Source organism: Echiichthys vipera (genome assembly GCF_963691815.1).
Source record: "Echiichthys vipera genome assembly, chromosome: 10".
NCBI lineage: Eukaryota > Metazoa > Chordata > Actinopteri > Perciformes > Trachinidae > Echiichthys > Echiichthys vipera.
In genome coordinates, this window is record NC_139835.1 from 26,004,182 (window position 1) to 26,119,562 (window position 115,381).

The window sequence follows — 115,381 nt, forward strand, 5'->3', positions numbered from 1 at the left end:
TTGGCAACTGACTTCGTTTAAGAGCCTCACTTTCTCCATACTGAAGATGCTTCATTATTCATGTCGTTTGGTGTCACCACTTTCACATCAAATGGACTGGAAGTATAGACATTTTGAATTATTGTCTAAATACTCTACAGACAACATAGTTTGATCTAACAACTATAGACCCTATACGGTACATCTTTATTTAAATAAGCTTCTGTTTTTGATTCTAATGAATACTGTACTGTTAGTGGTTGTACTGTACTACCAGTGAAAAAACTCTTTCTATTTATTTGTAAGCACTCCGCTGCAGGGATTTATGCATTCATTCATTCATCTTCAACCGCTTATCCCTGTTGGAGTCGCGGGGGGGCTGGAGCCGATCCCAACTGAAATTGTCTGTGAGGCAGGGTACACCCTGGACAGGACGCCAGTCTACCGCAGGGCACATAGAGACGCTGTTGCTGTGAGGCGACAGTGCTAACCACTACACCACCGTGTAGCCCTGCAGGGATTTAGTTTACATTCATTTCTCAAGACGGCAAGAAAATTACACTTTAAGTAAAAGTAGTAATACAGTTACAAGTAAAAGTCATGCATTCCAACTCTTACTGATGTAAAAGTACAAAAGAATTGGCATAAATAAATATACTCTCAGTACTCATTGATTTAGGACATGATCACTCCAAGCAAGAACCCATAGAACCTCAGATAAGGAGAAGAAAGTTGAGCTGAAGAGGCCACACACTCAGAAAACTAAAGGAACCAATCACCATACAGGCATTAACGAGGCAAGAAAAATTACAAACATATACATGTATACCTATCAACCTTAAGTCTAATCTGACTTTGTGTTTTTTTCTTAATTATTGTTCAACTTAAAGCATTCATTATATTTGATAGAAAAGGAATCAATGACCAAACAGGCATTAACAAGGCTAGGGGAAGATAGGAAGACCAAGAACCACTGGAAAAGAACCACACAGCAAGAGTGTAAGGATGAGGAGCTGTCATCGTAGCTGGATGAAAGGCACAAGACCAGAGATGATGGAGGGCTTTGTTCTCAATATGAAGGCCTCAGTAAAAGTACATACTTGAGTAAATGTACTTGGTTCTTTCCACCACTGACAGAGGAAATATCAACATACATCAGCAGCTTGCGGACAAATTTACAAGAAACTGAATCAACAGTTAAGTTATCCAACAGTTTTAATAGCAGGGTGTGATGAACATTGCACTCCACCGACACCAACCGAGGCGTCAGACTTTTAGTTTTCTTTTCATTTCCATTTCCACCCACGGCAGGTATAGTCCTTGAAAACCACATTCCCTGAATTTCCTGTAAGAAAAAGTTGAAATCCAAGCCGTCGAACCATGAGAATGTAATGCAGGTATATTTTTAGATATGTCATACTTCTCAAGGATTGCCGAGCTCAAAGTTGAAAAGTATAATGATGACATCCTGAGAAAGAGACAATTGGCGCTGAAGCAATTCGGCGCTGATGTGTTTGCACCTCTGTTCAGACCACGTCACTGTGAATGACGCCGCTGCCTTCCTCACACCTGACACCCCCTGCACTAAACACTTGCCGAGACCTGTGGCTATTCATCAACTTGTCAGCAGCAGCAGACATCCATCATCCACTGTTACTCTGCGTGACACATACGCACACGCACACACACAAACACACACACACGCACGCACGCACACACGCACACAGACAGGCCACAAGGGTACTGGGGGTCCCTTCAGGCTGACACGTTGCCCATGCTCTGGGGAGATTACATGGACATGTGTGAAAGATGAGGCCACTAACCATCTCTGTATTGTTTTTATTTCCTCTAGCCACAGTTGTGTTTTCTTCCATATTGTAACAGGAAATGTATGAAAGGGGGTAGGGAGGGGGGGGGGGGATTTCAGGTCTGAGTGGAAAACTAAAGCTTGGCAGGCTCTGGGTAAGCATTATTCATTTTTCATGTTATTTTAATTTTAATATAGAGCAAAAAAAAAATCTCAGCTTCAGACACTTGGGAGGAGGGTTAATTTGTTGGGAAGCTCTAAGTGGGAAAGTAGCAACTGGAGCAAATAGAGGAGAATAAAAAGATGTTATGTAAAAATGTAATAAAAATTTAAATTGTGAAGCATAGTATCCATCATAAAGTTAATCAGCTCATGAATATTAACAGGCTCGGTTGAAGAGAAATATACTGCAGACGCACACTATTTACCGACCTTGTTCCACTGAAAATACTTACTTTATTATGATGTATTAGTATCTCTTTTGCCTCCAAGTGCTACCACTCTTGTTTTTACAAGTTATATTTTGTCTTGTGCTGTCCTAGTCCCCTGGTTGCTAAGTGGTTTAAGGTGCTAATTGTGATGTCCCCCAGTTTGAGATGTGACTGAAAGCTCCAGAATGAATCATTTGAATTGCACGAGTTAAACAATGATATATTTTTAGTCTCTTGCTCATATCCCTCCTAGGCTGTGGGATATGATGTTATGAATTTTCAATTTAAAACAGAATTGTATGTAATTAGATGACATTAAGCACAGCAAAAATAATAATAGAATAAACATGCATACATAAGTGTAAATAGACAATAAAATAGAACAAAATTAATACAGGGAGGTGTTCCAGGCACGTCCAGCTGGGAGGAGGCCTCGGGGAAGACCCAGGACTAGGTGGAGAGATTAGATCTCCACACTGGCCTGGGAACGCCTCAGGATCCCCCAGTTAGAGCTGGTTAATGTGGCCCGGGAAAGGGAAGTTTGGGGTCCCCTGCTAGAGCTGGTGCCCTTGTGACCCGACCCCAGATAAGCGGTTGAAGATGAGTGAGAGTGATGAGTAAATTAATACATTTCAAAAAATTACAAACATACATTTATACCAATCAACTTACAAATCTGTCTTCGGGTTTTTTCTTAGTTATTGTTCAACTTAAAGCATTTGTTATATTTGATAGAAGCTGAAAAAAATGTGGTCAGTCTCTTCACTCTTCAGTCATTAAGTGTAAAAGTTTTGAGTACAAAAATAGATGAGAAGCTGACTCATTTATGCAAACAAAAAAATGATGGGATATTATTTCTTCATTTACTATAATTCTAATTAAAGGTTGAATATGTCTGTCTCTGTGCGTCTTTATGCGGTTGACGATGGATGAATAAATGAGTATGGAGAATCAGCAGACCACCGCCATCTAGTGTCTCAAGATCGTAGTCGCAACAACAAAAAATAATTCCATCACTCAGGTTGCCAGGTTGGTCAGACCTGGTTCAGTAGCCTACAGGAGACCAGAGTCTGTTTGAGCCTGTTTGAACCCATCCCCTCTGACAAATCAAAACATAAAAACAAGTATCGCAGAGGAGTTTGACTGACAGTTAGCGTTAGCCGTTACAGCTAAATAAACATGAAGTTAGCTTAACGATTCAAGAAGAAACATAGCCATTTCGGCGTGCGTTTTAATGCATTTGAACTTCTTTATCTCAGTCCATCAAGTGCATGCTTAGCCTATATCGACTCTTGTGTTTGCTGTCTCCGGTCTCTCAGCTGCTGGGACAAATAACGCAGCTGCAGGATTGGCAAACTCCATTTCACCCAGTGCCAGCCTACAGTAGCTGCACCCAACAACATACAACCCGGCAACCCGCAATGTTGGCCACTATTGGCTGGCACAATGTAAACAGAACGTTATGTAAAATCCTGCAAAAAACATTTCAAACATTTATTCTGACTAACTATATTTTTTTATGGAAAAGCAATACTTTACCACTCAAAACGCCCTGTGGGGGTATTATTTATTTTATTTATTTATATTTTAATGAATATTCATTTAATTCTAAATATTCACCCTAACTTTATTAATTTCCATGATGTTTTTATTACAAAAGTGCGTTTGTTTTTTTCCTCCGTGATGCTGATGAGAGAATGTCTTTACCCACAATGCACAGCGACGGAAACAGCCACGCCACGTAAACGTAAAGAATCATCCCCGCTGCCTTCTGCTCCTGCCTGCACAGTTTCATATCTGCATACTATCACAGATGTCCACATGATGCAACACTCGTCTGGGTAGGTATTAAACACCAAACTAACCATCTAAATGTGTCAGACGTGTGTTTTTTTTGTTCAGGTTTGCTCACAACTTTGTTTCTGAGTTGTGGGAAAGCAGATTACTTAGCTGTTAGCTCACTAGCATGCTAACGTTAGCTGGAAGGAAATGTTGGTGGAAAAGCTACTTACGCTAGCTGCTCTGTTGTAGCTAGGAGGCTAGTTGTCTTATGTTGTAAACTCACCGCTCACATTATAGATAGAAAACACGAAACTTATAGCTAGCTGCTGTGTCAAGTGTTCGTCAGAGTTTAAGGCTAACATATGTCAATTAGCCCCCCTTAGCTACGGACGCACTGGTGTTAAAGGTAGCGAGCTAGCCACGTCAGTCAACGCCCCTCCATTCAGTCTGGAGCTGTCCATGGTTCTAACACAACCGACCAGACCACCACCGACCGGTTCTGATTATTGTTATTTGGAGCATATAAACATATACATTCAAATGTAGTGTGCCCCAGGGACCCAAACTTATACATGGCTAATTAACTAACATAACAACATTGTCAGTCTATTGTCATTAACGATAAAAAAAACAAGCATTTTGTTGATATCAGGTGCAGCAGCAGCACAAAACAGATATGAGTACAGATCATCAGAATATCTGTCTGTCTGTCTGTCTGTCTATCTATCTATCTATCTATCTATCTATCTATCTATCTATCTATCTATCTATCTATCTATCTATCAGCATGCCATTTAGAAAATTAATATATACTGAATGAACCTTGAATATATGGAATGAACCTTCAACAAAAAGCTTTATTTTGGTAAAAAAAACAAAAAAACAGGTTATTGTCGTCAAGTGCCAGATCATCACCAATAACAGGGAAGTATCTCAAAAAGTTCTCTGATTTTGCTCACTGTTTCTTTCACAAAATAAAGGTTTTTGTTGAAGTGCCTTGGTTATTTAAAAAAAACATGCTAGGACAGCAGGGGTATAGCCACAGTGGATATTCTATGAAATTATTATCAATAATCTCTCTTATTTTGATCTTGTGTGTCTGTCTGTCTGTCTGTCTGTGTATATACTGTATATGTATGTGTATTTATATATACACCCGCACCTAATTGCAGGGATCATCACGTCTTTTCTGTCGTGGAATTAACATAGTATTATGCAAACTCTTATCGTGTTGGCCCACTGGCAAATGCAGACATTGAAAACACCTCTTTAGAAAACAGCTTCCAACATATGGGCTACTCTTCTACTTCCTGTGAATTGTTGAAACTCCCTTACCTTCCCCCTTGTACTATAGGGGTGTGTTGTATGTATGTGCCTTTATTGCTGTTAAGGTTCTCTTTACTTAGAAAATACACTGAAAGTTCCCCCTTACTGTTGCACCATGTATCAATATATCTGTTTTGTACAGCACCTTTCATACAGGTTAGTTCAGTTCAAATTGTTTCACAGATGATTGTTTTGCGGAATAAGACAGAAAAGGGTTTGACCAAAAAAAGGCAAAAACTATTTAACAAGACAATAACATATATTTAAAAGTTATATGTAGACAAATATTGATTATTTATTACACGTCTTTATTGAATGTCTTACGCAGTTCTGATTGGTCAGTCACTGAACTCTAGGATCTGTTATTTTTTATAGCAGACCGTTGCTATGTAAAGCAGAGCGCTGTTAAGGACCCAGATCCGGCTTACCCACTCTTTGTAATATTAATATTAATATAGGCTATTTGGAGAGCGTAGCGTTTGGAATCATGGTTAATGAGTGAACTTTGCAGTATTAGATATACAACATATAATTGCTACACTCTCAACAAGCTTTCTTCCCTTTTTCGTGTCTGTTTCAGGGCTTCAGTGAGATTGCCAAAGCTGTAAGATGTCGATGGTGTTGTTCGCCTCTGTGGTTAGGGTCGGCGATGGCCTGCCTCTCTCTGCATCCACTGATTATGAGCAGGACAAAGAGCTTCAGGAAACTAAGAGGCACCTCAAGGGTCTCTCCAAGAAACTCAGCCAGTTCCCTGATCGCTGCACACTTAAGACTGGACCATACAATGTCAAGTAGGTCATATGGGATGGGGATTTTCCAGGGTTATTTTAAAGGATCCCTTTATTTTCAACCTACACATTAATTAAACAGTCATTAGAATCCAAGTATGTCCATTTATGATACCCTGATACCCTGTTAACTGTGGCTAACTGTTCATATTCGCTATATAAGAAAAGCATTTGTTTGACTATAAATGAACATATACAGTAATCAACAAAATGCAGTTCAGATATTTAACCTCGACAACCGTGAGTGCTATGCTTAAGCTGCTGCCCCCGCGAACCGACCCCGGATAAGCGGTTGAAGATGAGATGAGATGAGACCCATGAGTGATTAATCAGTCCACCTCTGAAAGTTTTGCTGCTCCCCTCTTGACCCTCTGACAAAACTTTGATGGAAAAATGCTTTTTAATTTGAGTGATTTGACAGCTAGGCCCTTATTTGAGGTGTCAAAAGGTTTCTGAAAGCCCCGCTGGTGCTCGGGGTAATGCTTTGAAACTCTCATAAGCACTGTTTCTTACGAGCTAATTAGTCTTATTAAGAGAGAGAACATGAACTCAGACTCCTCAATGAGCCAGCTTTACCTTTCAGCAACCAGAATATCCTTTTGATAAGAGTCATAAATGATGGCCTGAAGCATTTGGAGAAGAGAAGGTCAGAAGATAGTGAAGGTCAGAATGTGGCAGGTAGTGTTTAAAGTCACAGGTTAATCTGTTCTGTGATATTCTGGGCACTTAAGAAGCTGTTATGTCTGTGTCATGAAAGGAGAAAGGGATTCCTTATCGTATCATTCTGCGTTATTCATCAGTGAACTGTAACGTCAATATCTGGCTTAAGTGAGAAGGAGACAGCTCACTTGTTTATCATTGCAGGACCTGTATATCTTCCCTGTTCTATAAGAGTTTATATAGTGCATCTGATAGGATTTAGGAGATTTTCAGTAAACTTAACAGACTACATTCTATGATATTCATGCTCTAACTCATATTAATGCATCATCTGTTATAACACTTATTAGGGATGTCACAAGAACCTAGGGCTGCCCCCAGCTAAGGATTGTCTTGGTCGACCAGTGGACGTCATTTAGAGCGATTAGTCGACTAATCGATATATATATAAGTATAGCCTCAGCAACTGAATAACATAATTTGGCATAATTTATAACCATTATTTTACAAGTGTGCACAGACGGTCATATAAATTTGGCACCTGTTGATGATAATAATGGTATTGATATTGACTACTACATTTCTGGTATCATGACATTCCCTACCAGTTATACCTTTGGACTGTGTCAAACTATATTTGATCTTATGATCCTATACTATATTTTCAGTGAAATAGGATTTCTCCACTAGATCAGAGGTGGTAAGAGAAACTTTCAAGAAGCCCTTCAAATTCAGATTCAAGATTCTTGTAATCACTTTATCAGAGCTCCTCATGGTCAAGCACCTGCCTGCATTCTGCCTTTTATTGTGAAGCAATCATTTCAGTATTGACACACAGAAAACTTGATGGTGTGCACTAATTGTGGATCACTAAAGGGCAGTTTTTTGATTTTCTAGCCTTTTGAGAGAAGGTGCACATACCTGCCTCCCGCTGATATTTGTGTATTAGTCATTTGCTTGATTTCTGAAGCACTGCCGCTACACAGTGACATGCTGGTATCAGATTCACCCTCATACTTCAGATATCTTGTACACTTTTTGTTTATTTGTTTTCGTCTGCCACATAATAATCATCACATCCGTCTGTACTGTTACTTAACATTTATGTTCCACATCACTTTGGATGTTGTTGTGAAAACCAACATCCTCCTCAATGTGCTCTGAGCTATTCAGATAATGTAGAAGTCTTTGTCTGTGGGGAATTTAATTTGTGCTCAGCGTGTCAATTTACCCTGCAGGGCACAAAGAGTGTTTTGGATATGAAAATGGAAATGTGTTTAATTGGCTCAGAATGTGTGAATTATAGCCACAAATGTGCTGTAAAAGTGTTTGCACTGTGTTTAGAGGTTTAGAGTAGCAACCAGCACAATCAGAAATGTCATTGTGTCTTTTCGTAATAATCTGCGCTGTAATTAGCTTGCGGCCTGTGTGACAGTTACAGGGTTCTGTTGAGAAAAGGGTGCAGTGCATCAAAAGCAATAATGTTTGAAATGGTGCGTGTGTGTGTGTGTGTTTCAGTTTTACGAGTGCACTGGGTGTTGGTTACCTGATGGTGTGTACCGCTAACTACCCCAGTGTGCTGGCTTTCTGCTTCCTGGACGAGCTACAGAAGGAGTTTATCGTCACCTACGACCCCAAACGAATCACCAGCGCTGTGCGGCCGTACTCCTTTATTGAATTTGGTGAGCTCCATAGGGTTTAACAGCATCATAGCTAACTATCACATGGTAAACCTTATGATGTCTGTTGTCATAATCAATCATATCAATCATAATGCAGGGAAAAGATCCGTCACAAAATCAGAACACCAATTTCTCTAGAATATTAGCCTCAAGTTGAAGTGTGATTGAAGGGATGCGTCACTATTTTTTTTGACTTGAGCTTGCTTATTTTCTAACATTACTATTTTATATTTTTTTAATGTATTTAAAAAGCTGAATGGAACAATGTGCATTCTCCTGGGCTCATTGAAAGATGGAAAGTATAGGAAATACAACTGTAGTAGATGTTAAAAAGAGAGGAAAGTATAAGAAACTAAGTTACATGTGATTAAAAAATGACTTCCTACAAACATCACAACCGAAAATTATAACAATTATAAGTAATAACAATAATAATAGTAGTTAAATAATGTTTGATTGATTTAATTGTCCTGTGCATAACATTTCAGAAAGTCTGGGAAAATGTCTTAAAAGCCAAGCGCCGATGTTCAAATTGCTTGTTTTGTCCACATTTCTATATAAAAAAATATATTAATCTTGAAATGATACAAAAACCAACAAATCCCTACATTCAAAACGCTAAAGCCAGATAATGTTTGGCATTTATTTGACTTTATAAGTGACTTAAACAACAAATGTTCCCTTTGTTATTAACCACCTTGTTATGCGGACATTCATCCATCAGACACCTTCATCCAGAAGACCAAACAGCGCTACAACAGCCCGCGTTCTCTGTCCACCAGGATCAACTTGGCTGACATGCAGACAGAGATCAAGCTGCGACCGCCCTACCAGCTGTCTCCTGAGGACCTGCGGGCCATCAATGGATTCTCAGTACACACGCCCTCTAAATACAAAGGCATAGGTAGGACATGAGCTGCTGCCACACACATACACATGCCCCATACATACCTCATCCGAGTATAAAAGAGTCGTGCTTTTATAATGCTAATTACTCAATTTGCCTTCTAGGGATCAATAACGTGTTATCTCATCTTATCATACTGTGATTACTTGGCACTATTAACACTTGTAGCCCTGGTCTTTGTTACACAAGGACATAGAAAGGTCACTGGTGATTTTCTCAGAATACTGTATCTTTTGCTACACCGGTAAAGGAACCATACTGGATGCACAGTTGCACCCGTCATTGTTGATTCTGCTTTTTGAGCTGTTGGGTTCCATCCCAGTTCACATTAAACCTATAGACTCTTCCACGTGCTTGTTGGGCGGTACAGGGTGCAGTTCAGTGCCCGAATTAATTCCCAATGTGTATTTTTAATAGGTCACCGTAATCCTCTATTTTTCTGTTTTTGTACTGTAACATCAGCACAAACTTATCTTTTTTACACTTGAATTATTGGAATTGGTTCATAGTCTTACAATATCTCATGAGAACAGTCCTAATATACTGTATATGTATATACATTTTTTTTAAATGAATAAACTGGTAAATATCGTGTTAAAATCACTTTTACCAATAATACAAAAAATGTCTTGATATTTGATTGTGAGCCATATCCTGAGCTACCCTGACTCTTGAGAACATTGTTTATTTTAAGCTGCAGTGATTAGTGAATTCTTGCGAAAAGAAACTTCTGAAAACAATATCAAATCTACGAAAATATATAATCTCTCTGAAAATATATGTTTAAATTTGCATCTTTCGAAATTCAAGATGTTTTCACTGCAAAAGCCTGTAAAATCAAAAAGAATAATAATGAGCTTTAACCCCCCAGCGCTCCAGAGTTAGGCCAAATTGTTTTGAATGAAAAACTAGCATGGCTGTTTCCAAAGGTGTCCCTTGACCTCTTACTTAATGATATCTCTCTCCCAGACAGTTTTGGGCAAAAAGATGCAGTTTTTGTCACGCAGTAAAACTTTGTTGTTTTTGCCAATTCTCAAATGTCATATTTGAATATTTCCACATAATGGGAGCCCCTAAACAGTCATGGAATTGCATAAATTGCGTATTACTGGAAAGGGGATTCTCTTGTGGATTCAGTGAGCCCAGTTGTATTCATGTGTTATGATGTTACTCCCCATAGTACCCATTGAAATGAGAACATTTTTTGAAACCTGCTGTGACCTCCAGGATAATCACAGCCTCATTAAACTTTCCAGTCACAAATTAGAGATGTAGAGCATTCAGGGGGTGTATGGCCTGGGTATTTTGACAATAATGGGGTTTCTGAGCAGTTTCCAGGACCGAAGTGCTCGGCATCGAATTGCCGAAAAATACAGTTATTATAGAAATGTGTAATTTTCGGTGTATACCTACACCACTCGTGGCTTCTTCTGCTACCCTTGTATCTACCCCTGAATATCTCCTGACCTGCACCTCCACTCCGCTAAAAAAAGGGTTGGAATAGTAAGAAGTTAATGATACCTGTTCAATCAGTCAAACAACTCCAGTGCTGTTGTGTGTGACTCAGCCTTTCTAACCCCTTAGCTCCTGACAGAAACCTTTTGTACGCACTGTCAAACCTCAGCTATCCCAAGCTACGCGATGACACCTGGGGTCAGTTAGAGCTGTTGTGTTCCCTCTGACATCCACTTTAGGGCAGCTCTCCACGCTGTGCTCACTTTTCTGATGGTTGCCCTTGCCAGTCTCAGTTTTCTGAGAACATAAATCATGTCGTCCTGAGGGAAGAAGTATGCTAATCTGATAATAGTGACGCATCACTCTCACTGTGCCAGAATATTTTGTAAGTCAGAAGGTTTAGAAGCAATTACTATTCAAGGATTTCTTTTTTTTATCTTGGATATAAAATTACATTTCAAAAATGTATTACGTTTTGTCGACTGGAAGTTTCTTCTTAATGTTTTTGTAGTTCATTTGTCGATACAGACTTTTCTAAGCCTGTAATACTGTATCCTTTCTCTCCTTCAGCTCCCACACAGATGTTGGAGCCAGTGACTCTCCCAGGCATTGTGTCCTGTGTGCTCAGTATCCTCTGTGGGGGCCTTAACCTTCTGCGCGGAGTCCACGCAATAGAGAGCATACTACAGGTGAGGACATAATGGAGATCACATTCAAACAACTGCTTCAACTGCTTGTCCCTGTCGGGGTTGCGGGGGGGCTGGGGCCGATCCCAGCTGACATCGGGTGTGATGCGGGGTACACCCTGGACAGGATGCCAGTCTGTCACAGGGCAAGATTCACTTTCTCTTAAAGGGAAATTCGTGTTTTGTGAGACCTTGGTTTAATTTCGAAAGTTTTTGCTGTCAGTCGTATTGGTAACAAACCTCCAGGTTAGGCAACTCATTTTAGAAATTAATAAAAATAAAAAGTTGTAGTTGTGTATACAGTGTTCTTGTGCAATGAGGGATTGTTACTGACTGTCACACTTTCCTGCCACATCTGACTTTATTGTGGAGTTCATCATTAAATGGAATACTTTTCATAAGATCCAAATTGTCTTTAATCTAAAATTTGTGCCTGCTATATGTGGTGTATTCTATTCCTCCATGTCACATGAAATTTTATTTTTTTTAAAATTATAATTTTCTTGTCATATTGGTTTTATGATGCCTCATCTAGACTTGGATGACTAGTGCTAAAAAAATATCCCCTTTCTTCCTGTCCGCAGAACGACGATGAAGACTTTAATTATGTGATTGCCTTCTTTCTCGGCACAGCAGCCTGTCTGTATCAGGTAAGTGATAGTCTGCGGTAAGAGCACCCCATCACTGGCTGACTGGCTGACTAACAGCCCTGCACTTTACAGCTCAGCAGCTTGTCAGCTAGACTAACATTAGCAAAAGCTCAATGCCTTTCACCCCACTACCTTCTCTAAAACATTTTCATCAGCTCCTTGTGTGCAGCTTCTGATACTAAATGGAGCACCTCAAATTGGTAGACTGATGGGGAAGACAAAGTTATCAGATGGGATTTCTCACTTACTTAGCAGACTTATTGTTCCATGAAGGACATTAATGATGAAATCAAATTCTTTTCTGCCATTATCTTTTCAGTGCTACCTGTTTGCCTACTTCTCCGTCTGGAGGAACAGTAAGTCCTTCCTAGCGTTTGCACTCATCTGCCTGTGCAACATGTATCTCTATGAACTGAGGAACATGTGGCAGATCCTCTTCCATGTGGCAGTGGGGGCCTTCATGACCCTGCAGATCAGACTGAGGCAGCCGCTGGGCAAAGCGCCAGACTACAATGTCTGACAAAGACCTTAAACACAAAGAACAAATGGGCCCTCAGTCAGACGGTCCCACACCCGTCCTGGAAATGCAGCGGAGACGGCACTGGGGACAAAGTGGAAACAACAAACAACCCTCCCAGTTCAGGAAGAAAAACCAAAAAATCTTGCATCACCACGGAAGTGCTGTTCACTCAATCCCAGCAACAGTGGACCACTCTCAGTGTGGACTCGGAGGGCACTCTGCCGCAGCCTGAATCATTCATGGATTATATTGGATGGATTTGGAACGTTGTCAACTCGCCACCATTGTCTCATAAAGATAATTTGTTTTTACTTCCTTTCAGTGCAGCCATAATTAAGGTCAGAGTCCTGCATGTGTCCAGTTTTTTAAAATGTATGCTCTTCCTGCAGCTGCAAAACCGACCTGGTATGTATAACACACAACGCCACTTCACGCCACCACTATCATACGAATACGAAACCTTCCCGTAAAAGACTTCCAGGTATTTTGATGTGCATCAGGTGCAGTGTATGTTGGCCTTAATGTTAGACCGCATATAAAGATGGACAATGTGGCTTCACTTCCTCCCACTGTACAAAAGTGAAGCCAAAATATCCTGGTTATGGGTACAGTATGCTATACGTTGTAATTTTGGAGATTCAGAAACTTTTTAGAACAAATGAACACTTGAACATACATCAGCGTGATCAGAACTAGCTAAAATGAAAAACTACTTTGGGAAAAAAAAATATTTGCTGTGCTTTTAACTTCCATGGTCCATGTCCTTTCCACTAAAATGGATGGGACAGTGTTTACGACCTAAACTGCGTCCAGCCACCAGGGGGCGGTTTTTGATTGTTTTGGCTTCACTTTGGGGAGCCGCCAAGCCGTCCATCTTTATTTCATTTCTGGTTGAACCTAAACATCATTAACGTTAAGACCCAGTCCCTCAAGCTCAGCCAACAACGAACGCAAGCTAAGGTTAGGCTGACAGATGTTAAAAAGCTAAACTAGAATGAAATACAAAGCCATCTCTATTTTATGCACAATGTAATTTTAAACTGTCGGGACTGATACAGTTACTTTTAGAAAGAGGCACATAAAAAGCCTATGAGAGTGTAGATTTCTTTCCATTAGACATTACATTGCCCACATCAAGATGATCATGCATGCTTTTTTAGTCACATGCACTTTTTGCACATAAACTTGTGTGTACCTGAGCTGGTGCAGGACTCTGGTTTAGGTATTGGTTTAAAACTATGCAATGCTGCCTTGTGCGTGTGGCTCTCATTTACATTTCTGGTGTATTCTGTATTCAGGAGCCAATGCCCATACGGTATTTTGCAGATATTTGTCTTTTTTGTTGACAGTTAATTATTATAGCTATTTATTTATTGACTGATTGTTCAGTGACTTGTGGTCAATGAAAATTTCTGAAGATTCTATTAGTTTAATTTGTTTTGTAATCGCTGTATTTTTTTAAAGACAGGCGTAGTTGTCAGAAATACCTCCTGCTCCAAATAGACACAAACAGTGATAGCAGTCATATCCTACTTCCTCGCCCCCACACAGCCTCAAATATGTGCCAGTGTCGAGTGACTGTTGATAAACAGGTCTGCGTCGGAAGCAGTAAAGATGCGTAGCTGTGTTGTCGATGCCAGAGGCAGAATCATCATCTGAGTGTGCTTCTCCAAAAAACTCAGTCCCTCACCTTCTGCCTGTGTAAAGAATATTAGCGCAGTGTTTTACCACATTTACCATAATTACAGTCAGATTTGTCATTATTAGTTAGTGAGAGATTTATTCAGGGAATTATGGGAATATTTCCTGGCTTCCTGCACCATCCCAAATAATAGCAAACAGCTGGAGAAGGGTAGAGAATTGAGTCATGCCTTTTTTTGTGCACGAGATGTGCCAGGTTTGTCATAACATGTGATTTTTTTTTTTTGGATAATCTTTCTCACTGGAAGAAGGGAAAATAAAAAGTATAGCTATGCTGCTCCGCTCCATGTCCATCTGGCATCTGCACTACAGATCTGTCGGGGGACCGCTGCAACACTTCAGCCTCGTATGATTCATCCTTGTGCTCTCTGAATGTTCTTTTGCTTTCCAACAGCGGTACCACGCCTACATGACCTAATAGCTCTTTTCACAATATGGCTCGGACTGGATTTGGATCTGAGCTGAGCTCGACTGGCTCAGATTGTTTGCGTTCACGTTCTCCTTTTTTCCACAGCAGTTACAGTAAACCTGAAGTGTGGGTGTGTTGTCAAATAGGAACAGTGAAATTCAAGGCTTTTATACTGGTTTATCCAAGTATGGAATATGAATGTGATCATTTCCAGGTCTTTAAAACTTGTGAATGACCTGCTGAAAACGTATTGTATGTATCGTTGTACAAATTTTATTACATTTTAATTTGTTTTATTTTACACCAGAGTGTAAATCCTTTTTAAAGTCCCCCGAAATATTACAAACAACTATATCTAATGTTAAATTCAGCAATCAAGTTAGGAAAGAATGGATTTGATGTGAAAATGCAAAATGTGTTGGGTTTAAAGTATATGAGACCAGAAGTGCTTGAATTTGATCAGTTTTGTGTTGCACATGAAGATGCATTGATTCATCACGATGGTCCTCTTTGGTCCACTCGAAACACATCTACTCTTGTACTCAGACTCATCGTCTCTCTGCTCAACTACGGAACACTGAACATTAAAGAAATCTGGGACATTACCATGACAATGATATCCATTCTTTAACATTGAATGCAGTCTTTTTATCGTAGCACTGCTGGGGCTTAATGAGGCGTTAGATGAGATCTGATGCATATGGCTGTGATTGTGGGGAAAAAAACTGAATTATGAAAGGGATTAGATGATTCAGAGCATCCTGTGCTAAGAGAGATATCAGATCCAAGTCCTTTATAATTTAAAGAAAACATTTACCTAACCTTGGAGCCCGGAGCCTCCAGCATACTGTAAATGAGCAGTGGAGTTTGAGCTGCTAAATGTAGTGAAACTGCTGAATGTAGTTTAATTCCCCCTCCCCACCAAGTCATTTTTTTCTCTCTTCAGAGCAACAGATTGCCTCATGATTCAGAGGCTGCTGAAACACTTTCAGGAAGCACTTGTTTTTTTATTTCACAAGTAATGACACACAAGGTATTATGAATATGATTGCAATTGATGTTATTTGTGCTTGCCTCATTAAAAGGTAGAGCAATTTCCGCTCCAGATTGAGATTAATGAAACAGGGATATTTTTCTCTTCCTTTGCAGGAAATATACAGATTTAAATGAGAGCTGCAGGTGGAAAGTGTCGACCACTCAAAGCACAATTTGAACTCAGCATGCTACAAGTGAATGTCAGTGGTGATAGTGTTCAGTGGCTCGCAGGTTTGCTGCTTAAAAAGGTCAAAATCATTAAGTCTGAGGGTTTGTTAGCTCCATGTGCTTCAGTTCACTCTGAAAGGCCTACTGTATACTCTGGTTACTGCGAGAAGAGAAGAATTTGAGAGAACTTACTTGAAATTACTGTCTAGCACTGCCACATATCACAAGTTACTGAATGAACTATCAGCCAAGACCCTTATTCATTCTTACTTCTTAATGTAACAGCCAGTGATTTGACTGCTATATAAATATATATATTACAGCTGTAATGAATGAAATAACACGCTGGGTGATAATCAGCAGATTAGCATTTTGCTTCCCCCTCTCTTCCATCATATATAAACAGTAATCATGACGAAAAGAAGACAAAGGAGCCCATCTATAAAACATGATGTGATGCAGTGCTGCTGCCACCTGTTGGTGAGCTACGTGAACATTCAGCACACGGCTGCCAGCTCATGTTGAGGGCTTTTTAAACACTGTTGTATGAGACTCAAAACATCTTACTTTCCCTACAGATGGTACGTGATCTAAAGTATGTGGACACATGAGTTTTACACCTTTACATGTTTGCTGAACATGTCATTCAAAAACTGCTTTATAGGCCAGATTGCACAGAAGCAGTGTCATAACATTGTTTAAAACGTTCTTTTATGCTGCAGCGTGAACATTTTTCGGAATTGGATCCAAGGGTCCAAACCATAGGGCGTCCACATACTTTTAGCCATGAAGTTTGTAAGGGGTTAAAAAAGGCTATTTTTTTTATGCAGAACGTTCATCTTCGGTATGAAACGAGTCTGCTGAGACAACAGCAGCTTGCACAAAGCAAACATGCATTCACCTAAACCCATTAGTGAGCTGACAGTAAGCAGTGAATGCAGAAAAGTCGTACCTGTGAAGCATCTGAAGTTTATTTGGCTGTAAAAAAAAACAGAAGAGCATAGTGTTTGGCATGACAAACAAAACAACCCACATTTTCTCTGAAGATGTTTTTGTCACAGACGCGGCCTCACCTCGTCATCTTATCATTATGAGGACCCTGTGAGGTGGTGAGCTTCTCTTACTCTATAAACCTTTAGAAATAATCCACTCAGGCGCCTCAGTCTCTGATCCGTGCCTTCTCATCAACACCCATGTGTGTTCTCATGGCACATTTCCACACAAACCGTAGCACAAGGGGCTCACATGGGTGTAGAATGGCCCTGCATTCAATGAAGTAGTGTGAAGATAATGGTTCCAGCTGTATGGTAAAAAATAGAGTGGACCTGTGCAGGCTTCATTTCGTTCTGCCGGCTCAAAGTAGCAAATATTTGGACTTAGAGCCAAGTTTCTCTTTTCCTTTTTCAAACAGGAGACTAAAAGCAAAACCACCAACACTTAAAGGACTCCGCTGGCGCTCATATATAAATATATATATTCATATATCCCATGAAAATACTAAAATCATCTATTAATAATTGAACCGTTATATATATTATCATAGAATCCAATTGTCTTTGAAAAGCTATTGTTTAATTATATCTGCATTTCAATTATGCATTATACATCTCTGCTTATCTGCTAATTTACAATCTATTTAATACAAATCATTTCCTTATTCTGACTTTAAATCATCAAATACCTGATTTTTTTTTTTAATGGATCTGCATAATTATTTCCAAAAATGCTCTTAAATTTAACTTTTTGTAATTACAGTTATACATTTGTTTCCTGATGTTTCTATTTTAGGATCAATTTAATTTAAACCTAAAAACAAATAGTCGCAACAAATGCTTTATTTGCTCCTTTTAGAGTAACATTTGCTAAAAAAGGACAGTGTTTTTAAAGGTTTGTGCGTAGCATCAGGGTAGGGAAGTCAGTCAATACTTTCTTGATGATTTTGTTTTTTTCATACGCTTTGTTGACAGCAACAACAACAAAGAAATAAATGCTCGCCGTATCCTTTGAGCTTCCTTTAAGATGTAACATACTAATATTCTCAGAAAAACTTGACACTGGCCAGACATTTACTGCACTTCTGTGACTGAGCCAAGACCAACAGAACCAGCTGTAGTGTTTGGTAATAACAAAAAAAATTAAATTGGTGAGTTAAAGACAGTTTGTCTGGTGACATACAGAGTGACGCTGTAATACTGATAAAAGGGCACATTTCCACATGGGCTCATCCGTCCCCGTCCACAGGATGAGCATCATCACCGTCGTCGGTATAGAGTTCATATTAAAAGGCCTCATCGGAGATCATTGGACATTCATTGGGTCATACCATCTGATTGAGCAAGCAAGAAGAAGGGGTGTGTGGAGCGATGCAGAAAGGGGGCAGACGGCTGAAAGCACTGGAGTACAAAAAGACTGATGCATCCTCTAGTCCGTCATTCGAAGTGAGCACACTGAGGGAAATAACCGGAAACGCCATCTCATCAGCAAACGGTGAATTTCCTGCAGATCGAAAAAAAACACTCAATTCGGTGAAAGAGAGCGAGAAAAACTGGGAATTCAGGGGCCGTCGATCCGCTGAAGCTAAATGATCCATCATCTGTGGCTCTATGCTAAGACCAGGCGACACCAGCGAGGACTTTCTGGGATCCCAACATGAGAGTGATACAGTATGTACATCTGAATACACATTGGTGTTTATAGATAGCTCTCTAATATATTAATGTACAAAATATAGAATCTTAAAATATCTGATAGGGTTTGGTGTTCTGAAGTCAAAATACAAAAATGTCGAAGATTAGAAAAAGCTCTTCGGTGACATCCTCTCTGTGTTTCGTGTGTATGCTGTTGATACTGTAGTGTGTGGTTGTGACTTTAAAACGTCTGACAAGAAGCTTTCTGTAAACACTGCGGAGCGTTTTCTCTGTTCGTCTCTCGGGGACATTCTCACCGGTAAGACGCGCACTTCACCGATGACACACGACTTACTGCGACTCTGCCGCCAATCTGTTCATTTCTGACGTAATAAGATATCGATACAGGGACGGATAGTGCTGCGGTGCTTGCCGAGTGTCCACGCTTGAGAGATTTGCACCTGGACCGTACGACAACATGGACGAAATGTGTCTAACATACAGTACATAAAAAAAATCACATACGTACACATAAAACCGTCTGTGTTTTACATGTAAATATACACTTCAGCAGGAGAAAGGCAGAGAGAGGGAGAGGAAGTGGCATAGGTCATGTCCTACAGCAGGTTTGTCCCTGGTAGGCTGAAGCAAATTCAATTTCTTCAAGAGCATTCTTCCTTTAAGACCAAGACTCACACAGCGGGCAACATCTGTCTCTACGCACTGATTGGACATCTTTGGTCTCAATAGGCTAGCTAGGCCTCTCCCGCTCATAGTATCCTCCGCAGGCTGAGCTTCACGATGAACTTTCTGATCCGTCCCCCGCCTCAGTAGGTTTAAGAAAAGGATCTGCGCTGTGTGAATGGGCGCTCCAGTCAGTGTCAGTCCGCCGTAAGCTATCAGAGGTCCATGAGCCTGCTCGGTCTGTCAGAGGCGGAGATAAGGCGCCTACCCTCGGTGCGTCTATTTGTCTCTTAGCTGAGGGTTAACTGCTCGGTGGTCCACTGGTGAGGAAATAGGTCATCATCTCTCCTTTGCCCTTGACTGTGACCAAACCTCTGTATTCCAGTGTGTAGTTATAGGAGCTCAGTAGCTGGTACAGGTCTGCAGTCACCTGAGGACAGAAGAAGAAGAAGAATTCCTTTATTCGTCCCGCAATGGGGAAATTCAATTTTCACTCTATTTTTTCATTTCACACACACAGGCCCGAAATACACACACATGCACAGACAGGACCCATATACATGCAATTAATGGATCGCCACAAGGATCTGGGTGGCAGCAGCTCAGTCCATAGGTGATTTGGCTGGGAACCGTAGGGTCACTGGTTCAAGTCCCTGTGTGGACCATGAATGGAGTGTGGACTGCTGGCTGGAGAGGTGCCAGTTCATCTCCTGGGCACTGCCGAGGTGCTGTTGAGCAAGGCACCGAACCCCCAAGATGTTAGAGCGAGGGGGCTGCCAGTGACCCTCCGATTCCCAGCCAAGTCACCTATGTGCTGAGCTACTGCTGCCCCAAGGGAGGAAGGGGCAGTGAGTGGACAGGCTTGTTTTTGATTCGTATTGAACATTTTCTTATGTATTTATTCATTATTTTGACTTTTTTTAGCACCCGATGACACCCAGAAAGCACTTATTTGGCGATTTGCTTACATGAAACCATTGCTTTAGCTACATTTAAATGTCATTTCCATCAGTAGCGGGTCATAAGGATACTTGAAACATGGTTCCTGAGAAGCTTTTGGAAAAAATGATACCTGGGAAAATCTTTTTTCAGTCACATTAAAACCAGATTTAAATTCAAACATATTTGCAAATCACTAAATCACGCTGACTGTTTTGTCTCTACATTAAATGCAAAGTGTACTTTTTTCCCCCACCATAAATTCAGCTACATGTAAAAGTCGGATCCATCGTTTTCTAAACTCATCAAAATGTAAAACTGCCAGAAACCCAAATACAGGAGAAAAAAGAAAGCAGTAAAAAACAAATATTCTTTTGTGGTAATCAATTATAATATTCCTTTCAAATATGAAGGTTTTCCACAGACAAAGCAGAAGCAAATGTCTTTTTTCACTACAACTGTATTTATACTCTTTTTTGGAGACTTGGTGCATTTAAAGCTACAAAACTTGGTGCAATTTAAAAATAATAATCTTCTATTTTTAATATAAGCTTCATTTATCATCCCACATTGGGAACAACCAATAACATATTTTATAAAAACCCCTTTCAGCTCTTTTGACCAATTTTCTCATGTGGATAATGAATATTGTCTTCCATCACTGTTGTTCCGAAGGTGCCATGAAGACGGCGGGCAAGATGAAATTAAAGGCGAGATGAAATTAAAGGGTTCCACCGGTGTTAAAGTAGCTTTGAGTTATTAGGCTTTCACATCTGATAAAGCAAAAACCAATATGGCCATCTTTAATTAACATTTTCATTAACTTGAACAGATTTTTTTTTTTTCCTCTAAACCCAGCCGTCAGTCACATCTGAAGGGAGCTTATGCATTTCTAATTTTTTGACCAAAATGGCTTGGAGCAAACTCCACGATGGGGACGAACCTAACAGAAGTCCCGAGCTCTGCAAATGTTGCTTTAATTATCCATTAACATTCATATCTCCCCCCTAAACTAAGTGATTATTCTGTCACTAGGACTGAGATTGCTCCAATTGATTTTTAAATGGTTTCAGACGAGAAAGAATAAAACAAATGAATACTGAGAGAATGCAAACTTCTATTTCTAAATAAAGGCTGACTTTGAGTGACAGCTGTGAACTTGTTTGTTGTTACCAAGTTGATGCGGATACGCAACTGTTCAAAACTGTTGGATCTGGCACTAATGGATCAGTATACATTTAAATAGTAGGATGGATAAACTAAAATCCTGCTGTTATGTCTTCAAAAGAACACCGTTTGTAACTTACAACAATTTAAAAAGTACTTTAACTATCTAAAGATTATTCTAAAATTATCAGATTTGCTATTTGAGAAAAGCAGAATTGTATTTTATTATATAGCCCTTCACTGAAAATGAAAAATGACATGTTAAGAGAAGATTTTGGCGCTTCGCTTCACCTGGATCCTCTCCGGTACACCTGTGCTGTCCATGCGACTCGCCACATTCACTGTGTTCCCCCAGATGTCGTACTGAGGTTTCCTGGCCCCGATCACCCCGGCAACCACGGGGCCAATGTTGAGACCTAAGAAAGCAAACAAATGAACAAATAAAAGACGAAGCAAAGAACTTAATTACTACCAAACCTGCTTCCCCGTGATATTAACACACTCCCTGTACAGCAGCACCCTTCCTTTTTAATCTGCAGCTCACCTATTTTCATCTTGAAGTTGTTAAAGGAGTGTTCGTTGATGTATTTCATCTGGTCCATCAGCCTCATGGCGTAGTCAGCCAGGGCGCGGATGTGCGAGCGCCCGGCCTTGTCGTATGTGGAGTCGTTGAGGCCGGAGGCCGCCATGTAGGTGGAGCCGATGGTCTTGATCTTCTCCAGCTGACGGAACTGGTCCTCACTGATGATCTAAGTAGAAGTTATACGTTTAATGACAAGTTAACCTTATTCTTCTGGCTCGAAGTCTCTTCAAGCTCCTGTTGATGTTTTTTTCTTCTGTATTTATCGGTAGCAAAGAGCAATGTACAAAACATTTAAATAGTCGTGGTGGATTAGCTCTGAAACCTGCATTTAATCAATATTTTTTTATATTAATTTTGACTCATTTTTGAAAAGATTGAGACACTTTAACTTTAAATATAATGTGGGTGGGAATAATGCATCTATCTCAAAGTTTCTCTTTTCCCAAGCATTAAATGTGTAAAATCAGACAGAACCCAACTAACTCATCATTTTACTGGGACTCAACAGTCTCATAAAGCACCAATGACACCGTTGGATCCCACAGTTGAAGCCACAGCTTTTAATCCTCACACTCGCAGATGCAGCTTCCAGCTGGATTCGCTCACATCTCACCTCATCAAAGTCAGCGATGATCTCGTTGAGCAGCCGCAGACACTCCACTCCCTCGTTGTTGGCCTCCAGCTCCACGTAGAACTCTGAGAAGTTGCTGATGGATGCGAACATCACTGCTACGCACTCGCACGACTGGTAGTAGAGCTCGTCGTTACGGCGCTCGCGCTGCAGGAAGTGGGCGGCCACGTCTTTGGGCAGGATGTTGTGGAGCAGGCGGCGGTTGTAGGCCTGCAGCTCCTCCATCTCCTCCTTCTCCTCTGTGGCCTGTAGGGGGTCAACACAGACATTAGACAGGGGAGAGAAATATGAAATGAATGTGAAATATCCCAACTGCAACTGAGAGATTGAGATTGCAGTGAACTTTTACACAGATATTCTTGGTCCCCAGAGGATGAACTCTAATGCCATAGGTGGTCCCCTGACTTTTCATGTAGCACCACCACCACCAGGTCAATTATCCAGTGAAATAATGTTTGAGATGTATTGAGACACTGATAGTTCCCAAAGGATATGAGAATGGCATGTACTGTCAATGAAAGTGCTGCAATTACTACGACTGACAACGTGATCTCTATTTATGGTTAGTCTAACACCACCCTCTGGCCAAGTTTTACATTTACATCACCACTTGTTAGGCTGAGACTACTAGCCATCAGTGACAGCAGTGAGCTGGAAAATAAAGTTTTTCAGATAAATAACTTGTTTATACCCTTCACTGGATTACCAACCACAGGCAGCACAGCCTGCTTGGGTACCTCCATGGAGTTAATAAAAAGAAAACCCAGGAGCATTAGCATTGAAAAGGTTTTCCAAATCGTTAAATTAATACTTAAAATCATTTGAGTATCCAACACTCTCCCCCTGTAGGCCTAAAAGGTGGCGCCAATATGTTTTTAGTTTGCTTCTCATTCGCCCGTTAGGAATCATGACAGTTAGACAGATTTCAGTGAAGGCCCAGAGTCACAACAAAAAAACTGAAATTTCCCAGACCACTCCTGCATCATAATCCACTTCTCTGCCGTCATTCAAAAGTGATAACCCTCATCCCTGACATCTCTTGTTAGTTTCTCTCGGCATCTATTTGTTAACCTGAACGAAGAAGATGAAAACACATTATGCAAAAGCCTAACCAGGATGAGGTGCCAAAAACCATCGGCTTTCTTGATGTCCACATTGTGTTCCCCAAAGGAAACTTGTATTTTTAAACTAACTACACTTTACTTATGTATAGTGAGTACCCTTGCATGAAACAGGGCACACTTACCAAAGCAGGAAACAGTAAAAGCACATTAATATTTAATAAAATTGAAGTGAGAAAACAAGGTGGCAGATATTTTGGCAAGCGACAATAGGTGGTGGTAATGTAATGCGGTCAAATGTTGCGATCATCATCATTTCAGGTAAGTGCGTTACGGCCGTGCGCTATTTGAGACAACACTACCCAGTCGAAATGTACAATGCAAGCAAGCGCATACATGGAAGTGTGCATGTAGACCCTTATCTGAACCCTAAATCATGTCGGAACCCAAAAATGCTTTTGGTCCCCAAAATGGAGTAATACACATTCACACACGTGTACACACACTGACCTGCAGCTTCCAGAGGAAGTCGAGCCTGGCCGTGGACTCGACCTGCTGGGCGTGAAGGTAGAGGGCGAGAACGAAGACGGTGATGACGACCGGGGTCATGATCTTCAGAGGAACCTTGTTGTCAAACACACAGCTGTAGATCGGCACAAAAACACACATCAGGGCGTTTTGAAGGTAAATATTGAACTCCTTAAATAATACGAGTGTCACATAAAGTTACAGTGTAAGGTTGTAAAGATGTACTTGAATACTGTGGCACCAAAAACAGGCTGCCCTCTAAATCTTGGCTCATTAGTGTTAGCATCTGTTGCCAGCGGGTCGTTATAGTTACATTTGTGCCAGCACACTGATAATGATGCTGTTAGCTTAATCAGATGACAGAGGTGATGCTTTGGGTCTCTGTGGTAATGGAAGTTGCCATCAGTCTCACCTTGTTCCGTTCACGTGGTCGCTGTAAGGAGGGGGGGGGGGGGGGGGGGCAGAGAAGAGCCAATCAGTGATTAGCACACCAAGATTTAAGCACTTCAGGCGAAACAACACAAACACACGCAGCAGAGACTTACACAATGTTGATGGCGTCGGCCGTCACCAGCAGGTCCTGGTTGTCGAACAGGCTGACTTTGGGCACCTCCATGATGAGGAGGTAGAGCATCTCGATGAAGAGCATGAGGAAGAGTTTACCGATGCTGCTGATCTGCAGGAAGACGGAGCAGGCCAGCAGACTCAGCAGCACACAGGACGAGAAGTACTGAGGGAGAGGGATGGAGAGAGGGGACAATGAGAGAGGCGCGTTTGCTTTTATGTTTGGCACTCAAACTTTATATTCTGGAACACAGTTCTGACTGAATGAGTTACATCCAGAGGCATTATAAAACCCTCGATAAACCCACAAGTTTGACCACTTGACTGTTCATTTAAACAGTTCTGTGCACGCAAAATGTTAACATTTATCCCTGCAGTTGCCCTCACTTAGCATCCATTTGTCCTGCTGCTATTCAAAATGACATCCCTTGTCTGAAGCATTTGCATCTTAAAATATACGCTTATAAGTGCTTCACTGTGACGGATTGAACAGTTTTGTTTATGATGTATTGTTCTAAAAGCAATAAGGTAATTGATGTGTTACTTTACAGCTACACTGTCTGGCCTCATTTTACACATGAATAAGATTTCTTAACTGCCGCATATTTGGGCATTATGACATGCAAGCAGAAAGCATACATAATGTAATATATGTTTAATGTTTTAACCAAGGTGTGTAGGGAGACGCTTGAAATATTCATGTTTAACATTACGTTTAGGATAATATATAAAAACAAAGAGGTAGGACTTGACAAGTGCATAATCACTTCTTCCTCCTTTTCAGACATGAAATACTTCATTAAGTTGTTTATTGAGGGTTCGCTGCCTATGTTTACTGTCTATTCTTGTTTTGTTTTCTAACTTACATATGTTTTTTTCATATGTTTAACATCACATTAATCATTGTGGCAGCACTTTTGGTTAATGAGGCTGCCCAAAGTTAGCAATTGTAACAGATATATCATCCACACAATTAATCACAAACCTATTATGGTGTTTTTCATACAGAAATGCTTAAAATGAATTAGCTTTACTGCTTGAGACAAATGTTTTGCTCATCCGAGTTGCCTCATTTGCCTCCTCACTCTAACTGATGTTCAACATTGCAACCCACACACAGAGAACATGGCCCGCCTGTACCTCGGGTAAGCTGCAGATGAGGGTGTTGTCTGCACAGGGACTGTGCTGTGTGTCCAGACTGTAGTTGAGGTTGTGGGCGTGGCAGGCATTCACAATTGCCAGACTGATGTTGAGCTCCGCACCGATGCAGCGCCGCAGGTCGAGGCTGCTGCAGGTGAACTGAGCGAGGTCAAATGCAGGTAGGGACATGTCAGTGGAGAATGAAACAGGAGTTGTGTTTGAGATTTCAAAAGACTCAGTGCTTTGAAAATGACAAAAGTATTACTCTGAGAATACTGCTGAACTTACAATATTGATGAAAGCGGAAAGAAAGACGATGATGATGGTGAAGACGCCCACTAGGGTGCTGTTCAGTCTGGACTGGACTATCCTCTTAGAAAGAGTCTGCAGAGGCACTGGGAAGAGCTGGGAGAGTGGGAACAACAGACACAGCCAGGTAGTGAGAGAAGGTTATGGTGAGATGCTGGTCAAAGACTGTCTTCAAAAATCCTTTCTGTTCATTCAGTAGACGTGTCAAAGCACAGCCATGAATCATCAGTGAAAAAACATCAACAGCAGCTTCACTTCTCTCTGTTCATGATGACCTGTCAGCGGGCGGTGAGAGCAGGAAACGGATGGATTAAAAGCCTCCTGAGGTTTGGCAGACGAGATCTGCTATTTGGCATCATTGCCCTTCCTGTTGTCTTAAAGTGTTCAGTTTCTGTTACTCACTGGCTGCAAACTTATGTTGATGAGTCCAACATCTTTAAGAAATATGTGAAAAAAAATGGTGTTTCTTACTGAGCTTGTGAATGGTAATCTCAGACTCACACAGAGGTCCTGAGTGCATTGATTCCGATGGGAGAAGTCGACGTGAACACAGAATATTATGACCTCTCCCTTTGCCCCATAGTCACCAAAGTAAATACTGGACGCAGCTTTCACAAGCCGCATACCTCCAGAATATTCTGACACTAAAACAGCATCAGGAGCAAGTAACATCGTTTGAGACCTGCTTCTGTCTCAGCAACAAACTCTCACGCGATCTGACATCACGTAACGTTCCCAAATGCCTCAGATACGTTTTTAATTTAATTGTTAGCTCTAAATAATACATTATGCATATATCATTTTTCATCTATCCACATATCGTTCACCACACTTTATATTATTTAATTATCAGAATAATACATGGCTATTAATTCCCATTATCAGACAATAATGTATTGGTACTGATATATATATAATGCATTCCTAGAATAACTCTAGCATAATCTCAACACAGGCCCGCAGCGGACAGATCATATCAGTACCAACGGACTCAGATATAAAAAGCCTTTCAGGACAAAGGGTTATGTGACGGTGGAAACATCTGTACTTTGCAAAGAAGAGATTAGTTAAAAAAAACTCTTATCTGAAAGAACTCGCTATGAGGTCAAGAGCAGATTATGTTTACATTTCTACATCACGACATTATCTCGACTCAATAGCAAGTGCGGCATCAGACCACTGCCTGATAACAGATTGAACAGATTTGTCTCTGTGATATCTGATGAAGTTCCATATGAAGAAACAAGAACCAGCCGTGCTTTGTTCCATTATCATATTTGTTCATCTCCATCTAAGATCTGAGAAAGATATCCTACAAATGTATCCTAAAAAAAAAAAGATCCGCACAAGTCGTCAAGTTCATTATAACAGAGAACACTCACCCCGAAACAGCAGTACACAGTTGAGACGAACATGACAGCCGTCAGGATAATGAGACAGGTGATGAAGAAGCCGATCATCAGACTGGAGCTGCAGAACACACAGTAAAGTACATCGTTATATTCATTCATTCATCTTCAACCGCTTATCCCGGGGTCAGGGTCGCGGGGGGGTTGGAGCCGATCCCAGCTGACATCGGGCGTGAGGCAGGGTACAACCTGGACAGGACGCCAGTCTATCACAGGGCACATAGAGACGAACAGAGACAGACAACCATTCACACCTAAGGGCAATTTTTAGAGTCATCAATTAACCTAACACCTGCACGTCTTTGGATTGTGGGAGGAAACCGGAGAACCCGGAGAAAACCCACGCAGACACGGGGAGAACATGCAAACTCCACACAGAAAGGCCCAGGCCGGGATGCGAACCTGGAACCTTCATTCATATGTGTATTTCTGGCTGCATTGTATGGTTCACTGTTTGTTTCTCTAAAACACCGTCTGCGTCGTGGTTTTGGAGGTAATACTGTGGGCAGCAGGCAGCATCTGCTTCTCTTTATTGTCTTTGACCTTGTGTCATTGCAAATAATATAGAAGCAGGTACTGTGTGTGTGTGTGTGTGTGTGTGTGTGTGTGTGTGTGTGTGTGTGTGTGTGTTTGTGTGGACATGACAGGAAATGATAATAGCAGAGGGAGAACACAGTAACACAGAGGAGAGAAAGTGCGAAGACATTGAAAATGATTAAGGAGGAACAGATTAAACCACGAGAGCGAGGCGGTGGTGAGGAGACGGGGAAGGAGAGGTAAAGACAGGAATAAGAGAAAAGAGGGGCGTGGTGAGATGAAAGGATCAAGGAGAAAGGTTAATAAAGAGACAGGCTAAAGAAGATCGATACTGAGGGATGGGCAGGGGGGGAATTTGAGTGCAGGAGAGATTAAAAAAAAGAGAGAGGAGGTTTCGCCTGGAGACAAAATCTGCGAGAGCTCTTTGAATCTGGCTTCTGCTCAGCTGCAATTACACTATTTTGATTTGGTATTCTCTTTCATACCTAATCTATTCAGTTTTTTTTTTCACTTTTATGATTGTAGTTGCAATAGATACAGTAAGGACTAAAGCAATGTGCAGGATTTGTGAAGCTACAGAGATAAAAGGCCTACACTGAATATTTGGGCAGACTGACCACAGCTGACGTGTTAAGGCAACGTATTCTCCATAACAGGTTCTTATTATATCCAAAAGTTACCTACATCTTGCCATAGGAAGTGGACCGCGACTGTTAGGTTTAAGAAACAAAGGGTGTCAGTTAAGGTCAGGCATCAAGATGTCATGGTTAGGATAAGAAATAAGGTTGATGCTTGGCTTGGTACACTGTCACAAATAAAAGGTTAGAGTCCTGTGTTTATGGAGCACAACCAGCACCCTGTCCTGCCTCCCTAAACAGAGATTAGCGGTTTTATACTTTGTCACCTGATTTGAATTCATGGAATACACAAAAACTACTGTGCACTACTTTTCGTAGTTATATGTACAACCACATACATGAGGGCAGCCTGGTTAAGGATGTCATTCATTTCTCATATCATCTCATCTCATCTTCAACCGCCTTTCCGTGGGGTCGGGTCGCAGGGGCAGCAGCTCTAGCAGGGGACCCCAAACGCGTTCCCAGGCCAGTGTGGAGGTATAATCTCTCCACCTAGTCCTGGGTCTTCCCCGAGGTCTCCTCCCAGCTGGACGTGCCTGGAACACCTCCCTAGGGAGGCGCCCAGGGTTCATCCTTACTAGATGCCCGAACCACCTCAACTGGCTCCTTTCAACGCAAAGGAGCAGCGGCTCTACTCCGAGTTCCTCACGGATGCTGAACTTCTCACCCTCTCTCTAAGGGAGACTCCAGCCCCCCTCCTGAGAAAACCCATTTCTAACGCTTGTACTCGCGACCTCGTTCTTTTGGTCATGACCCAGCTTTCATGACCATAGGTGAGGGTAGGAACGAAGACTGAATGGTAGATCGAGAGCTTTGCCTTCCGGCTCAGCTCTCTTACCGATGGGGTATCAGGCTAACATAAACCATAGCACTATACAATCAAAAAAAGTTTATAAAGGATATGACTAATTATGGAACTAAAGAACTTTTTTATTACTTGATAAACGTTGATTCATGCTTAATAGATTTGCTAAAATACATTATTAAGGGAATATTTCAACCAAAAACGATATAAGTTGTAGTATTAGTACTCACGTCCCTTCTTCTATGGTCCCAGAAAAACTAAAAAAGCACAAACGGGCCAATTATCCAAGTGTCAAAACACAAATATATGCTAAACAAAGCCTTTCCCAAGAAGGAATTTAAATGTATTTGTCAAACCATAACAAAAATGATCTCAGGACACTTTCCATATAGAGTAGGTCTAGACCACACTCTATAATTTATCTATGATTTACAGAGACCCAACAATTTCCCCAACTCCTTTTAAAAAGTCTCTTCCTGATACATGTTCTCGTGACAACAAGTTGCTGTGTGCATGATGTCATATTCGGTTGACACATTTGATATTTGTACATATGTACATGATAATAAAGTGTTTTCTGGTTTTCATAAGTGTACGTTAAGTATGTGAAATATGAGGAAGACGAGATGATGAGGCTTCAGCTAAGCACATCCATATTTTGACATCATTTAGACATATATAATAGTTGCACTCGCAGATTTGCACATCATAGAAGACTGGACTGTTGGTCTCGACGAGGGGGGCGGCAGTAGCTCAGTCAAACCGGAGGGTCGCCGGTTTGAGTCCCTGTGTGGACCATGAGTGGAGCGTGGACTGGTGGCTGGAGAGGTGCCAATTCATCTCCTGGGCACTGCCTAGGTGTTGCGCAAGGCACCGAACCCCCAACTGCTCGGGGCGCTAAGCCATTGGCAGCCCCCTCGCTCTCCATTAATTGCATGTATATAGGTCCTGTTTGTGCATGTGTGTATTTCAGGCCTGTGTGTTTAACCTGTATAATAACAGAGTAAAAAAATTGAATTTCCCTTGCGGGATAAATAAAAGTAATTCTTCTTCTTCTTCTTCTTTAATCTCCGAGCGCCCTTCTACTGTAGTTAGTCATGTGTTCCTGGTTGAACAATATAACACTTAAACAAACACTATTTCTGAGCAACAATGGGCCTTTTGTATTTTCCAAAGTATGAAGACTTGTGTTTTAGTAATAGAGTTGTTTTTTTAGTATAGAGTCATTTTAAAACCTGAAATGAATTCATTCTAGCTGTATTGTCTACAGTCTTTCAGCCTATTTATCTCCCGCTATGCTCGCTTTCTGTGTAAATGAATTGTCGCTGTAATTTCAAATATTTTCTGTGTGATATATAATGTTCATTTTACCAATCAGCCACACGAAAACACACACTCTCCCGTTTATCATTTAATATCTAATCGGGGCTTGTTACGACTTCTCATGGTGGATGCTGGTGTTAGGGACGCATGGATGATTTCAGCATCCGTCTCTGTTAGGCCGGCAGTTGGTAAAATAACAGTAATGACACGAGTGTCTGTGGGGAGCCCAATTACCGTCACCATTTTCAATCATAGAAGTTAAAGTCAATAATGCGGACATGTTTCAGTGAGGGGGGATAAAGAAGTCTACTGTGAAGTATTTCAAAGCGTGTACTCACGGCAGCACAATGACGATCTGGATGAAGCAGATGAAGAGAAAGACGAGGGAGGCGCAGGCCACGTACGCCCCGAACCTGGAGTCCACCTGTTTGGAGTACTACAGGAGGGAACAAGAGGAGGAGGATGAAACAGTATTTTAACATGTGTCTTCGTTTCTGTCCCTCTAAAAGCAAAACAGATTAGCCGTCAACATCATGTTCAAAATCACACAAATCATCTTCACACAACTTCATCTTCAATACATGTAGCCACACTGTATTGTTCACACACTTTGCACTTAATTCAGATATCATTCACAAAAATGAGGACGTAGCACTTGACTGCCGAGACTTGACTTTTTCCTTGTATATATTTAAGTATAAAGCCATATTATTTAAAAAATGCAGTACAAGAAGTCACAGTATATATTATATCCTATTTTTCTCCACATATTCAATGAAAGATTACCAGATGGCATCAAATATGTCCACCTCATCATTACAAATGCTCTACTCTTGAGGTATCTAAGCCTCTGCCCCTCAAGAGTATTGACAAGATCATCAAACCACATTTTAACTTTAGGTATGTCTTCACTCTTCCACCAACACCAACAAGCCTTTCTTTACTGACGTAGTTGATAAGTCGTCTATGAGCCGATGCGAGATTGTCTAGTGTCTCTGAAGTATAAAGAAATAATCGTTTGAGATGGAAAATATCGCACCAGTACATATGAATCATAGGACACATTAGATTGGCACTTATTGCATTGGGGAACCATTTACTTACTGTATCTTAGATTGTGGAGATGTTGAGATGTTGTGTTAAGCCGTGGGTGGGTTGGGTTTTCCTTTTTGTGTTGTTTCTTTTTGTTTTTTCCTTTCTTTTTTTTCTTTTAAAGTCTTATTTTCCACAAGTCTTAAAATGATAATGGCGTCTGTATCTGTTTCGTATATTTGCTAACAATCTGAAATAACAAGTATGTTTCCTCTCTATTCTCGCCCTGATACTCAGTTTGACCCCTTTTAAATCTGTCTAGACTAAAAAAGCAAAGACTTTAAAGTCTTAAGTTTGGAGCTGGTGAAATCCCACAACAATAAAAACTAAATAAGACAAGAGCTTGAATAATTGATTATTGTGAATGTGCATTTAAAGTCTTGGTCTCAGTAATGTAAAAACACAGTTCACACAGCTTTGAAAGGAAAATGCTCAAATGCTGTCCTTTAATGGTCGGCATTTAGAACTGAAAGACCATTTGCTCCTGAAAACTTCAGACTTGACTTGAACTCAAGGACTTGAGCGTTAAAGTTGAATGATAACTGGGGACATCGAGGCTGATTTTGGGTTAAAAAATGACAATAAAATGTATCAGCTGAAATGTGTTTTGTGATGAGGAAAGACTTGACATTGGTCTCTAAGACAGTGATCCATATACAGTATATACTGATATACTGTATTACTCAGGGATCTTAGGGGTGCTGGAAATGCTTAAAAACACTTTACATGGGGGGGTTTCAATGTTTGAAAAGGGCTTAGATTTTGAATAAAGTGCTTTCAAACTGCTTGAAATTAAGGTTACATAAAGATGCCAAGTCTACTTAGGAACAGGTGATACATTTTCAAACATGAAACTGTTTACCTGAATTAGTCGCTCTGCTGTAGAAAGCTGTCACAAAACATGATTTGGGTTGTTTACAGCACAATCACAGCTAATTCAATGTGATGAAGAAGTGCAATAATCTGTATACTGTATAAACTGTATGTTCTGTATATAAGTAGGTTATTCACCACAGTTGTACGGTGCTGGAAGAGCTTGAGAGTGCGCCTTCAAATGCTTGAAAAGTGCTTGAATTTGACTTTGACTGGAAAAAAGTGTAGGAGCCCTGTAGTATACTGTCCGATAACAACCATGTATCCAATTATTTCGTTTCAGATCAGATAAATTAAAAGATCGAGAGACAGCGGAGGATAAACTCCACTGAAAAAAAACCTACATATTGTCTACATATTACATATAGTCTCTGGGTGCTGCTGGAGCTGTTGTTGCCCTGTCTGGGATCAAACTGAGGATCTATAGGAAGATGAGGCTGCATACGAGTCCAGGTACTGAGGACTGAGAGGATCTCATCACCGGCGTGCTGGAGGATCACAAAAAGCCCTGCTCTCAGTCTTCACTTCCTAACGCTTTTAACCCTGACAGGAAGAAAGTGATTGAAACTTGTAAACTGAACTTCCTGTTTTCCCAAAACTCTTTCGCACCGACCCGAGCTCTAACCTTTCTTCTCAGCCCGTCCTTCACTGTCTGAGGCAGTTCACTTCCTCTTCCCTTTGGTAGCAGTTAAACCCCACTTCCTCCCTTTTCTCTTTTATACTCGGCTTTGACTGACTTCCCCAAGGGACAGCGGGAGAAAAAGCTTTTTGCACAGGGAAGATTGCTTGTCACGGCCAATTATTTGATGCTATATTGGTAGTGTGTGTTCATGTGTATACGTGTGTGTGTGTGTGTCTTCCCACCTTTTTCTCCAGGTCAGGCTCTCTGAAGGTGAGCAGGAACTTCTTGACGTGTTCCGAGCGCAGGCGGTCGATGCTGCGTGCGTCGATGGCGCGGCCCAGGAACTCGTCCACCTCGTCCTCGGGGTTTAGGTTTTCTTGTGTGTTTCTGAAAATGAAATGCCTGAATGACACAAGAGGAGACCAGGTGACATTTACATCTCAGGCGTCACATTTTATTTTTCTCTTCAGTGTCTACTCATAAAAACCTGCAACCGAGCAGCTAATACCCTTTTTTGCAGTAACATTTAGCTCATCATATTCAAAGAGAAAAGAAGCAATTGATTTAAAAAACACCATCGCTCTCCTGATTCCCCAAAAGGCTCTGATGAGTCGGTTCGTTTAGGACTAATCACAAAATCTGCAACGTGTCACTTACATTGATTGAAAAGCTCCGTCTTCCTGGACAAGCACTAATCAGCTGATGGAAATGTCATGCTACTGTGATTACAGCGGTGACGCTAGTGTGCGAGGCTATTGCTGTTTTTATTGCCTCAAAAAAGTTATGTTCTTGATGGGGACACTGAGAAAGATGAATAAATGCGACGAACTTGATGTAATGAGAACTTGATTAACACCGGATGAGTCATGTGCACTGCCACGCGCCACTTCACTTGGATGTTTGACCTTAATTGTGCCGAATAATGTATGCGCACACTTGACAGCTTCTCTGCACTCATCCAATCATAGTCAGTGTGTAATGGGGAAACTTGAAGCCTCCGAGACTTCAGTGAAGTGCAGCAGGAGACATCTTCAAACTTTAGAAATTAAACCAACAATAACAGTTTTTTTTACGCAGTGGAAGCTGTGAACACAACATTGACACACCGTCACCTTTAAAGCTGACATGGTGAACTTGTTACGGTAGCAAAGGGTTGCTTGTTTACACATCCAGCAGCAGCAAAGTGATCATAATGTTATAATAAAAAAACTACCACAGTTACCAGCCAGCAGTGACGAATATTTACATGTGAAAAATATGTGCATGTAACATGTGCCACTATGTGACGTGACTCGTTTCCACAACATTACAGCCTATTCAAAATACTATCATCCACAAACTACCATTTCAATGTTAATATGTTCCTGAACATACTTTTTCAACCTTTCATATCACAATATTACCTATTTGGGAAGCTCTGATAGCCTAGTAGTTTATTCTCATCCAAAGGTAAATAGAAAAATGTTTCCAGGAGAGCTCAAGCACAAGTGTTTCCAGTAAATTCTACTTTTTCTTTCATTTCCCATGTGTTTTCATAGCTGGACAAAGTTGTTGAATTGTTTTTTTCCGGGACTTGTGGGAGCCCTGATTTGAAATTCTATTTCTGGGAAACTACTATAGTGAATGCAAGTCTATTATTCACTCTCTTTTGAGGTCCCTTAGCTGGTAAATGATGCTCTATGTCCACCAGCTAGACTCTAACTGTATTTGTCTGCTGTTTGGTGCTGCACAGGTAGAGTACAGTGTGCTTTTGGGTCTTTTTTGCTGAAAACAGCAGCCTGATGCAGCCCAAAACGACAACGTGAGAGCAATTAGTGAGAAACCGAAGACTAAGGTTGCAGACAGCCTAACAGTGAGCTGAAACTAAACAGTATGCAAGTCGAGAAGAGCTGCAGATTCAGACTATCATTCTCTGTAGGTTCATCACAACAACCTGTTTGACATTGTTTTCATATTGTTATTATAACATTATCTATTAAAATTTGCTTTAATAATATTCACATATTCATGGGGTCTGGAGCAGAGGTACATTTAAGAATTCTTAACAAGGTAATTTAACCTTTTTTGTGGAAAAACCATAATAGACAAGGATCTTCAAAAGTTTTGTCCTGTTGATTTAGTTTAGGTGCACTTTTCGGGGGGGGGGGGATATTTGTCTTGGATGCTGCAGCTGCTGTTACATGTAGAAAAATGGAAAATGTTAAAAACTTTTTTCAACAGACAGGAAATGAGAAAAGGAGAGATGTAACTGCCCAGACTGGAACTGGCAACATTTAAATAAATAAAAGTCTTTAGTATACCGTAGTCAGTGACGTGCAGTCAGGGGAGGCAGGTGAGGCTGTGCCCCCCCCCCCCCCCCCCCGTCATCAGGAAAAAGAAACGAAATGATACAATAACACAAGTATTAATATTTATCCTCTGGACTATGATTTTGGTGTGGTTCTTAATGTATTAATGTATTAATGTAAATTCTGTATTTCCTGCTTAAATAACAGTCTCTTCGGAGACGAGAGGTGAGGCACGGACAGCCGTGCCTCACTCCAGATTGCGCAATCACTCACAAACTAGATTGAGCGTGTGCCAATGGCGCGTGCTTGTTCCCATTTCTGTGTATGTTTCCAATATGATGGTTGAGGACACTTTTATGAAATAAAAGCATACGCCTTCTTTTCCATGGTGTTCAGTAATGTATTTTACGTATGTGTGTAATATTTACATCTTATTGATATGACATAAATCCCCCTGTGGATTGCTCGCCTTGAGGCAGGCAGTACCTCTGCCTCAAGGTAGGCGGCGAAAGTGAGCAGCCTGATTACTAGCCAGGTCACGGTGAACTCTGACCTGTGTGCAAAAAGTAAACACAGAAGTGTGCTGTGGGACGCTGTAGAGCTTAGGACAAGCTGTCATTTCTCACCCTGAAAATGGAGGATTTGATTTCTAAACTGAGACATTTTTCAAAGCTGGACTTTCAGTCAAAGCAAGAAGTCATTTACAAGTAAAGGTAAGATATACTGCAACATACAGTTGCACTGGTGTTTTAAAATGGTTTTCAGCATCCTATTCGCTCCTATTCTCTCATCCTGTCCTATCGGCATCCAACTGTATGTTTGTAAATCTGACATGTGAGTCAGTGCCTCCCCAACCCCAACCCTCACTGCACGTCACTGACCGTAGTGGCAGAGAAGCATGTTGTAGCAGTTAAACAACATTAGCTTTTTCACTGCTGAATGATCTGCCTCGTGGTTCACATTTAGGGCATGATTTTGGTCAGAGAGGATTTTCGGAGTCTAATCGCTCATAAACTCCTCATAAATGGACTAAATACGTGTCTGCTGACTGCACCAGATCACTCAGTCGTACAGAAACATTTCCCAATCTAAGCTGTGATTTTGTACCCAGTGATGCTTTCTAGTACAGCGCGATAAAAAAAAAAAAAAACGCAGCATGCATTTCCTCTCATATCCAAAAAGCTGTCAGGGCGCACGGGAAGCAGGATCTGTGCTGTAGCCCGGAGCAGAGGCTGTCAGTGCGGACGCTCTGGCTCAGTGTGATGTCAGGACAAACTCACAGATACAGTTATACGGTCGGGGGAGGAGAGGAGGACAACTTCTTTTTAAATGACTCAGTTCTTTGATCACTGACAGCCTCAGGGGCTAAACTCCCCCTCCTCTGTCTTTATATTCTGGATGAGATAGTCACTGCACCACTTTATAAACCGACAGCGAGAGACCTGAAATATCATCTTCAGACAGGTGGGTCATTTCAAGTTGACCCCATATTAGAAGCAGTTACCAGCTAAAAAAACCTGCCTGGCAATGATGACTTTTAAATCTGGGTTTCCATAGCAACACAAGATGACTTAAAGTGTTCCAAAGAGGCCAAATCACTTTGCGAAACCCTGACAACTGCACCAACAAGCTACTTTTTCCTCATACTGTCTTCCTGAATATACCTGTATTCACCCTCTAAATGAAACGCTCAATTTAAGCGCCTGTCTCTTTAAGACCCCCTCTCAAAGAAAGCCCACTTTGCTCTGATTGGTCAGTGCTGCTAGGTCTTCCGCATTTGCACTCTCGGTGTCTCTGCACCGTCAGCTGCAGCCAGAGAATGACTGTAGCGGCACTTTCTTCCTATACATGGTGCAGTTGTGACTAGGGATGTCATAATAGGATATTATGATATCAGGATTATTGTCAGTATCGTAAATATGACAGTTTACATGATTATTAATGAGGGAATTTATTATTCAGCACCATAGAAGAAGAAAAAAGACATGCATTCTTTTGGTGTTGCACATAAAACGTGTCAGCCTACTTTATACAGAGAATGGAGGGAGCTGCACGTGCTCATAGAACTGGCGTTACATCCAGGTAACTACTATATAACGTGTGAAGATTCATAAAGTAAACACTGAGACATCTGAGTTTAAACTGTGTTGGTGCAGCTTAATTTACTTTAGCAGGGGTGGATGATGATTCATTATTAAGTGTTGGACCCTTTGCAGTCACTTTTAGAAGTCACACTTTGCAAAATGGAAATGCATCTTCTACAACAGCTCTCACTGACTTCCATTCCTATGCAAAATAGTCCCATGCTGCTGATTTAAGGCACTTTTTTGGCAGATATAAGGTCGGTTCCCTCTGACATTTTTACAGCTCTTCTTAACGCTTCACACACAAATATTACATGACTCGCAAGAGGAGATTTCACCGCAAACAAGGTGAAAAGTATTTTCACAAGGCAGGAATCGGGACACTTAATATCTTGGCTTCTAAAATTCTTAAGGTTATGAAACTGTGACGTTACGTAACCGCCGTTACGGCAAAAACGGTTGATCCGGACGACCCTGGTTGTGACATCTAATCACAAACTTGTGTCCAACTGGGCTGCAGATTGGCACCACTCTAGTCTTATCTCACACATCCTCGGCTCTTCACAGCAGGAAACAAAGATTGTGGTCAGCGCGTAATTATAATGAGAAGCACCAGAGGTTTTTTAGTTCTTGAGATCAGAAAAAGGGGATAAAACAAGGTCACAGTGAAGTATTCACAATATTTAATCAGCACCTCGACCTGCTTTAGGATTAAAAAAGACATGACCTTTAACCACAGTATCAAAAATAGTATCAAAAACTGAATTTGATAGAAAATCGTGTGTTCATGCATAGGCTCAGATCAGACTTAGTAACGCGCTCACAGAGAAACTACTCTATTTGTCAGGTGTTTATTTCGTCTACCTTCTGTATTTTCCTGTAGTGTTTAATGTATTGATGTATATCCGGTGAGCTTATACAACCCGGCAGACGTCTGAAAGGGCTTTACCAACTCTGCTTCACTTTTATCAGGAAAAAGACACTTTTTTTTTAGTATATGTATTAAAATGTATCTGCAAGAAATTTTAATAAACAAACCTTTTAATAAATAAACTTTTTGTATGATACTCTCTGTACAGTGCAGGCATTATAGCATCCCATATGTGCTCAGTAACCAGGATCATTGATTTAATAAAACCATCTGTGCTGTGTTTATGCTTGGAAGCAAATTAGGTGTTTACATCAGCCATAAGCAGCAGCAGCAGCATTAAGTCCGTCAGGAGATTTCACAACGACTGTGAGCTGATAAAATAAAGCTCAAAGCAAAAGAAAAAACACCTTAAAGATTGTGTTTAAATATTCCAACGCAGCAATCTGACCCAGGATCGATGTCTAACCTGACACCTGACTCGGTTACACCCATTGATGTCCTGTGACTCAAACAGCGGCTTAAAAAAAGTAATTAATTCTGATTTTCAGCCACTCATTAACAGCGTTGATTACATTTCCTCTCAGCACTCATGCTTGTGATTGATTCTTCTTTCTCAGTTCTTTTTTACAGATCTCTGACGACGGTGAGCACAAGTTCAGATTCATGCAGACAAAAACGTACGATACAGAACAAGAAGAGAGGGAGGACACAATGATATTGATGCAATTATACTCACTTGTCTTTGGGGTCCTCGAAACCCTGCAAGACAGAAAAGAGACAGATAATAATGATTAGTTGGAAAGGTTCAAACAGTCTCACAGCAACCGATTTTTCTTTTTTTACCTGTTTTGAACCAGACTCACTTTTTCCCTTTTTTCCAACTTTACCCCTGACTTACAATAACAACATTGACACAGGTTGAGAAATCTCATTTTAAATGGACCGAGTAAACATTTACGGCGGCAGTAGCTCAGTCCATAGGTGACACGGCTGGGTGGCCATCTCCTGGGCACTGCCGAGGTGCTGTTGAGCAAAGCACCGAATCCCCAAATGCTTGGGGTGCCGGTCCACTGGCAGCCCCCTCGCTCTCTCCATTAATTGCATGTGTATAGGTCCTGTTTGTGCATGTGTGTGTATTTTGGGCCTGTGTGTGTAACATGAATAATGATAGAGTGAAAAAAATTGAATTTCGCGTTGCAGGATTAATAAAGTAGTTCTTCTTCTTCTTTACATTAACATCCCAGCTTCTCAAATATGAGGAATTGCTGCTTTTTTTACTGTTTGATTTCTTTGTTAATTAAATATGTTTGACTGTTGTTTGGACAAAACAAATGATATTTTATAGATACTCGTGATTTAGTAATTATTTCTTGTAGACGGATTCATCAATATGAAAAAATAATTGTTAGCTCAACTCATCTATTTAAAACAAAAGGATTTCTAGTAGTTCAGTTGATGAAAGGCACAGTTTTAAGCTTATGGATGAATTATTTACAGTACATACATTTATTTTATTTAATATATGACTTATACAACAACATTTAGTCTTGATGGCACTATAACTTATATTAGGTCATTTTAATCTCCTTTATATCTCCATCTTTTTTTTGTTTTTGAGTTAAGGAGCTTCAGCCGAACAATCGTCACTCTGATTGCACGTCAGCTTGTTCACATTCAACGCTGGGACTATAATTTTTGAAAATAACCGTTCTTGGAGGTCTGATGATGAAATAATAACCAGTTTGAGAAAATTAAATAAAAAACGAGGCATGGGTGGAAAGGTTCGCTGTGGCTCGAAGCAAGTGAGCAAGGAAAACAATCAAGCAGGTGTCGGCTAAAAAAAAGAGAGATATTTGCGTCAAACTGAGCTGCAGATTGGCACCGCTCTCTCCTCATCTCGCCCATTCTCAACTCTGCACAGCAGGAAACAAAGACTGGGGTCAGCAAGTAATTATAATGAGAAGAACTGGACATTTTCTAGTTCTTGAGATCAGAAAAAGAGATAAAACAAGTAAAAATTAAGAGGAGATGAAAATATAGGTTACAGTGTTGAGCAGAGACAAAGGGGGTGAGTTTCACGTGTTTTTCTTCCCAAAAAAAGCACTTCAGTAAGAGTTTAAAGCATAAAGGTTTTCATTTTTCCTATTATGTGATTCAATAATTCACTTTAAATAGTCATCAACTGAGCTGTCACACAGCTTCTACTTCATTCACACATTGGTTTCCTTAAAAAGTATCATTCAATTTCTTACTTCTGACCCCTTTGTGTCTTTGGTCCCCAGTAATCCACCGATGTCCACATATAACTGTATTATATTAATGCACATCTTTTGGATGATCATCTCTGTAAATGCACATATTCTCCATATGTATACAGTGAGCTTTGGCATATTCCTACGCAGACCTGTGCAGCTCTTCATTTTGTTTTACTGTGTTTAATGTATGCACCATATTCCTTGTGTGTGAAATACATGGTAATATCACTGTGTTTTACACTGAATTGAGCTAATATGTCTCTCTTGCTCCCTCTAGTGGATGAACATATCAATGACAATGCTGTGGGAGCACAGCTGGCTTCTGCATGCAAAGACTGGAACTTGGGCTGTAACTGACTTTTGTTTTTATCATCACTTATCCGTGGATTATTTTCTCTGTAAATTAATAAATCGTTATCTGTAAACCTGTCAGAAACCAGTGAAAATGTCATTGTTTCTTCAAGAATGACATATTCAAAACTGTTTTTCTCAAACCAACAGTCAAAACCCAAAGATATTCAGTTTACTATCATGTACGACAAAAACAAGCATCCAATTCTCACAAATGAGAAGCTGGAACCTTCATATATTTGGGATGTATGCCTAAAAAATCACTGACTCATCTTCCCAGCGTATGAGAGCAGTAAACAATAAACAGTAGTCGTGGATTCCTCATAAGTCATTCAAAGTCCACTGCTCAGCTCCATCTGTGCCTGGATACAGACCGAACAATGGAGAACATCCATCCACGACACTCCCTCCCTCCCTCCCTCCCTCCCATTTATATACAAGTTCTCTCTCACGCCCTCTGTGCGTCTTTGACTCCTCACTGGCTACAATATGCTTTATCTTCAGAGCTTTCCGGGTGATTAATGAGCAGTGCAGAGATACAAAGGGAGAGCGTGATAGGCAGGAGGAGAACAGAGGCAGAGGAAGAAGAAACTGTGGCAAATAAAGTTGAAGCATTAATGTTTCTGCAAACTTTAAAAGGGCTGCGTCTGTCACAGCGTAAAGACACTTTGGTGACACAGTTGATGTCAGGAGCAGTAATTGAATATCGTCATCCAGGACGACAGCAGATAAGCCTGTTGTTTTTTTTTAATGCTGAGTGATCTCGGCTGTAGTGTTTCTTCAAAATAAAAGCATGAAATGTGAAAAAGGTTTTTAAGTCATGAAATGCAGTATTTAACTGTCATACAGTGCAGTTAGTGAAAATACTATAAAATTGTGTTTGTCAGTGTGTCGTAGCAGCGCTTGCAAGAACAAATAAAACATGAGTTTGGCAGATTTTGATTTTGTTAGTAGGGAGGTTCAAAAAAAAGAATGACATCACTTTAAAGCTATTTAATTTTGATTTTGATTACAATCACTCCTTCTACCATGTGACCCCCTTGTGCTGTAAACACAACCCTGATTCAATTTTTATTACAGAAACGTAAAAGTAAAACTGAAACCGAACTGTGCATGTGGTCTGAGCTATCTCACATTCTTTCAATAATAGGTTCACTAAGAGCGGTTGGGGGACAAATGATATGTGATTGTGTGTGTGTGCGCTCGCGTGCGTGTGTGCATGCGTGTACTTGTACAGGTGTCTTTGTAAGGATCACATCATTTTCCCAACAGAGTGAGGACATCTTTGGACATGGTCCTCTCTTTTTCAAAGACCTGTTTGCAGGTTAAGACTTAGATAAAAGGATCAGGTCTAAATCTGAAAAGAAACCCGATAATAATCCGAGAACGCTGTTTATGCACGAGTAATGGGGAACTGAAGGAGTTCTCTAGGTCTGTTAATGTATGAAATCCTCGATTTTACCCGGGTTATGGTGTTTACATGGTGTTTATGAAACCTGGGTACGCCCTTAACCTGAATATAATCAGGTTTTCAAACTGCATGTTAACGCACCGACTGTTTGCAGAGAGAGAAATGCACTTATAAAAAGAAATGCATATCAATATGGTCTTGTCATTATGCAGCTGCTACATCTCAAGCTTTTCCTCCCAGGAGAGGTTGAAGTTTAGTGGATGTGGTCTTTTTCTTTCCCTCACTTCTCAACTGGCAGCAGTGGACCAACAATTTGATCTGGTTCTCGCTTTATTGCGGCCGCCTACATGTTGCTGTTGTCTCCCTGAGTGCTCCTGAGAGCCTCTCAGAGCCGGGGTGAGATGTGAGAGGCGGAGTGTGCCATTGCCGCTGCTTATCAGGGCTGCAGATCGAAAGGATTAAGGGCATTAACAATGTGTTGGATCATCACTAAATGAGGGCTGAGATAAGATATTGGCAGGGGAGTCACCTGGCTGTGGCACTCAAATAACAATGACAGGCATAATAGCAGCTCTACAAAGCAGGACACTTTGAAAGGACCACTTTTTCAATTTTCCTCACCATCCTCTTCATTTCCTTGGAGACCTGGTTGCCACCCAGATGGTTGTAGAACGGTCGGTCGGTCCAGTGGCCGCTGTTGTGGGTGACAGAATTGGTCCTCTGTCGGTTCATTTTTGCTATCATCGCCTTTTCCTCTTTCTGTAAGAAAGAAAGACAGAAATAGGTATTGGAATATATTCATTACATGCTGAGGAACTCACAAAACCTGATCAAAAGATTACAGACACAAGGTCTTATTCATTAGGTGGTTCAGCTGACAATCTTGCGTATATTGAACTGTAATATGCACTGTCTACCTCCTGGAAAAGTACCGTACTTAAACCTGGGGTAGTTTATTTTTTTGTATGACCCAAATTGCATAATCTTTCATCATATTGTAATTTAAGCGTTAGAGAGAACTAGACTTCTGCACCTCCTCTTGGCTCTGTTTTCAAGCTTTAGAAAGTCCTAGACGGGAGACTTTGGCCAATCACAGGTCATTTCAGAGAGAAAATGAGAGAGCTTTCCTATTGGCTCAGACCTCTTCCTGCCGCTCTCCCTCTCACCCACTTTAAATTCTGGTGTTTCTTTTGCTGTTTACCAGCTTTAAGTACATTTTGAGGTAATAGATGGCTGTTGGAGGGTGGGGGGTTTGTGGATTTCATGTTATTGCAAAAACTGGACCGTGACTCTTGTTGCAAAAACATTCATAACTGCAATCACATAGGCCTGCTCATGTTATGACTGTACATCTGATAAATTAATGACCGCATCAAAACTGCCAAACACCATGAATAATTGTGATTTGTGGACAAGAGAGGTTCTTGTTCTGATCTTTGAGTTAAAGTCAGTAAAGTTTTTGATACTGCACCACCGTGCTTGGATGGTGATGTGTGCATTAGTGATTAATTACTCTCATGCATGAATCATACATCAAGAAAAGCCTAAATGTACACATGATCCATAAAGATGAAGATTTAGAAAACTATAAATGCACCCACACCTTACGCCTCTGGCGCCACGGCTGGAGTGATCTATCACAAGATGGTCTTGAGTTCATATATATATATATATATATATATATATATATATATATATATATATATATATATATATATATATATATATATATATATATATTAAACCTTCAAAGTACTATGTCTCAGGATTCACACTTTCAAAGCCAGGCTTGGAATAAAAAGCAATTAAAATCTTTTCTCCCCTCAGACGGATTAATCTTAAAAGATTCACCAGGATCTAAAAATGGGGCAACTTTGTTTGCTCATTTAAAAGTTGTAATTGGGACCACTGACAAAATGTATTTGATATTGTCACACAGAAAAGCCTAGTCTTCAAAGGAAAATAAGTATTCGATCCCATGTCTTTATGTAGTTTATTTATTGGTAGTTTAATACTTGAATATTGTATTGCTTGTTTTTTAATATTGTGTGGTTTTTGCCAAAGAGAACACCAGTACAATGGAGAAAAGTGATTTATCTACGATTTTCAGAGCTTTCGAATAGTGTTTTGTTTTCCTTCATTGTCTTTGGATTGAAGCTGGTGTTTTTAAATTAGGGAAAATAAAACCAAAACTATCTGCATGTCTACATGTCACCACTATATGTTATGTGTTTTAATTTATTTAAGTTTTAAGTTTTAAATTTTATTGGCCGATTTGACAGGGACAACAGTTAAAAATTAGCCTTTTGGGCTATCACTAGCACATTTGCAGTAATTTTGATTAATGTGTACTGTCTCTGATAAATAAATAAATAAATAAAGAATATCACTTTCAAACTTTCGGTTGTAAGAAAAATATCTCTTAGTAATTTGGTTATTCTGACCCTTTCATATCTGTGAAAGAAATTAAATGCGGTGCCCTTGTTGACTATTCTTGATGTATAGCAGTTGTGTTTGTATGCAAACAGCTAAACCCATCTCAAATGTATAAAAGACATATGGTTGGATGTTGCATAACATGATGATGGAACAATCAACCGATTATTGTTGGCTTCCCATTATTCAGCTCAAGTCATCACTGATGCAGTCGACAACTGAAGAGCTTGTTCCTGACGTGGTGGTTAGATCGCTACAAACATCTCTCACTGCGGACCCCAACTTTAAACATTAATTAACTCATACCGTAAGAAGCAGGAAGTAAAAACATAATGTTTTTTTATGCTCAGGAAAAATAAACCATTTCAGTTTCTTGTGTGTTAAAAGAAGATTTCTAGATGTGGAACTCTTCTATCTGATATTAGAACCACATACTTGCTCCAGGATTTGTTTTTGAAACTTAAAAAAGACTCAAAATAATTAGACTGTACAGTCTTTCTTCTGTCTCAGAGCATGAGGAAGATATCCCTTCACATGACATGCTATCCACAGTCACAGCTTGTGATACTGCTGGAGGACAAAGGCGGCTGATAAAAGCACTCCAGTCAAAACAAACAGGATGCTCATGCAGTGAAGTAACTCTCTTATTTTAAAAGATGGCTTCATCAGCAACAGGTCTTCAGTTTTGGTTTTGATGATATATCAATGTACATGTAAAATACTGCCTAGTTAATGATGGTAAAATATAAATCCTGTATGTTGCATTATACTGTATATAGATATGTATACATCCACCCGGTACTTGTATATCCTTTTAATATTTAGATCTTTGCACAACTTGTATTTGTTTATAATCCAAAGGAACACTTGAGATTGCATTTTGTTTATCATTGTTGCATTTATATATATATATATATTTGAATCTGGCATTTTTTTTCACTATATACATATTAGTTCTGTTTGCTTTCACATATCTTTGTTCACCTTTGTTGTCCTTAGTTTTGGCTCTATGTCTACTTGTATCAAGTGGACAGAATCATGACTCCAATGGGGAAAAAATAACATCATCTGTGTTTGCTTAATGTGTAATTTTTGTTAACATGGCAGCCATAACAACTTCATAAGGTAATAATATGTCAGTGCTTTGTTTCTGTCGGCTCGTTATGGAGTTCTTCTTCCCCCTAGTGGCTAAAAATCAATGACTGTGGGTTTAAACTGAAATAATTATATTAAAAATAAACCTATGTATGGTGCATCTTTTTATGTCTGCATGTCGGTTGCAATTTCAGACGATAATGATGACGTACTCTTTTCTGACTGCAGCCCACAATGAGGTAGGTTTCTATGTTGTGCTTCTTCAGGTATGGGTTTCTGTCGCCCCCTGCTCCATGCTCCACATCGTAGTCCCCGTTCAGATAATTCAAAGTGGCTTTCGTGATATGAATACGCCTGAAATGGGAAGAACACACATAAAACACCCATATTAATGTTTAAAATCTACAGGCTGTACATACAGTTTCAGCAAAAACAGACTAGATAGTTTGACTTTAACTGAAGAGACATACCCAGCTTGACCCCCCGCCTCCATCTGATTGGCTAGCGTGACATCATTGGACCAGACGTCGAACTGCCACTTCCTGAGTCCCAGCACCCCACAGTGCACCCTGCCGCTGTGGATGCCCACTCGCATGTTCACGTTCACCCCAGTCACCTCACGTACCAGCCTGCAGGAAACATTAGAAATGATGGTGCCATTACGAAATAATAATCTTCACCTCAGGAGGAGGAGTACTTTTTTTGTTAACTTCTTTGTTGACTAAGATAGTGAAGTGAATGTTTTGGTTGTGTCGTTCTCTGACTGTGTGAAGTAAAATACATGTATTGATGATGACTAACAACATGGCAACATACCGTAGACTCAAAGATAAAAATAGAGGCAGCCATGTGCTTTTGTTCAATGGGTTTTATAGGAGCTTTCAATAATAGACGGATGACCTGAGGGGTGGCTAAAGACTGCATTCCCATTGCTGCAGCCTTGCGATCATTATGATTAGATTCAAGCTAAATATGCACGTAATGCTGCAACTGGACAAATCTCAACGCTTTGACCTGGTGGTCTGACTGAAGGCTGCCCCTGAGTTCATCTCTGTTTTATGAAAAGGCAGGTTTGTGGTGCTTCTGTCCAATGGTACATTTACGCTAATCAAAAGGATCCTTAGCACATCTGTAACTTAAGACATGTGTGTAGGAAAGGGAGGAGTAAGTAAAAAAAAAGTTGGACAATTCACACACACTGTCTTACTTGCATAGTTTAATAAATAGCCATGTTTTGATACTAGACTATCTGGCAAATCAGTTTGCGTGAATTAAACTTTTTTGTACAGTTACACTAGCACTAATGTGGATTAACACATTCAGATTAGAACATTTGACAAGCTGGAACCAAAAAATGACCTAAATAATTACACAATAAATCTTTTAAAAGGAAAACATTTAGAAAAATGTTGTGAACAAAGCCAGGCTAGCTGTTCCCCCCAGTTTCTAATCTCTGTGCTGTGCTAAGTTAGCTGGCTGCAGCTTCATATTTATTGTACTGTTCTGTACAGACCGACTTTATTAGTCCCACGAGGGGAAATTGTTTCACTGTTACCATATTATAAAAACACACAGGCCTGATATGAGATGTCAGAGTTAGGGGGTTTTGGTGCCTTGCTCAAGGGCATATGAGGTGAACTGGACCCTTTCCAGCGTCCAGTCCACTTCCATACTTGGTCCGTGCAGGAATTTGGTACGTGGTCGGAGCTACTGCTGCCCCGTGACACGACAGCAGTATCAATCCTCTCATCTAACTCTTGGCAATAAAGGGAGGAAGTGTATTTTTTCAAAAATGTCCCAACAAGCCCAGTTTATACTACTCTGAGCAGTACACAGAACCTGGATGGATGGATGGATGGATGGATGGATGGATGGATGGATGGATGGATGGATGGATGGATGGATGGATGGATGGATGGATGGATGGATGGATGGATGGATGGATGGATGGATGGATGGATGGATGGATGGATGGATGGATGGATGGATGGATGGATGGATGGATGGATGGATGGATGGATGGATGGATGGATGGATGGATGGATGGATGGATGGATGGATGGGTGGATGGATGGATGGATGGATAAAATAATAAAGGGGATAATGCCTGAGAGCAGAGTGAGGCAGATCTGCTGGGGTGACTTAGAAACCTGGGACTTTTTGGGGCAAAATAACAAAAAAAACATTAAGGAGCAGGCAGCAGGCCCTTCAGGGAGGGAATGAGAAATGTCACACCCTTCACCTACACAATCAACGTGTCACCCTCGAGTCTTGAACTGTAACCTCAACCCCGAGAGCAGAACAGTGACATTTGATGTCAGTTTGGCTTTTAGATCATTTACAGGACCTAACTGTGCAATGAAAATGAGTGGAAGCATAAGCAGTTTTTGAATGTATGACAGAAAAGTATTCCCGCATAACAAGTCATGTTATTTATAGGCCCTCCCACGGCTAATTAATCATTCCCTTGAAATGCAACTTAAACTGCATCTGGAAATAATCTGTCGATCGGTTTTCCCACCAACTGAAGTAGACTGACATTTTACATATTAGGCTTCCCTTATCCCAGTCACATGTTAATCGGCGATGCCCTTTTAACCCCGAGTGAAACTTACGAGATGGCCTCTATCATGTCGACCCCCATCTCCACACAGCAGTGGGCGTGGTCGGCCCTCGCCTCTGGCAGCCCAGACACGCAGTAGTAGCAGTCTCCCAGGATCTTGATCCGCAGACAGTGGTTCTCCTGTCACAAAAGAACAACTCAGTGGATAAGTAACCAACTAAAACACTAGAGAAGAGTTTACTGTGTTGGGATACATACTTTAAGGCCTTTCCTTTTATACGTCATCCCTCGGATGCAGAAAACTGTACAGCTTGTTCTATTCACACGCTTTAAGTTCATTCATCATTTAATATTAATGGCTGCCATGGGTGGTGAGGTAGGACCCGTGGGACCTGGGGTTTTTAATATGTGCCTGTATGTCTGTTTGTGCCTGTGTATTTGTATTGTGCGTACTGAAATAAAGATCATGACAACTAGAAACCACAACCGTAAACAAATGTTATTATGATGATTTAAATTCTTCCAATGACTTTTCACGGTGTAATAGTATCTTACAGTCCAGCTGTGTGTCAAAAACACTTCTTAGAATACGTCTTAGACAAAGCAGAGTGCAAATGTTCAGAGTGCAGAGCAACATTCAAATGAAGATGGTTTCAGTGTAGCAGCCTAAAACATAATATTGTCTTCATGTAATAGATCTTGCACTCAATCTGATCGAAGATCGAAAAAAGAGATTGAACCGACTCATATTTTAAGAACATTTTGCTGATGTAATGTAAAACTGTACAGATGGGATATTTTTTCAAAACTGAAGGTGTAACAATTTTCACTGATAATGTAATAATGTAAAATAAAGTAGTAAGTATACAAAATATGAGCAGGTATACAAAATCTATAACACTGCTAGGGTCGTGTTAGCCTACTGAAAACACTATCTGACATTGAATTCATCATTGGAAATGTAAACTGCACTTTATGTAAAATTTACAACTTCTAAAAGTGGAATGTTGTTGTCAGGCAAAGACGCATTAAACTAAAGTCCCCCATTAATTCTAAAAATGAACCTTTCCATACCCATGCTGATTGGTCATAGTGCAAGGTTCGTCCTTTAGACCAGGGTGGATCTTCGATCAGGCACAGTAGAGAATGACAAAAGCTGCAGAAGCTGGCTTACGTTCACCAAACGAGCGATGAAGGCAAAACAGTCGATTCAATCTCCGTGAAATTCTGTTTTTGAGTCAACAGGGATTCTTATTGGATGAAGGTTCTCCTTTGCCTCATCTGATCTTATGAAATGTATTCAAATTCGTTACAGTATTGGTCAAGTGATTACATTATTGGGTTATATTGCATTTTTGATCAGATTAAGTGCTACTTTTATTACATTTTCAGGAAATTATTACATTATTGGATGCTCCAAGGCCTAACATTTATACGAAAACATCCAAGACCAAAAAGGCCAAACCGCTGAAACAAGTGAGGGTGGTTTTTCAAATCCTGGCCAGGACACGTAAAACCCTCTGCAAGATACCAGGGGTAACTGAGATTTTCTTCCTTTTTTTTTTATAAATAAGGTGAACTGACCCTTTGAGGGGCTTTCAGCCTCAGATGAATCTGCACTTTCAAGAAGAAAGCCGCTGTAGTTGCATAGACAAGAAAAGCAGAATCTCTACAATACTTGCATCTTAGCATTGATTTTACACATTAGCCTGAGAACTCAAAGACCCCTTAGCAGTGAGTGGGATGACTGTGTGTGTGTGTGTGTGTTTGTGTTTGTGTATGTGTGGATCAGTAGGGCTTCGGAGTACACTGTGTCTCATGATAGCCACCTGAGTATCTCTCTAGCACATGGCTCTGGGAAAATACAAAAAGACCCACTGTGTATAGAGCACAGACAGAGGGTGGGTGTGTGTGTGTGTGTGTGTGTGTGTGTGTGTGTGTGTGTGTGTGTGTGTGTGTGTGTGTGTGTGTGTGTGTGTGTGTGTGTGTGTGTGTGTGTGTGTGTGTGTGTGTGTGTGTGTGTGTGTGTGTGTGTGTGTATACACAGATACAAGGTACATCTGGCATGGACATAAAAGTGTCAGTAGCAACAATTCTGGTTAATATCATTATATCTATTTCACGCATAAATATTGATTAACACATCATTTCGCCTTTCATAAACAAATGACATACATTGAGCATTATCTGGACAAACAATGAAGCTTCTGGATAAGAAGGAGAAAATATCAATATTCATGAATGTGCTGTTTATGAAGCTGTGGTTCAGGTTATTAGAAATGTGTTACAAACACCGGTCTGGCTGCTTTTGATACTTTGATATGAAGTAGATATTTCGAGGGTGCCCCTGAGCTCTGTTTGTACATGTTTGTGTTCATGCTGACATTGGCTGATATGTATTTTATAACTGTATTCTAATTTTTAAGACATCACCCATAGGTTTCCACAAGGCCCCCAGGAAGTGTGACAGACTTAGAAGCCAATTTGATATGTGTCAGTCACATGATGCCATTGGGACCAAAAAGGCCTTTTCCCACTGACTTACATGGTGAAAGAGGCTGGTAGAAACAGTACGTAAGTATGGGGTTAGCTGCACAGATCTCCAACGAAACCATGCCCTATCTCCCAATGTTAATGGAAGTGAGAAATAATTTGTGGTCTGGGTTCTTGAATGGGATTTTCCTTGCCTTGGCCCATGCTATACCCTTCCACCAGGTTCCATTAAACTTGGGTCAGTAGTTTTTCCACAACCCTGCGGACACACAGAGGACATCACCTCCCTGGTGGAGATAATCAACACCAGGTGAATCGTGACTGAGCTGACTAAGAACAAGAGCTATGTTTCATTAGTGTTTCTGGAAAGGGAATAACACTTTTCTATGTGTTTGCTGGTTACATTTTCATTGACAATAATACATAACTTTCTAGCTTGCTATCTTAAAGAGCATGTAACGTTTGCATTGGATAAAAAGTGATTATTCTCAAAACAAAAAGGAAACAAACAACCTTTTAAAGAGTTAAAGTAGAGTTAACGTTAAAAGAATATATAAATGTGAGCACAGATTGTGGTCTTAATATATTTCATACATATGTGTGGTAGCATTCTTACCGCTGCCAGCTTGTCAAAGCGGGCGAAGAGTTCATTAAGAGTCATCACCAACTCCTGTGCTGTGCACTGGGATGCCAGGCTGGTGAAACCCTCGATGTCCGCAAATAAGATGCTGCAGAAACACAAAGACAAGAGAAACAGAAATCAGCATTCTTCACCACCCAAGTTTAGATTGATGGACGGATGGACAAAACAACATATCGCTAAGCAGCGCGTGTAAATTTGGGCGGTGCTTGGTTCGTTTCAAAGCAGGAAAAAAACACTAAACTAAAGTGTGCTTCTGAAATTAGACAAGCAATAGGCAACACGGTAACAGAACCTTGAATTCATATTTATCTAACAGACAGATACTACAGTATAAATTTGTATTTGGTTCATATTAGAATAAAACAAATTCATTTTTTGCAGAATTTACAAAGTGTCCCTGCTTTGCTATAGCCCATAAAACACCCTCAAAACTTTAAATAAAGAAACCATTCTGTCCTTTGAGCTGCACGCCCCAGGGTATAAAAACAGGGAAATGTTGGAAATGACTCTGTTAAAGATGTACGCCTGACAATATTGACTGATACTGAGGTGTGAGATGTGGTTGAAATAGTAACGTACAGCCATGTCTAAATATAATCTGTTGTTAAAAAGTACTTGACATAGCATTTGTCCTAATGAGTTCTTGTCCTGGCAAAGTGGCGTGGAGACTGCGAGTGTGTGTGAGGGAGAAAGACAGAACCAATACATTAGCGAGTAGCTTTGCACTTCCCAGCAGCTTCCCATCCCTGAGAACACGGTAAACTGATATAGCGTGGTCTTTTTTTGATTGAGGCAGTTTCATTACTCTGCTCACACTGACACAACAGCAGGACAGATGATCTCACAAGGCTGAATCCTTTCTCTCTGAAAGAACCAAGGACAAAGAGAGGTAGAGAAAGCAACAGGCTCAGCCTTAGCTGTGGGAGACAGTCGGGTTGGCCTCATGCACACTCACAGATAAAACCCCACAAGCTTGTACTGAACGGCTCAAGTTGTTCTTTGGAGCATCACAACCCTCCATCACATAAAGTCACATCTCGCGCTTCACATTTATTTCTTCAATAAGCATATTTATTCTTTGGTCACCAATTTCCTCCTGGGGTGAAACATGTGATGAACTCCAAAAGTCAGAAGGCAAAATCATGCCTCCATTGCTTAACACTGTTCTTCCTTGCAGCGACTTTGACACTGATTCACTTGAGCCTGACTTGGCTCCTGGTTGGATCCCCAATGATCAAATAAAATGAAAAATAAATCAATGTCCCAACTAAATAGTATAGTTTGGATCTTTTGAAGTGGGGTTGTATCAGGTTCTTAGTCAGTGAATCAATAAAGCCCTTTCACACATACACACTGCAAGCCTGAAACTGTATGTGAGAACACAAATGTCCAATTCAGTTGCACAAACATCAAATGCTCCCTAGTACAAAGACACTTGTGAATACGTATCTGTGAATACGTATCTGTGAATACAGCCGCTCATTCTCCAGTGTATCCACCAATGGAACGAGGGGGCGCGTTGATGGCGTTTGTATCATGAATTGGCCAAACAAACGTCGTACGGTGAAGAAAAAAGGTGATTTGGGTGAAATTGTCTAACTAGGGAGACGGCGAGACTCATATTAGTACGGACCGACACTAAAATCATCAGACAAATTTGGAGAATGGCAAGCGACTCGGTTGGTTGTGACAAAATTAAGTATTATTTCCAGTAATTGCAAACGCATCTGACCCAGAGAACCCCTGGTTGTGTGCTGCATGTGTGAAAAAGAAACTCCGGACCTGATTCGGTACTGCCACAGAAGCAAAGCCCTGTACTGCTGCGGACGAGGCCACACAACAACAACAACAAAAAACAAAACCTGTGTACGCTATATTTTGAACATTTTCTCATCCTTTCCTTACTGTTAGATAGCCCTTTCCAACAGGGAACTGAAGCCATTGTATACACCTATACTCTCATTAAAGCCACCAGACTCCTTTGACAAGATCCGTAATCTTACATCCCAGAACATAGGAGTTGCTGGTCTACGGCTGTCTCAATCAGTTACTTTGGGTTTTTAAAGGGTTAGAAACAAATTAACAAATGGAGGAAGCGGTAGACCACCAACTCCTATGTTGTGCAAAGTAAAATGACTGTCTGGTGGCTTGAAGAGAGCGTAGACAACGGCCTTTTATTTATGTTTTTTGTCTCTGTCTTTCTCGTTTTCTTTACTAATGTTTCATATTATATCAATACTGAAATGTACATGTACAGTATAGTGGTCTTTCCATGCCGCATTATGATTCATGTGTATGTTTCAAGCCTCCTCCCATTTGATATGCGTTATAAAACAGATCCATCTTATATCCAGCTGCAACACTTAGCCAGGCAGCGTTGTCATTGATGTTTTGAAGCCAGATACTGCAACAGGCTCTGCAGAAGTGGCTTTTTGAGTCAGACCCCAGCAAGGACGAGAGAGAGCTATAAATACACAAAAGGTTTCAAACCAAACAAGCTCACATGAATCTCACAGGGTAGGTGCCTGATACACAGCCAAGAACATGGTGTGTTTGTACAGTATGTGTGGGCAGGAGCTGTGAGCGTTTATATGTTCAAATGCATGTTTAAAAAAAAGTCTGAGTTTGTATAGTGCGTATGTGACATTCATTTTGTGCCATGGCTGGGTTTGTTCTCTCGGCTGACCACATGGCAAAAGCATTAACATGTTCTAATGAACCTAGGTTACAAAATGCCCCTAAATTTCCTCAATTTGTGTCTTAGGCTGAAGAGGATTAAGAGTCCCCACTCTGGGGTACACGTTTCTGAGAATAATTGATTGTTTTCTGTGAAGTGTTGCATGGCAGGTCGAGTGAAACCAGACACTTGACCAATGTGCCTGAGCTCAGACACTGGTCTGTCACGCTGGGTAGAAGCAGAGAGAGTGGAAGAGAAAGGCAAGAGAGAAATGGAAGAATGGAGGAGGGAGAGAAAGGGAAGGATGACATGCTCGAGAGGCTGAAGGGAAGAGATGATGCAGTAATGAGGGCTTTAATTTGCTTGCTTTTAATGCAAATGTCTACAAACCCATTAGAAATTAAACAAATTGCAGTGCACTTCAATATAGCCTCATGACTTTGGAGTCACACACAAACACTAATGTGACATCTGCTCCAGTATTAAACTAAGATTATAATGACAATGTACTAATCCATATTGTTAACACTTGGACAAACACAGCACAATAGGTTTGTTGAGATTTACGCAGTTAAATTATTTAACTTATGGGATAATAAGGGCTAATTTAATTTCCCTGCATGGTCAACATTATATCATCATCATTTGGTAAATTGCCTGAGAGCGAGTCCAGTTAGCACCTATAAAAAACACTGGGCTGGGATGTGATTTTAGTGTGATGCATACCAGCCCAGAAATAATTATTTTTCTACATAAATATTTATTATAAAGGTCACAGCTGTGAAACAATTCATTGGTACCACAAAAACCTGTTAGATGAGTCTTTGTATTATCACAATTCAATAATAATGAAACTATCAGTGTATTATTTTTGTACTGTTTTTATATGCTGATAGTCAACCAGCTAAGCCAGGAAAAAACAACCTAATACACCTGCTTTATGGGCCCCAAAAACGTGGAAACATATATACAGTGGGTACGGAAAGTATTCAGACCCCCTTAAATTTTTTACTCTTTGTTAAATTGCAGCCATGTGCTAAAATCATTTAAGTTCATTTTTTTCCTCATTAATGTACACACAGCACCCCATATTGACAGAAAAACACAGAATTGTAGACATTTTTACAGATTTATTAAAAAAGAAAAACTGAAATATCACATGGACATAAGTATTCAGACCCTTTGCTCAGTATTGAGTGGAAGCACCCTTTTGAGCTAATACAGCCGTGAGTCTTCTTGGGAATGATGCAACTAGTTTTTCACACCTGGATTTGGGGATCCTCTGCCATTCCTCCTTGCAGATCCTCTCCAGTTCTGTCAGGTTGGATGGTGAACGTTGGTGGACAGCCATTTTGAGGTCTCTCCAGAGATGCTCAATTGGGTTCAAGTCAGGGCTCTGGCTGGGCCATTCAAGAACAGTCACAGAGTTGTTCCGAAGCCACTCCTTCGTCATTTTAGCTGTGTGCTTAGGGTCATTGTCTTGTTGGAAGGTGAACCGTCGGCCCAGTCTGAGGTCCATAGCACTCTGGAAAAGGTTTTCGTCCAGGATATCTCTGTACTTGGCCGCATTCATCTTTCCTTCAATTGCAACCAGTCGTCCTGTCCCTGCAGCTGCAAAACACCCCCACAGCATGATGCTCCCACCACCACACTTGACTGTAGGGATGGTGTTGGGCAGGTGATGAGCGGTGCCTGGTTTTCTCCACACATACCGCTTAGAATTAAGGCCAAAAAGTTCTATCTTTGTCTCATCAGACCAGAGAATCTTATTTATCATAGTCTGGGAGTCCTTCATGTGTTTTTTGGCAAATTCTATGCGGGCTTTCATGTGTCTTACTCTGAGGAGAGGCTTCCGTCGGGCCACTCTGCCATAAAGCCCTGACTGGTGGAGGGCTGCAGTGATGGTTGACTTTCTTGAACTTTCTCCCATCTCCTCACTGCATCTCTGGAGTTCAGCCACTGTGATCTTTGGGTTCTTCTTTACCTCTCTCACCAAGGCTCTTCTCCCCCGATTGCTCAGTTTGGTTGGACGGCCAGCTCTTGGAAGAGTTCTTGTCATCCCATACGTCTTCCATTTAAGGATTATGGAGGCCACTGTGCTCTTGGGAACTTTAAGTGCAGCAGAAATTTTTTTGTATCCATGGCCAGATCTGTGCCTTGCCACAATTCTGTCTCTGAGCTCTTCAGGCAGTTCCTTCGACCTCATGATTCTCATCTGCTCTGACATGCACTGTGAGCTGTAAGGTCTTATATAGACAGGTGTGTGGCTTCCTTAATCAAGTCCAATCATTAGAATTAAACACAGCTGGACTCCAATGAAGGTGTAGAACCATCTCATGGATGATCAGAAGAAATGGACAGTACCTGAGGTAAATATACAAGTGTCACAGCAAAGGGTCTGAATACTTATGTCCATGTGATATTTCAGTTTTTCTTTTTTAATAAATCTGTAAAAATGTCTACAATTCTGTGTTTTTCTGTCAATATGGGGTGCTGTGTGTACATTAATGAGGAAAAAAATGAACTTAAATGATTTTAGCACATGGCTGCAATTTAACAAAGAGTAAAAAATTTAAGGGGGTCTGAATACTTTCCGTACCCACTGTATGTCTGTCTTGATAAGCAATATTTAGTTCTCTTCACACAATCTGCAGGTTATAAAACTTGACACACATTTATTCCAATGGAAGTTGTTCACCCAGGAGCTTTGTTCACCATTTAAGATATCTGTCAAAAATCTTCCTGTTGCCTCTTTTATAACGGCAGTCAATAAGGAGATGAAAGCAAATGGCATCACTGTGCCACATCAGGTACAGCACATCAATGCGTGCTCTAATGACGTACTGTTTAACTGTGACATGAGCACACAAGCACAAATAGAAAAGACTACTTAGATCAGAGAACTCAATCAGTAATGTTACTTACGCATCCAGCTAAACTAAAGTGTTAAAATTAGCCGCTGCATGGTCAAATAAAAACCCTTGAGGACTGTATTCTATTTATAGTTAAATACAATATTTACAGATTTCCTGGTGGATTATCAATCCCTCCCCACTGACAGTGAATCCGAGAGCAAGTCCACTTCCAGTTACAAATGCATGAGAGCGAGAAAGGGTACCAGAAAGAGACCTGTGGGTCTTTAAGAGCAATTTAATGGTTACCCTGGTGATGAGTCACTTGTTAGTACGCAACATTAAATCCTGGGGATTTTTGCTTTTTTAAGAGACAGTGACTGCAGAGGACATCCTAAACTGGAGTCTCACAAGGGAAATATGATGGACACTTAGTTATTTTGATGTTGTGAGCCCACAAGAATTGAAGGTAATGCATAATGGGGTAATGCTACAATATTCATACAAATATCTCAGAAAAGCTTCAGGAACAATGAGATCTGGAGCACAGTTATAGTAAGAACTCTTAAATAATGTGCAGCAACTGATGTTAACAATATAAAGCTCTTCTTCGCCAGAGTAAGAGAAGCCAGTGGCAATGTAGATGCCCCGACACTTCTTAGCAAGATATAAAGAGAAACAGATAGACAAGGAAAACTTGAAAGACAGAAGACAAATGGAGAGTTATACAATACACACTCGTGCTTGCAGAGCCACTGCTGCAAAAATCTGTTCTGGGTCAGATCTCAGCTGAACACAAGCTGTGCCGCGGTGGCATTGCCTGACCCTGTGATCCCTCTTGTCTGGCACCAGCACTGCCTTTTATGCAGCCCCCTTGGCTGCTTAACCTCACTGCTCCGCTGGTGGCTTGCTAACCTCACCCAGGAAAGAATCTCTCACAGACCCTTGAGTCCTTTTGCATGGTTGTCTGGCTCACTCTTGTTCTGCTTCTCTGTCTTCGTCTCTTACTCCATCAATCTATTCGCCCCTTATCTATTACGCATACTATCCATCACTGTGTTCATTTCCTGTTCTCTCTACCCCTCTGTCTTTCTTTCCTGTCTCTTTTAGATTCTTGGCAGACCTTGTTGCGACCCCTCTCATCTGCAAAATATTGCACAACAGAATACATAATAATACATTATGTCACAGCATCCGGACAACAGTTTAGGGTGGATTAAATCTCTTCAAGCTGAATTTGACTGCATCCTGTAGAAAAGGATAACAATGAATAGGCTAAATATTCCTTTACATAAAGGGACAGTTCCGATTTTTGGAAGTGGGGTTGTATGAGAACCTGGGAGAAGGATAGGCCGTGAAATGTACTGTGGTCAATGAGAGCAGCAGCTAAATGTATTCTGGCCTCCCAAATAAAAAGATCAGTTTAAGTGTATATTGTATTTAGGATTTTTACTGCCTGCCTTGCAGTCAGAAAGCCCTGTTTAAGTTTACAAACATGGGGGAAACTGAAACTGTTCTATGCTATCATCAAATCCACCAGACTTTCATCAAATCCACCAGACTCCATTGACAAAAAACAGTCATTTTACCTCACAGAATGAGTTGCTGGGCTCCCATTGCCACGACTGGTTAGTTAGTTTGTTAGTTTTGTTAGTTGTTAACCCTTTAAAGCAGCAAAGTCATACAATAACCCAACCCAATTTACCGATCGAGGCAGCAATAGACCAGCAACTCCCATGCAGTGCGAGGTAAAATGAATGTTTTTGTCAGTGGAGTCTGGTGGCCTTTACAAGAGCATAGAAAAGCGTCAGTTTCCCCCACGTAAACTTAAATTTGGGTTGTTTAATGGCAAGGTAAAGCAGTGAAAATGTTCTAAATATAACATACACTGATTTTTCAATCATTTTTTTAGGCGACTAAAATATGTGTAGCTGCTGCATCAGTCCACATCAGTATATCCTGACTCCTGTCTCCTTCTCCAAACTGGGGGCATGCCGATCGGCATCTACTGCAGGTGATAAGTACCTCATACAACCCTTCAAAAATTCAGAAATATCTCTTTAAATATTATAGTGGCAAACTCTGTGTGTTTTTGTCACACCATTAGACAAGCAATCTCAAGGCAGCGTTGAACATTTGCTGTATGAATGTGTGTTGCTGTCTGCTCACCAAGGACATATTCTCAGGTCAGGCCCGGCTCCAACAGCATCAGCAGAATGGCCTTATGTAACGCACATGCGCATAATTAACTGCATTACACACACAAAAAAACATGCTTTTTTGCTGCGCAGTGTCAATTCTTGTCCTTATCTCAATTAGAAAATGTAGAACAAAGGTAAGGTCAGTTACTCTAATTTATGCAATATTCTTTCCATGTCTTTCTCTTCAGGGTGCTGCTGGCCTACATAATAGCAGCAGCAGCAGCAGCAGCAGCAGCAGCTACAGTCACAGTGTTTCTGTTTGAGGATATTTCCAAAACGCTCGCGGGGCAACCTGGCAGCATCAAAACATCCGCCCAATAGCCCTCTTGCGTAATACCTTAGTCAGCACACATTTTGGCCACATTGCTGGAGCCACGGGACATCATTTTACTCCAGAGGACAAACACAAGTGGGCTGCCACATTCTCAGGAACAGGGAGAGCAGAAATGTACCTTTGGGGAACAAAATTCTGTACCATTTCTTGAAAGTCATAGTACTTTCAATGTCAACAATTATGTCTTCAAAACTAAAATGACCCCAAGTGACAATGTTTGACCTCTAAACTAGAGATGTTACAATGTCACTTTTTCCCTTCCTGATACCTATTACGAAAGCTGAACTTGCATATCGGCCGATACCAAGCGTCAATCCGTTATATATGTGTGTACTACTAACCCTGTGTGGATGTGATTGCTTTCATTGATATCATCAGCTTAAAAAAATAATCTAGGATTAAATAATTAATTTAATAAATTGTTAAAGTGCAGCTACAATTTAGTAGATATAATAGTACAGTAACTTTATGAAACAGCAGTGCGAACAAATCTAGGATTAAATTGACTGACATTAAGATAGCTCTATCTAACGTTACACTCTCTAGCACCTGTCCAATCGGTACTGCACATTTGCAACCCTCAGCAGAGATGAGAAAAGATGTGAGATGCTCCTTCCATCATCATCATCATCATCATCATCATCATCATCAGCCTCAGGAAAAAAAGGACCGGGCTGTGGTCCAGAATCAATTCTATCCCAATCCCACGCATCCTGCTCGATCAGGTACAGATTGGGTAGCGAATTTTAAATGCAGATACGATACTATAAAAAAGCAATACTTCGAAAAACAAAACAATATCTTTCAATACCATGACAAAAAGGAATAAAGAAAATAACAACCTGAACGTAGTGTCGTTACAGATAAAGTCCCTTCTAAATGGCAGATGGTTAATTTACAACAACAGTTTAGTTTCTCCAAGGTGCACCTGAATGCATCATGAAGTGCCATCAGAGCCTTAGAGGAGGATTCAACAGCTTTGCCATTTCTCCCACTCAATATACCTTGAAAGCATTCAGCTTTTCAGAAACTACTTGTACCTTTTATGTTGCATCACATAGTTTAATTAGGTGCCTTCATCTGTGAAAAGATTAACTCCTCTGGTGCCTCTGTTTTTGAGTGAAATAGAAACAGAGGATAGACTGATGGTCGGAAACATACAGACTTTAATGCATATCTACAGCAGCAACAATCTCCAGAGCAACTCCCTTTCCACCCACCTTTGTTCCCCCTCTTACTCTTTAGCTGGAGCAGTGGGAGCTGTCACTTCTCTTCCTGTTGTTACTCGGCCTCTCAGCAGAGCCCCAATTACCAAAAGCCACCTCCCGCTCCCCGACAGGCCCGGTCACACCTGGTTAGCTACCCATTAACCACACACTTATGACCACAGACAGAATTCAGCCAAGCTTAGCGGATGCTGCTAATCTGCCGCCTACTCCCCTGTGAGTCACAAAAGAACCTACAGCAGGAAAATCTACGGCACCAAGCCCACACTTCACCTTCTTATTCTCATTGTGTTGTCTCTTGATTTAGTTTGCTTCAGCTGTGAATACAGATACCTGTCACATTGTCTAATTATCTAAAGGGTAACTTATTCACGGGTAAGAATGAGTTAAAGGTTACTGAATTTTTACAGCTGCAGTCAGGAAAAGATCCACTGTGAACTAACTGGTGTTTGCCTTGTAATTGCAGACAACAACTTTATGTTATAAGTAATAAATGTCCATTCATGCACGCTCATTCCCAAGTGCTCAAAAGGCACAGTGCACATTGGTTTCAGTAACTTCTGTCACCCCTACAGCCTCTCCAAAATCAATCCGCACTCTGAACTGAACTGAACTCTTGTTACTTGGGTAACATAAATGAGAAAATAAAATGAAAAAGACATAATTCCTGATATTGATCGCATTAGTAGTGATGAAAAGACCTTTGTGTGCAAGAGTTCCAAGTACTGTATGTGAACTGATGTTCTAACCCCTGGGGTCAAAGTGATAAAGGGCTTCAATAGCACCTCTTATGTGTCGCGATTCGGGCTTCCACCTGACTGACAGCTACGGGCCATAAAAACTCTCACTGCACAGTTTGATATTCGGGCTGATGACACACGCACACACACGCGCACACACACACACACACACACACACACACACACACACACACACACGCATACACACGCACACACACACACACACACACACTCACATATCATTAGTCCCCCAACCTCTCTTAGTGAATCTATTATTGCTTTGTCACTCCACAAGGTGGTGCCAAACCTAACCACAGTTGTTCAGTTGCATCTAGTGTAAAATGATCTTCTATGTTATGAGCTCAGTATTCACAGTTATCAGAGCAAAGCTCACATCATCACACGCCAAGTATGTTAAACCAGTGATTCGACAATGCATCACTGATACTGCAAGGACTGTGGACAAAAGACAAGAGACTGAATGAAACAAACAAACAGCCGTTGTCTGTGAGCGTCACACCAAAACGCCTCGATTCGATAGAGGTCAAAGTCATCAATCGGAAGACGATGGGCGACCGGAGAAAGATCAAGGAGGGCGCTCACATCTGACTCCAAAGACTATCTCAAAGCAGAGACAGGGGTTATAAGGGGGTGCACTGTAGACGACCTCTTGTTACCACATGATGGAAATACCATACCTACTAAGAATCCACATCAGAAGCAAGACATCTGTGGCACGTAAACACTTTTGAAATGTCCATTCCTGTAATTCTCACTGACACTGTCCTCAGAACTAGCTCATAGGACGCCGTTCAGCCAGGCTGTCTTCACCAGGCTGAGCGACATCCGAAATTAATGGAGTATACAGGAAGAAAACAGGATTGATTTTATCTATTGATTCATAGATATTTTTTATGACATAGTGAAACCAGAAAGCACAGTAAATCTGGGAGCTTTCATCAATAACTGTAGATGCTGTTAATAAGTGCACAACATATAAATGTACAAACAAGAAGTATTTTCTGTTTGGATGTCCCTTCAGACCACGTGATGAAAAAATGAACCATAGATTGTTGTTGCTATTCTTTTACATCTATGAACCGAACATCCTCGTTGACAACTGAGCAAAACGACCCAGATGAAGGCCATCAGATGTGGTTGAATGCTCTGTAAAATTATCAATAAGTGGACCTTCAACTGAGAGGGTACTTGCTACTGCCATTTCTATGGTCAATAAAAAACCTTAAGGCTCATCTACTCCATGCATAATTAGCAGATTTACGCCACACTATAGAAATGACTACAAACAAAGACAGAGAGGTGTTTTTTGTACCTTCCTTCCCTTAAACTCTCATCAGGAGGAGATAGAGGTGTTGGGAAACATCCCATACTGACCAGCTGATTGCTCGATAGCATCTAATGGATCTACACAGTAAACATCACTATCAATCAGCGCTAACCACTTACGAGATTGTGTATGTATGTGTGTGTAAAACCTGTAACATGAATACTTCCTTATGGATGATTCTTAAGGAAGTATTTGCCATTTAGAGACATTAACCTTTTCTAATATCACCTGAAATTATATACATTATATAAACAGGTTTAGGTCCTTGCTGTAGATTAAGTGCTGTACAATACAGTATTATGTTCAGTCTTACAAAACACCAACAACTATCACCTGACACACCTAAAGAAGAGGTGTCATTTCCCAACACCTCCACCTCCTCCTGACGATTTTAAGTAAAGCTGAAATCCAGTAAACATGTTTCTGTTATTGTTTGTAACTTTTATACTTTTTGACCAAATATATGTTGTTTTGGAATCTGCCATAAATGAAAGATTTACATTATTGTAACAATTTAACTTTTTGCTCTAAAAGGAATAACGTTTTTTTTTTAAAGGAAAAGTTAAATCTCCCAAAATGCGTTTGATTTATATTCTTGGTTGTCTCATTTATGGTGGTCTGAGTTTATTCTAGACTGAGTTTTTGGATGTCTATATGACTGTATATCACACTCTGTATGGTTACTGATACTGTACGGAGAGACAGGTGAAAAAATACTCTGGGAAAATACCGTGCAGCCTATTGTCATGGCAACGTCTGCACTTCTCCCTCCACCTCTGCCTTTTGCTTGTGGGTGGGCTGCACCATTCAGGCTTAACCGGGATATAAAAACCATCATTCTGTTGTACCAAAATGTTAAACTTTGTTTGATTCCAAACATTTTTGACATAAAACCATTCGATGCATATTTGGACAACATTAGCAATTAACACCTCTACGTATTCCCTTTTAAAAAATGTAAGTATAATCCTGAAACAGTGAACATACATCTTTGATTTTTACTTTTGGCGTCACATTACAGCCAGAGAACACCTGCAGCCAATCAGTAAACAATTGGAGCATACTACAGATAACTTTGATCAAAATACTTGTATCAGGTTTAATTTTCTTCTCAGCTGTATTCAATTCATTTCAATTCAATTTTATTTATAGTGCCAAATCATAACAAAAGATATCTCAGGACACTTTACAGACTAGGTAAAGACCACACTCTATGACTTATTTATGATTTACATAGACCCAACAATACCCCCGTAGAGTGCGGTGGCAACGCAAACCTTCCCTATAACAGACAGGAACGTCAGACAGACCCAGCTCTGTGGAGGACGGACATGTGTCTGCACTGGTTGAGGAGGAAGAGAAGGAGCGAGAAAGAGATAGAAAGACAAAGACAGAGAGACAGACACACTTCCAGAGATGCAAGCAACCGAAGAGTAACAGTAACTATAACAATATCTATAGTAATGTGAATATGACTGATATGTTATGGCAGTTAACAAAGCAGAATAGTAGGAACAGGCACATCTAAGGTGATAGAATATGAAAATGATAATTATGGCAAACATGATCACACTCAACCATTGCATAGTTGGCTATTAGCTTGAATCACCTTAAAACACAGGCCAGACTGAATATGATCCATGAAGGGATGATAATTGCCAACAGTTTATAAAAAGCACAATCACTAGTGCATCCTCAAAGGCTATATTTGAATTATTATAGTTATAAAATGCACGTCAGGGTAAATGAGTTCTAACTTTTCTGAATCAGATTCGGTAGCAGCTTGAAAGCTCATATGACTCACTGCAGCTGAGTAGATTATTGTTCTCTATAACGCTCACTACTGATAAGTTAATATGTCGTGGTACTACTCTTTTGTTGTGGTTTGTTCCAGAGGTCGTTTTTCACAGCAGCTTTAATCTGTTCCTCCTCCTCATCATCATCATCATCCCACCTCCTCCTCCTCGTGTACGTGTGTGTGCCCCCGGTGTTACCTGACGTTGTCGTGCTTCTGGATGTAGATCTTGTGAAACATCATGTCCTCCTGTTTGGCGTTTATGTCAGCTTTCATCTCCATAGCAACGTGGCGGGGAAGCACTGAGAGCAGAAGACGTTCCTGCAGGAAAAGCGTGGGAGGAGAGTGACTTCAGTGGAGGTTGATAAGTGCAAGGTAAGTCAAGAGGTGGAGGCTTTGTCTGTCTGAGGGGAGGCATCGTGACTAACAAGCCTGAGTAAGTTCACAGCAACAACTGTGATGAATAGATGAAAAAAAGGAAAATAGGTAAGAAGTTGGTTATGATTCAAGGTGCATTTCATATGATCAAAATCTATCACCAAACTTAAAATTCTTCAAGCTTTCTATCCCATTGGCAACAGCAGAGTATTCTGAATTTGGTAAAGCTCTAATTCACACATCTGATCTTCTTATCCATAGTAATGGTGGAAGAGGATCAAGGGTACTTTAGTATTTTGAGCCATTTCAAAATGATTTACTTTCCGAAACAAAAGAAAAAGAAATAATCTGATGGCCTAAATCGGGGCTGCCCAATCCTGCTCCTGGAGGGCCACTGTCCTGCATGTTTTAGGTTTCTCCCTGCTCTAACACACTTGAGTCTAACGATATTCAAATCTTTGACAAGCTTCAGCTGCACTCAATAGATTCAGGCGTGTTGGAGCAGGGAGAAACCTAAAACATGCAGGACAGTGGCCCTCCAGGAGCAGGGTTGGGCACCCCTGGCCTAAATGAATCACAAAAAGCTAAAGCTAAATTCTGATAATGGCGGCTCAGGAGGTAGAGCGGGTCGTCCACTTATCGGAAGAGCAGCGGTTCGATCCTTGCCTCCTCTAGTCTGCATGTCCAAATGCTCTCATCTGCTCCTGAAGGCTGTGCTATCGGTGTGAATGTGTGAACGATTAGATTAGATCCTGATGAGCAGATGACGCCTCTGCCATCAGTGTATGAATGTGTCTGTGAACAGGTGATTGTGGCACCTTTAGTGGTCGAAAGATTAGAAAGGTGCTTTATAAGTACAAGTCAGTTTACCATGTGTTCATTTGAATAGCAAATAACAGTATAATCTAACCAGCCACATATAGTCAAAAAAATGTGTGTCCAATTCAGGATAAGGATATTAGGAAGAGAACAACAAATGACTCAGCTGCATCTCAGCTGCAGCAATTATATAAGATCTGGATTTGAATAACCTGATTTTAATAACCTTGCCCTAAATTGGTGAGGAAGGGACACCTGGTGTATTGTCAGAGAGCTCACTCTGTTATTGCATGTAGAGGAGGGTAAAGGTTTGTAGGACTGTGATCAATTATTTTGGGCTGTGTGGAGTTCCAGTGAGCAACTTGCAGATGTCACCTTTATAGTCGACTACTCAGGGTCGCCTCTACACACTACACAGAGGTAGGCTGGCTAACTTACTCATGGGTAGCAACTGCTAACATCATTAGCTTGCTGCGTGTGCATATGATATAGTAACATTGTCCACGGGGGGGGGGGATCTGTGGCGTGTGCACGAACTGTGACTGACATTCAGCTCTCACACAGCCCGCGCACAGTGGACAGGATGATACGGGCGCAGTCGTCTTTTGCATAACAAACAACAAGCTCTAGGTGGACGTAGAGGCGCGTATTAAAACCGGATGATTTATGTTGTTTTAACAGAGCATAGTGTCGGTTTCAGTGAATGCCGACTGCAGCTTTAAACAAGCATGCATGCTGCTGTACACACTTTTCAGAGCTATCTCTTAAGTCTACAGGGGGTATTTAAAACACAAAGAAAAAGATTCTCAGTAAAGTAGTCCTTTAAAAGACAAGTTCTCATTTGATCACCAATGGTGCTGGGGCTTTTCAGACCCTGCCTTCCCTCTGATCTTATATCCCCTTCTCCTGTCACCTTTAATCCCTGTCTCTCTCACCTGCTGCTGGTTTTCTCTCTGAGAGTGGAGGCGGGCCTGGATGCATTCTCTGGTCTCCTGGAAGGCCTGCCTCTGGGAACCCTCAGCGGGGTAGTGAGTGCACACCCCCACAATGTTGGTACAGGAGAAGATCAGCACGTTGGACACTATCTGTTGGAAGAGGGTGAGGGAGAATGTGTTAAGAACATAAGGATGGGGCATCTCAACCAACATAAACTCAAAATACCACTTCATCAGGCCTTACATTTCTTAACATCTGGGGTCAACACTTTTCAAACTGAGACTGGTCTTCTGTTAGAATATGTGTACGCCCACATGTTTGAGTGATACCAAAATGTAAAAGGTGTGAGTGGAGCTTTGAAGCATTACACGTCTCAACATTTACAGAGTCAATGTGTGCGCTGCATGCTCTTCTTGAGCCCAAGAAAACAGATTTACTGTATGTATTGTCTGCACCAATAATGCAGTTATGTGAGAATAAAAACATATGGTGATTGCATCACAATTTTTTACCTAATGTTGCAACTTTTAGAACTGACTGGCGGTTTTGCTGCGGAGGACATCGGGCCAAGGACAGAACGAAAGTCTGGTTCTTCTCAAAACAGGTGCACAACTTCTTGGTGACTGCTGACTACGGGGGTTTGTAGCACAGAATAATATGTATGCAGGTGTTTATAAATCTAGTGCAAGAATAACATAGATTTTAGTTTTGAATCCACACCTGGGCACTCACGTAGGTGGAAAAAAGGAACGTTTTGCTGTGATAGCAGAGTGGTGGGAGAAAGGGAAAGATACTGATATATTGGTCAGTGTACCTTTTTAACGGGTTAAGTAGTATGTGATCGGAGTGATACCTGTGGTTCAACTCATGATTTATTGCTGTTAATATAAGTGAAGAAACATGACAACATCCATCCAAAGTTCAAATAAAAATTCAAACTCAAGGCATCTAGAAATCCCCCCCCAAAAAAGGCAGCTTTCATTATTAAACATTTGACTTATTTTATTTAAAAAAGACACATTTGCGCTGTGAGGAGGAGCTGTGCTGTTATGTCAGCCCTTAGACATGCACGGACAAACATAGGCACACACGGCCGCACAGAAAGAAAGGATCAGCGTATCGAGTAATGCTTCCAAAATCTGGCAATTTTTAATTTGCAACAAATCACTTCCCTTCAGGTTTCGTGGACCCAGTCCAAGTTTCCACATTTCACACAGTTTGCAAGCTGTCCTGTGTCCAAGGCACCAATGCTAAAGAGGCATTGTTTCCATTCAGTGCCAGGCATACAGTGGGCCCTGGGACTGGCAGCAAGTAACAAGCCAAAGCCAGCAGCTCGTTCTTTTCATAGAGCCATTTAATGGTTTGAATCAACCAGCTGAATCACATTCACACCACGTGCCTCTCTGTTGCCGGAACCAACTGAACAAACCCAGCACCCAGTGTTTATAGAGTACAAAAAAAATAACCCTGAGCAGGTCTCCATGCTAAAAAACCAAGCACACTCAAAAGGGAGGAGTGTCTGGCATAAGACTGAGGCCCGACCAAAGGAAATAAAGAAATGAGGTGTGAGACAGAGAGAGGGTGGTGAATTTAGAAAAGGTTACGCTTTGCTATTTCTGCCTTTCATATCTAACTGAATCACTATTAAGCTGTGATGGACTGAACCACTTAAGACACATTCTTTTTTAGATAAATACGGTGACGCCGTGATGAGCAGCTTTGCCCAAGTGTACAGTAACAGAGGTTTATGTTCTTTATTTGTGGCTGTTTGGATATTTACTTTGAAAATCTTAGCCATAGCATTCCAGTCAGATAAACTTTTAGGAGAAAAGGCTCTTGAGCTCTCAAATAATCCAAGCAAAAAATCCGCATGACGGTAAAATTACCAGTGAAAAGTATCAGGTTATAGAGACAGCCTCGTACACCTGGAGGATATGTTTGGATGTATCGATGCTGATGCTGAAACATGACTGAAATGATGGTCAGCTGATACATTGATGTACCTTCAACTTCATCAGAACAAAATTCAGTTAACGTACAACAACTATCAAGGCTGTTCAATTAACAACCCCCCCCCCCCCCCCCCCCCCCAACATTTTATGTGAATACACAAGTGACAACATTTGCAACCCAGGAGAATAATTTGATTATAATCACTGTTTTACACAGCATCTGGGGCTCTGTTTCCAAAAGCTTGTGTGAGGCACTTGATGTTACACAGTCCTGTTAAGTAAGCAGCATTTAACATTTGGTTTGGAGTCTGCCAGTAAAAGCCAAGAAGAGGCAGAGGCTTCCACCTGCTAAGCCAGCTAATTTACAGTTTAGCCTTACGCTAACTTAAACAGGGATAAAATAGTTTAATTGTGCGGCTCTTCTAGACTTTCCAAATGTTATCCGACCAAATTGATCAAATTCGGAGTAATTTCACAGGTTGTGATGCTCGAAACAATTTGTCCACCACGTTACAGCCGATGCTACAGCAGAGCTAAGGCTTGGGTGTGATTGGCCAGTGAACTTAGTCTCACAGCATACATGCAGAACACCCATGAATAACAGGCACACAGTGGAATTATTCACCTTTTGCATGTATGTTGGAGGCCTTGAGAGGGAGGAGCCTGATTCAAGTGCTAGATACGCCACTGTCAACGGCAATCCTCTGAGCTTTACACAGAGAAAGTTTTACAGGCTAAAGGATTTCTCTGCATAATGCTGCAGTTGAGTAAATGCCCCATTTAAGATGTCAAACTGTAAACAAACTGTTCTCAGTGCTAACGATTTTTTTTTCACCTAAAAAGGTCGAGCAAAACTTGGCTAAAGTATTACAGATCACAATGGTTTCCTGTCCATGAGGGGGTTATTATCATAACAAAAGTATTGAGGCATGTAATCAGCAGAGAAGGATGTACCGTTTTGCTCTTGGGAGCATCGTTCCCTGGTACAAAATCCCAGGTACCTTACTGCCACAGTGTAGGCGTTTCCCTTAAGACCATGACAATTAATGTGAAAACACACTCACACTTGAAACGGCCCAAATTTGACATTTAAAGGTGGGCTTCTGCTACCTACAGTGGAGTTTAGCCAGACAGCTGCAGCTGCACATGGAGCTCCACCGCAGCCTCGAAGCATCCCGCCCCCACACTGCCATGGAAACGGCATGCATCAGATAAAGTCTTTCAGCAGGTCAATACAAATATTCCCCGGCAGCAGTCTTATTCTATTAATACTGCCAGCACTCACACAGGCCTTATTTGGAAACCTATGGGCTTTTCCCTCACCAGAGCGAAAGTGAGAGCAGAAAAACACGGCTCCCATATTTAATAGAGATGGTCCCCGGGGTGAGAACACACAAATCCATTATCCAATCACGGCGGAAAAGAACTGATGAGGTCTCTGCTGATTTTCTGCATTAATAGATGTGAATAAATCAATTTCTTCTAGAACTTAACATACATAATCAGGAAATATCATTTTCAGTCATTCCCCTAGGTGATTTAATGCTTATTGTTTTGCTCGACACGCTCACGCCGACTCATTTTAAGACCATTCAAAACCTGCCGAACCAAAGTCGGTCAAGAGCACTCAGGCAAGTCATTTTCATTAAAAAAAAACAAGAAAAACAAGCAACATAAATTCAGCTCAAAGCCCCAAATTACAGACTACCTGCGACACCGACGATGCCTCAAGCAAGCAGCTGCAGATGATGACACACAAACAGCTGAATTCCCACTGAGGAGAAAAAATCTGATGCAACGCTACGGGCAAAAAAAGAAAAGCTACCGAAGCTACCCGATGGCAACCCCGCAGGCGTTTCACTCTTTACTCTTCTTTATATCTGTTATCTGTTATCAATGGATGCCACTGCGTCAATCAGCACCACCAAATCAACATCTGCAGGTAGACAGCACTCAACACCATGAACACATCTGTGATAAGACACACATTATTGTTATAAGAAAACAATTTGTAGGTGTCTTACTACATGACTGGAGGGAGTCTCACAATAATTGATAAACTATAATGCAATGTTACTGATAAAGTCTTACAGTTACAAAACAATATATTAAATGTATGTATTTAAATGAATGTATGTTTGTGCAAGAACCCTGCAGTGAAATGACTGCAGTGCGGGTACAAAATACACAACATTTGCCTCATTACCTCCTGTAAAGAGAATATCTCTCCTTTAACTTTAGTAAGTTAAAAGGTTCGAGGGTCTGCATGGGTCTACTGTGTTCTGTGTTTATTATTGAAGAAGCCTCATTGGATTTACGCTGACCTGAGGTGAGAACAGTATTAATGACTCAGATCTCACTTAAAAAAGGTGGATGGTTTTTTCACATCCAGAGCAGCAACTACACAAGAAATCCTATATAACAATAAGACTGTTAATTGAGAAACAAAGTAGAGCTGGAGCATGTATAGGGAAGCCAGCCTGCTCCGTCTGTGTAATGACATTACGTGTGGCCGTAAACGGTGCCGGTCTTCATTAAACCGCCTGAAAACAAGACCGGTCTGTTACACAGCACACAGATCTCTACACACATTAGGCAGCTCTGTAATGACACAAATCTGACAGTCCGATGTTTCTGTGTCTCCGACATGTCTCTTCCCCCGCTGAGATAGACGACACATCGCTGCAGTGCAGCTAATTAGTGACAATTGCTCTAAAAAAAAGTGTTGAATTTCAGCCTGCATGGACATGTTTTGAGCCTAACTTTGTTATAACAGTGTCTCTAATGTTGGTAGTAAATATCCGGATACCAAAATTGAAAAGTGAGTACCTACCCAATGAGCAAATATCGAATATTCGGGTCCAGCCCTAATACAACAACTTTTAGTGGGAGATTAATAATTGCCAGCAGAGGCCATAAAAACGAGAGAGCAAGACATCATAGGTGTCAATATTTACCCAGCAGTCTGAGTTTTTACCCTCTCACATCTCTCCGAAACCTTTCTTTTTCAGTGCTTGCTTACATCCGTCCGAGGCATTGGTTTTCTTCTCCTGAGCTCTCACCACATTTCCAACAGACTTTTCATTTAGACTCCTGTATCTTTCAGAGATTCCCATCATGATGTCTGTGGAGGACTGGCGGCCAAAATCCAGCCCACACACAAGTGATGACAGCAACCAAACTACACTGTTCTGTGGTAATGCAAGATCAGTACACATGAAAGGGTATCCAATACCCTCTTAGAAACTAGTGCTGGTGAGTCTTGCTTTAATGAGCATGTCCTCATAACGTTTGTATCACTTGCTCTATCAGCAGGCTTACAAGGATGCATGGCATGACACATTTCTGCAGAGGGCAGTACTGCAAATGAGTCATAGATTCCACAGTTGGTTGCATGAATGCGCCCTAAAATGGGGGCATAGAGGAGCATGTTTGTGGCGTGAAAGTCATCGGTTCAATTTCGAAACCAGCTGGATTAAATTTGGGTGGGGAATGTGGTTCAGCCTCACCTAGTCTAACTTCTCTACCAATGCATTGGTGCCCTTGAAAAAAGCAAAACAAAACAAGGGAGTAAAGCAAGTAGAAGTGCAACACATACAGTTTGTGAGCTAAAACAGTCACAGAACTTTCCCTTTTTTTAATTAAAGCATTTGAAATCTTACATAACATACAAAAACTCTATTTACTCCTCCAAGTACAATAAAGAACGTAGGCAAAAAACTGTGTTAACCTGTACCCTTCAAAATAAACCCCCCGCTTAATCCACACAGGATTCAGGAATTGTGAAGTCCTCAAACATTCAAAGAAAGCTTTGCAAATGTTATATGATGTATAAAACACTAGTTCTAGAAAATCCACACAGTAACTCCATAAAAGGTACATGGTGAACATTCCCATGATAGCCAGTAGACAGGAAGTTGATGTACTAAAAGGGCATTCTGCCCTGTATCAACTCAAAGTATTTCCTCCCACACCAAGTAGAAGGACAAATCACTTTTTTCACAGTGTTGTTATATTTTAACACACATGATGTTTGATGCATATATACATTATGTCAAAGCGAAGGGGCTGCCTCAGGGTGGTGCACAGATAGGTCTGGCTGTGCTGTAAGGTTAGATATGGTTTCTTGTTTGACATTTGAATTGGTTGAACTTGTGTTTTAGACTAGTGACGGACTGTTTTCAATGACCAGACAGTGCTGGTCTCTACTGTGTTAATACAGTGGCAAATTGATCTCCCCGAAAAACAGTGCAGGTCTTCGTGGACTGCAACGATGTGGAGCTGTGGTGTGGTCTGAATAGGGTCTTCAAAAAGCCAACATCTCCGTGCAGAGTGCCCTAAGTGCCGCTCCCCACATACTCTGCACTGTGGCATTGACGTCTTTTATCACACAGTATTTCCATACCCCCAACCATCTCTCATATGAAAACCAGCCCAAAGAGAGGAACTATAACCTATAACACTTGTTAGAAGCAATGCAAAGCCTGTCACTAAGGATTGCAGGACAAATGCAATGAGTCATCTACTGCTCTTTGTGAAAATATCAAGGAAATTAAACCAAACTGTAAGCTTTTACAAGTAACCCCAGACTGATTAATTTTGACCTTAACGTCATTGCAATCGCAAGATCGCAAACTCCTGGTGGAACAAGAGCAAAAGTCCATGATAGAAAAAAACAGTAGTGTAACTGCGTTCTGGCCCTTGGTACAGTAAGTACCGCATCACTGTCTCCGTAGGTTTTTTATTTTTGATTAGATTATTAAATTGTGTACAGCCCCTTAGTAAGCACACTGAGGCACATTGTGTGCTGTTGGGATAAATGCAGCTCATGTGCTTCATGCTGATTACTATGAGCAGCCCACTGCCAGCCTCCTTCTGCAGGGCAATGTACAAGAAGGTGAAAGTCTCTCACGTGAGGGCCTGCAGTTATTTGTTACCGGATTTTACCGCAAAAGCTGTCAGCTGCTATATTAATACCTTTGTTACAAGAACCAAACCGGAGGATCAAATTGCATGGACCAAAGACAGCTTTTGTTGCATAAGGTCTGTGTATGTAATATGTTTCATATCAATATGACAATCCTATAAGATTGCTATTATTAGACACCTGTGTTATTTCTGCTTTGGGAAGGCAAAGTGCACGCTAGTACTGTACATTCAATTAAATGCATGGAATGAAAAGGGAAAGCTTTTTATCAGAATATAATCATGTGAAATCTACTGCATTGCTTACTGTATTACTTTGCAGATCATGTTTGTTCTAACAGGAGAATGTGAACATGTACGGACTCATGGATTCATTCATTCACATCAGCCATCGACAAATAACTTGTGAACAAATGCACAGATGCAAGACAGTGTTGCTTTTATAATCTGTACTTCCCAAATAGATTCATATATTTATCCAAACAGAAGTCATATAGAGACAAATAGTATTTCACAGACAAACAAACACGGTACACATATATACACGGGAGATCAAAATGAGAGAACAAAGTATTAATACTTGATTTATTCTGAAATATTTATAGTTTTTTACTGTTCAGAATTTGATAGAATATCCACAATACATCTGCATGTTTTTTAAAACCTTTATTTTGTGAAAAGAGCAGTGAGCAAAAATGGAGAACAGTAACTATTGTGTCAGAAAAGATCTAAACAATGTTTTCTTCTGTAGGATTAAAAATGAACAGGAAGTGAAGAGGCCACAGCTTTGAATAACTTCCGCCCGTCTGCGCCCACAGGACATCACTAGTTTCTCACACTGCTCTGGTTTGATCTGTGTCCATTCTGACTCGGTCTCTTCCGCAGTTCAGTAACTGTAGTGGGTTTCTTACACATTACTTGCTGAGGATTTTCCAGAGATTCTCTATGGGGTTTAGATCTGGACTCTGACACTTCCTCCTCCAAATTTAACTGACATGTACTGACACTTTGGGTTCAGTCGTCCAGATATTTCAGTGCCTTGGTTATTTAAAAAAAAAATCAAATTCTCAACAATAAAAAATAACAATATTTCAGAATAAATAAAGAATTAATACTTTGTTATCTCATTTTGATCTCGAGTGTATACTTACACCTACATGCTTGCAGACACATACTGGCTATAGAAGGATTTACATTTCAGACTTGTCTTCTCTTAATGGGCCGAATTCACCCATATCTTCTGAAGTTTATGTTAAATGTATTCCTAATAAATGATCCTAAGAAGTAAGAAGTAGGTCTATGTAAGATTCATGTCAGGTTTCGAAACCTGTGTTCTAAAAATGAATTCCCTTGTCCTCGTAAATTCAAAGTGCATGCCAGTTGATCCAAGTTCGTATATAAACGGCCCATCAGACCGCATTGCTGTGTGCACACAGGAAATAAAAGACTGAACGGCCCAAACGAAAACACCTAAATAGTTGTGAAGTGGAGGTACTTCTGTAGGAAGTGAACACCAAATGAACTGTCATATTTAGTAGCGTCTCATCCTTTGCAAATAAATCTACATTGTCATGACCTGATCTGCAACACTATTTATTGGTTATGTTAGTGTAGTGTTTGTTTATTTTAAAAGCACATACTTCTTTGTAAAATAGTATTAGTATAACTGTATTTTAATATATTAACACTGTAGAATTGAATACAATGCTAAAAAATATAAAAAATTTTGCATGTCAGTACTCAAATGTGTGTCAAAATCTTCATGACATTTCTTCTTTAGTACAGTTGGTGACTGAGGCCGTGCATTTTTCTGCAGTTATGATGTTTGCATGTTGTATTGAACACGATCATGTGTAATGTTGCAGTGCCATCATTTAACACGAATGCTGTCGATTGTTTTGTGGGCCCAATGACATAGACATGTTACAATACACCTACAATATAAAGCAAACAATACAAGCACACTATTCATGGTGTGTACGAGTCAGCTTTTCCATTTATGTAATCTCCTCCAGGAACACTTTAAGGCTATTTGTAGCTCGGGCCACAAGGAGCAATTTTCCCAATCCTAAGAGTTTGGTACCTTTGGTGAAGTGTGAAAACTCATTTCAAACTTGGGTCCACCACAAGACTCTGGTCAAGGTTTCCATTCAAGCGAGCTCTCATGTGGTTGGGAATTTAATAATATTGATTACTGCAGCTTTAAGAAGGTCAGTATGCAGCTGAAGGCAATGTTTGCATTGAGAACACAAAACACTCGTCTGGTGAGTCTGCATCGATAGATGGATTGATGTACTCCCCCTCCCAGCCACTGACAAACACAAATTTAAGCATCTGATATTGGATCTTGAAGTATAAAAAATGCCCCAAGTCATGTCTCTGCATGTCCTCTCACCTCCAATGTCACAGCTCGCTGACACCTCAAGAGCGTAAAGCACAGAGCCGAATCTCTTGTTCAGAAACAATATATGAAGAGGAAACAATTTAGGGAACATTTCTGGAGTCCTGCTTCAACACAGGGGCACAAACATGCTTTCAAGCAGCCCTGATGCCTCACAGGAGAAGCTGAACTCCTGGGAACTAAAAGGTCATTCTATGAGTCATGCCTTTGAAGAAGAAAGACAAGCCCACCGACAAACAGAAGAAAAAAGCATGTTTAATTTTTTATCTCGTGCTTCAAAAGAGAAGAGACAGAGAGGGGACACTGACAAACTGGAGATTCTTCCAAATATAGAACCTGCATTTCAACACCGGCCATAACGGGAGAGACGGCCCCGTGGTACTCTTTGATGTCAACACCTAGCACTCAAATCCATTTTTCCTCCGCAGCTTTGAAAACTCTGACAGGAAACAAATCCATATTTTAATAGTCAGGTAGGTCTGTGCACCCAGTGTACCGCTATCCACCCTGACAAAAGGAAGAAATGACAACTTATTTTATGTTTGCACAGATTTAGTCAAGATTGAATGATTCACTCTCCATCTTACCTAGGGCCTCAGAACCAACACAGCCTCATGAAATGGTCTAAAACAATACTTCAAATATCCTGTAACACACTCACCGTGTTATTGGAGAAGCCCAGAGCTTATAGAGAGAAAAGAAGTGGACTGAGGCGGCGTCCCCTAGTCTGCCTGAATGTTGAAACACGATGGGAAACACTAATGTGTCTCCGGGGACGACTCGTCCTGTGGAAACACTCGTAATGCATGCTGGTGCCACCTGAATAGTTCTCAAACAGATACACTTTGACATGTTTGGTGGCATCATTTTAGCTGCAAAATTGGCAGAAAACAAAGAAGAAGAAAACACTGACAACACTGTTTATATGTTTTTCAATTAGTCTAAAACCAATGCACATAAATGCAAGGTGTGTGCATGTGACACAAGCACATAGAACAGTATCCGGGAGTGGTAAAACCATCCTCGCGAGAGAGCATTTCTGCTCTGCGAGCACTAGGCTTCGATGATTTTTCTTTCCTACACCGATATTAAAGCGAATCTGCGCCCTGCTGTACATTTAGAGATGTTTCTGGTGGAGCAGCACGTCCGCCCACTGAGCTTTTCATCGGCACGAGTCATGAGTGAAATCTAAACCAGTCTGATGTCTCTTTTCCTAGATAGAGAAGACATTGCTATTAAATATATATTTTTTAAATGTTCACAACACATAAATGTTTATTCACGTAATTGTATTGATTGCAGAAAGCCTCAAGCTTATTTCCAAATTATTCTCAAGCAACGTCAGACGCTTAGCCATGTGATCGGATCGCTTATCTGTGACGATTAGAAAATCGATCCTAGCGAGTGCTCAGAACAGTATCTGGGAGCAGAAAAGCATCTTTGTGTGGACATTTTCTGCGACGCGTGCACAAATGTGGTCCCATGAGCTCGGGGCTCTGACGCATGCAAGCTCAACCTTCCCTGTGAGCTTGCAACTGGTCAACACCTGCTCGTTAGTTTGACTTTTGAGAGTTTAGAAGCAGGGATGGGATAGACATTGACTGATGTCTCTGCTTAGGGGTAACTGCTCACAGCAGTCAATCTTTTTCAGTCTTTGGCAGTCAGGGTGAACAGAGGTTATAGTTCCTGGATAGAAGCTATTTATCAGTTTGTTCGTGGTGCTTTTAATTGTGCTGTATCTTCTGCACATTGAGGACTAGTGTTTGGATGGCTTCTTTTAGTATTCTCATGGTGGAGGCGATATTTGTTTCTCTGTGCCAGCTGGCTGATTGTTAGGTCTGCCTGCAATATCTCCTCCAAAATTAGAGCCAATTGCAAACTCCCAATGCAATTGAATGAGTAGAAAAATGGTGAAAATTCTCCTATTTCTCAGTGGAAATGACTTTTTTCATAAAGCTCACAACATACAAGACATCACAAGGCTTAAATGGATCCGTGGAGTCTGATGTGAGCGGGAATTATAAAAAGAGTGAAAGACAACATTGTCGCTTAGCATATTAAGTTATGTCAAGTTAAAGCCTGTTCTAACCAAATCTGTATGTACACGATCAAAGGATGCGTAAGTGCTTAAGGTAAATGTAACTCAAGCACAATATGACATTTATGTGAGTGAATTACACTCGTCTCAGGAGTAGTAGCAGCTGAATGATCCAATAATTCCTGTTTAGGGAGAATAAGCAGTGGATGTGTGGGAGAGAAAGACAGAAAATGTGTGTGTTTGTGTTAGAGAGAGAGAGAGAGAGAAAGAGAGAGAGAGAGAGAGAGAGACAGAGACAGAGACAGAGACAGAGACAGAGAGAGAGAGAGAGAGAGAGAGAGAGAGAGAGAGAGAGAGAGAGAGAGAGAGAGAGAGAGAGAGAGCTTAGTGAGAGAAAGTACCAAGCCCCAACATACCGAGCATACCATCTCTGACCCAGCAGGGGATAAATATTAATGCCCAGCCTCAGTATATGTGCAGTTCTACCCTGTTTTGTGTATTTACTTGACACCATTGTAAAAAACAATTCCATATATAGCCATAAGTGGCCATTGTGAGGTCAAAAACAGAACAGTATGCAGTGTGATTTTTGATTGCTTTCATATCCAGCAGAACACGACACTAATGACTCATTTCATCATTTTAATACAACGTCTACAGGTATGCAGTGGAAGTGGAGTAAGTGGCATCAGTTACGAGTCACTTCTCCAAACTTAAATCTAATGAGACTTTTCTGAGGGTAAACGTAACGCAACGTCATGGGTTTGATTTCAGCCTCGGGACCTCTGTTGCATGTCATACCCCTCTCTCTCCCCCATCAAACACTTGACAAGCTTTAAATAATTTCCCAGTCTGGGATCATTAAAGTAATTCTATTCTATTTCTACAAAGTCCTCTGTCAAAAAGATGCATAAATGCCCCCGAAACACATCTTGTTACCTGGATTTAATTGGGATTCATAAAGAAAACTAGAATTACCGATTTGCAGTTGTATGCCTCCGCCAGACAGTTGAGACGTAGTTTACATCCAAACTGTTCAGACTTACGTTACATCCATAAAACATAAAGTGGAGACTGAAGAAATTGAATGAAAGGTTAAAGTATTCTTTTCGTGAAACGTGGATGCTTCATACACATCAACAGCAGCACAGATCCTGCTCCTGGAGGGCCGCTGCCCTGCATGTTTTAGGTTTCTCCCTGCTGAAACACACCTGATATAATGATTATCAAACACATGACAAGCTTTAGCTGCTTGATAACAAGAAGTACACTAGACTCAGATGTGTTTGTGCAGGGCGAAACCTAGAACATGCAGGGCAGCGGCCCCTCAGACGCAGGATTGGAGATGCCTGATATAAACAATCTCCACAGCTTCAAGACTAGTGTCACCATTTCATTATCCGACCAAACGTCTCCCCTTCTGTTCCTGAGTTATGGCGTTAAATAATGTACAGAAACATTACGATGTCAAAGTGAAGTTGACCTTCGTCATGCTATCCTCGTAGACATCTGTGTGAAATGTTATCGTAGTTGGCGTAGGAATTCTTGAGTTATGACCAAAAATGCGTTACTGTATGTGAGCTCAAAGTGAACCGTTTGACCTTCAACATGTCCATCAGTTCATCCTTGAGTGAACGCGTCCAACATTTGTAGATAATCCCTCAAAGCGTTCCTGAGATTTTTTGCATTCACGAGAACGGGACAGACGTGAGGTTACAGTGACCTTGACTTTTGACCTTTCACCTCCAAAATCTAATCCTCATCCTTGAGTCTGGGTGGACATGTGTGCCAGATTCTCTCTGGTGCGGAAGCATAACAAGAGTGCTCTGATAGCAAGGCTACAAGATTTAGGGCTGCGAGATTTGCTTGGAGACAGGGAAGAGAAGAAGAAAAAAAAACATACATGGAAAGTTCTTGTAATTTCAATCAAGTTCAAGTTTCCCAAGCATTGATTTTGTTAGTTGATAAAAATGCAATCACTTTACTTATTTGGGTGGAATTTATTTGGCTCATAGGAACTAAAAAAGGGTTATTTAAGAACCATGTGGCTTCAGGAGGTTCAAGATGAGAAAAGGGAGCAGGAGGAGAAGAAGAAAGTTGTTATATAAAAAGTTCCAGCTCCATGTTTGGTTCCTTACTAAGGCCCTGCAGCAGGGGTTTAAACTCAGGGACATGTACGCGTGTCAGTTAGATGTCCCATGCTCCTCTGCACCGCCTCCACTTGTTCCACAGCTTTATCCACACAGCTCTTGTGATGTTCTGTGTCTGCTCGTCTGTTGTGTTTGGGTGTCTGGGAGCCGTCCGGCAGCCAGCGGCCATGACAGTTCTGTCTGAGTGATCAAACACACCCACGCTGTGATTTCCACAACACCGAGCCAAAACAGACTGGAGGCCCTCAGAGGCTGTTGGACCAAGTCTCAGTTACAACTGGCCTGTTCACTGACAGTTTACACTATAACACCTTTTAGAATATGCCGACTGCACCTCTGAGCCTGCCAAAACCCCTTCAGACTGTTGTTTGGTAGTGTCAACATTGCAGAAAAAACACATCTCGACCTATCTACGGCACCATATCTTCCGAATAGTCTGTGTACAGAAAGGCTGCTTTAAAGTGACCTCTTGGTGCTTGTAAGATATGATTTGTTTTCCAATGTCGTTATCTGAAAAGCTGTATAGGAAGGGCATCACTCAAACAACTTTATCATCTCAAATACAACATCATCTGCACCGAAATGTTAACATAGTTTCAAATTGGCTTATTTGGTTTTGTGAATAATGTGTCTGTAATTTAGCCCTTGGCTGTTCTTTTATTTAGGCACTCTAGACAGCCTACTATCCCCTTTTGAATGTTATGTCAATAATCGAGTCCTCAAAACATTGTTATGCATATTTCAACCTGTTTCTTAATGAAACCCACTTGTTTGAAGCCCTATAAAGTTGTGTTCTTCCAAGAAATGAGGGTCTGTATCTTAAAATGAGAAGGAATAAGTAAGGTCGCTGCACTAAAATCAAGAAAATGTCCCTTTTACTTGTAACACATTGGTTCACAACTCAAATGAAACATTTTTTTTTATGATCAGTTGTTGAGTTTATTTGTTTTAGTAGCACACAGGCCTCCTATTGTTAATATTCCTACAAATAAAGTGTGAAAAAGCCTGTAAAAATGTGAAGTCATGCCTGAACCTCAAGTGTCTACATATCAAGATCAAATGTGCTTCTGTCTGACACGCAGGCTAAGTGTGGATCATGTTTACTTTGGTTGGAGTGCACTGACATTCTCTGAAAACATCTCAACTGCAACGATTTACAACTGAATAACTAGTGTGTCCTTCTCCTGGTTATTCAGACTTCTTAGAACAAGATCAGACTCCTCGTGTCACTTGAAGGAAAGCACTGAATTTCATTTATAGGTCAAAGAAACCTAATTTAGTTTAATTTTGATGCCATGCGAGCCATGTCTGCTTCCCACAACCTGCTATAGTGTTAGTGTCAGCATGTAGCTCAGGACAATCCTGTCTACTACAAAATGATGTTCCCATCCAATGAAACTGTATTCTCACTAACGTCTCTGAGGAAATATTTTACAGCATCCGGCACATGTCGTGAACCGCTCGCCGTTTTAAACATGTGGTTATGGTTGTAAACATGAACAGAACTACTTTGGTTTTGTTTAGAAAGAGATTTCAGTTTGGGTTGAAACAAGAATATCTGTCACGTAATTTAAGTTGAGTACACACATATTACAGTGCATTACTTTTGTAGTTGTATGAACGGTGACTGGCAACAGCCTGCACTGTTGTTTAAAATTAGAGTGTAAACGAGTCATGATTCACTTTTGGGACGTGAACAGCGGTAATCCAGGACAAAATAGGTTTCCCTTGAACTGTAATTGAGGATGCAGTTTATGTTTGCGAACGTAGTTTCTTGTTGACGGGGCTGCTCTAGAATAATAACGGGCGCTCTAAGGTAAAGTCGGTGCATTTTTCTGTTTCATAAGTCCCTTTCTTACGTGCACTGTAAAAATTACGCAAATGTCAGATTCAGACGGAGTGGGCATCAAACAGTTTTTACCCTGACATCTAGAAAAAAGTCTGTTCTCTACGAGAGCCAATCTGTGAAGAGAGATGCTCATTCTCCGGTGTATTCACAGAGAGTGAGAGGCGTTCTGATGACGTTTCTATAATGCCGCAGAAAACAGCCGAGGAAATCGAACCTCAGATGACGAAGGCAACGAAAATGTCTAAATGAAGAGATGACAAGTTCTTCTGTCAGTAAGGACCGACACTAAAATCATCAGACAAATTCTACGAACGGGAATACTCGGTTGTTTATGACCAAATTACGAACAAGCTCACATCATATTCCCCTCACCATCCCTCACCTAAACCACACAAAGTATTTCCAATAATGTGAGAAAGCATCTGACAGGGAGAATCTCCGGTTGTGTGCTGCATGTTTAAAAAATAGTAATAATAATTTTGGACCTGGTTGTCCAGGGTTCATACGTGAAATCGGCTTAACAAAAACAACGGTGGTGCTTCTGTTGCAACAAGAATGCCAGATGTCCTCTTCCAGCTATCAGCTATTCTTCTGCTGTGTTGTTTCTGACAAGATAAGATGAGAATGCCATTAGTGAGGCATTAAGACAAGGAGGAGCGTAGCACAATAACACACACAGCTAAGTGTTTTCATAGCAACAGCTGTCTGACTGCTGGACATGAAGGCTGGATGTAGGTTGAGTGAGAAAGAAGAGGTGTTCATTATTTTTAGAAGGAATAATTGCTTAATTTGCTCTCACACCATCTGATGACGTGATGGTTTGAAGGTGAGTGGAGAGTGTAAAAGAGAGCAAGGACGTCGAGCTTCATTGTTCAAAGCTTCCATTAGTGACACTTCAGAAATCTGTTAAAGGGGCGGCTGTAGGTCAGTGGAAGAGTGGGTTGTACTCCATTTGAGAGATCGGCAGTTCGTTCCCCAGGTCCCTCGGTCCACAGGTCGAAGTGTCCTTGGGTAAGACACTGAACCCCAAATTGCTCCCCGTGCTGCACATGGGTGTGTAAATGTGGTGTGAATGGTCAGATTAGATGGTATGAAGATGTCCACCGCCATCTATATATATATATATATATACAAGTCCATTTACCATTTAATGTTGAACTCTTTAAAGAAAAAAAAGCTAGGTCCAAGGAAATGTCTCTCTGGTACATGTTGGTGGGGAATTGAGTCTAGATTTGCAGCATTGCAGGACAATTTATGCTGTACATAAAGTGCAAAATTATACTCTGTTAAGAGTTTACCTAGCATAATATCTTTTTAGCCCATAATCACACTTCCCTGCACATATTTACAAGTCCTCGGTGACCAGAATTTGCTCTTTTACGAGTGGAAAATTGGCGCAGGACATTATGCTTAATGTATCAGTACCAAACTTTGCACTGGTGCATGCTTGTTTAAATACCTCGCATGTAGTTGTTGCCTATTAACCGTGACATGAAATTACAGTTGGAAAGAATCTGAAACTGAATTTTTTATAAAAGGGAAAAATATATAAGTACATACAGTCAATCGAGAAGAATGTAGAGTTTCAAAGTGAGCTGTTTTTTTTTTTAATGCAAAGACCAATGGTGGTTCTAAGCGGGAAAGTGCCCAGTGATATTAAATGGGAATTTCAGTATTTTGGCTATAGCGCTGGCATCCGAACAGAGACACTGAAGTAATGTGGGAGGACATATAAACACGCCAAACAAGCCAGGCTCTTAGCCTGCTAGGCCTTCCGCCAAAGAGACATGCATCTGCGTAATATGTAGAACAGGTTGACAGGAACGCTCGCTCTTTGAAAGGGCCTGTGATTGGTCAGAGTCTCCCGTCACCGGCTGGATTTTCTAAAGCATGAAAACAGAGCTAAGATAAGAGGGGGAGCAGGAGTCTAGTTTTCTCTGAGACCACTTGACTTACAATATGATGACAACAATAAGATTATTATGGATTTCTCACCTCTCGCCTACCACAAGTTTAAAGATCAGAATTGTGTGTGTGATGAATGATTGAAACTGCAACACTTTATGGATATTTTTACGACTTGTCAAGACACTTTGAGAGCCCAACAACAAAGCTGAGGAGTATTATTATCCCCTTAGATCAATCTGCCTGCAGGTGTGCTTCTGTTAACTGGGAATTCACCGAATATGAGTTTACACACACAGAGACCAGACGGATCAGGGAAGCATCATGAGAATGACAGCTGTAACTAATCCCTGACCCGTAGCTCGTGAGCAGTCATATCCTGCTCAGCTTCTCAAAGCAAGAGGTTCAAACTCCATCCATATAAGGCCAGGAGGGGAAGACTCCGAGCCTTATCACACACCCTGTGTAACTTTATTTCTCCACCTAGTAGTCATAATACATGTAAGAGTCATTGCCAGAGAGGGATCTAAGGGCCAAGGATATTTCTTTGACAACCAACCACGGAATAATGATAACCTCAGAGCTGAAAGGCAGCTCTTCCCGCCTGATATGGACCATCTGTAATTTCAGAGCCAGTTTTAGCTCAATCTAACCAGCCCTTTCTAAATATAACAAGAATAAACGGACATACTTTTCTCCCTCTAGTGAGAATAAATACACTCAGAAAAACAGTGTGTTTCTCTGAGGAAAGCCATTACCTTTGTATAATATTAGGATGCTACAGTTTGAGTCACAGCACTTGAATCAGTATACACTTGACAGATGTTTTACATATAATGACAAGATTCCCTAGAGTGACAATATACAATGCAAGTCAGCTTTTAGTATATGAATAATGCTGACGGTTGGAGTGGATGCATGTGTAAACTGAAAAAAGGCTATTTTTAGAGTACTGTTAACTACTTGAGGACATTGTTTACAACAATGTGATAATCACATAACTGAAGTATTCCAACATTCCCTGGACCCAGCTTATCATAAACGACACTGTGCTGCTTTCTATCAGTGAAAATTGAACCTTTCAAGTCTGGACTTAACTTTGGATGAATTTTGGGTGATTTTCTGATATGTATAGACAAATCAATCTTGAAAAACAATCAACTATCTAATCCAAGATGAAAATAATCAGTCATAGCGCTTATTACGAGTTTGTCTGACTTTACATGCCTGCTCTTCACAGGGGACATTTGGACCCTGAATGGTTCTGCTCCCAATGCAGGAGGGGTAATTGGCGATGGACATGCTGCCCCACATCCATCCTCTGTCATGCACTCTTCCTCCAGAGCACTGCTGCTTTATGTCTCTCTCACAATGGTGCCTCTATAAAACTATGAAGGGGTTCTGTGGGAGCCAGGAGTGAGGTTTGATGCCAAGTAGACCAAATCCGTCAGGAAAATGAACCATTTGTTTTTGAAACATCAGTAATATTTGTGTACATAAAGTGTCAGAGTACAGCGCTGTGACTAGAGCATGATCAGCTCTGTAATTATTATTAATCATACATCAAGGACCATTTTTCACACTCATTTCACTGGTGAGTCATCTGTAAATGTGCGAGTGAGTCTCTTGTATGAGTAACAAAAAAAACACCATATTTCCCCTCCTCTACCCATCAGCGACCTGAAGACAGGACAATGGATTTGCATTCATTACTGATGATAATGGAATTACTTTCCACAATTAACATAATGGCACATAATGGGTTGAATGGACTCTTCGTGCCACCTTGACAAAGGCAGCCTGTGAGCCTGTGTGTAAATCTGTGAGCGTGTAACCGTGCATGCAAGCACACTCTGTACATCGCAAACATGGTTCAATCAGATCAGGGCTCTCAGGCTTTTACCAACACTATCCTCAGAGGAATAGTTTCAAACAGTCACAAAATGTCTTGCTATTAGAATATACTTTTTGAGCTATTTAATGTAACAAGAACATGTAATAGGCTAATACACTTACCCTCTAATGTTAAACAACAGTGCGGGCTGTTGTCAGTCACTGTTAACAACTACAAAAGTAATGCATTGTAATATGTGTGCACTCCAAATACTTATTACTGTAGTAATGACGTTCAAAGCAGCAAAGTAGCAAGGTTGGTCGGGTGGAGGATGGGTCCTAAAACACAGCACTTTCACCCAGGGAACTGGTATTGGTGTCCCGGTCATGTTCATGGCAGCCCTTACCTTGCAAGTCTGAGGTTGGGACTTCTCTATGTCATCAAATTTAAAAATGTTGATGGGCTCTAATCTGAGGTGGGCAGTGGGTGGAGTCAGGCTCAGACCTGGGGGTGAAGTTATGCTTTAACTGGTCAAGTACTTTTTGTTGCCTAAACTTAACCATTAAAGTCCACTTCTGGTCACCGTTAAGATGCAATGTAGCGTAGAATGTAGTATTTCGTAAGATATCATGCAGAAGAAACATTTTGCTGAGAATGTGTTACACAGATTTGTGCTTTTCCTTCATAATGAGAAGCCACAGCTTCACCATGTATGTTCAGGAGAAGCTTCATGCTGCCATGGACAGCAAAGACGTGCATTTGGATGCAGGAGCAGTCAGAAAAGTTACCAACCACTTTTTTTTTTCCCGTCATGAAGACTATTACAATCCCTTTCAAGCAGGGTGCAAACGACAGACATGAGATTCACCTGAAAACATGATTTAGGAAGTTTTGCAAGGTTTTCAAAAATATTAATAATATGCTTTTTCCCTGCTCAGTAGTCAGCATACAAATATTTAAAGGTACCACGCGCTTTCCATTGGTACCAAGGAAAAATAGGCACACAATTGTTCTCAGCGGCCACGAAATGGGGGGGGGGGGGGGGGGTTAGCCCAAGTTTCAAGTCTCTAAACTAACCCTAAACTCTAACCCTAATGCTAAACCCTAACCCTATTTTAAATAGGCCATAACTTTTGATAGGAACGTCATAGAGAATCCATCTTGGTACCAATGGAAAGCGTGTGGTCATAAATAGGGGGGTAGGCGAAGTCTCAATAAATGAGCATCTAAGCTATGAGCTAATGAGCTAATCCTAAACCCCTATTTTAAATACAAAAGAAAACACATACACTTTTTCACAAATTTTTGATTCACCAAAAATTAAAAAACATTCACAATATCAACTTAATGAAGTGATTATATGCCAGTATCGTGTTTACAGCTTATCCTGCTCCCCTCAAGAGGCCAAAAAAGTAATTTGTCTACATTACGGGATCTATTTTTGTGTGACTGAGGTCCAATCAGGGTAAGAGTGATATATCTGTGTATGGCCAAATGCTGCAGAGCAACCCCTTTCACATCACTCAAATATTGATGATTGGTGTAGCTTTCACATATGGTATTTACAACTGCACTTTATGACACTGACATGCCATAAATAATCACCAAACTAACCACAAATGCGAGTGTTGAACACATCAAATGGCCAAAAAAAGAAGCCCTCCCTTGGTTATATTGGGAAGCATATGGCCAGGTGGAAGGTGAACAACACAGTAAATCCAGCCTGGAAACAGGAACTAAATGTTTCCCTGGATATCATGGACTCTGATGGTTTTACACATGAGGCTGTAGACATACACATCAGAATACAAGTTGTATTCATTAGCTGAGTTGTATTCAAGTTGTATTCATGAGTTTAACCCGGGATCTAAATCCTGCTCCAGCTGCAGCTAAGACCGGCGCAGAGATTTGCTGTCTCCGTTCATCGAGAGCCTCTGATTCATTGATTATGAGGTAAGTCTGTGAGACGGGAGAGGAAAACATCCCCTATGCAGCTGGCAGAAAGGTGGACTCATCTAATAAAAATGGATGTGGCACAACACACACACCATCGCGCAGAAAAACAATACATCATGTCCTCGTTTCAAGCGGGGGTTACATTAAAACACATTACTTAGTGGTTGCTATTTTTAAACCACCACTCTTCCTCTGTGCTTACAACACACTTCTCTCCAACTAAATGTTACAGGTCAATCATTTTACTCTGGACTGAAACCTTGCTCTGTGAGGTCACTCCAGCAGTGAACAAAGATGGCAACAAAACAAAACAAAAGTGTGCTAGTTGCCCAGGCTGGCACGTCTGCTGTCTCTTTCTGCCACCATTCACATACAGCACTGGGGCAGTAGTGCCAACTTACACAAGGACTCTTCTTGGAAATGGGTACAATCCTCTAGGAAACAACTGTCCTTGCTTGTCCTGCTCTAATAGTTCTTGAAAATATTTAGCTACTGTATTTGGTTGCACAGCAACAAGACAAGAACAAGCAACAGGGAGAATCTATAAATGATATTAAAGTATATTTAAACAACTTTTCAGGGAACCTTAAAGCTGCAATCTTGTAGATTTCCAAATAAATAAACATCTCATAAGTCACTATCTATTGCAAAAGGAGGGAACACAAGGGTGACTGAGCCTATAGCCCACTGAGTGTAGCAATATTCATATATTTGCAGTATTACAGAAAGGTCGTCTGTGGGGACATTCACAGACAAATGCTGTATGAAAGTTTTTCTCCAGTGTATAAACACAAAAAAATAAATCTTACGGATTGCCATTTGAACGATTTATGAAAGCAAAACGACATCTGAAGTCAATAGCCGCGACGTTGACACAAAGCGAATACAAGCAATACAAGGGTCAGGCAATGCAAGCACCAAATGTACCTGCATGACACAGGAGCTACTTTAACATTGTTACTTTAACTATTTAAAGGGAAAAACAGGACCTTGGAGAATGTGATAACAGAGATTGACAGTAATAGTTTTCTGATTGCTCGCTTTCAACGAGGGCTGCAACTAATTATTTTTATTATCTCTTAATCTGCCGATTTCTTTCTAAAGTAATCGATTAATCGTTTTGTCAATAAAATGTCAGGTGTAAGTCACCAGAGCACAAGGTAACATCGAAGAATGGTATGGTTTTATCCGACCCAAAGTCCCAAAATCAAAGGCGATTCAGTTTATTATCATGTATGACTAAGGAAGCATCACATTTTCACATTTAAGAAGCATGAAACGGAAAATGTTTCGCCTTTTCACCTCCAAAAAAATAATGATTCAGTCATCCAAATAGTTGCCAATTCATTTTCCGTATATATCTTTTGATTGACTACTCGTTGCGGCTCTATTTTCAACTCATTTGAGGGATCTAGTTATTTGTCTCTTAACCCTTTACCAGCCGCTGTCGACAGCTGAGTGCAATTACCACGTAAAACATAAGATTCAAGAAGCTTTATTTATCCCGAGAGAAATTATTGTGCAATAGTTTCAATACAAAGGTGGGAAAGGATCAGAGTGACAATAAGCTAACATAATCAAATCAAAATAAAGCTAACATAAAATAAATCAAACAATAACTACGTGTGACAGAGTGCAACAAACATTGTGGTTAAGCGTAGGTATATAATAATAATAATTATGGACTATGAAAGGTTACATGAATATGCACATGCAAGAGTGGACAACAGAATCCATGAAATGATGCCGTATCCCTGGGTGGTAGTTTTTTTTTTCCCCTAAATAGTCAAACTTCAATTTATCCCTTTATGCTCAACTGAAAACGAGACACATAATAAAGCAATTAAACATGGACACCGTTATCTTCATATATGTTCACAGTCATTTGGATTCATTTCTTCAGCCGGTGTATTCTACACACACGGCATCTATTGCACATACGTTTGTCTAGGGAGAGGAAGCAGCACCCCTCCTCAGCTGCTCTTCCTGAGATCTCTTCCATTATTTTCCCATTAAAAAGGGTTTTCTTATTTGAATCGAGGGCCTAAGGACAAAGGGTGTCGTATGTGCAGATTGTAAAACCCCTTGAGGCTTGTGATTTGTGATATTGGGCTTTATTAAAAAATGACTTGACTTGATAGTAACCTGTGACTAACATCTGTCCAAATCCACAGAGGGACCCCCTCATTACAGAGACCACCAGGCCGAGGCCTCCTCGTAATGTTGACATTAAGAAATGTGGAAAAACAATACCCAAAAGTGTTTTTTGATGTCATTTGTTAGGGGAGAAAAACACTGCACGAAAGGACGGACAAAACTGAACTCCAATGACACACTAAGAGCAGTGACCAACTGAATGGAGTCTGTGGTAACAGAACCAGGTAAAGCCGGGGTGCCCGATCCTGCTCCTGGAGAGCTACTGCCCTGCCTGTTTTGATGATAATCAAACCTGTGACAGGCTTCAGCTGCTTCATAACAAGCATATCATTAGACTCAGGTGTGTTAGAGCAGGGAGAAGGCTAAAACATGCAGGGCAGCAGCTCTCCAGGAGCAGGATTGGGCACCCCTCACGTACAGAAACAGCAAATCCATCACAGAACCAGCTTTCCTTCGGTGTTCATTCAGAGAAAGAAGAAGCAGTCCCTTGTCTGGTGTTTTTCAACTCCAAATAATCTCCCGATAAAAAAATCCAGATGACTTTACCTTCCCAAGGACAACTCTGTCCAATGTTTCGCCTTCATTCTGGTGCAAAAATGGAGCTTTGCGCACTGAAAAGATGAATCAATACAAGATTAAATCATTCAGTCGCTGCTTGATGTATGTCCTGGAGTCACCTCAACCTTCACTCCTCTGGCGGGCATCATCAAGAGGAAATAATCTGTGTGCTCATTCATAGCTGTGATGCAGATATACGTTTCATATGCCAGCCCAATTAAAGGGTACATTTTTAGAGGACAAAGTTCTCTGTGACCCATTCATAAAAAGGAGAAACCGTGGGTCCGCAAAGAAACATCCGCTTGTTTTCCTCGTATCAAAGAGCTGTCAACAGCAGGCAATGCAGTGGCCTCAGGGACCTAATGGTTATTCCTCGTGGTCGACCCTCTGACAGTCACTCACTAAAGCAAATGAACGGAGTCAATCTTGAGGTCATGACACTGCGCTATCATACTCTTAAAAAAGGTGACTTTTGCCATAAGTAAATCAATATTGCATTCATTTTAACACATTTGTAAAAGCAAACCATAATGCATGCTGTGTTATACCTAAAAACATGGACGACGTGTTGGTTAAGTACACCAGGAGTGCATTATTCAATCACAGCCAATGCTGCGTTAGAACTCGGCCTGTAAAGAAATATTTTCTATCAACAAAGCTGTCTGATGTTCTCCAGGGCTGCAGTGATGAAATGTGGTGCAAGAGACTGCACTGTACCAACAAAAACATCATTAATAAATAATATACAACTGTATTATATTTATTGCTCACACCACTAGAAACTATCCACCTGTTATCTGTTATAAACCCTGTTTTTATAGTCAGAGTGAGACACTGGCTCTACTGCATACAGTACATCTACTATAAATGATAGAACACTCTTTGAAAGTGAAAGTAAAATCCACAGTGGCCTTCAGGTAATGTAAAAAAAAAAATCAAAAGGCCAGTGTCAGTTGTGCCCGTTCTGGCAGTGCAACATGGCGGGATCTGTGGAAGAGGATCTGCTCCCTATGGAGATATGAAGGGCTCATTCTAAACTAATGACAACATGATTCTTAGTTCTAGGTGATTTTACACTAATGAAAACACAATGAGTATTACATTATATTCCATTTCTGTCAATAGATCCCCCCCCCAAATCCTACACACCAGTCATTTAAGTGGGAAAGTATGTTGTTATGTCATTGAGGTGTAAACTTGCACATTGATTGTGCAGCATGACTCATTTTCTGACACCTCATTAAAGATAATGGGTTTCCTCTCCTGGAGAGAGCAAATCAAAGAACTAGTGGAGCTATGTTAACCTCGCACAATGAACTTCTGTACCAATAATCCCAACTACAAGGCCATGGCACATGACCAGGCCGCAGGAGAAGCTATTTTTAAAACGGTGACTGCACAAAACTAAACCATACAGTAAGACATCGACAACCAATGTAGCTTATATAACGCTTGTGCTGGGCTGGACTTGATAATGAGCCATTTGTGTTTAGTGGTGGTTCACAGTCGTTGGAATGTGGCCAAGAAATTACATTTCCTGACAATTACAGTACACAGCGATTTCTGAGGGATGTCATTGGGAGATGGGCGCCTCTCAGGATGTAGAAGCTTTTGTCTGGATGGTAACCCTAGATTTGCGAGAACTAGCTTTAACCATTTGAGTTCAATACCCAACCTTAACCATTCAAGGTTAATGATTTACTTTAACCATCACACGAGACATTTACAAATATCGGGTTACCCTCTAGACACGACTGATGTAGCAAACTAGGGAGATAAACGTGTGGACTTTCTTTTATGTTATAATCTGCATGCATGAAAGTAAAGGGTGGAAAATGTAAACATGCCACGAAGAAGAGTGCAGACGTAGCTTCTGGTCAGAGCTCTGGATTTGAATAAGGAAGAAAAGGAAGAAAAGCTTGTTTTAAGGTGAAAAACAGCTCACAGTGTTCAATGTTACTCCGACCTCAGTCTGAATAGGGACATCCTTTCTTTGCGATTGTAAAACTGAATAGCGGTAAGAGGGCATGCTGTGTTTTACAGTTCCACTCAACGTTGTGGCTCTGTTGCTAGAAGCCCAGATTCAACGTGTAGCTGATTATGAGCTAATATTGGGAGAATGAGAATCATGAAGAGAGACTGTAAGTGTGCACGCTTGCATACATCTTTTTTCAAACTATTGACATGAGAATAATGTCAATAAAAATGACTTTTTTGAAACATAAGCTCCATTTCTCACAGCTAGTTTGTGTCTTGTTGTTGCAAGGCTTTTTCTAATGTGTTCTATTAATACAGTGACTTAATAGTAGATGTGTGTGGGCGTGAACGGTTTACTGCTTGGGAAAATGCGTATCTCAGCTCTCAGATGCCCAATGGAGAAAAAGTACGAAGTTGTTCCAACAACAAACCAAAGTCACATCAGAACTTTAAGCATCCCCACCCAAAATGTTGACAATGCACGTTACCACTGACATAACTCTCCCATGTCTGATAATAATCAAAAATTGTACATGAAAAGGTTTGACCCCGATTTGAAAACCAATCCCCAAAACCACCCCTTCTGTCTAAAACAACGTGGCAGTGATGGTGGAAGGGGTGTGCCTTCAGAGAAAGACATGCGTGTGGTCAAAATAGGGATTGAGTTCTGAACAATGACAGTGACACATTCTCCCTTTACCTCAACTCGTGTGCTTTTCACTTCACAGTGGCACGGCTGGGACGGTTTCAGCAATCTTTCGGCAATTACAAGCGTGGCAGTCATTGCTGCCGATGACGTGATTGCCCTTCAAGCTCTCCCAACAGTGCAAAAGAATTAAAAAGTCATATCTAAGCACTTAACTGTTAAAATGATTTAATTCAACACATACCAGTAAAGGCACATATACTGTTGGTTCCTGTAAACGTGATATTAAAGTATTCATTTCTGCATGATTATCTTGTGTACAAACTACTAATACTCCCAAAGTCCACATCCCAACAGTGTTCAGCTATGTGATAGCGTTTCGTACAGTATGTAAGATTTTTTATAAAAAGTGTTGTCCAAACACAGGACTTTCACCAAGGAGAAAGCTGTTAGTGTCCTTGTGTCCTTGTCACTGTAGTTAGGAGACTTATTTTAAGCCCACCCACAATCTTTTCCTAATCCTAGCTTTGTTTGAATTCACTACATTAACCAAGTGTTTCCTGTGTTTACAACAGCAACTATGGTGGAGCGTCACAGTTTGACATGAAGGGTCCTGAAAAAGCATCCATATGTGACGAGTTAAGGATGTGAACGGGTCGGTATATCTGCACACCTGGCCAACCTCTGTGTGAAAAGTTACAAAAATGGTTAGATCCAGTCTTTCCACTTGTCAAGTTTCTGACAAGCACTTTATTTGAAGCATCCTGGTTGTTGATGACCCAACGGGAAAAAGCTAATTGTCATTGATTCATTTTTGTCTTCAAACTAATTAAAATGGGTTTGTCATTAACTGCAGACTAATGACAAACCATCCAATATACAACAGGACAACCACATGTCCCTTACCATGCAGCCACAGAACATTAAAGACGGCATGCTGCTGCTGCTCCTCCAGGAAATAACCAACAGCAGAGATCCTCTTTGCCATTTGAATTCAGGTCAGGATCTCATGTCAAGTGCTGAAGGGTAATACACACACACACACACACACACACACAATATGGAGTGTGTGATGCACATGACAGTATTAAGAACACATATCACTCCAGAATAATCACTTCCCAGAATAAACTGAAGAAAGAAAATTGGTTACCCTAAACGAACGCCAAGCTGACTGCTCCTATAGCCAGCGCTAACAGAGCCTCTGAATGCATCATTCGCATCATATTGGTGCAAAAAAAAACAAAAAAAACAACAATCCAATATCAAACGGAAAACAGCAAAGAGGAAGCCATTGTGAGATTGAATAATAAAGTGAAAAGAAAATGGCAGTACAGTCCAAATATCAAGCTAGAGACCTGCTTTTGCTCGTGAAGATTAAAAGGATTATTTACTCCCATAACATAAAAATCATAGCAGCAAGCATTAACAACAATATTCATCAAAAAAAAAAACTGGGCCAGTCAGCAAGAAGCAGAATTGCATTAGTGCGATACAAGCTCTCAGAGGAATTACCTCGCCAGATGAATAATTCCATATAAGAGATGTGTACCATAATTACTTATAATTCGCCCTGCAAATAATATCACCATGAGTCTGAATTTCTACATAGCAAACAAGCTAATTAAAGTTAATGAATGTCAGATGAGCAGAATGAAGCAATGGAGCCCAACAGCCAAGTGTTGCTCAGCTCACCACTGTGGAAACACAACAAAGTGGAAACTATCCATCAGTTTTTTGAATTCACTGCCCAAGAAATTGCTTGTAATTACATCAACATGCACACATCAGAAAGAGAGAATGTATTCTCGTTGTTAAGCGTGCAACGAGAAACAAAAAGGTCTCTGTGTGCCATTGTGTGAGTTCAAACATGCTAAAGATGGTCTAGTGGTTAAATACAAGGCAGGGGAAAAAAAGCAAAAAGATCCACAACTATGGGAAGCTCATAAGGTCACAAATTCCCTCCTTTTATTATATACCTCCTAATACAGTTTTATTATACAGCAGGCATCCATAAAAACTGTTGCCAACAATAATAATAAATAATAATAAAGTTTCTCCCACACATGTTCTCATGTTCCTAGCTTGATGATAACCAGCCGCTCTCTCCGAGAAGCTCCTATACTTGTTATTTTCTAATGAAACAAAGGATCACGGGATATGAGGAGCATTCATTAATAAAATAGATTTCCATTTATTTCACAGTCACATTTACAGGCTTAAATAGACACACACTGAAGTTTTAGCCTGGATGACGTTCAGAAACGTACCGGAATGAACGTCAGCTGGCAGCAGGGGTCCTAGCGCACATGTGTACCATAGACTATATAAAACATGGATGTAGTCGTGAATGGGGAGATTTCTTACAGAGACCCTTAAACATGTATTTGTACCAGGCTGTAAATTTATTTATTTCTACAGTAAAAGGTTAGCATTTTAACATGGGGGGGGGGGGGGGGGGGTCTATGGGGATTAACTCCCTATTGGAGCCAGCCTCAAGTGGCCACTCGTTGATGACTGCGTTCACAAATGCTGATTACATTACGGCCTGTGCCGTCCAAAATGTGACGGCCCATGGAACCAGCTGGGGATATTAAACTATATTAAAAGAATTAAAACACCTCAAAAGCAGGGGAATTATGAACTAATGGGCTTTCCATGTAACTCTGCAAAGTTGGAGGATGGACTGCAGGTTGCATCACTACTGTATTTATCATTTTATCATTAACAGTAACAAAGAGAAGAATTATTTGTATCTAAATGATAAGAGCGACTACTTCAATATCTTATAAACTACTGTGTCCCTCACACACACACACACACATGCACACACACACACACACACTGGTGTTTATGAAATAGAACCTGTTGCTAAGTTACAGGAGCACAGTTTTCTGGACTCACAGGGGAATGCGTCAGCAGTGGTTTCTTAAAAGGTACTCTGGCTTGCCCTGCATCCATGTTTGATTCAAATGTGATCTCCAAAACAGCAGCATCCTTTGTCACGCTCCTCGGCCTCTGGGCGCTCACAAAACACACAAGATTAAACGAGGCAAGCAGCAGTTAAAACTATACATTTTCACGCTGCAATGTGAAATCTGATGTTTACATTCTGATTTAGACACTTTTCCCCGAGGGGCACTTCTAGGTTATCGCTCTGGAGTGCATGTAGCTCGTCCTGCAGGGGAGGAAAGTGGTTAAAAGTCTGTCCACGGTGACTGAGTCTCACAGGGAAATTAAAAGCAGGTCTCTAAGCGGGTCAGGACCAGGAGGGTTGGGTTTCAGAAGGCAGGTAGAGGAAGAAAGATGATGCAGACATCTGTTTTGAATTTCCACACATTACGAGCAAATCAATTAAGGCAGAATAGCCCCTGGAATCTTGCCAACTGCAACCGGTCCTCTTACATGCCCTCCTCCGTGAATTTGGAGAGGGGGCAGAGAAGAATGGAAGCAGGGCTTTTCAAGCAAACAATCCCATGAAAACAAACCCAGCAGTTCCTCAAACACACTCATTTCTGCTTAAATCTAAAGAATTGTTAAAACAACCGTGATGGTGTGAGGAGAGGCTGTGCGGCCACAAAAAGAGTCCAGCAAACTGAGTGCTGTGCCTGCTCACGACACCTGTATGAATGCTGAAAATGAAAATCGTCATCCAAGCTTTGCATGGTTGTGATTTCCAGTACAACTGTTCAGGCTAAAGGTTGCACGGTTGGCTTGTGGGTAACTAAGCATATTCCTGGGAGCGCACACACACACACACACGTAAGAAATAAACGGCATTATCTTGGGATCTCATACAAACAGCAGTGGTCTAACAGAGAGACGAGCCGGGTCCTATGTAAACAGGGGAGAACAGATATGCTAAAAACAACAGCATGGTGAGGAAAGAACAACAAATACAGCAGCTCGTTCCCACACACTCACATCAACACATCAAATGACAATGTGGCTTTTTGCAGAAAATACAAATACATGCAGGGTCACATGCCATTCACACAGAAAAACTCAACCGTCAGATGAGTTTTTCTTTGCTTTTATAACCAAACATTAGATTCAAAAAGGGAAACAAAAGGGATGTAAAAAATCATACAGCTCTTCCGGTCTAACACATTCTTTGCGCATTTGAAGATGACTGAAGAAGTAGTCATGACTGTTCATGCACTTCTACAGGGTTGGGCAACTTAATGTTCTCCTTCTAAAGTTGGATGCACTACTGATGGCCCAGATTTAGTGTGGGACATTTGCTTTTTCTAATTCTAATTTCTGGAGCACACAGTCACCGTTTTTAAAATAGCTCACGTACCAGCCTCTTTAAAAGGCTTCAAAAACTTACACACTATTTATTTATGTAATCGAAGGATTTGATGCAAAAGTATAGAAACCCGGACGTTACATGTGATCATTGAACATCTCATGCCAAAACTATCCTTTTTGCTGTTTTTTGGCTGTCCTCCATTGAAGAAAGTCTTAGTTGACAAACACTCATACCATTTTGGCGACTAATCGATTAAAACTCAGTTTCCCCGCAAAGAATCCTGAAAAAGCGTCACTTTAAATCTTGCGTTTACTAGAGATGTGCTCATCAGTTTCTTGGAAATAAATGACTCTGCATGAAACATGACTAATTGACTAAAGAAATCTAAGTCCAGTAAGTCCACAATAGCAGATAAAGTCAAATAATGGACTAAGAGGGGGCGGCTCTACCTAAAACCATTGTCTTTATTCTGCTGCTTCAACAGCCTCCACTTTTCTTTTCAATGGACGTGAGAGAGCTTGTGGCGCTTCGTTGGCACTATGTGTACGCAGCAGGTAGATTTTTGTCGTACCAGCATCTCTGACACATAAACTGAATTTATTACTTACTTTGTCTTCACATTCGTACGGATAAATGAATTATTCTTGCTCGTTAACTTCACTTCTCCTGTAAATTCTGTTAAGTATTTATTGCAGCCGTCTTCCTTCTGCTAATCTACACAATTAATGCAAGATACTAAATAAAAGACAAGACGGCATGCTGTGTACAGTAATTAAAAGAGTAAAGTAGAGCCTTAGGTCGCACTCACACTATCCTCCCGGGCCGAGACCCGGACTTTAGGGTACTTGTCCCCCCTCCCTCTCCCCCCCGCGCCCCAGCCCCGTTTGTGCTCACACTGCCCCGGCCTCGGCCCCGGCCCATGCTTTTTGCTTGTCCGTACGTCATCACGTCATCACGTATGCGTGTGACGTGTCACGTCGTAACACGTCACACGCATTGATAGACGTCATCGCGATGCGTCGCTTTGTTTATAAAATGCGCGCGGTCTTTCAGGGGCGCACTCGCACATAATGGAAAGCAGCGCTGAAAACATGGCACAATTTTTGGCTTTGTGGTTGTTTTGGACTCATTGTGAAGCGCCACGACCCAGTTTAGTCGACGTTGTGAGGCGACAACTTGAGTCGAACCGAAGGGCACGAATGAGAAGGTTTTTGCGAAGGCAGCAGGTTGCGAGGGAGGCATTCCTAGCGTTACTCATGTCCCATTCATCAACAAGGTGAGAACAACATCAGTTTTAACCAAAAGCATTGTTGAATTGTTGAACAGGGGGGGGCCAGCAAAGCTCGCGTAAAGAGCATATAATTAAAGGAATGTAAAAACAACGCATTATTAGACTCATGTATTTAGATATTAATGTAATATAACTTTAATGTAGCTGCATATTTGATGTTAGTAATCAGAGTCTCCATAGTAACTGTTACCTGCAGTTGCCAAATAAATGGAGTGGGGCAGAAGTACAAAGTAGCAAAAGATGGCATTGCCCAAGCCAATTGTACTTGAGCATGTGTACTAGTTGCTGGATTTTTTTTTAACTTATTGAGAACATCTGTATGCAATGGGGGATATGCATGTGGTTTATAGCCATCCTTTCCTATTACTGTCTGTTACACTGTTGTCCTTTCAAAAAACCTGTCAGGCTATATTAAATGCATAGATAATTATAAGCAATGTTCCTTTTGTTACAGGAGCATCTGGGTTCAGCAAAGATGTGGTATGTGGTGGCAGCACATCATCACACTGGACAGAAGATGAATGGCAGTTAAATTTCAGAATGAGGAAGACAACATTTATGCAGCTCTGCGACATCCTCCGGCCACACCTTCAAAGACAAGCATCAACATTCAGGAGACCAGTGCCTGTGGAGCAACGTGTGGCAATATGCATCTGGAGACTGGCCACAAATGTTGAATTCAGAACCATCTCCCATTTATTTGGAGTTGGACATTCTACTGCAGTCACTATTGCCAATCTTGTCTCTCGTGTCATTGTGACCCACTTGCTTCCACTGTACATTAAAACACCCTCTGAACGTGAGTTAAGGCTCATTGTTCAAGGTTTCAGAGACCGGTGGGGGTTCCCACAATGTGGCGGAGCTATTGATGGGACTCACATAGGTATTTTGGCTCCACCTGACAGCCCTGCAGACTACTATAACCGCAAAGGTTTTTACTCTGTGATCCTGCAAGGTGTGGTAGACCATTGCCTTCGCTTCTGGGACATTAATGTGGGCTGGCCCGGCAAAGTCCATGATGCCAGAGTGTTTGGGAACTCAGCCATCTATGAGAGGGGTCAGAGTGGCACACTGTTCCCTGACATCACTGAAACTTTTGCTGGAGTGGATGTGCCAGTGGTCATGCTAGGAGATTCAGCTTATCCTCTACTGCCATGGTTAATGAAGCCCTACCCTGAAAACCAGCTCACCACCCCATCTCAGCTGAACTTTAACTATCGTCTCAGCAGGGCAAGGATGACTGTGGAGAGGGCTTTTGGTCGGCTTAAGGGAAGGTGGCGTTGTCTGATGAAGAGATATGATGGTAACATTGACAACATTAACACTGTTGTGTCAGCCTGTTGTGTGCTCCACAACTTTTGCGAACATAACAGCGAGGAGTATGATGATGATTCCACTGTTAATGATGAAAATGAGGCGCGCAATCATCATGGCGGTAATTTGAACAACACTCAAAACACTGCAAGAGATGCCTTGTGTTCTTACTTCTGTAGTCTGTAATGCAAACAAGTGACTGTTTTTTCTGTTGTCACTTTTTTTTGGTGGGTCTGGTGTCACTTTTTTTTGGGTGGGTCTATACATACTCTGTACAGTGTCCTCTTGTTATGACATGGTTGTATAAATAAAATAGAATTAAAACCATTTTTGTTGTCTACATTTACTTGTTTTAAACTGTGTTGTTTTACATCTCATAACCTGATCTTTATGTATTGATTGATGCACTGAGGCTTACAATAAATTGTTTCCAATAGATGTATGGACCTTATAGGTTTATAAAAAGACAAGATGTATGGTAAGACAGTTTTATTAAAAGTTGGCAAAACAAAATTATAAACAACATATCTAGAAAAACACTTAAAAAATATAAAAAGTCACAATCACGTTATATAAAAGGTAAAAACTATTTAAAATAAACATGCATGGAAGTTGTTAAATACCTTACAATAACAAAATTAAATACAAAAAATAGTGCACGCAGCAGTCTTCTGGCAGACTCCGGCTCTGTTTTTTAATAATTTTAATGTCACAACTGACAGTAGCTCAGGTTTTCCTGTGACATAGACCTGGCCGGTTGTGTCATGGCACCCAGAAGCTGCTGAAACATGGCATCTGTCCGCTGTTGTCGGCGGACCTCAGTCTCTGCCCAAATCTCCAGTAAACACTCCACCTCCGCATCAAACCAACGTGACCCTTTCGCCGCCATTGTTGTTGTTGTAAATGTCGGCGCATGGTCCGTCCTTCTATTTTCTATGTCCGAACATGCGCACATAAATGACGTCAGAACCGCCGTAGGCATCGTGCTCGTGCGCGTACACGTGCGCACGCTCGTGCTCGTACATGTTCAAACGGCTCCGCTAAAGCCCACCTATTTCAAGCGGGCCGTGGAGGGCCAGCTGGCCCCAGTTGAGCGTGGAGCGGGTGCGCGCACACTACTTAAAGGTGCTAGACTTTAGCTGAAAAACCGGTTTTGGCCGCGGCCAAAAGGATAGTGTGAGCAGGCCCTAAAAGTACACTGTACCTCATTAATCACAAATGAGCTGGAAATGTGTATTCAGTAAGCTTGTAGAACACAACTATTTCTGTATGCTCCTTGCTTTGTGAGTCAGGCATTGCCATGTTGCAAACTTACAACTTCCCCAAGCTGTTGCCACATATTCAAAAAGGTACAGTATTGTCTCAAATATTGTATACTGTAGCATTATGATGATAGAACTACTAGAACAAAGGGCTGAGCCCAAACCATGAAAAACAGCCCCAGACCAAAAGTACAGACAAAATACAGAGATGGGCGTCTCCGCATACTTTTGGCCGTACTGATTCACAATTCAAGGATAAACACCTTTTGAGTTGAACCAACTCGTTTCAGGGAGGTCTTCAGATGAAAAAGACATTCGACAACTTTCTCCATATTTGTTACGACGTCTTTACAAAAGTGCTTACTCTAGAAGAGCCACGTTGAAAATGTTTACAGTATTAGCAACTCAAGGCCTGTGAAAACCAGTTAATTGTGTGAACAGCCACAACAATGGAGGTGGGAGAGAGGAGCTATGAGCACACACACACACACACACACTCACATACGCAGAGCACAGTTTGGGGTTAATAACACTGAGTAATAGACTAAGTAGACAATGCAATTAAGTGTACCTTAGAATTAATGGTGGAAAATTAAACCCATTTGGGTAGGCACCTTTGTTACAGACAACGTCCAGAAGCCCTGGAGGAACACTCAAAAGTAATATTGATGCTGTAAAAGTCCTACCAGAGGCATTTAGAGTTTATGAGGGAGGTGTGGGCTCAGCAGCACATTAATACAGAATCCTCTGAAACTATCGACTGTAAGCGCATTACAAGTCCACATGAAGTAAAACAAACAAGCTGAAATCAGTCTTTCCGAAGCGAAGGGAAAACACCTAAATCCTCTTTAGACCAACTTAAAGTTCAGGAATTTAACTAACGCTTTGCCTTTTTTTATAAAAACGAAGAATCTGTTGTGATGTGATTCATATCTGCAGTTGTAAATGTGCTTTAAGGCCAACGTCAACGGCAGGATTTATAATAGATGCATATATCAGATGCTGCTTAAAGACAACAATAACTCATAAACCCCTAAATGTCACATAAACATCCTCTACATTCTAATGCGCTCTATACATAAACACATATACATTTTGTGTTTTTGTAAGCTGCAGGAAATCCAATTTTCCTCGCAGGAGTCATCCCAAAGGGATCGATAAAGAGAAGTCCAAGTGTACAAAAAAAATCATTACGTGAAAGAGTCTGGAACCGGATAATAAACAATAAACAGTCACACAATCCCTCCCGACAGGAAACCACTGTGCAACAATTACTATTCACCCGTAATGAACCAAGGGCTGAAATGTTTGGCTACACTGAAGCGACCGCTGCTGAGAGGTGTTGAATTATGACAAACAATGAGTTTCCGTGCAGAATTAAAAGGAAATAGAACAGATTAAAGAGAAGCAATAAAAGATCAAGACTATATTCTGACTTTCGGTGGTGACGGACAAACTTTAGACCATCCATTCTGCCTAATATATTATCTACAAATGCCTCCAAAATTACAAAATAAAAGCACAGCCTCTGATGGGCTTCACCTGTAATCATATTTTACTGATCAGAATTGTTTTTCAAGGGAACAGGAAACTCCACCCAACTTTAACTGCAAAGAGAAATCTGATTTTGTGCACAAAACCTACTGTTGTCTGCACGCCTGAGGAGCAACAGGCCATCTGACAAAGTTCCCATAGCAACCAGCAGCTACATCCCATAGCAAAGTCTGTGTCTACCTATCACACTTGCAATTTGGCAACTTAATGTTCTCTGGAGAGAGAGCATGTTAGAAAATCACCCTTCTGATCTGCCAAAGAGCCCCTAACCGTTGTTAGTTAGACAAATAAAGTTAAAGGTGGTGTGGTTCAATAATGTCAGACCACATCTGAAGGCATAAGAGTTTCTACTTGTTCTGAATGGCCACATTAGAAACAAGTGTCCATCCCACTGCCTCCCCGAGAACTCTGTATCCCATCTGCATCTTTAAGCTCGGACATGATGCATCATACTCTTTTGGATGGTCTCTCCTGATTGTTTTGCACTTTCTTGTACACAAAAAGTGACCTTAGTAGTTGTGTGAAGAATTGACCCTGCAGATGGTGGTGGTGCTGGTGCCTGGTGCATGCCACTACCGTGAAAAACTCTTTTTCAGCCCCAACACTGCACTAGCAAATAGATCCGCTAGTACAGGCTGCTTAATACTACTTATCACAGCTGCTTGTTATCGATTTAATAGTGGGGGAAGACAAGTTCAGCAGCAGGAGGCTTTTAAAAAGGAAGAGCCCGTGTTCGTGCCGTGCGTTGTTGCGCACAGAGTAGATGTGGAGGCTTATTTGTGCAGATCATTATAAATCTCGAGAAGCAAATAACATTCCCCTACGTACCTGTTTCCACAGAATGCCCTCCATGTCGTTTAGAAAACAAGAAATAGCCACGTGGATCGCGGAAAGGATAACTCCAGTGATGACTGCTGCGCGCATCCTGACGGGCAGCAGAGTGTAGATGACATGGATGAAGAACACGGTCCACCAGATCCCCTCTGAGGCACTTCTGGGCTGCACGAGCAGCACCCCGGTCACCTGGATCACCAGCACCAACAGAATGACCACATAGCACACAATCCACATGTGGTCCTGGTGAAAGCCGTTCCTATTGCAGACCACCATAAGTATGAGTGTTAGGAAGATGACCACGGAAAATACCACCACGAAAGTCGGCTTCGGTGTCCCGCCGGAGCAGTGGAAGCCCAACATGACCGTGAAGACCAGCACCAGCACTGCCATGAGCATAGTCAAGCTGCTCTGGTTGAGGCGGAAAAAGTAGCGCTGGTAGAGCCGCTCCAACTTCTCCGACTGGAATTTCTTGGATTTGAAGATGTGCATGACGCTGGTGCAGCAAGCCACTAACGAAAAGTTCACTTCGGGCATGACCTCCTCCTCTTCGGTCCTCGGCTTGGCTCTCCGCTCCTCCAGACCTAGCTCCACAGACTTGGGTCTCACCTCGCCGTCCGGACGTTTAGGGGACGCACGGTTTTTGTCTCGGCTCTCCTCGCCATGGTCCTGCCAAGCTGACCTGGACCTGAAGCTGACCCGGCTGACGGTCGTGGTGGCTCGCCCGGGCTGCCGACGGTCCAGATCATCCTCTTCCCTCCACCGACTGTTGGTCCGGGTGAGCTTCTTGCGCGGGGATCCGGCCGAGTATGGGCACCCGTTGGCCACAGACTCAGACTCTCCCCAAGCTGATCTGTGCTCGGTCCCTCCCCTCAACCCGGGCGCACCGACTCCGGGTGGGCTGACACTGTTTGATCTGGACATGGTGGAGAACGGGAGGCAACGACAGAGACGTGCGTCTACAAATAAACACTGCGGGAAAAGTTGGGTTCCAGTGAACAAAAAAGATGTCAGGAAACTATTAAGTCCCAGGGATGAGGCGCATTAAATGTCTGTCATAAGTTGGATTTCCCATAGTTGGTCACTGTTGAAGCAGCGTGGGCGCTTTAAACTGTCACCGGTTTAATATCCCACTTTTAGAAGATGCATTCATTTAAAAACAAAAAAACTTTAAAAAACCTAATGACATTATCCAAAGCAATTACCAGAAGTGGTGAAACCCTCTGGGGATAAAAACAATTGAACATGCGCAGAAGTCACGGGGGAGCCAGTTTCGCCACGAGGAGGGAACATCAGATCCAGGTGGATTTGGCTCGAGGCTACATCATTGGGCCCAATTAACTACTATCTACGGAGATGCTGCACGGCAGCGCGCGCTGTAGATGAAACAAAACCATTACACAACTCAGATTGTCCCCGGGGATCATGGGGCAACACCATCAATTACGCTGCGGATCCGTTATATCTGCGGACATGTTTCCTGGAGCCTTCTCTCGGCCAGAAAAGACGGAGGTGGAGGGGGATGAAAAGGTGAATCCCATGTTGTCCGCTCTCAGTTGGTCCAGTCCAGTCTTGATGCACCTGCACTGACCAAACATTGCAGCCTGGAAGGCGGTGGGAACCTCACGTTTGGCCAAAAAGCATCATCACGATCCTCGCACACTTGCGCCGATCGGAGCAGAGGAGAAAACTCAGCCGCTCCTCCTCCTCCACCTCCTCCTCCTCTCACAGGCACAGCAAACAGCTCCTTGGTCCATCGTGTTACCGCACGGTCAATTTATCGTCAGCCTCTGCCCCGAATCAATGTCCCAGCAGCTGTCCATCACTGGTCAAATCCCCCCTGAGAGCGACTCCTGATGTGGTTTTGCAGCCAGACTCCGCGCACAGCAGCGAATCCGCAGCGGCGGCATGTCATCAAGTGTCTCCCCGGTGCCAAAGCGTGCTCCCGTTCCCGTAGCCTCGGACGATCCGCTCGGTGTGTGTGTTTGGAGCGTGGCACCGTAACACATTTACCGCTGATTGCTGCTTTGATGGTCATTCAACCAAGTGTGCTACCTGCCGTCCGCCTCTCCGCAGCGCTTCCATTGGGAAGGGAAGAGGGCGAGTCACGCTTTGACGCGCTCTCATTGGACGACAGGCCGGTCAATCAAAAGCAGTCACAGGCTGTGAGACCCCCGGCCGCTTTCGATGAATGGGCGGGCCTGTAGTTACAGCTGGTCAGCCCTCACACACACACACACACACACACACACACACACACACGCACACACACATACGCACACACAGACACACACGCGTTAAATTAAGAGACTTTTGGGGACATTACAAAGACTTACATTAATTTCCTGGTGACTTACCTTTGCCCCTCTTTGTACATAACCCTGGCTCCAGGAATCAGCATTTTCCCAATTGGAGACGCAGCTTCTGTCCTCAATTGGACAAATCCTCCCAAATTAACGTCTTTAGTCTGAAATGTGTCCCCAAAGGTTGCACTCATCACTTCTCTCCATTGATTTACATTCTCAACTCGAGGTTCAGGATGTCTGGACTTACTTAGGGCGTACTCACACTGTCCTTCCAGACCGCGACCCTTCTTTGCATTCATTTGGTAAGACAATGTTTTTTGAACTTTTCTGTCCACATAAAGAAGAAAAGCAGCAGCCCCGAGGACTCAAACTGAAAACCCTCCAGACACACTAACACAGGCCACTCACTTGTATTTCTCGGCTTGTTACATGTTTGTTCTTTTGTTTAGATTGCCTTTGTTGTTCCCATCCCAACCCTGCCCTGGATGAACTTCTTGTGTAACTTGTGTTTTGAAAAAATACCTTTTGTCAATGAATCAATAGAATTTTTATCAGTTACAGATGTCAAACATGAACTGTTACATGGCTTCTTACATTTTACAGTTGATGCTTTTGTCTGGTTTATTTTTTATTCTTTTTAAATTACTATGTTTTTTTCATTTAGGCCTTCTTGCCTCTAATTTGACTGTATTCTGTGTTTGTTGCCAAGACTGACCAATTCATTAATGAAGGCCCGAGGGACGAAACATCATCTGAATGAGAGATAAATGCATATGAGTCAGCGTGCAACACTTTTTCCTTCTTTCAAAATACTCAACAGTGTAAACTCAGATTACGTGCAGCCCTTTGTATCTCTGGGATAGTGCATAGCCTGTGTGTCTGGTCAGGACAACAACTTCTCAGACTCAAGAAGGGCTTAGAAACAAATGATGTAGTAACTCCTGACCGTTAAAGTTGTGTGATTCAGTCCCATGTTTCACTTCTTCCACCTTGACCACTGTCCTGGGCGGCAGTCACTCAGTCAGCAGCCATTTGCACATGAGCATTTGTCTCATTTAAGTTCACATTGTGTGCTAATGAATGTAAATTTGAGGCATGTGTCAAGGAGCCTCATGGGTCAGCTGGGACCCGGTTCACCTCCAGCTGAATTCCCTTTTCCCTCTTCCGATTTCAAGGGTGAAACTCTGTTATGGGAGAGAACAGGAGCTTCCATTCAGCGCTGTGCCCGTCAAATAAAAAGAGGAACTCACAAATAAATCAGATACAAGTCCGTCTTGATTGATGTTGTGTAACTTGTTTTCTGGGCTTGTCTTATGACTGCTTGTTCTCCCTTGCTCTTGCTGTTTGCTCTCTCTCGGACACACATATGCAACTTACGCAACGTATTGTTGAGTAATACAAGGTAATAGAGATCTAACCATTTTAAACTGCCACACAAAAAACAGGTTAATATGAAGAATCGGGGGAAATTCAGGAAAACTGCTCTCCTCTTTTTTTTTTTAGTATTTAGTGGTGGAAAGTAAAGTACATTCTATAGTACTGTACTTTAGTTGAGCATGTCTTGTTTAATGCTACTGAAAAAACCTTTGTTTAACAGTTTACATTTAAGTAACTTACCTATTATACTATTATTTACACACAGGTAGGTGGACACCCAAACAGTATATGTGACTGTTGTATATTTCATTCTAAAACAATGGTAAACAAGACGTTGGCCCATGGTTTATGGTCAGCGTTCCAGTTTATCCAAAAGACGTTGAATGGAGTTAAAGTCAGGACTCTGTGCAGCTGGTCGATTTCTTCCATACCAAACTGGGATAACTATTTCTTTATGGACCTGACAATGTGCATGGGGGCATTATCATGTGTTAAAAAGTCACACACTGTTTTGTTTAAAATATCAAAGCATGCTGTTCTATTAACATGTATTTTAATTGTAACAAACCATGGCAGGCAACCCCCAGACCATTCATTCATTCATTCATCTTCAACCGCTTGTCCCTGTCGGGGTCGCGGGGGGCTGGAGCCGATCCCAGCTGACATCGGGCGTGAGGACGCCAGTGTATCGCAGGGCACATAGAGACGAACAGAGACAACCATTCACACCTACGGGCAATTTTTAGAGTCATCAGTTAACCTAACATGTGCATGTCTTTTGGATTGTGGGAGGAAACCGGAGAAAACCCACGCAGACAACCAAAAATACCTTAATGCACTGTATGAGGAGGACTGTCCATGGCTATATGATGTATTTTGCATCCCAAGCATTTATAAACAAAACATGATCAGCCTATAAACAATGATGTATTGCATATATGAGATATCCAGACTAGACAGAATGTAAAATGGGTACCGTTAGCTATTATTACATTTAATTGCTGCCTACAGTAACAATCCAACAATATAATCATAAAATATAAATCTCAAAGAGGCCATCCTGCATAATATGTACTTAAACTTTGAATACTTTTGTATTTTGCTGATAAAGTTCAAATTTAAATGCAGGCTATGTATTTTTACCCTGGAAATGAATTTACTGGAGAAATGAATCCGTCTTCCTCCACTGCCTGTGTTAAACGGGTACAGCCGAGAAAGTCACTGAATCTATTACAGTACAATATGATTAAATGCTGAATTAATAAATGCCTTCCAACTGACCCGTAACCTAAAACTCCCTCATATGTCTAACCAGGATTTCTTGGCCTGTTACGTGTTTAGGGAGCATCTGAAAGCATCAGTTAAAGTGTGCAATCTTAGATAAGTATCTATTACTTCAAACTAATCTAGAACATCTATGCAGTAGGCCAGATTTACTGTCCACGTCCTGGAAAATTCCCTCTCCGCACCCCTCCACGAAGCTAATATCTAAATCCATCTATCTTCACGGTCTAATGTGCATTCGGTGTGTGTTTCCTGCTTCCATCCGTTTGTATCAAGACTTTCAAATGTGAAAACTTTCTAAAACAACCGATTCCTGGAAGCTAAAGATTATGTTCCCTGGGGGTTTGAGGACAGGACAGGACGCTGCTGCCATCATCTGAATACGATCTGAACTTTCTCATCACGCACAAGATGCACACATTAACATAAACACACTTATACAGAGAGAGTCACACTCACACACACACACACACACACACACACACACACACACACACACACACACACACACACACACTATTCTATCTCAATACCATTCGCTATTTACATTTCCACTGGAATTTGCTATGGGCTATGTAGCCTAAACCGTATTATTATTATTATTATTTCACTCAAATCCTCGTCAGTTAGTTACAGTTTGTTTTGAGTTCTCTGCTGCTGCCACCATATACAAGTGAAATAAATAAAACGTCACTTTTGGTGCTCAAGGCATTGATTATCAGATAAATCAGGACAGCTGGGCTATTTTTCAACAAACGAATCTATCTACAAGGTGAGGTGACTAAATGGCATTAGGTGTGAAATATTTTTTTCTTTATTTTTAGCGATCTGGGTGAAATAAACATCTAGTCCTTTCAAAAGTAAAATAAGTATCATGTATAAATGCCCGAGCCTTGTGAAAGTTATTTACCAGGATAAACTGAGATGCATTAAGAATTTTTTTGTCATGTAACACAAGAGGTAGGTGTCGATTATCTTCTCCCACGCAACAAGTTTATTTAAAAGTGTAGTAAATCTACAGACAAACTTTACTGAATTAACATATTATACAGTTAAAAATGTTTAAAAAAAAGAAAATTTAGTTAAGTCTCGTTCCTGTACTACTCAATTTGTTTTTACCCATTTAAGATTTTTTTAAACACCGTGATGAGTTTAGTCATAGGATACAGTACGATATCATTTATTGTCAGAACAAGTCTGAAATAAGTATTGCAGCTCTATTTTTAGCATCACAAAAAAGGGGACAAGAATCGTGGTGGTGCCTGCTGCCGTGGTCCTGCATGACGCTTCCTGCTTCTATTATAATCTTTAACCTCAGGTGTGCTTGTTTCTACTATTCTACTGTATTAACTGACATAAGATATAAGTCATATTCACATTGCTATAGATATTATTATAGTTACTGGAAGTGTGTCTGTCTCTGTCTTTGTGTCTGTCTTTGTCTTCCTCTGTCCATCTGTCTGTCTTTTCCTTCCCCAACCGGTGCAGACAGATGTCCGTCCTCCACAGAGCTGGGTCTGTCTGACGTTCCTGTCTGTTATAGTGAAGGTTTTCGTCTCCACTGTACTCTACGGGGGAATTGTTGGGTCTCTGTAAATCATAAATAAGTCATAGATTGTGGTCTTTACCTTCTCTGTAAAGTGTCCTGAGATAACCTTTGTTATGATTTGGCACTATAAATAAAATTGAATTGAAATGAATTGAATTGAAAAAACCAGCATTAAGACGTCAAGACAGGACCTAAAAATAGTTACTTTCAACAAAACGTGTCAACATCAGAAGACAACGTTTAACAGTGAGGGCCCATCAGCGTGCATTTGATCTGGAATTAGGCGTCATGTTTAGTTTGAGGATTGGCTGGTGCACAGAAGAGTGCTTCAGTCTAACCTTATTACATTTCATACTAAGCAGAAGACTATTAAGACCAAGATGGAAGGGAAACAGCTTGAGGGAACAGCTACAGTGACAACATTCAGTTCACTGAATAAACACGCTTTGTTGTCATGGATTCATCCTCTTTCCAGAAACATCATGGAGAGAATCAGAAATATTGCATGAGATTGTAAAGGTCAACTTGAGACTTTTTAATTTCTATTCTTTCCAGTTTCTTTTCTTTTCACTTAAAATGATAAACGTGGAATACAGACTAAAAGCTACATTTTGGGGACCTTTCAGACTCATTTATTTAAGACAATAAGGAAGCAACAAGCCTCTGGGGCTCAGAGAATACCTTATTACTAAAACATAAAGCAACAATACACTTCAGATAAACAAGACAACAAGACAAGACAACAGATGTCACTTGAGACTCAAAGGTCAGTTTTGGAAACAGCTGTTTTCCAAAGCAATCAAAGCATAAACGCATGGCCCAACACAGGAGAGCTTACTCCTCAGGCATGGACTCTGCTGTCCACTTACACCTCAAGGAGAAAGCCCACTCCTTTGATGACAACAATGTCCAAATCTTGGACAAGAGAGGACAGATGGTTTGAAAGAGGAGGAAAAGAAGCCATCTATGTAAAAGTAGAGAAATCATCGCTAAACAGAGGAGGAGGTCTGAGACACCACTTATCTCCAATTTACAATGCTGCCCTTTCATCCCTTCCCAGGAGATTCAACAATCTAACCTCAAAGAACAACTGTTCACAAATGGCCTCCTGTGACTCCAACGACTGCCGTTAAGACTCAATAGAGCACTAACGAAGTCGAAACCAACTTCCCACCAACGCAAAGGGTCCCAGTGACATCATCGGCCTTGTGAGAGGTTAAATACCTGGATCTCCACACCAGTTAGTTGGACCAGTCCCAGCCTGGTCCTGGTCCTGGTCCAGTCCCAGCCTGGTCAGATGCGTACATGAACTGATGAAGCCTCTTAGATTAGAGGTGAAACGTCTTCCTAGACAAATAACCAAGTCCAGTTGCTTTTGACTGAAATTGCTTTGAGGATAACAACGACCTGGACAAATGAGAATATTCACAGGCTTCCAAAGCAATCTCACCACAGGTTTGTTCATTTCAATCTCAACTTTAAAAAACGTCCCATTGTGTCGTGTGATCAAAAGCTCCACCAAATACAACACTTACCGTCATGTGATTTTCTGCAAAACTAACATCTGACCCTGCGTTGAACCCTGAGGTCAGACTGTGGACCCACCAGAGTCAGTAGTGAAGCAGACATCTCATGCAGAAGTTTCTGACCTTTTTGAGATCCTTCGGCAGGGTTAACATGCACAAAGATGAGTGGTCGATATCTTTTCGTGTGGCAAAGACGTGTCTTTTGAAAGAATTTCTGTAGGAGTTCATGTGACCCTAAGGACCAGCACGCCTGAGGAAAGTCGATTGATGGGTCAAAGAAAAAGCCTCTTGTGGGGACAGCAGCTATCTTCATTGTCTATTTTTATCCCACTCATGTAAAAACTACTCTTTTGTTTAACATGGTTTTCCCCACATAGAAGGTAAAAAAATACTCAGAGAAGGGGCCGGAAGAACATCTATATTTCTCATTCAATCGTAGCACAGGCAAGCTAAAGTTGGTACGTCAGTAATCAATGAACCGATCGCTGTCTAAAATGGGAAACTAATTTGACACAAACACCGCAAAGAAACCTAAAACCAGACCGTCAGATCCAGACAGACATGTTTAACATGGTTTTACCCACATAGAAGGTAAAACAAATACTCAGAGAAGGGGCCGGAAGAACATCTATATTTCTCCCTCATTGAGAAATTCTGGATCTGACAGTTTGGTTTTAGGTTTCTTTTGCGGTGTTTGTGTCAAATTAGTTTCCCATTTTAGACGGCGATTGGTTCGTTGATTAGTGACGTACCTACTTTAGCTTGCCCGTGATACGATTGAATCTCAAATTTCAGTGCTCTTCCTTCAGGTTAGGAATGTGAAACCAACTTCTAGTGCTCAGATACTATCAGTATAGTTAATTTTAGACATTTTAAACTCTAAGAAGAACAGAAGAAAAACACATTTCTGAGTGGATGGGGACTTTGATTTACCAGAACGATCTCTTGAGTTCTTAATCTGTTCTGGCAGCAGAACAAAGTTACGAAAATCTGACATTCAGAAGAAGAGTGTGGACAGGACGACGACAAAAAGGAATTAAAAACACATCGGCTCTACCCGAATATTCAATGAGCATATGAGGAGCTCTTTTCCAAAACGCTATAAATCCATTTTAGTAGTTTTCAGGTTACCTAGAACCACACATTTAGTTAAAATTCAATTTATCTTGTCAAAATGGTTCATGGCTCAGTCTGAACATGTTGAACGGACGGACAAAACAAAAAACTCTCCCGCTTCAGAGCGCCGCCATGTTGGATCGCATAGAACGCTCACTGAATTCTGATTGGTCGAGAGGACGTATCGCTTTTAGGCTAAAAATAAGTTTGGCGCTGGTCGCGGTTTGGAAAGGAACTGCATCTTGAGACCGTTTTAAACAAGGAAATATAGAGATTTGGCATGAAACACTGATGAAGCAGTGAAAAGGTTCTGTATACAGCAAAGTGGCATGACAAACTCATTTTATTTAAATTTGGATTTTATCTCGTTTTGGAAAAGAGCTCTTCATATAGAGTTGTGTGGAAAAAATAAATAACAGAAACAATTTAGAGAAGGTTAGAGAAGGGAATGAAAGGTAAGATTGTTTTTCCTGAAAGCCCATCTGTGCAACACCAGTTTCCTGTGAGGAAATAAAAATTGCCATTCAGTAGCCTACAGTGCTTTATCCAGTCTCTTTCATATCAACTACTCTGAAGGAAAAGATTTATATACATCATCCAGCCTCCTTGTGTGAATTCACGTGCATAAGAGAGGCGATTTCATTTCATCTTCCGTGGGTACAATAGATTCAATAGACACAATAGAAGTTGCAGTAGCGGCTTTGCCTAAGAATTTGGGTCTATTTGAACCTCTTGTTAGCACACGTGTAGCCATGAATGGAGCTTCTGCAGCCAAGAGTGCTATTACACAAATGTCCTTTTTTAGATTTTCTAGCCACAACAGAAGACCGAGGGGATGTGGTTAGGAGAGTTTACAAAAATCACTCAAACCTGCACACAACACGTGAGCTCCAATGAAATAGGCACTCACTGCAGAACCTAAACTCCAAATGCATTTAAATCAATACATACCGTATTGTATAAGATAATAATAGATGCGGAGGACGTAGCAGCAGAAAGAAAACAAATGGAAAATGTATCATTGATATAATGCTCTTTGCTTTTATATTTTTGTGATTGAAAGAAAGAAAAAAGCCATAGAAAAAAGTATTCAATGTAGTATTCATAAAATCACAGGCTGTGTACGGATAATTAATGGTACACAAAGCAAGTATCACCACACAACATGGCAACAATGATCATCTCATCACAACCCATAAATACACGCAGGATATATGCAGCTGTGGAAGGAATCTCGCCTGGTTTCAGACCTCACGATCACTGCCCACATGCTGTTCAGCAACAGGAATAATCACAATGGATGAATGAGGTTAAATTAAATGACAATTCAGTAGTGTTATCAGGCTGACACTGATTCAGTCATTGTTCTGACTGGAGCATCCAATCAAGGACAAGATCTATTTGCAGTCCAGACAAATTTCCCATCTGAGGGACTGTGGATATTCAGACGAACATCTTGCACAAATAAACCTTTTCAGTGCTCCATTTTTCATGTATTATTCTGAGCATCATAACAAGCATACGAGCTGCTCAGTGACGTCTAAAACACCATCCGGAGCTATATTCATAGCATGTGGTCCAGTGGCTGAATTAAGTGAATATGTGTGAGCAGCTCGAGAACACATGTGGTGAGGAAGAGGAGGCGGTGCAGTCCGTATCAGTGTACTTTTATTCTCCCTTTCATAAAAAAGGAGAAAATGACGAGCGCTGCAGAGTAGTGACTCATCCTGGTGGAAAGCGACCTTTGCAGTCACTCAGAGGGTTGTGCAATCAAATCACACACACATGCGCACCCACAAATCGCGCCAAATCTGCCATTGTGCACGTTGGGTTATGCAGTAAGTGTAACTCACACGCAGCTACAAACGTATCACAGATGTTTTCTTTGAACTTGCTATTTGAAGCGGCGCTCGTTCTGATTTGAACAGTCGTGGCTTTACAGTACCATTCTTTGGAAATGTTAAAGCACAGAGCAACAAAATCTGTTAAGTAAACTAATTCTAAACAATCCCTCCTTAGTTATGGGATTGTGTTGCTGTGCAAAGGTTTG

At 41.1% G+C, this 115,381-nt stretch overlaps 2 protein-coding genes across 2 annotated transcripts; one reads left to right on the forward strand and one right to left on the reverse strand.

Moving 5' to 3' along the window:
- Positions 1-3,963: 3,963 nt before the first annotated feature.
- On the forward strand, positions 3,964-15,318 carry sec22a (SEC22 homolog A, vesicle trafficking protein). The gene is made up of 7 exons (XM_083921293.1): positions 3,964-4,058; positions 5,906-6,116; positions 8,292-8,455; positions 9,180-9,359; positions 11,388-11,506; positions 12,088-12,153; positions 12,473-15,318. Exons 2-7 carry the CDS (start codon positions 5,935-5,937, stop codon positions 12,671-12,673), a joined length of 912 nt encoding a protein of 303 aa, XP_083777419.1. The 5' UTR covers positions 3,964-4,058; positions 5,906-5,934; the 3' UTR covers positions 12,674-15,318.
- A 4,062-nt stretch (positions 15,319-19,380) lies between these two features.
- On the reverse strand, positions 19,381-105,097 carry adcy5 (adenylate cyclase 5; the record flags this gene model as incomplete). Its single annotated transcript, XM_083921323.1, has 20 exons — positions 19,381-19,727; positions 21,695-21,819; positions 21,948-22,152; positions 22,600-22,863; positions 24,189-24,321; positions 24,752-24,936; positions 25,911-26,069; positions 26,199-26,315; positions 27,602-27,689; positions 31,270-31,367; positions 33,761-33,905; positions 39,498-39,520; positions 43,400-43,537; positions 46,522-46,663; positions 46,780-46,938; positions 48,925-49,052; positions 51,982-52,093; positions 65,381-65,502; positions 67,314-67,463; positions 104,168-105,097. The coding sequence occupies 20 exons, from the start codon at positions 105,095-105,097 to the stop codon at positions 19,599-19,601; spliced, it is 3,552 nt and encodes a 1,183-aa protein (XP_083777449.1). The 3' UTR covers positions 19,381-19,598.
- Between the last annotated feature and the right edge of the window lie 10,284 nt (positions 105,098-115,381).

Coding starts and splice junctions, on each gene's coding strand:
- sec22a (XM_083921293.1), top strand. CDS start 5,935: ATGTCGATGGTGTTGTTCGCCTCTGTGGTTAGGGTCGGCGATGGCCTG. Junction 11,507..12,087: donor CAATAGAGAGCATACTACAG/GTGAGGACATAA, acceptor TCCTGTCCGCAG/AACGACGATGAAGACTTTAA. Junction 12,154..12,472: donor CAGCAGCCTGTCTGTATCAG/GTAAGTGATAGT, acceptor TTATCTTTTCAG/TGCTACCTGTTTGCCTACTT.